Source organism: Castor canadensis, chromosome 16, assembly GCF_047511655.1.
Source record: "Castor canadensis chromosome 16, mCasCan1.hap1v2, whole genome shotgun sequence".
In the NCBI taxonomy this organism is placed as follows: Eukaryota; Metazoa; Chordata; class Mammalia; order Rodentia; family Castoridae; genus Castor; species Castor canadensis.
Window position 1 is genome coordinate 69,272,452 of NC_133401.1, and position 144,179 is coordinate 69,416,630.

Consider the following 144,179-nt stretch of genomic DNA (forward strand, 5'->3'; position numbering starts at 1 on the left):
AGAAATGTTTCTATTGATAAGCCACCCAGTTTATGGACAGCAGCCCCAAAAGATACCCCATAGAGTGGTCTGAATGTTTTTGTCCCCCACCAAATTAATGTGTTGAAATCCTAATGTTTATTATGATATTAGGAAGTGGGATCTTTTATGAAATAATTAAGTAGTGAGGGCTGGGCCCTCGTGAATGGGATTGGTGCCCTTGTAGGAAGACAGAAGAGCTTGCTGCCTTTACTGTCCACCATGTGAAGATAAAATGAGGATATGGCCATGGGCAAACCAAAAGAAGAGTCTTTACCAGACACCAGATCTGTCAGCACTTTGACTAAGGACTTCCCAGCATCCATAACTGTATTAAATAAATGGTATTTTTAAAGCCACCTAGTCTCTGATAATTTGTTATAGCAACCCAAAATAAGACAATCCAGTATATTTGACTCATCAGCACCTGTTCTCTGCATCTGGACACTTATTTTCTTGGAAGTCTACCAGTTACTCATAGAGTGCTCCTCATGGGGGACTTTCATCCCAAACCTCATCAAACATAGGTGTACCTAAAATATCAATGATACTTGTGTCATCTCTAAACAGTGTGTTTCTTGATGGAGAGCATGATTTGCCTGGATCACTTGATGGAAGAGTGTTGTAGCCAAGAACTTCAGTTATGTAAGCAGACTGTCTTAAGTCCAGGTTTGACCCTGACAGTCACTGAGAACATTGGGGATAATCTTAAGCAATTTTCCTATTCCATAAAATATGGATAAGAAAGTTTCTAACCAAGGTGATTGTTGTGAGGTATAAATGAGTTAACATGTGCATAAACCCAGACACATAAAAACTCTTTGGAAATTTTAATACTTACCATTAGTATTCAAAGAAATAAGTGGCTGCAGGTGCACATTTCATGTACATGTGGTTTTGTCAGTTTCAGTTGAACAGGTGTTGTGGTTTGAACATGAAATGCTCCCTACAGGCTCATGTTTTGAGAGAGTGGTTGCCATCTAAGGGATTTCTGAGAAGTGATCAGATCCTGACAGTTCAGATCTAATCAGTGGATTAATTCCTTGATGGATTTATAATGATAGCATTATTGGGAGGTTCTGGAAACTTTAGGAAGTGGGACCTAGCTGGAGGAAGCAATTCACTGGGGTCATGTCCTTGGGGTCTATATCCTGCCCTTGTCTCTTATATTCCCTTTCTCTGCTTCCCATTCACCATGAAGTAAGTAGTGTCACCACATGCTTCCTCCATCGGGTCCCAGAATCATTGGAGCCAATGACTATGGACTGAAACCATGAGTCAAAATAAATAATTCCTTCCTTTAACTTGTTTTTTCATATATTTTTGTGACATATCAAAAGCTAACTAATACAACAGACAATAATTTATCACTAATAGTCTCATTACCAAGTTGATGTTCTGACCCAAATTTCAAATGAAACATGAAGCCACATTTGAAACTCTGGATGAAGGAATATGAAAGCTGTTCACCACTTGTAGCCTGAAATAGTTTCTCAGTTTCTATAACAAAGTACCACAAATTGAGTGACTTAAACAAGAGAAAATTTATTCTCTCACAGATCTGGAGATGATAATTCAGAAATCAAGGTGTCAGCAAGGCCACCTCTCTGTGATAGCTTTTTGGAAGAATGTTTCCTCACCTTTCTAGCTTGTTAGCACCCAGCAATCCTTAATACTCTTTGCCTTGTGGCAACACTACTTGATTCTCTACTTCAGTCTTTACAGAGTTCTCACCTATGTATATTCAAGTCTCTCTTCTTACAAGGACACTAGTCATTGGATTTAGGGTCCACTATAAGCCAGTCTGACCTAATTTAACTTGATTACAACTGCAGAAATGCTATTTCAAAATAAGGTAACATTCACATGTACTGAAGATTAGGACTTAAAAATATCTTTTGGGGAATCACAATTGAATCCACAATAAAGGCCAAGCCACAAGGCCATCACAAGAAGCACACCTGTTTTCCCAGTCGCCAAGCTTGAAATAATAATCAAACCTAGAAGCCTATGTGACTAAACCTGTTTCATTTCATGAGAATGTAAACTGAAGTACGGTCATGTTGTCTTGGAAAGAGTTCAGGGCTGTAATTTCAGACTCACTGGGGCTGGATGGTGACGGCACAGGAGGATTGTGGACATGTGGGCTCCTCTTTCCAGAGGCAATGAGTAGGGGCCATTACAGCAATTGACCTCCTATAGCAATGAGTACTATTGAAGCCCCTAAGGAGGGGGCTGGTTAAATAAACTGTGATATAAGTATACAGTGAGTTACTAGGAAGCCCTAGAAAGGATGAAAAAGATGTATATGTTCTTTCACAGGGAGGCAAACCTCTATATAAATGAAATTAAACTAATGACATGTATGGTTAGATTCCTTTTGTTAAAACTCAAAAGCATACATGTGATAGCAAAAGTGTCCATTTGGAGGCATGACAGAGTAGCGGTTAAGAACATTGCCAAGCTGCTGCCCTGACTTCCCCATACATACTGCCCCAGAAATGCCGAGTCTTCACTCAGTGATGTGCTGAATTTGTTTCTTCTCTGCCCCAGCCGCCATCTTCCTTCTGGTAAGTTTTTGAATCACTGGCTAATTAATGAGGAACTTAACCTAAGCTTACAATGGGTATACGATTCCTTTCCACCAGTTCCCAGCCCACCTGAAAAACTGCACTTGAGGGATTAGCTGCAGGAAGGGTGTCAGAAAAGCAGGAGAGGTGAGCTAAGGATCCCCAGGTGAAGGTCCCATAGTAAGTACATGGGGACATTGCATCATCACGGCCATGGTCTTTGAAGAAGTCCTAGATATGGTGTTTGTCCACTGTCATCTGTCCTGAACTTGGTAAGCACAGTGGAGACTGGTCAAAGCCAAGGGACAGTGAGCTCAGGGGCACCTTCCTCATTTCTCCTACTTTTGGCACTCTAGCTGTGAGTGGAGGTGAGAATGGAGGTGGATAATGAGGTAACTTTTCCCACAGAGTTAGCTAAAAAGCCATTTTTAGTGGAAGGAAGGTGTTAAGATTACAAGAAAAAAAAGTGTTAGTCATAGTATTGCTATTAATGCATTTCTATTGTGAGCAATGCTCAATTGAGTCAATCTTTGTTTTTAAATGAAAAAACTTCCTGATAAAGAAACTGGAACCTAGGAGCTCCATAATTTGTGCTTGTCAAGGGTTTTGCTTTGTTTTGTTTTTAATGACATATTTAGATGAGAGGATTTTAAAAAATCTTGATAAGTTATTTCAGTGACTTGTGAAAGAAAAATTAAGCATACTGAATTTAAATGACCTCAAGATGTCTTAACTGTTAACTAACAGCTTGCCTCATCTAGTTTAGACAGGGTTTTGTAGAAAGCAGAAGATAAACTTGCTGGATGAGAGAGCAACTGAGCAAAATAGTAAGTATGGCAGTGTTCCAAAAAAAGAAAGTTATCAAAAACCTCTTAATTAAGGCCAGCAGCCCTTGAGAAAGGTATTTTCTTTCTGTTTGAATTCATTTTAGAATCTTGGCTTTAGACCACAACTCCCATAGCTCTTGAGCCAAGTTTCCTCTTACTGAAAATTAAACTATAAAGAAGGGCTGTGAGGTATGAAAGAATTCTGTAGAAATTCACACGGCTCAGGGTCAGGAGCTTGCAGTCTATCAGTCAGATTCCAGCTAGGACAAAGTAAACCACTCCAAGTGTTTGAACAGAGGGAATCCAATGCAGAGGATAGGCGACACACACACAGGTGAGCATATTAGAAACCACTGGTACAGATGGTCTCAAACACAGCTTTTATTTATTTATTTTAATTAATTTCATTCTGGTTTTTTTAGGCAACACTGGGGTTTGAACTCTGAATCTTGCACTTGATGGGCAGGTGTTTAGTTATTTTTCCAGGTAGGATCTTGTGTTTTTGTCTGGGGTCTGCCTCAGACCATGATCCTCCTTACCTATGGCCTCTTGCATAGTGGGGACCACAGGCACCCACCACCATACCTGGTTTATTTGTTGAGATGGCAGGAGGGTTGCTAACTTTTTGTCTGGACTGGCCTCAAACTACAGTCCTCATGATCTCCATCTCCCAAGAAGCTGGGATTACAAGCCTGAGTCACCATGCCTGGTGAGAATCAAATCTTAAAAGAAGCCTTTTAATAAAGAATGTACTAAATGAACTCATGTATAGCCATAGTGGAATTCAGAGATCAGTGGCTTCCAGTGTGACAAAAGAACATGTGGCCCAAATCTAGAATCCTGTTTCCAACAAAAATATCTTTTAAGAATGAAGCTACAGTTGGGCATGGTGGTACATACCTGTAATCCCAGTCCTCAGGGAGTCGAGGCCTGAGTATCTTAAATTCAAAGCCAGCCAGCCTGAGCTACAGAAGGAGACCATAAACAAAACTTCTTAAACAAAAGTTGTGATCTTTTACCTCTAACAGGACAAAGTGTTCTAAAGGACATTTCTCAGAATGAAGAAAAATAACCCCACATAGAAAGGTTGGAAAGTCCATGAAGAATGAAGAAAATGAAAAGTAATTAAAATGATAAATATATGGACAAATCTAAATAAACAATAGCAATGTGGAACTAGAATAGTTGGTGTAGGAAACAATAGTAATGTACTTAATATACATCTATGCACATTTGTGTGTACATAGTAAAATTCATCAAAACAATGGCATATAAATTGAAAGGAAAATGAACTTGGAATTCTAAGAGTCTTGCATTGTCCAGGATGAAGATGAAAACACCAAGTATACATTAGGCTTTGCTAAGTAAAGAATGGATTTTAGCTGGGCATGGTGGTACAGGCCTGTAATCCCAACACTCAGGAGGCTGAGGCAGGAGAGTTATGAGTTCCAGACCTGCCTTAAATCCAATCTTGTTAATAAGATCTTATCTAGAAAAAATGTATTTTAATTCTCAAGGTGCTAAAAAAAAGAGAAAAACTACATAAGTCCCAAACCAATAGAGGGGAAAATAGAAAATATATTCTGATATAAAATTCAAATAGAATAATTTTAGCTCAATCTGAAAGAAAGCAAGAGCAAATAACGGAATTTAAATCAGGTGAAATAAATAAATAAAAAGCAATAAATAAGATTTAAATCTGAACCCATCAGTAATTATACATTAAAAAGTTATATGCTCTTATTAAAATAAGACACAGACATAGCTTAGAAAAAAACTAGATTGCTTGCTTAGAAGCAAGATACCATTGAGAAAGCATATACAAAACCATTTTTCTTATATTTCTTAAGTTGTATCTGCATATGAGATGGTCATTGAAGGATTTTCTTGACTTTCAGGTCAAGAAAAGATAGGAATTGCCTTTTATTGCCTGGATGTTTAGACGACCCAGCCCTTAGACAGGAGCCACAGCTAGACTTACTCCCTACATCCTTTTTTTTTCCAGCAGCACTAGGGTTTGAACTCAGAGCCTCATGCTTGCAAGGCAGGTGCTCTTGCCACTTGAGCCACTCTTCCAGCCCTCCATACATCCTTATATAGATACTTCTCATTTCAGGCACTTTTCTTAAGGGCTCTAATAATCTGAACTTTTCCAACGTTGTTGCAACCTATGAGATTGCTACTATTATGCTGACAAAAGAAGGATGAGGACAAACAAACATTAAAAACAGAAGGTATAATTACTTGTCCAGGGTCATTTGGGAATATATGAATGTCCTCATTTAAATCCAGGCTTCCTGGTGGAGAAACCATTCTTCTGGCTACTGCACTTGGCTTACGCTCTATATGGCTTTCACATAAATGGCTCCCTGAGCAAAATCAACACTATTCACAGTCTGAGAAGAACTGCCAGGTCTAAATGGCAACAGTTCCTCAGTGGTAAGACAAACTGAATTAAAATACTCTATTTTCATCCCCATGTGTCTGGGCCAAGGCTTTCAGTGTAGGCTGGGGAAGAGCCTTCCCAGCCCAGGGACTCCTCTGGGGGCAGCTGTCCCTAATTCCTTAAGGCCCTGATGCAGAGAGACTTCAGGTCCCTGTTGTCTGTCCTCAGCTAACTGTCCTCAGGTGTTGTCCTCTTTTTCAATTTGAATTTGAATTCCCTTGCATTGCACAACTGGTATTCAGTGCTGTTTCATACACACACACACACACACACGCACGCACGCACGCACGCACGCACACACACACACACACACACGATACAGGTGAAATTATTTTTCAGGTTTTCACCTTCTCCTGATTCTTCTTAGAATTCAATGAGGGCTGAATTCACATCACAGTGTTTTCCATACTGCCCACATCCACAAGATTTGAGACCTTTCGTTTCTCATTTCATTTAAAATTCCTAACTTATTGGCATAAAACTGTAATATAATATCTTCTTATGTTTTTTATGTCTGTAGCAATTTGTAGCATCAAGCTTAAGAAATTACCTGAGATTTAAATGCCAGGAGAATGAATGCTTTATTCAAAGTGTTGCAACAAGGAAAGTTCTCAGTTTTCTTCAAGATGTGGAATGAGATTTTTATAGAAAAAAACAAAAGCAACTGTGCCCACTGTAATTTTGGTGGGCTTTGGTGAGGTGCAGGTATTGTATAAAAAATGAACTGCTCTTTATGGATTGGTTCATCTTAGTCTGTTACATTCTGTTCTCAGAAATACTGACTCAAGGACTTTACAGGGTGTGGTTTATTATCTCAGTATCAGGGATCATGGAACAAGGAGGTCAGTGTATGTTCAGGGAAGAAAATTCTACACTTCTCCATATTCCCCCTTTTATTTCTGACTTTGGTTATTTGTTCTCAATCTCTCTCTCTCTGTCTCTCTCTCTCTCTCTCTCTCTCTCTCCCCTCCCCCTCTCTCCCCCTCTCTCCCCCTCTCTCTCTCCTTCTCCCCTCTCTCCCTCCCTCCCTCCTTCCTTCTTTGCTTCTATCTCTCTTTCTCTCATCTCTATCTCCTCTGTCTCATCAAAGGTTTGCCAATTTTATACTCTTTTCCAAAACAAATAAACACACATGGATTTCTTAGACATCTATATTGAATGTTTTTCTATTTCATTAATTTCTGTTCTTTATTACTTCCTTATTTTAACTTTCTTAAAATTTATCCTGTTAAAGCAAGATAGTGCTTAGGTGATTAATAGGTTTTCTGATTTTTTAAAAAAAATTTAGGCTATAAATTTAACTTGTTCTAAGCACTACTTAATATACCAGTGATTTTGATATGTAGTACTTCACTATCATTTAGTTTGAAATATTTTCTTCTTTGAATGGTAATTTATTTAGAAATATATTTGTCCATTTCCAACTGTAACAGGGATGTTCTAGGTATCTTTATTATTAATTTCTAGCTTAATTGCATGGTAAGAGAACTATCGCCTATTTTTTTCCATCCTTTAAAATTTTTGAGATTTGCCTTATGGCCTAACATTATGATCAGTTTCTGAAAATGTTTCCTGGGTGCTTGAAAAGAATGTTTGCTTGTTTGTTTTCATGCTAGTGATTGAATCAAGGGCCCTAGATGTGCTAGGCAAGTGTTCTGCCATTGAGATACATCCCTAGTAGTTGAGAATTCAGTGAGCTTTCAAATATTCTTCACATTCATAAAGAAGTAATCCTAGTTCTTTAGCTAATATCCATAAACACATGTGCAGGTAAGTTTTCTTTTAAAAACAAGAATACAGATTACTCCTGATGGACATAGCTTAGCTTTCAAAATTCAAATAAATAAAATTTTAGTAAATCATGCTAACTTCTTTAGATAATTGTATTAAAAACAAGAGCTCATTTCTGGTTTAAATATTTGGTACTATCTATTGTTATGTCTTCTCAGTTGAGATATAGTAGCTTCTTAGCATTCTCTCACTAGCTGAAAAAACTATTTTTGTACCTCCTTACATAATGTGCTTATTTTGGGAAATATTAATAACAGACTTCCGTTTTAGTAGCTAGATTCTAAGATCCAAATACATATATTCTTGTACAAGAGTGCATATATATATATATATATATATATATATTAGATCACCTGTTAATCTCATTGTCCAAATCTGTATCTTTATTTTTAGTCTGCTTCTGCTATTATTACTGTGAGTACTATAAAAAAAATCTTCTGTCATGCCAAATTTTGAGTTATATCATGAGGTAGACATTAACTAAAGACTGTTATGTCTTCCTAGTATTTTCTTTCCTGAAACTTCTATTGTAAAGCAGTAAGTCCCTTTATCTCTAGGAATGTTTTGTGCCTTAAAATCTCTTATATCAGTTAATACTGGTAAAGACATACCAGTTTCTATTACCTGCCATTAGCTTCCGATAACTTATTTCCATTCTTTTACTTTCAAACTTTGTGTGTCCTTACATATGAGTGTCCTGTAAGCAGCATATAGTAGTGTCTTGTACTTTTGCCCTGACAACTTTGTCATTTAACAAAAGATCTTTTCCTTCTTTGTTCCATGCCTGTTTCTTTTCTTTCACTTGCCCTTTTGATTTTTTAATTCATTTTTTCTGTACTAGTAGTGAAATTATACTTTTTATGATTCCCCTAGATTTAACACTATACATGAAGTTAATCAAAATGTTTACCCACATAAACTGCCTCAATCCTTTTTATCTCTTCTTGATTTCTGCTTTGGTATTTGAGTCTATTTTAAGAACTCAAAATTTCAATTGTCTTCTTTAAATTGTGCATTTACACTTGCCCACACATTTTTCTCTCTTTGTTCTTCATTAATTTTTGCATCTCAGAACACCATCTGGGATTTTTTTTTTCTGTATTAAAGGGTGTTCTTTAAAGTTTCCTTTAGTAAGTTTTGCAGAGGATCAATGAAGTACACTTTCTTCTTTTCAAGTGAAAAAATTTCAAAGTTTTGTTTTAAAATGTACTTATTTTGTCCTTATTCTTGGAAAAATATTTTCATTGGGTATAAAATTCTAGGATGACAATTATTTTCTCTTTACACTGACTTTATTCTACTGTTTTGGTTTCTATTGTTGCCACTGTCAGTTCAACTCCCTTTGCCTCCTTTCTTCACCTTGTCCTCAAACCATGAGCAAATAAATGTTAAAACTTCTCAATGGGCCTCCTCCTTCTGTTTTCCTACTTCAGAGTTGCATTCTGGGTAACTTCTTCACACATATTTCGGCTCAGTAATTCTGTTTCCTCGAGTCCCATTCTGTTGCCAAGTATTTTGAGCACAGATGTTTTCATAAGTATACCTGATAACTCAATATGGGAAGTTTATGTGGGTTTGTTCCTTTCTGTTGGTTCTTATTTATGTTGCATTTTCTCTATGTATTTAATCCTCTTTGACTGCTTACTGATTATTGCCCTTAAAAATGATTGATAAGAGCTGGGTATGGTGATACACACCACTAATCTCAGCCCTCAGGAGGCCAGCCAGGGCTAAGTAGTGAGACCCTGCTTCAAAAAAATGAGTTTGCTATCTGAGGTTGGACTTGTGTTTGTATCTGCCAGCTTTCAGATTGTGCTTAGACCCGAGTAAAGGTTGGTCCATAAGTACGTATCAGGGATGTTTTCTCTTTTTCTTCTACTGTTCTGTTCAGTAACAAGGTCACTGCCTTTACACTTTGTGGAGAGACAGGGGTTTCACTCTAACCTATTTTATCCTGATAGTGTAGCACTTTTAGACCCCATCTTAACTTTGGAATAGTGTTCAATAAGATTCATTGCTTTGAGAGGAACTGGTCCTTTCAACCACTGAATAGCACTGATAGTCTAGAGTATGAATTGCACTGGTATTCACCTCTTTACTTACAGGAGCCCATTTTTAGACTGTCCTGGGTTCATTCATTTGCCTTTTCAGCCTTAATGCTCTCTCAAAGAGGAGGGAAGATGCTATGGTCTAATTGTTCATTTCCCCCTAATTCGTATGTTGAAACCTAACCACCAATGCAGTGGTATTACAAGGTGCTGGCTCTGGGAGGTGATTAAGTCATGAGGGTGGAGCATTCATGAATGAAATTGATGCCTTATAAAGGCCCACAGCTCCTGCTCCACCATGTGAGCACATAGTGAGAAGTCCCCATTTATGAATTGGGAAATGGACTCACCAGACATGCAGCCTGAGGGCGCGTAGATGTTAAAGACTTGCCAGCTCCCAAACTTTGAGAAATAAATGGTTATGAGCTACCCAGTTTGTGAAAATGTTATCATAGCCTGAATGGACTAAGGCAGCAGGCATACTACGTTACAGGATACTGCATTTCAAAAATGCAATCTTTCATTCGCAATGGAAAATTGAGCCAAGTAATCTAGCCTTTTACCAGAAACAGAAATGTCCCACCTGTTCTTCCACTTTATGAAGTTTTACACTTCAGATTTTTAAATTTATGTACTTTTACTTTTATCCTGTTAATGCTCGCCTATGACCTTCTTCCATACATATCTGACTTTATAAAATCTAGTTAAACATCTTGACCTTCTTCCCAGACAACACAAATACTTTAAGCCACTTTTGACATAGACCTTTCAGCTTCCAATTTACTTATTGTTGCCCAACATTTCAATTCTCTTCAGTTCTGTGAATTAAATAATTAAAAAATGTTTTGACTGTTTGGCACCTTTTTTTTTTTTTGTAGTACTGGGGTTTGAACTCAGGGCTTCATGCTTGCTAGGCAGGTGCTCTACTGCTTGCATCACACCTCCAGCCCCCATAATTTGTATTTTTTCCTTCTTACATATTCTCTGGAAGGAGACAGGACTGGAACTTAACCATCTCATGTTGCTGGAATGGCCTGAGCAGGCTCACCTGCACTATTGGATCTGAACAATATCCACTTGGAGCAGCTAGAGACCAGGAGAACCCTACACAGCTGAAATCAGCTGAGCAGCACTTACCTGGCCATAAGTATACTCAAGGCCCAGGTCAAGAGAACGTGGGCCTATTTCCAGTGTATCTGCATACATGGAGCTGCAGTAGGAGTGAGTCCTCAGCATTCAGCACATGGACATGCTCAGGATCCCCATCTGAAAGGTGGCTATTCTTTACTGAAGTGGTCTTCATTGTGCCTTACATCCAGCTGGAGCTCATGTGGGGTTAGGGATGTTGGGGGGGGACCTAGAGCCACAAGCACACCAAGTGCCCTGGTCACATGGAATCCTCAGGTAACAAGGTTAACAAGACAGAGCTGGTCTTTTTTTCAGCAAGTGGAAGAACAATCCATACTGATGACTTACTCTGTAGCCTCTTCTAACAGCCACTCTGGAGGATGCCTGAATACTTTGCGCTTTTGATCAGGCCATCCCGTTTCTTTCCTCTTTGAAAACTGAATTTCACTTCCAATACCTCCCTCTCCCTGGTTGGCCATGGTCATTTTCCTAATTCAGACATCCATGTGTATGTGTGTGCATTTCTTATGTTCTTTCCCACTTATTTATCTAACAGGCACTCCTGATCCCATCCTCTCCATACCCAGTGCCTATGTCAGTGGATCGTGCCTAGCAGATTCTCATTAAATATTTGCTGAATAAATTAATCCAAGTCTTTGGATAGGGTTAGGTTTGCCAGTGTCACATGTAGAGAATGACACATAGCAAGTGTGGTCATGACAAAGTGGAGTAGAAGAAACATTTGTCTCTCCCTTTCTTCAACCCATCCATCAAAATCTACTAGCAGGGTTTTGGAGACCAAGTACTTTCCAGTATCCCCAAAGAAGTACGGAAACTACTTGGCTAGAGAGACAGAAATCCTAGACAGGAAACAGTATGACTAGAGATTGGTCTCTTGTAAAAAAAAAAAAAAAGTGCTTCTACTGATAAGTCCTCCCACAATATTTGTGGATAGCTTACTTACTCAGAAAAGTCTAATTATTACCACTTGAGTTACCTAGCTAACACTTCTACATGGTTAACAATATTTCATTTTAAAATCCATTCCTGACAAATTGTTCCTATGTGACAAATGATTACTCATGTGGCCTGCTCACATCCAGCCCCAATATTAGGATCACCTGGCTAACTTCTGGTGAAACATAAGCTACTGGCCCTGTGGTATGAGTCTCCTGCTGCCCTCTCTGGTTTGGCTCTAACTTACTCCACAAAGAAAAGACACGTAAATAGCTTTGTATATCGCTCCATCTAGAGCAAGGCACAGCCTGTTTATATTTGAGGAATTTCTTTATTAAAGTTCCACTTTACTTCACCACAACTATCTGGCCTTTATGGCAGAGTGAGCCCTGAACACAGTATTCGTATTTTACAAGAGAATATGCATACATGTTTAGTGCATGAAATCTTTACAACACATTCTAAAACAAACATTTAACGAGATTATTAAAAGACATAATTTCCTCCTCTCTCCTTTTACTGGTAGCTACTTAGCTTTTCAGCTTTTGCAGTAAAATGCCTCCTTCCCAACATTCCTATTCATAGGAATCCCTGAATGATTCTTTTTTTTTTGGTAAGGTGCAAATCCACATTGAAGATGTGTTCCATTAAAGATGCAGAAATCCTCTACATGATGGAACCTTTCATGTAGCATAATGTGTGAATACCACATTTCAGGCTTTCACTCATCACACATTCATTGAGGGGGTTCATTTGAAAATCTAAAAAGTTTTACCCTTTCAACTAGTGTATTACAACAGCATATTCCAATCAATTTGCATTTCTGGGTCTCTCCTATTCCTATTAGATTTTTCAACAGTCTATGTTTTTTAACTTTTCCTACAAAGAAATCTAAAGTTTGTTTCAGAAGATGGCATTTATCCATCTTCTTAATAAAAAATTAATCAAAAAATTTAATTCATGATCACTAATTAATAAATTTTTATTCCCTGAAGTCTTTCTCTCCCTGAATTTGCCTGCTAGAGGCCCTTATTGGATTTTTTTCCCCCACTGACCAAAGTACAATTGGGATTCAGTTATGCCTGAATTTCTTACATTTCTTTTCATATCATTTACCCAAATAAGAACTTTCTGATAGCAACTGTGAGATTTATAATTGAAGTCCTTTCCTTGTCTGTATATTTATGTCCAGAAATGTCTGGTATTTTGGGAATTTTAAGAATATTTCATCACTTTGATACATTTTATCCCCAGTGTGATCTATTTTATATTGCAAAAGGGCTCTACTATCCTGACAATGGAGCCTTCCTTGCTGGCTATGATTGAAAACTACACAGAAAATATTACTCATGATCTAGAATAATTTCATTTATACTATGAAAACTGTAAGCCATGAATAAGGACCTCAGAAATTCTTACATTCGTAAGGTTTTTCTTCCATTTGAGTTCTTTGAGATTTGGTAAGGTCTACTTCCCACAGAGGCATCCTCATCCTGGTCCCATCCAACACATTACCTCCCTCACAGGTTCTCTTCTGGGATGAGCCACTATTAGTTTCCAAATTTGTCACATTTAAAGATTCCTCTCCAGTATGGATTCTTCTATGCTTAGTGAGATTTGATCTGATATTAAATGCCTTCCCACACTCATTGCATCGGTATGGCTTCTTTCCAGTGTGGATCCTTTTGTGTTGGTCAAGAACTGATCTATAATTGAAAGATTTCCCACACTCACAATTAAAGGGCTGCTCCCCACGGTGGACACTTTTATGATTAATAAGACTTGAATGTGAGATGTATGCCTTTCCACACTCATCACATTCATAGGGTTTCTCCCCTGTGTGAATCCTTTTATGCACTGTGAGGCCTGAGCTGTTTCGGAATGCCTTCCCACACCTATCACATATATAGGGTTTCTCCCCTGTGTGGATCCGCTTGTGTTGAGAAAGGAGTGAGCTATAACTGAAAGATTTCCCACACTCAACACACTTGAAGGGTTTCTCCCCAAGATGGACTCTCTTATGACTTATAAGAGTTCTGCTTGAGAAAAAAGCTTTTCCACATTCATCACATGTATAGGGTGTCTTGCCAGGGTGGGTACTTTTATGGTTAATAAGGCTTGAGTGTGAGATGTAGGCTTTTCCACACACATCACACTCATAGGGCTTCTCCCCAGTATGTATTCTCTTATGAACTTTAAGGCTTGAGTTGTTTCTGAAGACCTTCTCGCAACTATCACATTCATAGGGTTTCTCTCTGGTGTGGACTCTTTTGTGTTGAGAAAGGAGTGAGGTGTAATTAAAAGACTTTTCACACACATCACATTTGTAGGGTTTCTCCCCAAGATGAATTCTTTTGTGGTTTAAAAGGGTTCGATATGTGATGAAGGCTTTCTCACACTCATCACATTTAAAGGGCTTTTCCCCAGGGTGTACACTTTTATGATTTATAAGGCTTGAGAGTGAGATGTAGGCTTTCCCACATTCTTCACATTTATAAGGTCTCTCCCCAGTGTGGATTCGTTTATGTACTTTAAGGCCTGAATTGTTTCTGAAGGCTTTTCCACACTCGTCACACCCAAAGGGTTTCTCCCTTGTATGAATCCTCTTATGCTGTTCAAGGGCAGAACTGTAGTTGAAGGATTTCTCACAATAGCTACATTTATAGGGCTTCTCCCCTAGATGGACTCCTTTGTGATTCTTAAGGCTAGAGCGTGAGATGTAGGCTTTCCCACACACATCACACTTATATGGTTTTTCCCCAGTATGGAGCCTCCTGTGGACTTTGAGGCCTGAATTATTTCTGAAAGTCTTCCCACACACATCACATACATAAGGTCTCTCTCCTGTATGAATAGTTTTATGTTGAAGAAGCAGTGAGTTATAACTGAAGGATTTTCCACATTCCTTACATTCATGGGCTTTCTTCCCTGGATGAATGCTTTTATGGACTGCAAGGCCTGAGCTATAGCTAAATGCTTTTCCACAGACATCACACTTGTATGGTTTCTCTCCTGTGTGGATTCTTTTATGTACTATGAGGCCTGAGCTGTTCCTGAAGGCCTTCCCACATTCATCACACTCATAAGGTTTCTCTCCAGTGTGGATGACTTTATGCTGAATGAGGAGAGAGCTATAATTAAAAGATTTCTCACACTCATCACATTTATAAGGTTTGTCTCCAAAGTGGATGCTTTTATGGTTTAAAAGTGTTCTACAAGTAATGAATGCCTTCCCACACTCATCACATTCATAGGGCTTCTCACCTGTATGGATCCTTTTGTGGACCCTCAGGCCAGAACTGTTACTGAATGTTTTCCCACAGATGTCACATTCATAGGGCTTCTCCCCTGTGTGGATCCTTTTGTGGACTCTGAGACCAGAACTGTTCCTGAAGGCCTTTCCACACTCACCACATTCATAGGGCTTCTCCCCAGTGTGGATCCTTTTATGCTGGTCTAGAACAGAGCTATAATTGAAGGATTTCCCACACTCATCACACTTACAATTCTTCTCCCCCGAATGGGTGCTCTTGTGGTTTATGAGGCTGGAATAGGACATATAGGCTTTCCCACATTCATCACACTTGTAGGGCTTCTCCCCAGTATGGATCCGTTTGTGAACTCGAAGGCTAGAACTGCTCCGAAAAGTCCCCCCACAGTCATCACACTCATAGCGCTTTTCCCCAGTGTGCATAATTTTATGTTGAACAAGACGGGAATTATATTTGAAGGATTTCCCGCACTCCTCACATTTATGTGATTTCTTTACAGCACTGGATTGCTGCTGCAGTATGGAGTGAGAGTTTCCATTAATGTTTTCCACACATTTGCCTTGTTCACTGCTATTTTGTTCTGCAGAGACAGTCTGGTATGTGATCTGCTTTGAGCTTAGGTACAAGCTTTTCTCAGATGCCTCATCTTCCTTTTCTGTCTTTATATTTGCCATGTTCTTCACTTTGCCAACCTTTTCTCTCATATCAGTTCTGTCTTCCTTCATTCTTTTCCACTCAGGCTTTTCTGATTGATTCTCTACCTTGGTGTCCCAATCATAAGTTCCACCAGTATTAGATTCCTGCATATGATCCTCATGAAGACCTTCCACTTTTGACCACTGAGATTCTGCATTTCCAACATCTTCATTCTTCTCTGTTGATTCTTCATCCTCAGTGCCTATCTTCAAATGTGACACTAAACCAAAAAATGAAAATGAAACCTGTTCACTTTGTTTAGAAAATAGTGAAATAACAACATCAAAATTCACTCATCCACCTGACAAACATTTATTGACTGCGTACTGTGTATAGGTAGTATTTTAAGTACTGGGGATACAATGGTGGACACGACAAAATTTCTGTCCCTGAGGAACTAATGTTAAAACACTACAGCCTGGATTGCTAATGCAGCAACAGGCTTTTCATGGATAAGAGACTAACATCAGGGCAAGTCGAGCTGGGTTGAAATGATGCACAGAACCACAATCAGTTTTTGAAAAGTGTTACTTGACATTAAAAAAAAAAAAAAAAAGGAAGAAAGTTCTGAATGGAAAAAGAAAGACTAATAAAACAAAAGTTAGGCGTGTTTTTAGTTAAGAAAAGTTGTACATAATAAGCAGAGAACAAGCAAAACCAAAGAAAGCAGAAATCAGTACCTGAGTAGAAGTGTCAGGGAGATGGTTGTGGTTATGAAATCATGAAGATAGTCACTGCAGAAATGAGAAAGAAAGCAACCTGCAGCTGCTGGGAGTTAGTTTGGCCTCCTGGACTTTCCCTCCAAGGATAACACTGACCCTGGAAAGTGGGTAGTCAAGAAAGAACTGCATATGGAAGAACATGCTCTAGCCTGCCAGGGAATGAAGCTTTCATTCTGACTTATGAACAAGTTAACCACAGGGAACATCACAGATTAGAAGCAAAAACACAAACCATTAAGCAAAGGAAGTACAGTTGGCACTATATATCTGCAGGTTCCCACACCTGAAAATTCAGCCAGCAGTAGATAAAAATATTAAGAAAAACAGAACTGCATCTATTCTGAGCATGTACTGCCCTTCTTCTTTATAATTATTCCCCTAACAAATACAGCATGACAAAGATTTACAAAGCATTTACAGTTTCATGCATTATAAATAATCTAGGAGATTTAAAGTGTACAGGAAGAGGTGCACAGGGTAATATACAAATATTATGCCATTTTATACAAGGGACTTGAGCATCTGCAGCAGATTTGGGTACCTATAGGGGTCCTGGAACCAATCCTTCACAGATACCAAGGACAGAAATACCACCTATGTTCAAATATCTTGCTGTATTACCCTGAGAGCTAATTAGCCTCTTTGGACAGCAGTTTCATCACCTGTAAAATGAAAGCATAAGGTTGTTGTGAATAATAAGTAACACGTTAGAAAAAAAAAAAGCACAGAAAACAATGTCTGTCCCTTGGTGAGTAGTGCACATTACTATTATTTTATTATTTACTATAGTATTAAAGGTCAGGCTATTGGATTGTAGTCACAACCTGCAGACAAAAAAACATGGCTCAGAAAAGGCAAACTTCCCAAAGCAGATTTTAGGACTCAGGCAAGGATCATGTGTTCCCAAGAAGGCACTCTGTACTTGCTCCTTTAGTATTCACCTACTGACATACTGAGAAGAAAAAGTGCTGTAAGTTAGTTATCCCCAAACCTTAAAAATGAAACATTTGTGATTAGATTTAGTAAAAATTTGGATCTTCTCCTCTTATTCTATGATTTGGCTCTTGGATCACTACTCTGAAATTCTGTGAATCCTACTCAGAAAATTCTGTATGCAAATATGTAAGTAAGAAACAGGCAATAAAAGGGAAGTAAGATATATACTTTGGGGTGGACATGTATAACCAATCACACTTATGGTCCAACTTATGTTTATGGGAATGATGGACTCCAAATTAAAATTTATAGACTAGGAGAAGAAATTAGTAACTCAGGAGGCCACGAGGAAGATAAAGGACTGCTCAGTAGAACTTAAACCAAAAAGTAGTTCAGCTGAGAGAGCATCACAAAATGACTACTAAATAGCTAAGTATAACATAATTTTAAGTACTAAGTAAGAGATTATCAGAGGGCACTGAAGAATGGTGGCACAGCCTTGTTCTCTGTCTCCCTTTATTACTTTGGGCAGAGCAGACCACATCAATTAAAATGTGAGGCTGTTAGATGTAGTGGAGTTTAAGAACCATCAGCAGCAACACACCTTTCATCTGTGCTCTGAATGCTGGTCCCACACATCAGGTTCCTGCTCCTTCCTTTCATTTCCTTTTCAAACTTGGCCCTTCCACTTCTATTCACATTAGGTCTTAGGACAGAAAGATATTCAGGTTTCTATAGCCATAAAACAAATCACCCAAAATAAACATACAAAAATTGCTAAGGAAAAAAGCAAAGTAAGAGCTCTGAGGGGATACTGGCTATACTTGCTATTAAAATGTACTACAAAGTCTCTCTAATTAAAGCAGTGTGGTACTGGCATACAAATAGACAAAGGAATAGAAATGTCCAGAAACTGGACTACACATAGAAATCAATGATAAAAGATGGTATTTCAAATTGCTGGGGGGAAAAGACAGCTTTTTAATACTGTTGTAGCCACTATAAAACCATCTGGAGAAAGAAAGAAAGTTAGATACATTCTTTACACCACACAAAGGAATGAACTCCAAATGAATAGACCTAATTAAAAAAAAAAAAGCTAATAGAAGAAAACATGGGTGAAGGCTTCTATGATCTAAGTATAGAGATAGCTTTCTAACTATAACCTAGATGTAATAAAAGACTGATTTTTAACTATATAACAATACAATTTTATGGTAAAAGTACAATAAACAATATTGAAAAGTAATTGATAAGGTGGAAGAAAATATTTGTTGCATATACTATTTATAAGGGCAAATATTCCAAACATATAAAGAACATTAAAAAACTCAAGGAAAATAAGACCAAAATCCTTCAGAAAAAGTCAAAAGACACGAATAGACAATTCACAAAAAAATAGTAAATGTGAAAAGATATTCAGTTTCACTAAGGGACTATAAATAAACACTAATGTAAGAGCTATGCACAGTGGCTCACACCTGTAATCTTAGCTATTTGGGAGGCTAAGATCGGGAGGATTGTGGTTCATGGTCAGCCTGGGCAAATAGTTTGAGACTCCCATCTCCAAAATAACTACAGCAAAATGGACTAGAGGTATGGCTCAAGCAGTACAGAACCTGCCTTGCAAATCTTAAGCCCTGAGCTCAAATTCAGCAAGCCCATTCCTCCCAAAAAAGAACTACTGTAAGATACTATTTCTCACTTATTACACTAACAAATATTCAAAACTTTACAATATACCCTGTTGACCAGGCAGTTGATGAGACAGGTATTCTCATACATTGCTAAGAATGCAAAACAGCACAACCCCTGAGATGGAGAATTTGCAGATATCTAACACAACTACATAAGCGCTTCCTCTTCATCCAGAAATCCCACTTAAGAAATTTACACTGAAGATACACTTCAAACAGTAGAAAAGTCTATACACACAAAGTTATTTAATATAACACTACTGGTAAGTACAAAATCTGGAAAACTACCTAAATGCCCAAGCACAGAAGTCTAGCCAAATAAACTACAATACATATGCAGAATGGAGTACTAAAAAAGAATGAGGACCATCTCTTACTGATATGTAGCAATTCCCAGTAAATACCGTATTGTAAAATTGAAAAAGGTAGGAAAAAAAAGCATAGATATTAAGTTGTGTGTCAGAAGAAGTAAGAAAATAAATGTACATCTACTTATCTTTATAGTGGTATCAGTAAATGATACTTACAAGGGTTGGAGTAAGATAGTAAAGCAGAAGAGATTGGGAACAAAGAGACACTCTAAGTACAGCTTTTTACTTATAGAACATGATGATGTTCTGCATGTTCAAGTAAAACTAAATTAACGAGGATGAAAAAGGGGCAGAAAACTTCTGAAACAGGAAGCAAACAGAAACAAATGAACTCATTTGTGTTTCAAATGAATACCAGTCTCTGAGAAGGGAACGAACAAACACAAACAAAAGAACTAATCCATGTAATTTAGGAACACATTTTAATATATACATTCAGTCTATGGAAGATTGGTGGAGGATGTAGGAAGAGCTGCAAACAGCCAGCTATTTTCAGCAGGTTTGTTTTCTGTTGCAGTATGAGCAAAGTGATTGTGAAACAATGTTAGTTGTATTATGGAACTGAATGATCACGTGTTGATTTTGATGGGAGCCAGGCTTATCCTGGGAAGAAAGCACATAAAAATATGAAGGAAAGGCAAAAAAGAACCTTGGAATAAATCGGAGGTATTGGTGTCAAGTCATTTTTAATGTGTGTGTACATGTGCATATGTATATCAGTGCATACAATTTTAGTTGTATGTATATTTGTATATACACACATATACTCCTTAGCTGTTTCCTGAAAAAGTCAAGAAGTAAAAAGCACCTCAGTGGTAATGAGCACACCAAGTAGCCTATTCCTGGTTTCTACTACTATTCCCTACTAAGAACGAAGGTCCTTACAGAAATGACTGGTTCTAGGCTGGAGTCAGGGATGAGCTGGGGCATTATGTTGTGACCAGCAAGTAAGGAGGATCATGATGGAGCATGTCACAGTACTACAAGAGCCAGTTTAAACATTCTGTTTAGGTACCACAATAATTAAGCAGAGAAATGAATTATAAACCAACAAAAAACAGGATCTCGTAAGCCCCTACAGATATAAACTAAGGAGAAAAAGGCAGGCCTTTTGCTTACAGCAGAATGTGGGCACTGGTTGGTAAATGTGGAGGGAATGGTAAAATTGGGAAAAAAAATCAGTACTATGCAACTATTGGATTAAGACTGGATCAGGGGAGAATTACCAATGGATTCTAAATCTAGGAGGAAATTCTGACAAGGAGCAGGGTATCTGTTTGGTCTTAAATATTATCCCATAGACTCCTTATTAGTTGCAAGAAAGAAAAATGGTAATTCCACATAGAGAAATTAGATAATGAGTTGGCCAAGTATTCTAAATTAACATCTCTAATGGGGACAGATGGACATAATGTGCTTCCAGTAGTGACACCCTGAGGACATCACTTATGAGAATGTACTATGTGAATGGAATCATAAGGAAGTATCACGTTAATCTCAAATGAACAATGTTCTATTAAAAGGGGAGAGGGAAATTGTACTTTTCAAAAGTAATCACTTTTATAAGACAAAAGCTATACAGATGTTCTAGACTAAAATAGGCTAAATTTCACACCTTACCTCAACTGGATCTGTACTGGAGGGTAAAACTATTATGAAAAAACTGTGTCAACTGACAAAGTTGGAATATGGATGGCAGATTAAAGCAGTATTACTTTAAATCTATGAAAGGTGACAACTGTACTGTAGTTAGGTAAGAGAATATTCCTACCCTTAGTAAATATATAATTAAGTATTTAGGGGTTAAGGGCCATGAAATATGTAAGCTTTCAAATGATTTTTTTAAATTTATGTATGAGAGACCAAGAGGACAAAATCAGACAAAATGTTAACTACAGGTGAATTTGAATAAAAGGTGTTTTACCCTATTCTTACTCTTATTTTTTTGTATATTTGAAATTATTTCCAAATACAAAGTTTTTTAAATGTCAAAAAGTAAATTTACAATCCCATCAATCTTCCCCTTTAAGGACTACTTTCACTATCCTGCTTCCTTGTTCAGGGTGTCTTTAAAAAGTCTTGTCCCATCTCCTCTCAAGCCTCATCTACTCAATCTGATTTCTTCCACTCAGACCACACTGCATTAGCTTCTCCTAGGTCAGGTGTTTGCTCCCCAACTTGTTGTCCCTTTGATGTTCCTGGCCTCCTCATTCTATCTTGAAACCTCTTCTCCTAACTCTGTGTACTTAGGTATTTCCCTATGGACAGCTTCTACAAGCTGTCTCTTCACCTTTGGTCAAGAGCCCTCTTTTCACACACTTTGTCCATCCCTGTGGTCCCCTTTGCCTAAATCAGAAGTGGGCTCTTCCATTTCCCTTTTCTACATCCAAAAACAGCTCATAAGACCAGCTGATTCTATTGTCTAAATAGTTCTCAAGCTCCCACCTCTACTTCTACCTCCATTCTTAAGAACTTACTTTAAATTAAGCCTTTCTAAATGCTTTTCTGAGCTACTGCCATAATCTCTCTACTTTCATTCTTATTCAATTCTTCCTCCAAGAGCTGTTAAAAAGTTTTGTAAAATGTACCCCCAGTCACTCCTGCTGTTGTTTGAATATCCCCTCTGAAGTTTAATACCCCTTCGCCCCACAAAAAAGTAGGTCTCTTCTTTTTTTTGAGATGGGATCTCACATGTTGCCCAGGCTAGCTCAGATTCCCAGGCTCAAGCAATCTTCTTCCTTTAGTTTCCCAAGTAGCTAGGATTATAGAAGCATGACACTGTGGCCACCAGAAGCCAAAAGGGTTCTGCTTTGTTATCTATCTATTAATGCCATTATTGTTGGAGTGGGTTCCTTATAAAACACAAGTTCACCCTTGTTTTGCCTCTTTCTCTTTGCTCTTCTACCATGTGAAGGAATAACAACAAAGCCCTTAGGAGATGCCAACATTTTCATCTTGAACTTCTCAGCTTCCAGAACTGTGTGAGAAATAAAACTTTTATAAACTTATTTCTAGGTTATGCTATTTTGTTAGAATTTTTGTTTGCACAAAAAAACCTAATGTAATGCTAAATTTTCTGTATCCAGCCACTTGAAAAGACTCCTCAGACACAAAATGGGTTGTAGTAATTCACCCTGAGTTGCTGCTGTACTCACTGATTCTCAGGGTGCCCTTTCCTTCAATTCTTTGACATGCTAATTCATTCTTTCTTTCTTTTCTTTTCTTTCCTTCCTTCCTCCTCTCCCCTCCCCTCCCCTCCCCTCCCCTCTCCTCTCCTTTCTTTCTATCTATCTATCTATCTTTTTGTGGTGTTAGGGATTGAACCGAGGGCCTTGCACATACTAGGCCAAATGCTGAACCACTTGAGCCACACCTCTGGCCTTTTTTGTTTTTAAGACAGGGTCTCACTGTTATCTTCTCTCAGGCTGGCCTCAAACTCATGATCCTCCTGCTTCCACCTCTCAAGTAGCTGGGATTACAGGCATGAGCCACCATGTCTGACAGGCTAATTCTTAGTTCTCTAATCATGGAGTTCTTTGTGTCCTTTAGAATGGTTTCATTAGCTGCTGACTCTCCTGGTCTATATAAAAATTCACAAATGCTTCACTTCTTATCTTTCTATTCTAGTCAGAGACCAGGTTCTGCCTATGTTTAACCTCTTCTGTTTGGGTAGGGGCAGTGTCCCATCATTTGGTATAATTCAATCAATAAAAATCGCAGGCACAAGTTGCAAAGATAGCACTAGAGTAATGCTGCTAGCATATAAAAGCAATCAAAAGAATGTAATAAAGTATTAAGTTAGCCTTATAAAAAATATTGAGGAAGCATTCTAGTATCTTAGTCATCTGAGAGTGAGTGGTACAGAAGGAACTTATCTTATGATCCACATCTTGTTTTTCCTAGGTCCTATGCTAGTCCAGGGGATGAAGAGATAGATAAGACAAGACGGCACCAGCAGACTAGGAATCTGACAGGAAAATAACATGTGATAATGACAGAGGCAAACATGGGAAAGGGGGAAGGGCTCTACCCTTGAAGGACTAAGAAGGGCGTCAGGAAAAAAGGAGTGGATATTCCTAGCAGAGGGAACAGCAGGTGCAAAGCAACTAACACTCCTCACCCATCAGACACAAAGAGCACAGGGCTATGGAAGAAGTTGGACAAGGTGGACAAAAGTAAAGGATGCGTCAGAATCTGACTCACACTAAGGAGTCCAGAGTTGATCCTCAGGAGTTTTAGGGAAGGGAGTAGCAAATGTTGACAGGCATTTTGAAAGATCATTTATTTTATTAAATTAGGGATTAGCAAGTATTTTCTGTAAAGGGTCAGATAGTGTTAATAGTTAGCTTAACCTTAGGCAGTCAGGGCTGGGGGCTAGAAAGAAGCAGCTGGCAGAAGTCAGCAGAAAACAGAAGTAAGGTGAGAGAGCAAATACAGCAGGATGTGGGCCAGACAGCACTCCTCCTAAGTGTACCACCAGGATGTGGGCCCAGGTGCGAAAGGGGGATAAGAGCAGTTAAAGTTAGACAAACAATCTCAGGGCAAGGTAAAGAAAAAAATGGGTCAAGACCTTGTAAGAAACATAACTAGTACCAACCTATGAAAAAGCTGTTTCCAGGGGTTTATAAACCCTACCATAAGAACCCGATAAAAAACCTGTAAAATGTTGCAGTTGTTACGGCTGTCTTTCTGACCCCATCTGTGTGGGTGCTGTCTTTCTGTACTTCACTAAACTTTCTCTTGCTTGCTACTCACCTGACCTGTCATTGTTTGACCGACCCTGGAACTAGAACCCCCCAACAAACTTAACCTGCATGGCATCACAACTGGTCTTTCCTGGTATCAGCAGCATATTTTAGGCTTTGTGGGCCATTTAGGACTGTTGCTTATTGTTTTAACATTCCTTTAAAAATGTAAAAAGTATTCTTAGCTTATAGGCTATACAAAAACAGACAATGAACCCAGTACTTTGCCAACTGTTGTTAGATAATATGAAGAAATCAGAGTTAACTTAGAATGATAATTGTATTGTAGTAGTTAGAAGTATTCCTCTCTCCCCAACCCTTTTTTTAAATGCCAACTAAAATATGCTAGGGCAAAATGGCATGGTGTCTGGAATTTACTTTAAAATACTTCAACCAAGAAAAAAATAAAAAGGCAAAGATGAAAAAAAAATGCAGAATTCTGAAATTACTGAATTTGAGTGATGGGTGTATGAGTGATGGGTGTACTATTCTACTTGGCTGTGTAAGTTTTGTTTTTTCCTAAGAAAAAAATAAAAAAGAAAGATCATTCATATTAGTTGCAGTGGGAGAATGGATTGAGAGGAGACAGAACTAAGACCTGGACACAGCTCTCATAGAGAGGGCCAAAAAGTCTGAATTTCTTAAAAAGTCTTAAGGGCTAGATGGGAACCAGTTCTCCACAAAGAGAATGACCCTAACAGCCTGATTAAATCGGCCAAAAGTCAGCCAGAGTGTTCTCCATTCCCTACAAATTACATATGACCCACAACCCCTGGGCACTTGAATGCTTATTTATATTCTACTACCAGTGCCTACAAAAGTGCATGGAGATAGTAAGAACCTGCACTTAATTCTTGTCCCTGACCCAAAGAATCAGGAGTCACTTCTCAAGAGTTTAGACAGCTCACAAGAAAGCAATGGTGACTCAATGATTGAAAATTCTGTCCTATTAGTGACAGACTGCAACAAGAAACAGGTACAACATGAAAGCAGCTACTTTGAATTTCCAAGGCCCAACCATATTCCACAATACAACCTCAGCAGATTTATCTCAAGTATCACACTGAGATTCTGTACCTTAAGTTCTTGAATATTGTTTTTGACTTGGGAAAGACTAAAGAAATGAAAACAACAAGGAATGTAAATACAAAATGGTTACCAACTCAAAGAGTACCTAGGAATGGGCAAAAATGAGACTATGGAGTGAGAGAAGTGACATGGAGACAAGAGAATATGATTTGTGCCCTAGTTATTTTTGCATTTCATTATGAATATCAGAATTTTAAATGGCTAACATAAGTTGAGTCCATTGTTTAAAAGTAGAAATAAGGATAAAAAGTGACAATTTCCTTAAAGTTAAAAAAATGAAATAGAATATTCTCATACCTGATAGTGGAGAATCCCAGGGAATAAGGTAATCAAAGGAGATTCTGAAAGGCAGGCTGAGAGATTTTCTGACGCTAAAGGGTCAGGGATTGGTTTGAAGAAAGTCATGAATAGAATGAGTTTATTAAGCCAGTGTAAGACTGAAAATCTTAAACACAAGTCTCAGGAGGGAAAGGGTACTTAGTGTTTAGTTAGTCTTATTTATTCTTTAAACACTCTGAGTGATCATAAAAGACTTGGTATATTTAGCAATGTGCCAATAACTGTCTAAGTTAATATAAAACAAAAATTCTTATCATTTAATCCCTTCTTTAAAACCCTTACCCCTAGTAAAATGTCATTCAATGGACCATTGTTTGAAGTAACAAAAAAAATGGAAACAATTCAAATATGGATTTAAAAAACCATGACCATCCAAAACATCTAAACAATGGTCAGTCCAATACAGCTTTATAAAACAAAACAAAAACCCTCTCCTTTGATAAGCAGAGATCTGTAAAGCAGAAAAAGTTAAAGAAGCAAGGAGGCAACAGGGTTTGTAGAGGCGCTATCACCTGCCTGAAAAAAAGGAGGAACTAATTACATTTATATTTGCCAGTATTTGAATAAAGAAATCTTGGCAGGATACACCCAAGCTAACAAAAGTGGTTACCTAAGGAGGTACAGCCTAAAGATGAGCTAAGTGGGAGAAAAGCTTTTCTATTTTGATATCGGAGCCATGGGAATGTGTTACAAACTCAAAAATTAGTTTTAAAAGAGCCTTGGGCTTTCAAACACAAAACAGTACCGCTGTTACCTCTTCTAAATGTCTTGCATTGACGCACGGGGCCCAGACACTCCCCACCCCAGGTCCTTCCAGGCTGTGCCCGGGGCCTCGGGGCCTCTTCCATTTTCTTCCTGTCTAGTTGACACCTCTGCAAGCGGGATGGCCTCCTCAGCGTGCACGCGTTTTGTACCCAGGTGAGCGTCCCCAAGGGGAGGGCCAGGAAGAGCCTCCTGTGCACTTCATCAACACTAGCCTCCCACCAAAAAACGGGGGGACGGGGCGGGGGGGTCACCCTAAGGGTTCCCTTTGGCGCTCGAATTCCCTCCTAAGACTCAGGACCGTAGTTAACTACAACAGGGCAAGATGGAGAGGTACTTAAGGTGCTAAAATTCGGGGCTCTCCTTCCTCCCCTCCTGAGACAGCAGCGAATACTTGACGAGCACCAGACAGCCCCCATGACCCCGGCCTGCACAAATAGCAGGAGTTGGGGACCTCATCAGTTACAGGGGCCGGTCCTATATCCTAACCAGCCGGCGGTTTTCCTTCCCCTTTCACGCCCGGAACGCGCCTCCTGAGATGTATACAGGGAGGGTTCGCTTTCTCCCCAGATCCCGCCCGAGACCCAGGGGCAGCCTGGACCCGGCCCGGAAGGGAAGGGCGTGGCAGGCAAGGGCCGGGGCGGGAGCGCTGGCGGCCCGGGACTCACGTACTGGCTGTGGCGGCGCCGCGGGAGCCCGGCTGCCGGCGGGACAAAAGCGCGGACGGCCCGGCCGGAAGGACACGCGCCAGCCCTGGGGCACTTCCGAGGCCCCTCTGGGACGCTGGAGGACTGACTCGTTGGTCTGGCCTTGTTTCGGCAGAAGCACGTGACCAGTGGGCGGGTTGCTGGGGCCAAGGTGCGGAAGATGGGGAGTTCTTGCCACTGTGCGGCACAGAAAACCTCAGCCCGAGTTTCCTGTTTTCGTGGACCTTTATATTCCGGGGGAGTCGGAGGCGGGAGGGGAGTGTCACAGGTAATAGAATAATTTACTTAATGTCCTGCCCTTGTGTCTAAGCACAATTAGTTCCTACAGCAGGGGCCGGTCCCTGGAGGGAGGACCGGGCCCATGGCCACCTAGTGGGAGATCCCTGGAGAAGGCTGAGCGGACGTGGAGCTCGGGTTAGGAATTCCTTCTCCCAGAACCCTAAGGCTACAAGAAGGAGGTCTCCTGAAGGAGGAGACCCCCCCGACACACACACACCTGGCCCTTAGGTCACCGAGTCACCGAGTGACCCCACTCCCCCCTCCTGGCCCTTGGGTCACCGAGTTTGTGACATTGTCGCAATAAATAACTTAAGGACACCCTGAGGTAGCAAAGGATAGCACACAACCCAGACGTGTGTGGGGGTACATCTGATAAAGGGTGCAATAAATGTTTTAACATCCAAGGGTATTGATGGTGAAAAAAAGTGGGTTGGGGTTTGGCTTAGATTTGCATTAGGATGGGTGCTTCATTTTGTTTTAAGCGTCTTGTATATTTAATCATTTTTGTTGTTACACTGTTTTATTAATTGGGCCCAGAGATTTAAGGTTGGTCTGTTTACTAAATTTTGGGACATTGTGATACAGATGTCTAAGCATCCCTTTAATTAAACAAAGGCTGGGCTTCACCAGCTCCATTTTGGACAGGTGTCCATCCTTAAAAGAAACATTTCCCTTTGTGAGCACTTGTGATAAAAAGTTATTTTTACCAAATGCTTCCCTCGCCCGGTCCCAGGATAAATGCTTTTCTTTATCATAGTCTTGCTCAGTTCCTGGAGTGTGGTAATCATTTGGACTAGTTGGTAAGGTCAGAGGGAAAAAGCTGTCCTGCCCCTCCTCCTCTCTCTCTCTCTCTCTCTCTCTCTCTCTCTCTCTCTCTCTCTCTCTGTGTGTGTGTGTGTGTGTGTGTGTGTGTGTGTCCCTCCTCCTCTCTCTTTGTGTGTGTGTGTGTGTGCGCCCCTCCTCCTCTCTCTTTGTGTGTGTGTGTGTGTGTGTGTGTGTGTGTGCGCCCCTCCTCCTCTCTCTTTGTGTGTGTGTGTGTGTGTGTGTGTGTGCCCCTCCTCCTCTCTCTTTGTGTGTGTGTGTGTGCCCCTCCTCCTCTCTCTTTGTGTGTGTGTGTGTGTGTGTTTTAAACGAAATGTTGCAGTTTAGAAAGGGTAAGGCTTAAAGCAAATAAGGTAGTGCCTTTGTGCTTTTCCTTAAGCTATTCATTAATATAGTGTTCATGTCTGAATTCCTGACTCCTTTGTTGCATGCCTCATTTTCCCTGATCTATCCTGTCTCAAACCAATCCAGGGAGGAGCTGTAGTAGCAAGGGTGCCAGCCTCCCCTTAGTGCTTGTGCTGAGAACCCCTAAGGGAAGGCCTGCTTCTAGGGGAGTAGAGTAACCCTGACTCTGAGGGATGCCCTCTTGGCAAGTGATCCCAACTATCCTCACCCATCCCAGGTGTCAGCTTCCAAACCCAAAGCCTGAAATAATTGCAAAGAATTTTTTTGGCATGATGTTAATGTCCACCTTTCAAAGATAGAATTGCTTTATCATTCAAATGTATTAAATGAAATATAAATCCAGGAGGATATGATAGTACCATCCATTTTTGACAGAAATTTGATGTATTTTGGGGGTTTTGCCTTGAACTTTTATGCTCCTCATAGGTGTTTTTTATCCTTATGTAAAATATTTTCATTCCACTTGCCTTACTGAACTTTATCCTACTGTGAAATATTTTATGCTTTAAGTTTTATTGTTCACCTAATAAAAGAAAATTTCTGAGATGTCTTAAATTTAGTTACAGGCTAGAGGATGAAGAAAAGAGATAAAGAAAAGCTATTCAGCTACCAGCTTTTGGTTAAAATAAATAAATAAATTTTAAAACACTGAAAACAAAACAGAAACTGAAAACCCCACAAACTTGTCACACATTTTTAAGCATATTCTGAAACCCTTGACTCAAAACCTGAAGAAACAACAATATTGGTTATTGTCCTATGATAAAACTGCTTGTACCTCTGCTTTTCATAGCCAGTGTAAGCTACAGAGCTTGCTTTCATCAGTGTTTTTTGCCTTGTTTTGTTCTTAATATGTGTTCTTGCCTCTGTCCCATGAACATTTTCCAGCTGCCCAGCCCTACTGCTGGTAGCTGCAGGAACTTGTCCCAGGGCCTGGTCCTTTCTTTTTCTGGCTAGCATCTGTAATAACTCAGTGAACCCTTTTTAATTTCAGAGGTCCCTTGGTCTCTGTGGAGTTTAGGTTTAAATACATGCTTAGCATAGATCTCTGTAATGAAATTAGAAGTGTGTCATTTGTTTCTCATTTTTAAATGTTAATTTTCTGGGTTATTAACAAAATTACAAATACATTGTAAAGTACAACTTTTAATAAGGATTTTTTTAAGCACTTCATATTATACTGTCTAGATGAATTTTACTCATCACTAGAATGAGCTGGGGTTCAGTGTCACCTCTACACCTGTTTTCATTTTTATCTGCAAGTCTCTGAGGCACCCTGTTTACATGGCTTACTACAGGTTACAGGAGTTTTGTTGTAGTAATGTCTTTAACTGCATTTGGGATCCATGCTGTAATTCTGTGCCCCTCGGAGGTCTGGGCGAATGAGAAGTATGCTGTCTTAGAACAGAAGAAGGCAGTGGTGAATCCTTGTGGGCAGCACAGCTCGAAGCCTGACCCAGGTCAGCAGTTTTAGGGAGAGCACAAGCAAGTTGAGAATTGTGAGGGGAATCTACAGCTGCCCTGAACAGCAGCCTATATATATATATATATATATATAAATAACTATTGAGTATTTGAAATGTGGCTAGTATGGCTGAGAATCTGAATTTTTAATTACATTTAATTTAAATAGCCATGCGTGGCTAGTAGTCATGTTACTGGACAGCACAGCCCAGAAGGGCTTTGAGCAGTTACTTTTTAGGGGCCCCCAGAAGAATTCACATTCCACACTGAAGACTGTTACATGTGGGGCTGGTATGCACCCAAGACTGGCTTTCCTCTTTAAATAGCAAGGTATAAAAATATTTCTGTCCAGATTAGAACACTTTGCTCAGTAAAAGGTAGTGTGGGAAAACTACACAAATCAACTTAATTCAGGTGGTTTTTATTTAGATTTTTTTTCCCTCTATGAACCTTTTTATACAGTAGGCACCTTTTGTATGGCCTTGTCTCTTTGAACTGAGATGTGCTATAAATATAAAATTCACACTGGATTTCAAAGCTAACTAGGAAAATAGAATGTAAAATGTCTTATTAGTATTTTGTATTGCTTCTGTGCTAAAGCAATAATATTTTGGCTCCATTGGGTTAAATAAAATATATCGTTAAAAATGAATTTCACCTCTTTCATTTTGCGTTAAATGTGTCCACTAGAAAGTCAGAAATCATGTGCATGACATATTTCTGTGGACAGTGTTGCTCTAAAAGGCCAGTAAGTGCAGTCATGATGTTCCAAGTTTACTCGTGCTCAGAGACTCAACTACCTCTCCTTGGAGTTCAAGTATAAGTGAATATTGAGTTGTATCCATAGGGCCTTGATTCCATCTAAAGTTTTAGCTGTTGGACTTGGTCACAAATTTATGTTTTAAAAATGTCCCTTAAGCCAGGTGTAGTGGCATACATCTGTAATCCCAGCACTTGGAAGGCTAAGGCAGGAAAATCACAAATTCATGTTAGCCTGGGCTACATAACAAGATCCTGTCTTAAAAAAAAAAAAAAGCCCCTCTCCCACCATACCATAGTATCAGCTAATTATGTAAAATGGGGAACAGTGAGAAAAATTGGAAAAAGTACTTATTTGTCATTCTGTTACCTAGTGACAGTCATTGTTAATATCTTATTAAACAGCCTTCCTTTTTTGTCACCAGTTTATGGGAGTTTCTTCAGATGATTGCAGTCAGACTCTCTGCATTTTATAATATTTTACACATAATATTGTACATCAGAATTTTCTAATGTTGCTACTCTTTGTGATATTGTATTGAACTGCAGTCTCCTTAACTATTGTTATGTTAATTAATGGGGTTCCCCCCCAGTGCATATTTAAAAACTAAGTCAGCGCTGTAATGAATAATACTGTGCAAAAGCTTTTCCTGTATTTTTCTTGGAATAGTTGACAAAGAGAGGAATTACTGCATCAATAGACAAAACATTTTTAAGAGTCTTAAAATAACAAGTAGTGAATTAGGAGCACTAGTAAGCTTAATGGAGGAAACATTGGAAACAATTAAAGAACCAGAAAAGGATGTTACCCAACACTACCATTGTTTCCCATTGCAGCTGGGTAAGAAAAATAAATCAGTACAATATAAACATTGGAATGTAGGGGTAGAATTATCCTATTCTGTTGTAAAGCCCAACAGAATGAATTCTATTAGGTACATGATTTCAAAATTAACACAAAGCAATAGTGTCCTTATGTGCAAACTACAATTTGAATAATGGAAGGAAGGACTATATTTACAATAGAAAAGCATAAGCAAAAGGCCTAATATCCAATAATTAGCAAGACACAGACAAGATCTACCTATATGAAGAAACTTTCTAATGGTCTTGGGGACACAGAAAACCAACTAAACATGTAGAAAGGTTCCTTGATGCACCATTCTAATAAACGGAGACTAAGGAGGGGAACAATGTCATTTTTCAAAGTATTACTATAACAATCCCAACAATCTTTTTTGGTCACTCATTGTTGATTCTAAAATTCATGTGAAAAAAATTCTTGCTTGTTTCTAGCCAGAAAATGCCTGGAAAAAAGCACCAGATATGGGATGCACTATTAGAACACATTAATAATTAAGCTGGTGTAATTCTGAGACAGGAACCCTAAAAATAAACCTACTTAATGAGTACTGAGTATCTGATAAAGGTAGCATTTCAAATCAGTGGGGGACAGATGTCATAGGAACAACTGGGAAGCATTTCAAAAAATAAAGTTGGTTTCAAACCTCAGCCCATACACCAGGATAAACTCCAGATTTATGAGACTTAAATGTAAAACTACATATAAGAGCAAGGAACAGTGATGTGCACCTGTAGTCCCAGTCACTCAGAAGGCTGAGGCAGGAAGATCACTTGAGCCCACCAGTTGGAGCCAACCTGGGCCACATGGTAAAACCCTGACTCAAATAAGTAAAATACATACATGCATACATACAAAGTGACATATATATATATATATATATATATATATATATATGCACCCATCAACTCTTACTACTGCTGAAGTATTAGGGAAAAGAACACAGATTTCTTTGATCATATTGGAGTACAGATTTTTTCTTTTTTACTATAAAGCAAGAATCTGAGACCATAAAAGTAAAGAATAGCCAATTCAAACACATAAAACATTTATTGTGTGGAAAAACTACTTATAAAGAAAGTAAAAAAATCAAATGACTACCTGGGAAAAAATATTTGCATAATATCACAAAGGACAAATTTCCCTGATACACAAGAGCTTCACCAAAACTGATAAGATAAACAGCCCAAAGGGAAAATGGGTTCACAGAGAAGTACATACAAATGACTCATAGTAAAAGATGCAAACCCAAACTATACAGAAACAACATTTTTCTTTGATCAAAATGGCAAAGATCCAAAAGTTTGATAATACACTGTGATGGTGACATCATAGGGGAAAAGCATCCTCCTACCCTGCTGGTGGGAGTATAGACAACACAGCTTCTGGGGAGGGCACTAGGGAATATGAGTAACAGGCACATATAAGTTATCAGTGATTCTGCTCTAGAAATTCACCATGCTGGTATAGCCACACTGCTATAGTTTGGATCCAAAATGTCCTTCAAAGGCCCATATATTGAAGGCTGTGGCACTATTGGGAGGTGGCAGAACTTTTAGGATATAGAGCCTAGTGCAAGGAAGTTAGGTCATTGGGAATGTGCCCTTAAAGAGCATATTGAGAGCCTACCCCTTTCCTGTCTCTCACTTTGCTCCCTGGCTGACTTGAGGTGAGCAGCTCTGCTTCACCACTTGCTTCCCCCATGATGCATTGTGCTGTCACAAGTCCAAAGCCACAGAGCCAAGTTACCATGGCCTGAAACCTCGGAAACCATGAGAAAAAACAAACATTTCCTCCCTTTAAGTTGTTTTATCTCAGGTATTTGTCATAGAAACAGAAAGCTGGCTAACACACACATTCATGAAATGGTGTATGAAAAGGTTATTTACCATAGGCTTTTTTAAGGTAAAAGATTGGAGAGATCCTAAAAGTTCAAAGAAAGGAAGTGATTAAACAATAGCATCACATGTATTTGCTAACCAATAGGGTTGGTTCCTCTTAAGGACAGTGAGAGAGAATCTGATCCATACTTTTTTGCCTAGCTTCTGGTAATTTGCTGGAACTCTCTGGCATTCCTGTGCTTGTAGAAAGATCACCTCAATCTCTTCCTTCATCTTCACATAGTGTTCTATGTGAATATTTTCACCTTTTACAAAGGAAAAAAATCAAACTGGATTAAATGACTTCAGTATAACCTCGATTTAGCTAATGTCTAAAATGAACCTGTTTCCAAATAAGGTTACATTCTATGGTCTTTGGGGTTAGGACTTCAACATGTGAATTTTGAGGAGAACACAATTCAAGTATAACAATACTTTCATCCATAAAAATAAAAAGTGAGTTCTTTATGAAATGGTATGACCCAGGTGCAGGTCCTTACTCCCAGCAACTCAAGAGGCTGAAGCAGGAAGATCATTTGAGCCCAAGAGTTTTAAGTCCAGCCTAGGTAGTGTAGGCTGGCTCAAAAAAAGGATGAAAAAAAATCGCTAAGATGCATATTAAGTAAAGAACTCAATATGCCACTGGGCATTATAGTGCACTCCTGCAACTCCTAGCACTTGTGAGGATGAGCTGAGAGGATTGAGAGTTCCATGCCAGCTTGGGCTATACAGCAAGACCCTGTCTCAGAAAAAATGAAAACAGGAAGGGAAGGGTAAGAAAGGAAAGGAAAGGAGAAAGAGAAAGAAAAAAAAAAGAAGGGAGAAAGAAAAGGGGGTGAGGGAAAGAAGGAAGAAATATTCCAAGTCATAATCTTCTATCATTTGTGTAAGAAAGGGTGAAAAGAACATGTGCGTATTTGTTGTAGGTTCATAAGAATGTTCCTAAACGTTTGCACCAGAAACCACCAACAATGGCTGACTGTGGAGAGGTACCTGGGTTGCTGGAAAAGAGGGGTGGGCAGAAGAATTTTTGGTGCATATCCTTCTTATGCTCCTTGCATTTTGAACCAGAATATACTATTTGTTCAAAAATTATATTTAAGCATAATAAAATTTAAATTCAATCAGACAGGTAACTTATTCTAGAGGAGAATTGTATGTATTTATGAGGCGCCTAAACATAAGTAAACAGTCTCCCAGGCACTGGGGTTGGCTGATTTGGTTTTTTCTCTAAATTTGCAGGCCTGAAAATTACCTGGTTAACATGCTGTTACCCAATTCAATGGTCTGCTCAGGGGTCTGCCTGTCCTGACCTTAAGTCAATTATCTTTCTGACATCCTCGTGGCATTTTTCTTTACAGTAGGAATATGTTCCGTATTAAAGAAATTTACCTTCTGAATTTGCCAGGAATGTAACTGTTCTCTTTCCTGTTTGGCCTTCAGTGTGGATGACTGATTTCCTTTCACAAATGGAAGCTTTATAGTGCTGTGCAAAACCTGTATGGCAGGTGGCGCTGTTGAGCTTTAAACAGAAGGGAGAGTGGGATGAACCTGAAAAAGTTGTCATCAGCAGCTCTGGAGGGCCAAGTCGCAGTTCCTGGGAAAGGTCTAGAAGGAACAAGTAGCCTTCCAGCCATCCTCATTTCTGAGCCCTGTGCAAAAGGAGATGTGTCTTTTTTTCTAGAAATCCTGACTGAAACTCGCATCTACAATGATAGTCACAATAGCTATATCTCCCCATATAACAAATTACCCCCACAACTTAGTGACATAAAACATTTATTCCCTTGCTGTTTCTTTGGATCAGGAATCAGAAAGAATTTTAACTGACTGGTTCTCACTAAAAATCTATCATGAGATTCTAATCAAAATGGGGCTGCATTCATTTGAAGAAATGCCTTGGTTGTAGTTGGAGGATTTGCACCAAAATGGCTCTCCAACATGATTATTGGAAGAAGGACTCAGATACTCACAATGTGGGCCTCCTAGGGTGTCCTCATGAGTGATCCAAGAGTAAAGCCAAGACAAAATCTACAGTGCTTTTTATGCCCTACTCCCTGAAGTTGCACAACGTCATTTTTTGTCATAGCCACACCCAAGAAAAGGGGAATTAAACTCCAGCTTTTCAAAAGAAATATTTAAAAATTGTGGACATATTTTAAAACCACAACAGTGTTCCTATAACTTATCTTACAATATGAATGTCCCTCTTTTCCAAAGAACCAATTGCTCCATTATTATTTACTCATTACTTACCTCCCTCCCTCACTGATTTGAAATACTTTATCACATTAACTCATTATATAGAAAACGGCCTGTTATGGGTCACCTATTTAGTTATATATCTCAATTTGCTGTTATTATGTCCGAGTAGCTCTAACTATTGCAGTGGTCAGAAAACTTTAAGCCAGGCCACAAATACCCTAATAGTATAGCCCTAAGAGACATGAATCAAAATGTGGTATACTAAGTAGAACATTGATAGTGTGTTGATGATGGGGAGTAGCAAATGCTCCCCAAGGAAGGATGCGCCAGCAGTAGCAATAGGGTGATGGGGGCTCTGCCAAGGTAGTGATCATACTAGAAGTGAGGAAAACTGGGGTGTACAGTGGATGTGGAGTAGAGGAAGAGGACTTGGGGATAGATCAGCAGATCAGATGGGGGAGGGGATACCATAAAGAATTGCACCTGGGCCCCATCCAAAACTCAGGATGTGGGACTTTATTTCACAGGTGTGAAATGAAGATGTGTGTGATGAAAGATTTGAGTCATAAAAGCAATAACATCTCCTCTGCATCCCACAGAGATGGCCTCAAGAACAACCTAACATGGGACAGAGTGTGGGGTATCTGGTTAGCAGGTGGGATGTTGGGGGAAGGTGGCCCAGACATACTATGTGAGCAAATCAAGGAATCTGTCAGAACCAGAGGTATGTGACTTCTGATTGTGGCAGGGAGAGACCTTTCCTGGAACTGAGCGGTTTGCTCCCAGATCTGAGCAGAACCACAGAACCACCAAGGCTGATACTCAATCTGAGGACCTTTAACCTCCACCTTGACAATTCCAATTCAATAATACATGGGGTCCACAGCAAGACACTATTCTTCACCCCAGGGACACAGAAACAGGAGGAAGAAGACTGCCATCTAGAAATTAAAGTATTAAACTTCAGGCAAATAAAGAGAATCTGTCTATGAGAAAATAAGCCAAAAAACTGTCTTAATGAATGTGGTGAAGTTTATAAAAATCCCAAATCACAAAGAAACCAAAGCGTGAAGGGCTGGATTAGGATTTCAGTTTGTGAGCTTGCCTCCCTAGTAGCCATTCCAACCTTTCTTCTTGGCTAACAGATCCCCAAATTATAAAGGGCAGCCATGTGCCCAAACTCATCAGAATTGGTGTAAGATCACCAGGCATAACTCTCCTTCTCTTTTTGCTGATATGCTACTTCCCAGTTGGGACCAATTTAGGCCATTGAAATGTGTGGGGAACTCTACTATGGGCTTTGGGAAGTATTTAATTTTAAATTAAAAAATAAAAACAGTGCAAAAGAGAGCTTGCTGGTATTGCCATAAAACGAAAGGGCTGACCCTCCCCCAAGTACTCTTGGGGGAAGATGTGCAATGCTTAATTCTCTGCATCAAATTGCCCAGATATTTGGTCAAACAGTATTCTAGGTGTGAGGATGTTTTTGTGAGATTAACATTTAAGTAGGTAGACTGAGTCAAACATATTGGCCTCTTTCATGTAGATGGGTTTTATCCACATGAACAAAAGGACTCACCCTTGCCCAAGCAAGAGAGAATTCTTCTTGTTTGACAGTCTTTGAAAAAGATGTTGCCTACCCTCTCCTTGCTGTTTTCAGATTGATTCTGGAGTCTGCCAGGCTTCAGCCAAAAACTATGCCACTAGTTTTTCTGGGTCTCCAGCTTACTGACTCAACCTTGCAGATCTTGGGATTTACTGTCTTCCTAATTTGCCTAAGCCAATTTCTTTGATAAATAATCTTCCTTTTATTCCTCCCTCTCCATTTCCATGATCATCTCACCACTAATTCAGCTTCCTAGTATTAAATAAAAATTATAGGTGGCCATTGTTTTGGATTAGGCTACTGCATTGGGCCCCAAAAGACCAGACTAAAAATCAAAATGGAGTCATCCAAGCTAAAGTTCCCTATTACCAAACTGAGACTAAGAAGTTTATCTGAACTTCCAAAACATTATATGGGAGCCAAAATTTCCCAAACAGGCTGGCTCCAATTGGCACAATAATGAAATTTCTCTGCCTTTCATCCTCAAACCCTTTAATCCTTACATGAAGTAACTTGAAGTAATTTGATGTTAACCAGTTATTTTTCTATTGTTCTGTTCCTGCTTTACAAGGAAAGTGACTTTGAAGTAACCAGTATAGTTTTTGTTCATTTGCTTCTGGTTTTTTCAACCTCTTCTGTTCAACTCATGGGACCTTAGTCTAGAATTTAATATAAAGTTAATTAAGATTTTAAAATTGTTGTAATTGTTTTCCTTTGATACCAATTACCAAGGAAAGCAGAACAGAGATGCCTATCTATGTGACTGTTTCAGTCATTAACCCATAAAGTTCTCACTGTAAATTAGTAGGTGAGCATTTGTGTTGATCTATTTGCTGTCAGTCTGGATAAGGCAAGTCAGATAAGAAAGACAAGTTGGAGTTTCTGCTCTCTAGAGCATGGGTTGTGGCAGACTTCTTTGCCAGGGTTGGCAGTACTCAGCTTCAGTGATATTTACATACCAACATCTACACACACTGCAACCAACTTCTGGTAAACATCTATGTGTCAAGTATGGGGCATGCCATTTTATAGGCCATCTCATTTAATCCTCAGGACAACACTATGATGTAAATACTTCTGGCAGAATGAGTCTGGATGGACTGACAAAAAAGATGGGTCCAGGTGTGACTGTAACTATCAGGAATCTCACTATCAACAATCAAAGGTGCAGACTCCAATGAAAAGCAAAGACAAAATGTCTGTGAAAACATTAAAGCTACACTAAAGGATAAAAACTGCTAGTAGAATGGGCAGCTGCTTGGCAGATGAGTGATGCAGCAGAGACTTTGCAGGCACTGCGATACTCTCTAGTGTGACTGGAACCAGTGAGGCTCCAGGGAGGTCTCCAAAAGGGTGGATGCCTCTACATGACCCTTGGGTACCCTGTTCGTGAGGTTGTAAAAAAAATTGGAATTTCAGGACTCATTGAGGTAGAGACTAAGAAAGTTGATTGGTAAAGCAAAGCAACGAAAGAATAGTGCACATCACAGAAATGGGTGCTAGGTACAGGTACACGTGAGAAGAAGCACAATGAATGAGTGCTATAATATCAAAAGTATTTATGGTGAAAAAGTAGGCTGGTGATTTGGCTTAAATTCCATTATGATGAGTGTTTTCCTCTGCACTGCACCCTTGATATATTTAATCATTCTTGCTGCTATACTGTTTTTACATTACCTTTTGGGCCAGAGATATCAAGTGTGATAAGTTTAGTAAATGTGGGTCGCTGGTATAGGTGTCTGTTTTCCTTGATCATCCTTTTAATCAAAGGGTGGGTTCTGTCACATGCTCCCTTTAGGACAGGTGTCCTATCTAAAGATAATTTTTCCCTACTTTGGGAACACTTTTGTGCTCAAAGGAGTCATTTTGCCAAATGTCCCCCCCTCCCCAGAATAACTGTCTTTCTCTAAAATGTTCTTGCTCAGCTCCCAGAGTATGCTTTTTTACTGTATGTTGCAGCTTAGTGAAGGAGGGTGGAACTTAAAGCAAAGAAAATAATGCTTGTGTGCTTTTATTCAAGCTGTTCCTGAACATGTTTATCTCTGAATTCCTGGCTCCCGTCTTCCATGCCTCATTTTCTCTGATCATTGTCTCACTTGTATGATCCCAGTGAGCCTGCTGGCTTAAAAGAATTTATGCCTCACTCTGTGGATTACTGCCTTCAGGGGCAAGAAGAGCCTGACCCTCCCCTCCTTCCCCTCCAAAAAAAAGGGACGACATGTAATAATCTCTTCCACATGCTACATGTTAGGAAAAACGAATTCCACTCTTCCACATACAAATTTTGTTTTTCAGAACAGGGTGTAGGGCAGCTCATGGTGCAGTCTGACTTCCCAGGGAATGCAGGCAGAGAGGAGCCTGAAGTGTCAGATTCCAGGCCAAGTTTCCACCACTTCCCTGACGCCAGGATTGGGGATTTGGCTTCTTGCCATCCAATACAACCCCAAGCCAACACGCAACCAGGACGCGCAGGCACCGCTGGGGGCGCCGTGGTGTCTGGAGGAACTTGGGTGCAGGTTCTCTCTAGCCAAACCCCTTTCTCTGTCTCCGCGAAACTGCAGCTCCGGGAATCCATTCGCCCCCAGCCCTTCCTTCCGTGCACTTGCCAGCATATCTGGCCATCTGCAGACGCGTGTCCTTATTCTCCTCCTGGAGGGCCACCACCCCAGCCACAGGCCTGTGCAAATGCGGGACCCAAGGGGACGATTCGGCCATTTCTGCTTCTGCTATGTCAGAGCTCACTCCTCATGTTCTGGCCGCCTGCTGCCCTTTGACCCACAGAACTTATGTGCCTGATAGAGGCTGTCACTTAGGACTTATCCAAGTTTACCCCAAACCAGGGCGGCTGTGGCTCGATAGAAACATAGAAATTCCTGAAATTCTCCAGGAGGACTAGTCTTTTCTTAGTTCCTGAAGTCTTGGCACAGAAGTTAAAAGGTTTGTAGTCATTCATGAATGACACAGAAATCCCCTTGACCGCACAAAGGCACTAGGGGGTCTTTGGAGGAAGGGGTGATTTGGAGGTCGGGGAAGGAGTAAGTCTGACAAGCCTTCCTGTGCTTGGTAGAAGGACAGGTCAACCATGCCTGCGGCTGACAAGAAGAATCTTGGACCAAAAGGGAGAGGTTCCTATTATGTAAGTGATTTAAGCCCCAGTGAAAATCGTGACTGCCATGGACAGAAACGTGTTATAACACATGTGTATTAAATCTGAATTCATGTTGTTAAAAACACCCATTCCTCATTGGGGGTGTTAGGGAACCACCTCATTATTTTGAAAGCTAGTGAATAACAAAAAGGGGAAAATCACTTAACTTGTACCTGAGTTATAACCGAATACTAATATTTCTTTTATGATAGCTTTCCTGATGATCAGTGGAGTAAGGGATGAGATTAGGTTATTATTGTGACCCCTAATGAATGGACAGCTTTACGCAAAACAAAACAGAACAAAACTTCAAACAAACAAACAAAAAAAACCTCCGAATCTGGTAAGTCCCTAGGCTTAAGGAAATACAAGAGATTCAGCCAGCAAATACAGACTATGGGAAACTATCAGAAATTTGACTCCATCTCTTCAACATGAAAATTGCAAGAAGATTAGAAAAAGAAAATTGCAAGAAAAATAAATAAATAAATAAAAGGAGAGGAGATAATAGGTTCAAAGACACTAAAAGAGATAGCAACTAGTTTATAAAGGTTGGAATTCATTTTAATGCTGAGTCAACATAATAAATATATTGTCTGTAAGACAATGAGAACAATGATATCTGATGATATGAAGTAAATATTAATATTTTAATATTATAACAATATTGTGGTAATTTTTGGAAGTACCCTCTTTTAGAGGTATCCATGAAATCCTTTTGGATGAAGCAATATCATTTCTGAGATGTGATTCAAAATTATGTGGAGGACTGGGGGGCGGTAAGTGGGAGTTTGGTATGAGATGGCCAGGAATTGGTAATTTTTCAAGCTAGTGAGGGATGCTTCTGGGTTCATTATATTTTAATTTGTATATGTTTGAGCATTTTGAAATTGGAAGTTAAAAAGGAACTGAATAAAGGTATGGTTTGGGACAGGAGCACACCCTTGGACTTTGCCACAACAATCACTCCTCCATCAGCTAGGTTATATTAAGACTGAATTGTTGATCCCAAGTTCATGTCCTGGCCAAGTTGATGATTGAAGACACTGGACCAGGAGTTAAGAGTAAAGCAAGCAGAGAGTTTATGGAAAGGATAGAAAGCTTCCTGAGAGAAGGGATTTAGTGAAAAGAGCTAAGTCAAAAAATGGCTGAAGTCTAAGAGGTGATATAGGACTCTGCCTGATTAAGGTCCTCTATTCTACCTTGAAACTAGTTTGTGATTGGATGTCATTTCAGTTGATTTTCCACTGAATCACCTGGCCACCACATCCTTATTGAACTGGACATTTCAGGAGGGTCTGGTTAGCTCGTCCTGGCCTCCAGGGTCATCATTTACACTGTATAGCTAACTTTTGTTATCTTGGTGAGACATTTGTTGTGTTATTTTCCTTGAGGACCCTGTTTCTCATCTCTTTGAATGTTTGTTTTTAAAGATGCTTTCCTGTCTCCCTTATCTAGTAGAAAGACTGCTATATTTTATTACTTGGTGAGAGGTCTGCTCCTCCTGTCTTCTTAGATGCTTAATTTTAAAGTTGGCTTCCTATCTCATCTAAGGCAGAGTTACTTTTGCCATTTTATCCTCTCACTTTCTTCTGTTATTTGCCCCGCTCACATTTTCAAACTCACTTTTGTCATTTGTTCCCCTTACAATATCAGTTCAAGTCTGATAATGATGAGGACACATAGACCTTTCTTAAGGTTTCAGAAGGAATGTAGGGTGCTGTCTCATTACCACTGGGTGGACATAGAAGTCCAGCTTCCTCACTGTACTTCCCTCAATACCCAAGGAAGGTATGGGCTTTTCACTATCCCTGGGTGGGGGTGGGAGTTTCAGCTCTCCACTAGGTGTCTCCTATACCATCCTGGCTTCCTCTAGAGGGAGTGGCTTCATTACTTCTGGGAGATGGTGAAAGTCCTGACTCTCCAGCAGTCTCCTTTGACCCATCAGGGAGTGGGGGGACTTACTGCTGGATGTGGATGCAAGTTCTGGATCCACTGTTGGGGGTGGTAAAGGCCAGGGACTCATTACTGCCATTTCTAATGTTTTTAATACTCTCTCCCAAGGGGAAGTTGGGGGGCCTCCTTCCAGCCTATGAGAATACCAGGGTAGGAAAGTCTTCACAAAGCCTTGGCTGCTGTGGGGACAGGTGAGACCATAGGTTTTTCTGTGGTATTTGCCTAATGTACACTGGTTATTTCTTAAAGGGCTTCTTTCTTGCTAGATTGCCCCTTTTTGGTGCTTAGCTCCAGAGATACGGCTTTTGTTGGGGCTTTTTAAAAATGTTTGTAGACCCATTTTTTTGTTTGTTTTGTGTTACTGGGGCTTAAACTCAGAGCCTAACACTTGAACTCTACCACTTGAGCCATGCCCTCAGTCCTTTTGCTTTCAGTGTTTTTGTTTTATTTTGTTTTGTTCTTTTTTTTTTAGGGAGGGTGTCATGTTTTTGCCCTGGCTGGACTCTGACCACCATCTTCCTACCTTTACCTCTGAGTAACTGGAATTACTGATGTGCTCCACTATGCCTACCCCACCCCTTTGGTTTTATTTTTTTTCTTTCTTTCTTGTTTTTTGAGTTGCTGGCTTCTTAAACTGTTAAGTCCGGGAAATATAAGGAAAACAAAACCAAGGGACTCACCAAAGTTTGTTTCCTCTGAACCGGAGGTCATTGGAGTGTCAGTATTCTCTACTCCTGTGGATTCTTTTTGCTTATTTTATTTATAATTTCCAGGGTTTTAGAATTCAACAATGGACAAACATTATGCAAAGAGAGATAGTTCTCTTGACAAGTTTTCTGGGAACCTCAATCATATTTCAGGTTAGAGAGATGGATGCTGCTCACCTAAGTCTCATCTCCTAGAACTTGACTCACTCTGTGCCTAGGAAACTCTGAAGTTTCCTGAGGGAACAATAGCATTGGGGGAAAGATTGAAACTGAGAAAAGAGAGAAGAACCAAGGCTTTGACCATATCTTCCATGTCATCTCGCTGACAGGGCACTCTCTGGGATGTGTTTTGGTCCATTGGGGGAACAGGTTGAGGATCTTTCCTCTGAGTGGGGAGAGCCTAGCCATGTGGCAGGTAATAGGATCTGAGTGAGGATGAATACCCAGGCCCGCCCCATATGCTTTTCTTAATAAAACCCTTGGTATTGCTGACCCTTCTTTCTTTTAGTTCTTCAATTGTATGCTCTGCTCTGTTGAAGTGATCATCTAATAGGCACCATCTCAGGCTTCTGTATCCCACCTGGATCCCTGAAGGCTGTTGTTCTCCAGGTTTCAATATTTTGTTCACATCAGTTCATCCATTTTTGTGATTTTAATCACCATGCCTTCCAAATCCACATTTCCAGTTGCTTCCAGAAAACTTATTACTGAACACTTACTTGCTAGTTGAATCATGCATGCCTGAAGCAGGGGTGCATTAGTTTTCTTGCCATCATAACAAATTACCACAAACATAGTAGTTTAAAAACATAAATAAATTATTCTCCAGTTCTGTAGGTCAGATGTCTGACCACAGCTCACATTGTCTAAAGATCAAGGTGGTATTCCTTTCTGGAGGCTTTTTGGGGAGGACATATTTTTTCTGCTCATTCGTTTTGTTTTAGGACTGACATCCCTGTTTCCTTGTTGACTGTCAGCTGAGGTCCATTTCCAACTTTCAAGTCTGCCCACATGTCTTGGCCGGCCATATTCCTTCCTGCATCTTCAAAGCCTGCAGTGGTGGATTGAGTGCCTCTTATGATTTGAACCTTTTCTCCCACTTCAGTCTAATCTCTTTATCATGCTTTTAAGGTTTCAGCTGATTATGTTGGGCACAACTACATCATCCAGGAATTTCTCTGTCTCAAGATGAATACCCTTAATCACATCTGCAAAATATCTTTTCCATGTAAGGTAACATCTTCATAGGTTGTAGGGTTTAAGATGTGGATATCTTTAGAGACTTACCATCATTATACCTACCAAAAGGGTCCATTTTCCCCTCTGTAGGAGAGGCTACTTGCTGTTGTCTCCCCTTCTCTTGGTTTACACTGGACCACATTTCCCAGCCCCCCTTATAGTTGGGTATGGGCATGTGACTGAGCTCTGACTAATGATTTGTGAGTGAGATCCAGGCCCCTATAACCTGAAATGTACATTCTTCTATATTTTTTTTGCTCCTGGTCTCATGGGACAGAGAAGACTGTGTCTCAAGTAAAACACTCTAAAGACATGTATAAAAGATGATAATTCCAAGAATTCTACTTGCTAAAGCAATTGAGAGCAGTGTTACTTCAGTGAATGAGCATGTTCACTGCACAGTTATGCCTTTAAAAACCTGAAGTTCTCATACCCATTACTCCATCCTTTTACCAAGTCTCATGAATTTAGTCTCTAAATGTGGCATCAAAATGGCTGGCTCTAGATCTGGGCATGGTAGCACATACTTGTAATCCCAGCACTAGGGAGACTGATGCAAGATGGTTATGTGATTAAGGGCAGCCTGGGCTATGTGTAAGTGTCTGGCCAGCCTAGGGCACATAGAGAGACCCTGTCTCAAAAAACAAAAATAAAGTGGTTGGCTTTTCACTGTTAACTCCTCATCTCTTTTCTTCGGTTACAGTGGCAGTGTCTTAACTTTTTGCCACCAGGGTCTGCTTCATTACTAACTCTCCAGACCCTTCTCTGCTTACAGACAAAGTCCCAATTCTTAGGCACCATACATAAGGTCCCCAATGACCTCACTACAACTATTGGCTTTACTTCCTGGCCCTTTTCTCTGCCCACACTGGGTTTCTTGTGCTCTTCAAATCCCATGTCTCCTCTTCCAAGGCCTGTAGCCATCAGTTTCCACCCCTCTTTGCTTAGTCAGCCCTCATTACCTAAATGGCAACTCTTCTGAAAGACTTATTCCATTAATGCCTCTTATATTGACTTTTTCATCTGTGGTCTCATGTTCCTGATGCAAACCTGCCACATGCTTTGTGGTTTTGTTTGTATTTGAACCTTTTCAGGGGACTATTTGTTGAATGAATACATGAAGTCCAGACATAAAAAAACCCCTCAGAGTGCAAACATCAAGTTTGAACTGAAGCTGCACCCAGGATGGGTCTGAACCCATAGGTGCGAGGTGGAGATAAGTCCTGATGCTTTTGCCTATATGGTGTGGCCTCTTCTTCCCCACTTCTGGCCCATCACGCTGCTTATCACCTTCTGATCATTTCCATCCCTCTCTAACCTTATCTTTCACTTTGTTCACTGTAAACCATTTTATAAGGACATTCTGATCATTGAACCAAACAGAAATACTTCCTTCCCTCTCCTGAGCTTCTTTTACTTTCGTTTCTCCTAGGAGGTAACCTTAATTCCAATCCTCCCAATCATGGCTGGACCCTTTTTCTTATTCCTCAAACTCACCAGTCACAAACCTTCATCTCCCCCTCAACTCACTTCATTTCTAAACTTGTTCCACTCTAACACTCCCTTGGTGTTTCTCAGGGGATGTAGGCGTCATATTGCATATGAAACATAGATTCATTTGTGATTCCTCTGCCTATTTTCAGGGATTTCCAGCCTCTTGTGTGGCAGAGACTACCTCTTATGGGCAAAGATAAAAATACCAACTTCCCAGCTTCTCCTGAGCTCATTCAGGGACAGATGCATGGTCATACTCACACTGATTCACTGACATGGGGAATTTTTCTTGTGATGGATGGTGTAGGAGTGGCTGAGAGGGATCCCCTGAGGAGACTAGCAATGTGAACGTGAGAGACCCACGCCCAGCAGTGGCAGTTGTGAGTTGTGAGTTGTGACCTGATCATGTGGGGCTCTGTACCTTGGCTTTCAGAGATGTTGCGAGTTACCCAACAGCCTTTAAGCAATTGCTTTTCTGCTCGCTTCTAATTAAGTCAGTTTTCATCACTTGGAACTAAGTGACTGAATCAGGAATCAAGGTGAGAAAAATTCTTTTTACTTGCAGGGACTTAGCTGGTTGCTTGGTCAGAAAAAGCTTAGAGCCAGAAAAATAGTTAGAAAACCACATATATGCACACGGTGTAGGTGGCTGCCCTAGTATTTCCCTAACTCTTATTTTTACTCCCAGGAGACGTTGTTTGGGACCAGCCACCCCTGAGAGAGGTGTCTGACCTCACATCCATAGCCTTTTTTGGGAAAATCAGTTCTTAGACAACCTCATTAAATGCTCCAATACCATATTCTGCCAGTTCCTGGGCATGGACACCCTGTCAAATACCTTCTTCTCCCAATCCTGAGGTGATGCTGGCAGCCTACTTCCTAACCTTCCATAGCCTATTTAGCTTATTCTCCCTATCATTCATGGGACCATAACTCCTACAATCCAGGGGCCATATCAGCTGCTCTCCTTACCTGTTCTAGGATGATGATCCTCCAGAGGTGGGTTTTGAGGTCCTCAAATATCCTACTATCTGCAGTTATTGGCTAGTCCTAGGGAGCTCTGACACTGTCTTGGGCATCACAGTATACAAATGTACCCAGGTTCTTCAATAAGATTGTGGTTCTTCCTGTATATTATCCCAACCATACCAGTGTCCTTCCACATAAGCCCACTATTTGATTTTAGGCAACTTTGTGTAATCCATCTATTCAGATCTCTCTCATAATCAATTTCTTTCCCAGCAACCCAGCCCTGTGGCCAGCCACTAGCCTCCTTAATTCCCACTGTTATTTTCATTTTGGTCATGTGTCATTTTCTTGGTTTTAAATAGTCGTTGTGTTTTCTTGTAAGTCACTAAGCTTCCCTAGGATGATTATTAGATTTATTCCCCAAGATGGTGTAATACAAGGTCACCAGCTCATATCTGCCTATGCCCCTAACATGCATCAACAAGCTAAAGTTTCTTTGGGGAGTCTTGAGATTCAGGTAGATGATTGTGAGATCCTGATGGAGGCTAAGGGTGGGTGGGTCATTTTGAGAGTGCAGATTTGTACCCTGAGTCAGACTTGCTGATCATCCTGCTGAGTTCAAACCTAGTCACTGTTTTCCAATGGGTTTTGTTATTGCACCATGTCCCCATGAACCTGCTAGCAAAACCATTTGCCAGGGGTTCTAGAGAAGTCATGAACAGTAATGACTTTGCAGGGAAGCCTCTCCTGCCTGTCGACATTGGTCTTGGTAGGGGACATGAAGGTTATATTGCAAATCAGCTCCAACCCTCTTGGCAGCGATTCTGTATTAATTTGCTTGCATAAGAATTCAAATAGAGGTTCACCCATCTGTGCTATGAGGACAGACTGGCTGACCTGTGTCTCCAGCAGATAGAAGAAGTTGTGTCTCAGCTTCAACCCTCTATGCTAAGAGAAGAGCTATCCCACTCATGGAAATAGCTGCTAGAAGACTACTCATTTGAGACTCCATGACAGATTTACCATCCTCCTCCCAACAGCAGATCCTGATGGGGTGTTGTCTTAGCTCCAGTCAACACATGAAAACTAGCCTAACCATGTAAGAAGCTGCTAGGAGACACTAGAATGGGCATACCAGTTTTTTTTCCACCACAGAATTCCTGAAAGCACCTTGTCTCAGTTCTGGCCCTTTTCTGCTGTAGGCAGGGAGCTATCCTGCCTAGGAAGGAAATGCAAGAGTGTGCTCTGTCTATGCCCCTAGGATAGACTTGCCAGCCTCTATCTCACAGAAGATCCAGAAGGGGCCCTGAAGCTCAACTCTACCCTTTTTAGGGTATAATCTGGGATCAATCTTGATGGTACAGAAAACTCTTGGGTGATGTACCTATCTGTGCCAAAGTAGACAGTTATGCTGGCTTCCATCCCATAGCAGATACTGTAGGGGCTCTGACTCAGCTAGGGCCCCTTTCCTCCAAAGTCCCAGAATTACCCTTCTGGTGCAGCAAACTCCTGGGAGATGTGTCCATAGAGACTTTACAGCCTCTGATCCATTTCCATTTGGAAAAAAGGCCTTGAATGTCAGCTCTAGCCCCTCTCAGCTATGGTCTGCAAGCAACTCTGCCCACATAGGGAATTGCTGGGAGTCTTTCCAGTACCTCCCAGTTTGGCTTGCCAATATCAATTTCACAGAAGTTCCTGTATTAAACCTGAAGCTCAGTTACACACACAACCCCTACTGTAATATGGGAGCAGTTTCTCCCAGCCAGGTCATGCTGGGACAATGCCTATTTTAAAAAGCAAAGGGATTTCATTGTGATATCTATATCTATATCTATATCTATCTATCTATCTATCTATCTATATGTATAGTGTACTTTGATCAAATTCACCCTGTCTATATTACTCTGTCTAAATCCTTCTCCCCCTTTTAATATTTCATTATTAAAATATGGGTTTCATTATGCTATTTATATACACAATGTACTTTGATCATGTGTACCCCATCATTTTCTGTTTTCCCAAGGCATTGACTTGATTTATCAAGTGCTTCAGCATCTGGCCTTGATCAGAGTCCTGGCTCTGAACCTAAGACAAGGGAGGCAGGAACAGGAATTGCCTCACAATGTGCCAGGAAATGTCAGTCTCACCTGCTCTTTATTATTCCTTATGGAGTTCCACTTGTTCATCTGGTACCCCAGTTACCTTGTGCTGGTACGAACTCTTTTTTCAGGGCTAGATCCTTATGCCCCATATAGCTTTGCCTGCCAGACAAAATACCCTGGCATCCCCATACCACTGACCCAGGAAAAAGTCCCCTCTTACTGTGCTGCACCCCCTTTCTACCTTCATTTTCCTGGTCTGAGATAGATGTTTATGGCCTGCCAATAAATGCAGTGGTTCAAAGTCCAGAGTCTCACACTCCTAACGCAAACTGCCATGCCAATGACAGGGAGACTAAGAACAGTACAGTCTGCCATCAGCTCATGTTGAGCCTCTCCATATCTTCTGTACCCAGGACAGTTGGCTTGATCATCTCTTCTCTCAACCTAAATGGTCCACGCATCCCTGCTGTCACCTGTTTTTTAGTATGAGTGTGATCTGCAGGTACACCCATGGTCGTCATGCTCTTCTGGTTCTCAGTCTACTTAACCTGGTGTCAGGTAAGCTTCCAGGCTGGACTGCTTTCTGTCTTCTTTCTGTTGATTAACAGCTTGAATTCTTTAGCTACCATGATCACAACACAATGGAATGGGATATATATATATATTTTTACATTTCACTGGCTTCTTCTACCCCACTGCCTGGTAATTACCAATGCCAGGACTATGGGGAAATACAGAACAGTGGTGGGAAGGAATAAGGCACCATTAAAACTATTGCAGTAGGAGGAGGCAAGGGGATTAGAAAGAGTAATAGAAGGGAAGAATTTGATAAAGGTACATTATTTGCCTGTATGGAAATAGGAACAGGGAAACTAAAGAAAGGCAATGGTCATGCAGAGGGTCCACACCAAAAATGTTACAGGGAATAAATTAAACTTTTGTTCTGGATGGGTTGTGGAGTTGTTGGGAGGTCTTTAGTAGAATACCCAAATCTGAGTTGGGTGCCTGGTTGGAAGGAGACACTGTTTAGGACATTTGGGGAAAAGATGTTCTGTCCACATGTGGATATGCTGATTGGAAATACCTGGGATGTAAGATCTGAGAGAAGAGGAGAAGAGGAATAAGTTAGAATGTGGCATATTCTAAGTAGAAATCCATTCTTCTTTCAAGTCACCATCAACATAAAGTCTGGTGTTTAGCGGGTTGAGTTACTGAATAAAATTCACAAAGGTAGCTGAAGGCTGGAGGAGAACTCTGGTCTCTAGCAGTCAGTGTTCAACTGTTAAAGGGTCTGTTTGCTCAGGCTGCTTTTCCACCTGTCTACCAATGTTTGTTTTGCTAAACAAAGCCAAGAAATGGGGAATAGGGACATACATAACATGCTTCCTGTTGTCACATCAAAATTCATTGTATTACTCATAAAAGAGCCACTTAAGGTAATTCTCATCAATTTTCTGAAGAGTTTTTTTGTCTGATTTCTGACTGGTAGAGAGAGAGCAGGATAAAAACCAATTTTTAAAACAACCTGATTTCCTCTGTGTATGAATGTTGTGTATCACAACTTTTCTAATGTCTGTTTATTTATTATGACATTCAAATAATATCACATTTCCGGCAGGGCTAATGGGATTACATGACTTTATATATATAATATAGCACAGACATTCATTGGTGCATTTTAATTGTTCAGCTGCAGACAGTTTTTTTTCCTTGTTAGTCCTCAGGAAAAGTATCAAGATAAACAAAGCTGGATAGTGCTATTGAAACAAGGAAGGTAATCCAGTGTGAACTGAACTCAAATTTGGACAGAAGTGACTGGATTTTTTAGAGGAAGGATGAAAATATAGAGGTTATAGCGTATCAGCTCAGTAGAGTCAGGAAAATAAAAAAATTAAGAAGGGTTGGCTAATATAAATGTGATTAGGCCAGCTGTGCTTCTAGGTGGCAACTATTACAATTGGAATTCTATCCACCATCACCCCCTCCCCCACATAGAGACTGGAAACAGATGTCCTGCCCTTCTGGATAATTATGTTCATAAAGAATGGCTTTCAGGTCTTTCTCACATATATAGGCATATATGTGTGTGTGTGTGTGTGTGTGTGTGTATGTTTGTTTGTTTGTTTATATACACACATCTTAAACGGCCAGAGGAAGGATTCACAAACCTGAGCTATATTCAGTAAATGCTCTTAGAACTGGAATCAGGGACCTATGTCTGGTGTTAAGTAGGGGAATATGGAGAATGAAACCAAAGGGGGAAAGTACCAAAAGAAAGGTTTTAATGGGCAGGTTAATAGTACTATGGAAAACTGGAACTCAGTCCCACTGAAACCTTCTAGAGAATCTTGTATGGAAAACTGGAACTCAGTCCCACTGAAACCTTCTAGAGAATCTTGTAGGGATGGTGGAGTAGTACAAGTGGTAGAATGCCTGCCTTACAAGGACAACACCCTGAGCTCAATCTCCAGTACCATCAAAAAAAAAAAAACCCAAAAAAAGAACTTTGTATATGGGGGCTCAGAATCATCCCATTACCCACTACCCATTGTCCTTCACTGTCTGAGATGTGCCCCAGCTTGTTAAAATTTCTGTATTTCCAAGATTCCTTCCAACTGACTGCAGGTTCCCAGGGCAGGAGGATTTGCTGAGCAGGGATAAAGTGTCATTGGACAAATGTCCATCCCACTACAAGGGAATTCAGCAGTGGGGAGGGAAGGGATAGGGCCTCAGTGTCTGCACTGCCTGGTCAGCAGCTGGTCAGAGATCATGCAACAAAATCACATTGCATGTTAATAATACTGTCTTTGAAGATGCATTAATGAAATTCATTTTAGAAAGATTTATTTAAAAAAAACAGTTAAAATAAGAAATGATCGACACTACACATTTTAAAATTCACTTATTTGGAAATCCACAAATGGGACCAACTTTGCCTCTGATAAGTGTGCACATATCATACACATATATGCATATGTCATAAATGAACACAAGTGAATTAATCAAGAAATATTCCCTTGGCAAGGTGTGTTCACAAACATCTGTAATTTTAGCATTTCAGTGCTTGGGAGAGGGAGGTAGGAGGATCACAAGTTTAAGGCCAGCATGGGCTACATAGGGAGACCCTGCCTCCCACCCTAAAAGAAATGTACCAAAGGCAGTGGTGCATATAGAATTTGAATGGACTAATCCTGCATAGTTTGTGGACACTTTAAGAAAAAAATCAAATCATTATAGATGGTAAGACTGCTGTAGGTAAGGAAACTTACTAAAATTATCATTAAGTAGAGGAGCAAGTGAGAAAAGAAATTGGTGCACACCATTCATAGGTGTAACCATTGTTGGTGGAGCCCATACTCTATGCCTGGCCCTATACTACACATGGGGTGCTGTGACCCATTTTCATGGAGCCAAGAGTTGTTCAGGGGACCCACATGTAAACAGTTATCCCACTTGAAACAAAGGATGAAGAAAGTTTCAAGATGAAGATGAAGACAAAGCTGCATCAAGAAAATACAAGCAAAATGAAGGTAAGCCATGTTGGTTGATATTTGGTCATTATCCAAGGCTAAAATCATAAAGTGGAAAAAGAAAAAAATTACTTCCAAAGTAGAAAGATATATACCATGGAAAGGATATGTCACCACATGAATGCACAGAAGAGTAAGTCTCTGAAATAAGACTTGAAAATTTCCTTGCCACAGTGTTATAACATGCCTTTCAGATTTTGGCAGAAGAAATAGATTAAAAAATAAAATAAAGGAAGCAAATATATTTTATCTATGATTACAGAATATATTTTTCTCTATCCTATCTCTGAAACATTTTACAAAACAATCTTGAGTTTGAAGGAAACCTAAACAAATTGCCCTAGAATCTAAATGATATGGCCACCCACTTCTCCTAGGTCATTGGAACCAGGACTTTTTTGTCATTCAGCAAGGAAGACAGAGAAGTGGGTGTTTGAGTTTTTAGTGAAGCAGAGAGGAGAGGCTCCAGTTATAGCATCTGCATTTGAAGTGCCTTTCATTTCTCTGAGACAGGTTTTCTCAACTTAATGGATCTACTACTAATAAAGATGGTCTCCAACTTATGATGGCTTGACTTACAATTTCTGAAGTTTATGGTGGTGCAAAAGCTATATGCATTCAGTAGAAACCATACTTCGAATTTTTTATCTTTCCCCTGGCTAGCGATCTGTGTTATGATACTCTCTTGTGATGCTGGGCAGTCACAGTAAACCACAGCATCCAGTCATTCATGAGGTCATGACAGTGAATAACTGATACTGTGTTGCTAGCATTTTGGGGTGTTCTTTTTGTGCTTCTATAATGTCTACAATATGCCTATCTGTGTCTCCTGCTTGTATTGTATTACATGTATTTTCAACTTACGATATTTTCAACTTACAATGGGTTTATTGAGATATCACCTCAAAGCAAGTTGAGGAGCATCAGTACACACCTCTAAGGATATCTTTGATGACTGAGTCAGGGAACGGATATGGATTTGTTCTGTCAAATGTAAAGGGATATAAAGACGCAAGTCACATGGTTTAGTAAGAACTTGGCATGTGTTGTAACCTTTGCATATCAACGCCTCACTCCAGCCCTGAGTAAGAAACACCAAATGTATTTTGTTTTGTTCATTTATCCTGTGTATTTCCTTCCACAGGCCAGTGGCAGGTGATTGGGCCAGACAAGTCCATTCAGGTTTTGGTGGGGGAGAATGCAATCTTCTCTTGTTTCCTGTCTCCTGAGACAAATGCAGAGACCATGGAAGTGCAGTTCTTCAAGAACCAGTTCGATGATGTGGTCCTTCTCTACAGAGGTGGGAAAGACCAGAAAAATATGAAGATGCCAGAATACAGAGGAAGAACTGAGCTTGTGAAGGACTCCCTTTACAGAGGACATGCCACCTTGAGGCTGGATAAAGTCACTCTCTCAGATGCCGAGATGCCAGCCTGCATGGGTGCTGGTTCAGCTCCCAGACCCATGGGCCGGAGGCCATTTGGGAACTACAGGTAACAGGTCCGTTGCTAATTTCAGAGAACTCAGAACTGAGTTGTCCTATTGGAACCATCCTATAATTTATAAGCAGTTTGTTGAACTGCAGTGAAGCCATCTGGTTCTGAATTTCATTGGGAGGTTTTTGATTACTGGTTCAGTCTCCTTACTAGTTATAGTAATGTTCTGTTTGTTCACAATTCAGTCTGGCTAGGTTGTGTGTTGCAAGAAATTAGTCTTTTTCATCTAGGTTATCAAAATGTGCTGACATGTATTTCTTCATAATACTTTTAAATATTTCTTTTGGTGTTTGGGGACAGAGTTTTACTACTTAGCTCAGGCAGGCCGGAACTTGCTATGTAGCCCAGACTGAACTTGAACTCGTGATCCTCCTCCCTTGCCCCCCAACCTGTGCTGGGGTTACAGGTGTGTACTACCACTCCCAGCTTGTAATCTTTTTAAAAATCTTTATACAACCTGTAGCTGTCTGATGTTTCATTTTTTTTCTTAATCAATCCAGAAAAAAATTTCCAATTTTGTTGCTCTCTTCAAAGAACTAACTCTTGTTTTTTACTCCTCGATTCACACTTGTTCTTCTTGTTTTTTTTTTCATTTTTCTTTTATTATTCATATGTGCATACAAGGCTTGGTTCATTTCTCCCCCCTGCCCCCACCCCCTCCCTTACCACCCACTCCGCCCTCTCCCTCTCCCTCTCCCCCCCACCTCAATACCCAGCAGAAACTATTTTGCCCTTATTTCTAATTTTGTTGTAGAGAGACTATAAGCAATAATAGGAAGGAACAAGAGTTTTTGCTGGTTGAGATAAGGATAGCTATACAGGGGTATCTGTTTTAGTTTCTCTGCGTTAAGGGCAACAAATGCTAGCTAGTTTTTTAGGTGTCTTACCTATCCTCATCCCTTCCTTGTGTGCTCTTGCTTTTATCATGTGCTCATAGTCCAATCCCCTTGTTGTGTTTGCCCTTGATCTAATGTCCACATATGAGGGAGAACATATGATTTTTGGCATTAACCTTTATTATTTTTTTCCTTCTGCTCTTTGGTTTGTTTGCTCTTTTTCTAATTCCCTAAAGTATAAAATAAGGCTGTTCATTTGAGGACTTTCCTCCTTCTCAGTGCAAGCATTTGCACATATAAATTTCACTGTTAAAACTCCCTTCACTACATTTGATGTTTTTATGTTGCAGTTCATTTTTATTTGTCTCAAGATATTTCTTAACTTCCCTTGTGACTTCTTCTTTGACCCATTAGTTATTTTACGGTGTGTTGTTTATTGATATAACAAATATTAACATATTTATTAATTTCTACTTCATGCTATTGATATCACAAATTACTTCTTTGCTGTGTATTCATTAATATATATTTACAGACATTTTATGCATTTCTTTTTCAGATCCTTTAGAAAACAAAAGGGAAATTGCATTACAAAATTATAATAACCTTGCTTTTATCTACTTGCATATTTACATTTATTGGAGAACATTACATTTTTCTTTGGCTTCAAGTTACTGTAAACTGTCCTTTCATTTCTGTGGGATGGATTTTCTATAGCATTTTTTGTAGGACATGTCTAATGATAATGAACTCCTGAAATTATTGTTTGTTGGCAAATATTTCCCTCACTATTGAAGATAATTTTTTATCAGATATAGACTTTTATCAGATAATTGCTTTTTCTTTCTCCCAGCACATAAATAAATCATCCCTTTGCCTCGTAGCCTGCAAGATTTCTGCTTAGAAGTCCACCAATGGTTTTATGGGAATCTTATTAGTTCGTTCTTTCTGTGTGCTTTTTATTTTCTCATTTTTTTAAGTAGGAAGATAGATCACTGATTTGAAATTGCCTCTTTTAGAGTGTCATAAATTTGCTTCTCAGCACTGCTTTAAGGCATCCCACTTAATCTGTAACATCGTATTTCCATTTCTACCCATTTTATGTAGTCTTAGCTTCTATTGTGACATCCTTACTGATCTGTGAATTATTAATAGGCATGTTCTTTTATTTCCAAGTGTTTATTCCTTTATTGTCAGAGAACATACTGTTGATGATTATAGTTTTGGTTTATGACTTTAGATAGGATCTGTCTTGGTTTATGTTTCATTGGCACATGAAATGGATGTCAGCCTAGGCTGACCAGCAACAAATGTACTTCGTTTTCTTTCATTTGAGCATGTCTAGATTACTCCTTCATTCCTGAAGGAAGGTTTTGTCAGATATCGATATATTAGGTCCTTTTTTAAAGCTCTTAAATATGCTGTGCTATTTCTTTCTGGCATTTAGAAATATACTGTCATGTGAGCTAATGTTTCTTTGTGTGTAATGTGTTGTTTTCTGACTGCCTTCAATTTTTTCTTTATCTGTAGCTACAGAAGTTTAATTATGATAAAATTATATTTAGATGTGAATTTCTTTTGGTTCCTCCTATTTATCCCTTGCTTAGCTTGTCAAATTAGTACTTTTACACCTTTCACCAAATTTGGGGATTTATTAACTATCATTTCTTCAAATACTCTTTCAACTCCATTCTTTCACATTTTCTGGAACTGTGATGACATAAATATTGGACCTTTGACTATTATCCTACAGTTCTTTTACAGTCAATTTCTTTTTAAACTTTAATTTAATTTTATTTTATTGGTGATACTGGGGTTTGAACTCAGGGCCTCATACTGGGTAGGCAGTCACTCTATTGCTTGAGCCACTCCACCAACCCTCAATTCTCTTTTTGAAAAATCCATTTTCTCTCTGTTTTTCAGATTTGGTAATTTATATTTTCTAACTCAACATTTCCTTTTACTATAGTCCATCATAGCCATACTAACATGTCAATCATTCAGGGTAGTTTTAAAAAACTTCAGTCATTATATTTCTCAGGTTTTATAATTTCCATTTGGTTGTTTTTCAGAACTTCTATTTGTGGTGAGAGTTTATATTCTGTCATTTGTTTCAAGAGAAATCACAATTTTGGGAAGCATTTTTATGATAGCTATTTTAATGTTTTTGTCAGATAATTCCATCTAATTCATATTGTTGGTATCATCAGTCAATTATCTATTCTCATTCAAGCTAATGTTTTTCCAATTTTTGGTGATTTTTAAAAAATTGAAAGTGGACATTTAGTTATACTAGAACATATGTTACTATGTTAAGAGATGGTGGAGACTATTTTAAACTTCTATTTTGTCAGGCAGTCACTCTGTTCAGGTTTAGCACTCAGCTCCTGGTCTACTTTTGCCAATTGTGATCCCAATGACTACTTAATTTTCAGAGTTTTTTCAGTGGTACTTTGGTCTGTTTGATTTATTTGGAGATGCACATCCATCCCTCATAATATGGCCTGTAGGCAAAGAAGACAATTCCCCAGTTCAAACATCCTGGTGTCCCTAGGTGAGGGAGAGTAATCTCTGCTCCACAGGCACAAAGAGGGCTTTCCTGTGACTTGTTGTCAGAAGGGATACTCCTCAGTCCTTTTGTAGGCACATTGGGTCCACCTGGCGTTGTCAGTCATTTGAGTGAGGAGTGAGCCTACTGGGGCCATTGTGTTGCGGCTTTATTGTTTCTCCAGTTGAGTTCCTAGTCATTCTGACTTCCCCTTTTCATTTTCAGAGTGCATCTATTATTGCCACTTGTGTTATTTATGAGGTTTATTATCTTATTTAGAGGAAGGAGGAGGGAGAGATGAATCTACAGCATCTTACCAGACTTCCTTTGTTAGTGCTTGCACCATCATTCCTTCATTCATTTATTCACTCAATAATATTTATCAGAGTCTTGCACTCATCTAAACTCTGGGCAATGGCAGAAGCAGCACATGGAGGATAAATTCTTTTTGGTGTGAGGATATGGGCAATAACAAATGATCATATTGAGGTGATCTTCCCTCATGACAGTATGTATGTGCCCCTCTGCCTGGCATTCTTTTACCTCTTGTTCATTTATCTTTTTAAAAAACCCCTCCTACTTATTTGACATAGCAAGGTACAAATGTCACATCCAGGAATCTTTGACCAAAAAGTCATTCTCTGCATGCTTACACTTTCCATTCTCATTAGAATGTATTTTATGGTTGTCTTCCAATTTAGTGAGTGAGAGCGTCATTACAATAGGCTGTGTCATTCATTTGATTGTCTTTTCTCCCCAGAACTAGGCTCTCCTCCTCTCATTTCCCTCATGAAATACACTGATGGAGGCATCCAGCTACTCTGTCGCACTTCAGGATGGTTCCCACAGCCCACAGTGAAGTGGAAAGGTCCACAAGGTCCTGATTTGTCCTCAGACTCCAAGGTGAAGAAAGATACATATGGCCTGTTTGATGTGGAGACCACCCTTACTATTCAAGAGAGCTTTGGGAAAGTATCATGTTCTGTTCAGCACCGTGACCAAAATCAAGTGGCAGAATCCAGAGTATGGATCAGAGGTGAGTTGTAATGGGAGGAAGAGAAGCAAGGGAAAAAAATGAACTATTTATTGAAAATACAGAAATACAAAAAGTTAGCTAAAGGACAATCATATATATATATATATATATATATATATATATATATGTATGTATGCTAGTGTCTAGAAAAAAGGTTTTAAGAAATAAAAGGCACTACTGGCAATAGAGTTATTTCATAAAAAGGAGTTGCAAAAATAATGGACAAATAGTACAGAGTACTGAAGCTAAAGTTTGATGTCTCCAAGTAGTATTAATGCAGGTAAGCCCCTGGCAGTGTCAATAAAGATAGAGATGTCACAACTTGTGAGTGCAGAAACTAACAAGAAGCAGAGATAAAGGTTCAACAGAGATTTAAAAAGTAAACCCTTTGGAATAGCTGTGCAATCCTATTTGAGAGTGACAAAATAAATATTGCATAGAAAAATATTAAATACAAATCTAACTCAAGAAAGAATATACCACCAAAGTTCATAATAGAAATTGATTCAATATTTAAAAATCTTTTTCACGAAAAAAACACAAAAGCCATATTGTATTACCCACAAAATCTACTGAACATTCAAGAAAAAAGAAAACTTCAGTCTTACACTAAATCTTCTAGAAAATAGAATAGGAAATATGAAAGTCACTTTATTAGATTAATATAATCTTAATATCAAGATAAACAAGGAGGATTTGACAAAGTATTGACCAAGTTTACTCAGAGACAAACATGTTAAAGTCCGTTTGGAAATTTTGGAAATTTAAATCAAAAGTATATAAAAACAATAATATACAATAACTGAAATTGCATTTATTCTGTAATTAAAGGTTAGGTGTATATAATAATATAATTATCACCTCAATGACTTAAAGAAAAAAAATAAAATTTTCTAAACAGGTAAAGTCAAGATAGAAATTTTAATGCCGATTTATGATTTAAAACTTGTGATTAAAAATTCAAAAATAAAATAACAAGGGGCTGGGGATGTAACTCAGTGATAGAACACTTGCCCAGCAGGCATGGAGGCCCTGGGCTCAACCCCTAGCACTGAGGAAAGAAAGGAAGGAAGAAAGGAGGAGGGGAGGGGGGTAAGGAAGGGAGGTGAAGGAAGGAAGAAGAAGGAAGGAAAAGGAAGGAAGGAGAAAGAAAGCTACTTAAGTATTTAAGAAGAGAGGATATCTTTAATAAAATGGTACCTAAAAATGCCCACAGTAGGTATCACAAATAAGACATGTCATTAAAATAAATATAATAAACTGACTGTACTAAACATTTCTCTCGGAGATTCCAAGATGGTGGCTAGAGGGAGGAAGCAGAAAGCGTGCCTCCTAAAGTAAAATCTTGGAGAGACACTGGAGATACACCTTACAGGAAAAACCACTGAGAAGAGGCAAAACTTTGACTCCTCCACACCTCCAGCCTGTGCATAGCATCTCCACTTCATGTTAAATGGAGAAACCAGGAGGGCTCCCACACCACCACAGATGGCAGCAACCAGATGGCTTGGGAAGATGCGGACCACAAGGTGAGATAAGCAGCACACAGTACTCCCACAGACAATCCTGGTCCAGATCAGCATAGCTCCCTGGACAGACCAACCCCCACCCAGGGAAAAAAAGAAAAAAAAAACTGAATAATAAGCAATAACAAAAAAAGACATGGAGCAAAGAGGGCAGGGCGCCCTGAGCACCAAAGAGTGGGGGAAGGGAAATCCCTCACAACAAGCTGGCAGGAGAAGGTGGGAGTTGTGGCACACGCCCAGCAATCAGGAGCAGGAAAGCTCATAAAAGTGGTGGTGGGAAGAAAACTCCACAGGAGGGGGAGAAGACTCACTTCCCATGTGAACTGTAAATAAACACACCGGCCTGAGAAAGCTGATGCAGTATCACCTCCCCCAGTGTGCTTGGAAAGGGGAAAGCTTGTAGCAGTGACATCGTGCCCAGGAGAACTCTAAGTAGACAAAGCCTGAGAGGCCAGATGAGTGCTAAGCTCACTCCTGAGATCTGCATAAATAAAGCATCCAGCAACAGCAGGCTGACAGCAGTGGGCAGGTGAGCCACAGCTGCAGATAGCCAGCCATCCACAGAACTGTCTCCAGACTCTTATTTTTTTTCTCTCTCCCTACCTTTGATGAGACAACAACTGAACTACACCTGCATGCTGAAAAACTTACTGAAACTGTATTGCATTTGAACTTGGGACACTATGTGGGGTTCTTTTTGTTCTGTTTTATTTATTTTTTTTAGTTTTTCACTCCTTTGATGAGACGACAGAACTACTTCTGAGACACCATCTCTAGGACTGGAGGCTGAAAACTAACACCAAAATTATTAAGACTGAAACTTTATTGCATTTGAACTTGGAGATTTTTTTTTCATTTATTTATTTATTTATTTATTTATTTTTATTTTTCAATTCTCTCTCTGTCTCTCTAATGCCTGTTCAGCTTACTGTTGATTAGTACACTATCTCTCTCTGTTTATATCCTTGAAACTTATATTTGTTTGTTTTGTTTTTTCTACTTGTTTATTTGTTTTTCCCTTTTTTTAACTTGTTTGCTTTCCATCTCCTCTCACTCTGCCATTCTAAATATCACCATTGTTATTATTACAAGCTAGAAAATACTTAATTGCACACAGTACAGGGACAATAACAACACCCAGGGCAATGATGGAAAGACAGAAAAAACAGGGAAACCAGTTTCCCCACAGCAAAAAATTAGTACAGAAACCAGAGGGAAATGAAGAAACAGATACTCAGATCCAGACTCCAACAAAATGAAGATAAACTATGCCAAAGAACCCAATGAAGCCCATAAGAACAATCTAAAAGAAGAAATACTATAGGTAATCAACGAGAATTTTATACAGATGATACTGGATGTGGTCAACTAAAATGTACAGGAGACACTCAAGAAATTCCAAGACAACACAAATAGTAAATTTGAAAAAGCAAAAGAAAAAATAAAGGAAACCATAGAAGTATTGTATAAACACCAAAGTGAAGCAGAGAACATGATTAATAAACAGATAAATGAACTCAGGACAAAAATAGACAACATTAAAGAGGAAACCACCCAGGAAATGGAAAACCTCAGAACAAAGAATGAAACAGAGCTGCAAAACAAAACGGAAGGCCAATCCAGCAGAATAGATCAAACAGAAGACAGAATCTCAGAACTTGAAGATGAAATGGTAATTAAAGGAAAAACTGAAGAACTATTAATTAAACAATTCAAGACCTGTGAAAAGAAAATGCAAGAACTCACCAACTCCATCAAAAGACCAAACTTGAGAATCATGGGCATTGAAGAAGGAGAAGAGGTGCAAGCAAAGGAAATGCATAATATATTCAACAAAATAATAATGGAAAATTTCCCAAATCTAGAGAAAGATATTCCCATATAGATGCAAGAGGCCTCCAGGACACCAAACAGACCAGATCAAAATAGAATTACCCCACAACATATCATCATTAAAACAACAAGTTCAGAAACTAGGGAAAGAATATTGAAGGCTGTAAGAGAGAAAAAACAAATAACACACAAAGGTAAACACATCAAAATCATAGCAGACTTCTCAACAGAAACATTAAAAGCAAGAAGAGCTTGGGGTGAGATCTTTGGGGCACTGAATGAAAATCACTTCAACCCCAGGATACTCTACCCACCAAAACTATCATTCAAAATAGATGGAGCAATAAAAGTTTTCCATGATAAGCAGAAACTAAAACAATATGTGACCACAAAGCCACCTCTAAAAAAGATTCTTCAAGGGATTCTGCACACAGAAAGTGAAACACAACATAACCATAAAAGGGCAGGCAGCATCAAACTATAGGAAAAGAAAAAGCAAGAAAGTAGAGAGTAACCTCAGCTTAGGTACACACAATCAAACCTTCAAACAACTAAGACAATTAAATGACAGGAATCACCACATACCTATCAGTACTAACACTTGACATTAATGGACTTAATTCCCCCATCAAAAGTCACCGTTTGACAAAATGGATTGAAAAGGAAGATCCAACAATTTGTTGCTTACAGGAGACCCATCTCACTGACAGAAATAAGCATAGGCTTAGGATGAAAGACTGGAATAAGATTTACCAAGCCAATGGCCCCTGAAAACAGGCAGGAGTAGCAATATTTATCTCTGACAAAGTAGACTTCAAACCTACATTGATCAAACAAGAGAAAGAAGGACATTCCATACTAACAAAAGGGGAAATAGACCAAAAGGAAATAACAATTATCAACCTATACGCACCCAATGTCAACACGCCATCACAGTGGTTGTGGGAGACTTTAAAACCCTATTATCATCAATAGGTAAGTCATCCAAACAAAAAAATCAATAAATAAATCCTAGATCTAAAATATACAATAGATCAAATGGACCTACTTGATTTCTACAGAACATCTCATCCAACTTCTACACAATATACATTCTTCTCAGCAGCCCATGGAACCTTCTCCAAAATAGATCATATCCTGGGGCACAAAGCAAGTCTCAGCAAATATAAGAAAATAGAAATTATACCATGCATTCTATCTGATCACAATGCAATAAAACAAGAACTCAACAACAAAAGTAAAGACAAAAAACATGCAAACAGCTGGAAACTGAATAACTCATTGCTTAATGAACAATGGGTCATTAATGCAATAAAACAGGAAATTAAAAAGTTCCTGGAAGTCAATGAAAATGAAAACACATCCTACTGGAACCTACAGGACAGAGCAAAGGCAGTCCTCAGAGGAAAGTTTATAGCCATGAGTGCATATATTAAAGGACTGAAAGATACCAAAATCAATGATCTAATCAAACTCCTAGAAAAACAAGAACAAGCAAATCCCAAAACAAATAGGAGAGAAATAATAAAAATAAGAGCCGAAATCAATGAAATAGAAACCAAAAAAGCCATATAAAGAATTAATGAAACAAAAAGTTGGTTCTTTGAAAAAATAAACAAGATTGACAGACACCTGGCAAACCTGACTAAAATGAGGAGAGAAAAAACCCAAATTAGTAGAATCAGGAATGCAAAAGGGGAGATAACAACAAACACCATGGAATTCCAGGAAATCATCAAAGACTACTTCAAGAACCTATATTCAAAAAAATTTGATAATCTTAAAGAAATGGACAGATTTCTAGATACATATGCTCATCCAAAACTGAACCAAGAGTTTATTAATAAAGTGAATAGATCTATAACACAAAATGAAATTGAAGCATCAAACAAGGGTCTCCCCAAAAAGAAAAGTCCAGGACCTGATGGATTCTCTGCTGAATTCTATCAGACTTTTAAAGAAGAACTGATACCAACCCTCTTTAAACTGTTCCATGAATTAGAAAGGGAAGGAAAACTGCCAAACACATTTTATGAAGCCAGTATTACACTTATCCCAAAACCAGCCAAAGACACCACCAAAAACGAGAACTATAGGCCCATCTCCTTAATGAACATTGATGCAAAAATCCTCAACAAAATAATGGCAAACCAAATTCAACAATACATCAAAAAGATCATTCACCATGACCAAGTAGGCTTCATCCCAGGAATGCAGGTGTGGTTCAACATATGAAGATCAATAAACGTAGTAAACCACATTAACAGAAGCAAAGAGAAAAACCACTTGATCATCTCAATAGATGCAGAAAAGGCCTTTGATAAGATCCAACACCATTTCATGATAAAAGCTCTAAGAAAACTAGGAATAGAAGGAAACTACCTCAACATCATAAAAGCTATATATAACAAACCTACACCCAGCATTATACATAACGGAGAAAAACTGAAATCATTCTGTCTAAAATTAGGAACTAGACAAGGATGGCCACTATCTCCACTCCTATTCAACATAGTACTGGAATTCCTAGCCAGAGCAATTAGGCAAGAAAAAGAATAAAAGGAATACAAATAGGTAAAGAAACTGTCAAAATATCCCTATTTGCAGATGGTATGATCCTATACCTTAAAGACCCAAAAAACTCTACTCAAAAGCTCCTAGATATCATCAATAGCTATAGCAAGGTAGCAGGATATAAAATCAACATAGAAAAATCATTAGCATATCTATACACTAATAATGAACAAACTGAGAAAGAATATATGAAAACAATTCTATTTACAATAACCTCAAAAAAATCAAATACCTAGGGTAAACCTAACAAAAGATGTGAATGACCTCTACAAGGAAAACTATACACTTCTGAAGAAAGAGATTGAGGAAGACTATAGAAAGTGGAGAGATCATCCATGCTCATGGATTGGTAAATCAACATAGTAAAAATGTCTATACTCCCCAAAGTAATCTACATGTTTAATGCAATTTCCATCGAAATCCAATGACATTCATTAAAGAGATTGAAAAATCTACCATTAAATTTATATGGAAACGCAAGAGGCCACGAATAGCCAAGGCAATACTCAGTCAAAAGATCAACACTGGAGGTATCACAATACCCGACTTCAAACTATATTATAAAGCAGTAGCAATAAAAACAGCATGGTACTGGCACAAAACAGGCATGAAGACCAGTGGAACAGAATGGAGGACCCAGATATGAAGCCACACAACTATATCCAACTTGTCTTTGACAAAGGCACTAAAAATATACGATGGAGAAAAAACAGCCTCTTCAACAAAAACTGGGAAAACTGGTTAGCAGTCTGCAAAAAACTGAAACTAGATCCATGTACATCACCCTATACCAATATTAACTCAAAATGGATTAAGGATCTTAATATCAGACCACAAACTCTAAAGTTGGTACAGGAAAAAGTAGGAAATACTCTGGAATTAGTAAGTATAGGTAAGAACTTTCTCAATGGAACCCCAGCAGCACAGCAACTAAGAGATAGCATAGATAAATGGGACTTCATAAAACTAGAAAGCTTCTGCTCAACAAAGGTAATGGTCTCTAAACTGAAGACCCACAGAGTGGGAGAAAATATTTGCCAGCTACACATCAGACAAAGGACTGATAACCAGAATGTATAGGGAACTTAAAAAACTAAATTCTCCCAAAACTAATGAACCAATAAAGAAATGGGCACGTGAACTAAACAGAACTTTCTCAAAAGAAGAAATTCAAATGGCCAAAAAACACATGAAAAAATGCTTACCATCTCTAGCAATAAAGGAAATGCAAATTAAAACCACACTAAGTTTCCACCTCACCCCTGTTAGAATAGCCATCACTAGCAACACCACCAACAACAGGTGTTGGCGAGGATGCGGGGAAAAAGGAACCCTCTTACACTGTTGGTGGGGATGTAAACTAGTACAACCACTCTGGAAAAAAATTTGGAGGCTACTTAAAAAGCTGGACATCGATCTACCATTTGATCCAGCAATACCACTCTTGGGGATATACCCAAAATATGTGACACAGGTTACTCCAGAGGCACCTGCACACCCACGTTTATTGCGGCACTATTCCCAATAGCCAAGTTATGGAAACAGCCAAGATGCCCCACTACTGACGAATGGATCAAGAAAATGTGGTATCTATACACAATGGAATTTTATGCAGCCATGAAGAAGAATGAAATGTTATCATTCTCAGGTAATTGGATGGAATTGGAGAACATCATTCTGAGTGAGGTTAATCTGGCCCAAAAGACCAAAAATCGTATGTTCTCCCTCATATGTGGACATTAGATCAAGTGCAAACACAACAAGGAGATTGGACTTTGATCACATGATAAAGGGAGAGCACACAAGAAAGGTATGAGGATAGGTAAGACACCTAAAAAACTAGATAGCATTTGTTTCCCTCAACACAGAGAAACTAAAGAAGATTCCTTAAAGCAACTGAGGGAAATAGGAGAAGGGGACCAAGAACTAAAGAAAAGATTAGATCAAGAAGAATTAACCTAGAAGTTAAGACACATGCACAGGAAATCAATGCGAGTCAACTCCCTGCATAGCTAACCTTATCTGAACTAGCAAAAACCCTTGGTCCTTCCTATTATTGCTTATACTCTCTCTTCAACAAAATTAGAGATAAGGGCAAAATAGTTTCTGCTGGTTATCAAGGGGGTGGATGGGAGGGGAGGGTAAGGAAGAGGGTGGGGGAAGGAGGGAGAAATGACCCAAACATTGTATGCACATATGAAGAAAAAAAAAGAAAAAAAAATTTCTCTCCAATATACTAGTTTACTATGCATTGTAATAAGAGAAGAAAACAAAAACAAGAGTTATAACTTTTAGAAAGGAAGAAATAGAATGGCCATTGTTCAAGGTTATATGATGATATATACAGATAATTTTAAAGAATATACAGATAAACTCAACTGATTAATAACCGTTTATCATGTTGTATGATGTAAAATTAATAAGCAAAATAAGTTGCATTTGTAAATATCACTAAAGACAGGAAAACAAACATGTGCAATACCAACAGAAATATGTTAATTAGGAATAAGTCCAATAAAAATTTGCAAACCTTTATTGAAGAACATTGCAAAAGAAAGGGAAGATGCAATTAGGTCAATGATGAGCTCTCCTTTGGGCTTAGGACAATGATTGGAGACTTCTAAGTATTACTACACTGGTGGTCTGGAACAACATGTTATAAACACTGGCAATTGACAATTTGTTGATTATAATGTCTTAAAAATATCTTATAAATATTTTTTCTTAGCTTGGTGTCTTCCATATTGAAAGAATAGGATTTTTGAATCCTTTTCTAGAAGACACTCCTTAAATAGTTAACGTATCTATGAGTACAGGTGAATAGGAATCTGACCCAAAGGTTAAGGTAGCCTTTGCAACAGATGTTATATGAAGGCAGAGATGCCAAGCTTTTAAGATCCCGTTTTTAATTACCCATCTGGCATCCACAGGCCTAAGTGAGGAGTTAGTGCTTTTAACAAAAACAGCCTCTAAGTTCTTGTTACAACTGTACCTCACTTTACATAGAGAAAATCAAATCCAAGTGGACCAAGACGGATACAGAAATGCATAGTTTCAAATGTGAAGAAAAAAATATAGATAAATATCCTTTTCTTCCTGGAGCAAGAGGAGATTCCTTAAATGAAAATCAAATTACATATGTTTCAGCAATAACTAAAGGATCTACGGTATTGTTCTTCAGAGACATGTTTCCAGTACTCACCCTGGAGCCTGGTTTTTATTTTCCTCATGATTTTCTTCATTGTCTTATGTGTTGTTATCATTTGCCTGATGATATTCTTCAACATATTCCAGGGTGAGTGAGGGAGGAAAGTGGAGGGAAGTGTGGGCTATGATTAGTCCATGCTTGCCGTAGAATTGGGGTCACAGGTGAGCTTCGCACTGACCTGAATCTTTTCTCCCAGAACTGAAATCCTGGGACTCATCACTTGGGCCACAGGGACCCCAGTTTTTATGACTCCCTCCAGAAATGCCATACTCTACTGAGCCCTTTCTTGTTTATGTAGGGCTAAGTATTTAGGGAAAGAACTATTTATAAATACTATTGAGATGATACAAATTTCTAAGAACAGAACCAAGAGTGTAGGGCATGTTTTATTGTAGTTATTGTAGTTGAAAACTTGTGAAAAATGAAATAAAAGAGAAGAAAAGCAGATGAAATAATATTTAGTACCAGGGATTATGGTGTATGCCTCTTAGCACTCAGGAGGCTGAAACAGGAGGATCCTGAGATCCAGACTAGTTTTGGATATGCAGGGAGACCCGGTCTCAAAAAAATATGCAGCCTTAATAAGAGTTTTTACCTACCCGAAACAATTTTCTTCTTGAGGGTGACAGCCAATGAGAATACATGCCATAATCCTATCTCTTCTACATAGCCACCTTTTCCCTTCCTAACCTTCATTTTCACCTCCACAAGATCCTAGATAGCAGTTCCTCTCTTCACAGTGAATATTCCGTGCCTCTTGTCTATCCCAGGTAGAGACACTGGTGCAGGGGCTGGGGGTTGTGGTGGAGTACAGAAAGCCATATTCTTCAGATCACAATCATCCCACCTGAGGAAGGAGCCACGGTTGTGTTCCACCCTTCACATTCCTATGTGACATAAACACTGTTTCTTTTTCAGGGAAAATGAAGGCAGAATTAGGTGAGTGCTTCATCATTTTCTGAGCCTTTCACACACACTTGTCCTGGATCCCTCCTTTTTCCACTGTTTAAGTCATCTGTATGCTGTTGTGGCTCCAGATTAGAGTGAAATTTTAGGCAGACAATGAGAAAAGCTGACTTGCTCCAACCTTAACTAATGAAGTGATCCTCAGATATATTGGAAGGGCGTTAGGATGGATAACAGGGTCTCAAAACTCCTTATGATTGTCTATAATGTTTGCTTGTTGATGTATTTTATGGGGTGAGAACTGTTGATGCGCTAACTCTTTGAGGGATGTAGATTCAGGATGGTAATTACCTGTAAGACATTTCCCCAGTTCCCCATCTCCCATCCACCCCCGGCCTAATGCTTTGAGCATTTATCCAGACCTGTATTACTACTGAATGTTCTGTTTTTGTTTCAGCAAATCTCCAGAAAAACCTAGGTAAGAACACATTCAGAATTTTCCTCCCACATACTATCCTGGGCCCCAGTTCTGTGATTTGAGCCTTTTCTATGTTTTGGTTTCAGATCAGGAAGAGGAACATAGACAAGCAGGTGAGAAAATGTGTTCAGCTCCAACCCCCATTTATCTTTTGCTTCCAAGACCATGGTTTATGGAATCATATAACCTGAGGCCCATGGACCTCTGTATGTTGGTGATGGGGATCCTGAAATTGTTGAAGATATGGGTGCATTTTGTAGAGATGCTCATGACTTTCATCACAACTCTTGTGTGTCCATGACACTCCAAAAAGGGCAATCACCTTTGGTCTTTTCTCCTTTCCCTGCCTCCTGTTCATCATGTAAGCACTGAACTGCCTACTGTGTCTGCTTGTTTTCAGAATGGAGGGAAGCCTGGAAATATGCAGGTACCAACACCTGTGGAGATAACAGTGGGATAGGGCTTCCAGTGGGCATAAAAAAGGGAGTTGACCAGTGACCGATATAGGAACCACATGACCTACAGATAAGGAGTCTATAATGCCCTCATTCACTCAAGAGTGTTGCTTGTCCTGGACACTCTCTCAGTCCAAGTCTATAATGGGATAGGGCAGGGCCTGAGTGGACCAGAGTTGAGGTCATAGGCAAAGCTTCAGGTAATAGAGGGCAATGGGATGAGGTAAAGGAAGTACATTTGGGCAGGAACTAGTAGAAGAGAAGGTGGTGGTGGATATTGGGGTCACCTGAGTCTCACAAATCAAATAGAAGAATATGTGTAGAGAAAAATGTAGGGCTGGGGTGATATATAAGGGATATGACCTTACAGTTGGCATTTCTAGTCATTGATGAGGCCCTGACATTACACTGAAGATGAGGAAAGAGTCTGAGGGTTAGTGTCTGTGAAAAATTCTGGTTTTGGGACTTTCTGGTTCCACCCTCAGGCAATTCACCTTGGAAGAGGTTGACCTATTGTCCCAGCCAAAAGGTAGTAACTCATGTTCCCTCTCTTTCTTACTGTGCCCCAGTGGAGGTGATTCTAGACCCAGACTTGGCTCACCCTCAGCTCTACATTTCTTATCTGAAATCTGTATCCTGTATGGATACTCCCCAGTTAGTGGACTTCTCAGAGAAGAGATTCACAAGGAAGAGTGTGGTGGCATCTCAGGAGTTCTGGACCGGGAAACATTACTGGGAAGTAGATGTAGGATATAACAAACGGTAGCTTTTGGGAGTTTGCCGGGGTGATGTGGACAGGAAGGAGAAGTATATAATCTTGTCTCCCCAAAATGGGTACTGGGTCCTTGGACTATGGGGAAACAAACAATATTTCACAATCAATCCTCATACAGTCAACCTCTTTCCAAAAACTCCCCTTAGGAGAGTGGGGATCTTTCTGGATTATGAGGATGGGTCCGTCTCCTTCTTCAATAAAAATGATGTCTTTAATTCATACCCTGAAACATAAGTTTGAAGGCTCATTGAGGCCCTACTTCCAGCTTCAAATGTATAGGGAGGAAAGCCTAAATCCCATATTCATCTGTCCAGTGTCCCTGAGATAAAACAAACATCTATACATAGATGAGTACATACACTCCTCCACAGGCGATAATACCATTCTCCATGAGTGCTGCCCAGTGCTAATCATAACTCTTATTCTGAGAATATTAATTATTGTTCTCCCAGCTGCTGTAGTCCTTCAGCAGCCACAGTGAAGGCCTATAGATGATTAGAGAGATTAGCCCAACTTTTTTGGAATCAGGGTTCATAACTGTCATGAGGTAGGGAGGAAAAAAGTTGTTGTGGATTTAGTTTGGGAAAACTTCATCCAGTTAAGAAACTTTGAACCAATCACAGCCTCTCAAGTCTGTTACTGCTAGTCAGAGATAGTGATTCCCACTTTGGGACTTATAGTAAAGATTAAAGATAATGAATCTAAAACATGATTGCATCTTGTTGATAGCTAGTGCTTACTGATAATGTGTTCTTGATATTACAGATTTCCCCCCAAATAATCTGTTTATTTATTTTACATTAGGATTTTTCCCAGTTCCAAATCACCTGTGGAACAGTGATTGAGCACCTGTTCTGTTCCAGACCCAAAGAATTTCACAGAAGGTGTCACTTTCCAACTGATTCTGTTTTGATAGTACTGTTTTGGCAGTGCCTTGTGACTGCTAGCAAATACCCTACCACTTGAGTCACACCTGTAGCCCTATTCCCAATTCAGTTCTGTAAAGCCAACATTATCTTGATTCCAAAACAAAATAGACATTACAAAGACAGTAAAGAAAAATGCAGAATCATCACCCTCATTATCATAGATGCAAACATCTAAATAAAATGATAGCATAGGGCTGGGATGTTGCTTGGTGGTACAGCGCTTGCCTAGCATGCGTGAGGCCCTGGGTTTGATCCCAGCACCAAAAAAGAAAAGACAAAAAAAATGATAGCATATTGCATTCGACAATATATTCATAAGAGATTATATTTCTACCAAAGGTAGTTTATCCCAGGAATGCAGTGTTAGTTTAATATCAAACATTAATTAGTGTTCTTCACATTAATAAATTATAAAAGAAAACCATATGGTACCTGAGTGTAGACACTGTCAGACAGGAGAGGATGAGCTTTTTAAAGCAGTGTCTCATAAGGGCTCCGTGTGGGAGAAGGTGACAGCCCCATCAACTGTCACAGTTTCAGCCCTTCAGACTTAGTCCCAGAGAATTACAGGGGACTTAGGAGTGCAAATCCACAGGTGTTTACACAATCTCCTTATGTCTAATGCTGTGAAAGCATACCTAAAAGATGAGATACTACTCAGTAACAAACTATTGCTACACACAACAGTCTGGATGGATCTTAAGGGAATTATAGTGAGCAAGGAAGAAAAAGGCCATCTCAGAAATTATATCACTATATTATTTCACCTATATAGCATTTGCAAAATGACAAAATCACAGAGATAGAGAATAGATAAGTTGTTTTCAGGGATTATTAAAGGGGAGGTAGTGTGCTTCTGTAAGGAACAGTCTAAGGGAGTTCTTTTATGGTAATGGAGCAGTATTTTGATTTTGTTGGTGGTTATGTGAATCTACACATGTAATAAAATTGTGTGGAACACAACTGTGTAAATTATACCCATATATGAATATATGTAAAAACAAAGTATGAATTAAACTCTAGCTAAGAATATTATAAGATGTTACCCTTGGAAAAAGCTGGATATACACAAAACTGTATTATTCTGCAACTTCCTGTGAGTTTTTATTTATTTCAAAATAAGATATTGTAAAGGCAAATGTAAATCTACAGTTACTTCAAACTAAAAAGTTTAATTATACAAAAATGGTTCAAGTGGGAAGCAGTTTAATACATATGGCAATTTAAATAAGGAAATGTTAGCGTTTCAGAGATTCAGCTAGTGTCAGCCCACATAAAATAATAATGATATGAAAAACTTTGAGAATCCCTATACTTGGGAGGCTGAGGAAGGAGGATTGTGAATTTGAGGCCAGGCCAGCTACATGGTGAAATCTTACCTCAAAAAACAAAGCAAGTGGACTGGTGGAGTGGTTCAAGTGGTAAAGCACCTGCTTAGTGAGTGTGAGGCCGTGAGTTCAAACCCAATACTGCCAAAAAATAGTCCAAGACAAAAGAAAACAAGTACCTGTAGCTTCAAATATCAGAACAATTATTTACAGAAGAATGTCATATGATATTCTCAATATGACAAAATTATAGAGATGTAGAATAGATAAGTGGCTTCCATGGTTGAGAAATGGGAGATAGGGCATGGGAAATGGGTGATAAGGGAGCAGCATTAGGGTCTTCTTTTATGGTGATGGTCATTTTCTTGATTACATTTGTGGCTATGCACATTTATATATCTATTATACAGAATAATAATCCATACTAATCTAAGCTGCAGGATGCCACTCACTATGAAATCCAAAATACACGAGGCTTGAAATCACTAATCACAGTCCTGTGTGAATAAGTAAAAAGGTTAATGTTAATATATCGTGACAGTCTCACTGGAAATAATTATTATATTTCCCCCATTCCAACCATCATTTTGCTTCTCATAATAAAGATGATTCAAACAAAACAAAGCAGACATAGATTGGACTGCAGGCTTCAGGGTTGTTACTTAGGTCCAGGATGGTGTAAGGATCCAACCACTGCAGACCTGGGTTATTGGAGGCTCTGAGGACCCTGTCTCCTGGGCATCCTTCTGAGCTTTCCCACCCTAGGAATGCAGTGAGGAATATTGTTGTATGTGCTGAGTCAAAGTCAAGCTTACTCACTGTCAGGGAAGGCAGGCATCATTCCTGGGGAACCACAAGAAGAGGAAGCAGAGCAGGTTGTGGAGGATAGAGGGAGGTAGAGAGAGCCCAGGCTCTAGGAATACTTGGTCAGCAGCAGAGGTGATGGGTGGTTCACTATATGTCCTGCAGGGACTGATAAATAAGAAGCTAAGAACTGCCAGAAGATGGTCAAAAGAGACATGGTGGGTGGTGGGTAGTCTGGATGGGGTCCTCTAGGAAGACAATAAATAGCTCACCGGGTGCTTGGAAGGAGATGCCAGAAGTTTAGCTCCTGTGAGGAACAAAAAAGACCTAGAGAGAAACTTGCCTATACACGTGCATATACATACATTCACAACGCTGAGTTATTTGACTATGTGGATAGAGATGTGTGTTACCAAGAGAGAGAAAGAGAGACAGGCAGAGAGTACAGAAAAAGACAGATTTTGTGAGTTTCTCTGTGGGTTTTCTCTCTTTATATTGAAAGAAATAAAACAGTAATCCATACAGAAAACTTGATTGAACATCCAAGATCTAGCTGGGTCTAAGAAGATTCTTTCTTTTTGTTTTTTAAATTAGTAGATTTTATTTTTTAGAGAAGTTTGGGATTTATAGAAAAATTGATCAGGAAATACAGTTATTAAATTATGAAGTTATTTATAAAATGATTTAGTTTTTGTGTTACTACATTTTTTGCAATTTATGAACATATCAATACATTATTAATAGCTAAAGTCCATAGTCTACCTCACAGTTCAGTTTTTTCATGTATATTCTATGGATGACAAATGTTTATTGACATATGTCCATCATTACTGTCTGGAATGCAAGAGTTTACTTCTTGGTGAGTGCAAAGCCCAAAAAAGCACATCCAAGAAATTAGAGTAAAGGAAGATTTACTACCTGCAGCAGATAAAGACAGCATGGGTGTTATTATCAAAGCAATGCCCTCTCGGAACAAAGGAAGCTTGAGGATTTTATTTTATTCTGGGAGACTGTAAATATTCACATAGGAAAACATTTTTTGGTGGGAATATTCCCAAGCATACTCAATTTTAGGTTATAGTTCAAGAAAGATGCAGACACATGTTTGGGCATCCTTAGTTGAAGGTTGTGGAGCACATGCTCCAAAGTTTAAAATGGCAGACAAGAATACTTTTGGGCATGCTCACTTTGTGTCATAAAGTTTTAGCTAAAAAAAGAGGAAAGAACTTTTTGAAAATGCTTTCCTCACTTGGTGGCTAACATTACTGCTTTGTACAGTGTAATTTCACTGTCCTAAACATTATTTGTGTTCTTCCAGTTGACTCCTGCTTTCTGAAGCTATAGCTACTACTGGTTTTTTTGGTGTCTCCACAGTTTTTCCTTTTTAAAAATGTCATGTAGTTAGAATCATTTAGTGTAACTTTTTCAGGTTGACTTCTTTCACTTAGTAATATGGATTGAATTTTCTTCCATGTCTTTGTGGCATGACAGTTCATTTGTATTGCTGAAAAATATTCTAGTGTTAAAATTTTTCAATGTTATTTATCCATTCATCTAATAAAGGAATCGTAGTTACTTCCAAGTTCAAGTTATAAATAAAGCTTCTGTAAATATTTATGCATAGAGTTTTATAAGTTTTCAGCTTATCTGGGTAAATATCATGGAACAAGCCTGCTGGATTGTATGGTAAGTGTATGTCAAGCTTTGTAAGAAACTGTTGTACTGTCTTCCAATATGACTGCATTGTTTTTCATTCCCACCAGTAATGAATTGGAGTTCCACTTCCTCAGTTTGTTGATGGCCACAGATAATTTGTTGGGGTTTGGATTAGGATTGCTGAAATCTGTACATCAGGTTTGAGAAAACTAGCATCTTAATGATATTGAACTGTCTATCCTTGAACATGGAATAGCTTTCCATTTATTTAACTCTGATTTCTTTCATCAGCATTTTATACTCTTCCTCATTTAGGTTTTGCATATATTTTCTTACATATACCTAAGTATTTTGATTTTCGTGCTAAGTAAATAGTATTGTACTTTTAATTTCTTTTGAATTTTGTTTTTGAATTTATTTCTTTATATATTCTGCCTTATCTATTTAGATAAATCTGTCTTAACAACCACTTGATAACATGGTGGGACGTAGCTCCCCAGAGAAAGAACTGTATTTTATTTGGCAAAATATGCTAATGAGCCATTTTGACTGTGTAAAAAATTGCCTCTGATAAATGGACTAGGAGGGAGAGAAAGAAAACATTAATCTTTCATATTTGCAGGGAAGGTGTTGATGAGCAAATAGGCAGAAGGAGGTGGGGTGGGGGAGGGTACAGGGTCTTTCTATAAAGTCAGGCTGGTGTCAAACCTACCATCCTCCTGCCTCAGCCTCCTAGCCACTGGGTTTCTAGTTGTGAGCCTCTGAACCTAGCTTCCTTTAACTGGATAACTGGGAACTCCAATCACTGCATCCCTTCCACCTTATGCCCAGGTGGTGCTGTCTATGCTTTCCTCCCTGGCAGCCTCACCTCTGCAACCTTTCCTCTCACAAGATCCCTGAGGAATCTGTTGCAGAGAACATTTGGAAATGTGCACACTGGACAATTGTGTACGGAGCACAAGTAGGTATGAGGGACCATTCTAGGTTCTGGGGGAAAGGGATAAACACCTGTGCTCCGGGAACAGCTGCTATAATGAGAGAATATACCCCATATTCTCTCCTATACCCTGTACTGTTCACTGAGCCTGGCACACCATTAACAGCCGGGAAATCCCACATGGGTTACTGACTGAAGGATGGAATGACTGAGTGTACCCTACTGTGGGAACCAAACTTCTACCCTTCTCCTGGGAATTTCCCAGGGTGGGGTCCTTGAGCCCCTGGGGGGTTCTGTTGATACTGGGTTGGCCAAGAATGTCCAAATAACCCTGCACTTCTAAGCAGGGTCTGGGTAGTACTGAGCTCTTGGACCTTTGCTAGGGAGGAGAGACTTCTTAGAGGAGAAAACCAGGGCCCAAGAAGGGGATACTCCCAAAAGATCACCTCCCTATCCACGAAGTCTGGCATGCTGAAACCCTGGGCTGAGAGTCAGTGTGCCCATCCCTTACTAGTAGATGGGCTTAGAAAAGCCACTCCTTTCCCTCCCCCAAGAATATCATTTCCTCTGTACAGAAAGAGGGGATTAGGTGATTCCAGGCCCTCTTCCGATGACAGCCACATTCTGAAGTGAGGGAGGTTGGAAAAATGGATGGGGCACATCCTGGAAATGGCCAAGGACATTGGTTTTCCCTCTGAAACATCTTCCCCAAGGACATGTCAGTGTGCACAGCTGAAGGAAGAAGTCTACAGAAGGAGGCCATTTGGGCACTGGATGCCTAGGAGTAGCTGTCAGCTTGGGAATCATGAAGACCCAGGTTTCAAATCCCAGTTGTTTTTTCATGAATAAAACGGACAAAACACAACCTGCCTCTCAGAATGAGCGTGTGGGGGAACAATGTGAAAGGGCATAGCCACCCTTCTCCCCCAATAGGAGCCTTCTCCCAGGCAACCATTCCCAAAGAAGCTCCAGCACCCAGCCCAGAGCTGGAAACGAGCAGGTGCTGCCCCCTGGTGGATGTGTTTGTCACTGCCTGGTTCTTCCTGAAAAGTGCAGTAGAGAGTGAAATTACTCAGGTCCCTTCCTCTTCCTCTTAACCTTCCTTTCTGACAAGGACACTCCTACAGTGTGAGGCTGGGAAACGCACTTCCCTCAATTTGTTTGTGTGAGATCAGATTAACTGCAATCACATTTCCATGTATTTACTGAGGGCCTAATAATGGACCAAGGTAATGCTGAGGCAGGAGGAGGCTGCTGGGGAGGTTGTGAAGAGCTGGGCTGCAGTCACCTTCCAGTACCTGTGGGAGGTCCGCGTGGGGACAGACGTACCGTGCCCCCATTTGCCCAGCAGCCTAAAGTTCAGGAAGGCCTTGATGGGATCAGTGGAGTTGGATGGTCAGCAAGAAGGAGCAATGGAAGCCCAGGAGAGGTGAGGTTGCCCAGGAAGCAAGGTGGGGGAAGAAAAAGGTTTCCTTGACAGCGACCTGCTTATCTCCACGTTCAAGGGAGGAAATGACATGAAGGAAATGAGAAGCAGTATCAGCAGAGGCAGAAGGGAAACCACAAGACTTTAAAAGGCCACAAAACAGCAATGTCCCCCACAGCATCCATGTCCCCTCTCTGGTGTCCCCCATCTTCCCCTACACCCCACACCTGGCCAGTAGCCTCTAAATGCTTCTCTGATTCAGTTCATTGTGCACATTACAACCATTGTTTTGTTCACCCAACAAACGTTTGTTGAGCACCTCCTACACTTGGGCAAGGGCTGTCATACACAGTTAAGTACCTATGAAGGTCACAGCCCTCATTGAATTCAGATTTCATGGGGAAGATAAAGGATTTCCCCCAAAGAGTGCCGAATGGTGTAGATGCTACAAATAAAGGGTGCAATAAAAAATACAGAAAGGCTACTGATCAGACTTGGAGTGAGGTGCAGAAGGGGCCTTAAGGAAAGCGTCTCCAAGGAGGTGACACCCACGCGGAGTTGGGTCAGTGCGAGCAGCGACCAGAGGAGGAAGAAGGGAACGGAAATGAGTTCGGCACCGTTTGTTTGTAGATGTGCGCATAGACTCAGGTGCTGGCGTTGGAGAGCTTCCCTCATCCTCCCTGGCAGAGACACCCACACCCTTCCTACGCCGGCCGGACTCCGAGGGAGCCCTCCTGCGACAGGTAGAAGTGGTCTTCCGACGCTGGGAGTTTATTGTGCGTGTGGCAACCCTGTCTTTCTTGACCACTCGCCGCCTGGAAGCTCCTTCCCACAGACCCCTCTTACCAATGGGGAAGTCACTCCCAGCCAGCCTGAGCTCCCTATGCTTTTAATTTCAATTCCAAATGTTAACTGCTTATGTGGGGAAGCAATTGACCTTTGTATGTAAATCTTTATTACTGAAATATTATTATAATTGATTATTAACTCCAGAAGCTATAAGATTAATTTTGTGAGATTTTCTGATGCTATCTGTGAACAGTGAGTTTTATTCTTCTTCCCATTTTGTTTACCTTTTATTTACTTTTCTTATTTTGTTGCATTAACTAAGACTTCTAATATGCCATGTAGTTTTTGTTTTGAAATTTCAAAATGTTTTAATTGAACAACAAAAAATACAACTTGACTGGGGATGTAGCTCAGTGTTAGAGTACGTGTTTAGCATGTATAAGGCCTTGGGGTTTATCTCCAGCACCTCAGAACAACAATGATAAACCCCCAAATTTATTAAATTTTGTGGGATGTAATAAAAGCAGGGAGGAAATTTATCAAATTTAAATAGTTATGTTAAACCAGGCTTGGTTTCACAGCTGTAGTTCCTGCTATGCAGAAGGCTATGAAGACTACTTTGGTGACTCAAACTGGCTAGTCTCCGCACAGCTCTCTACATGGGTAGGGTTAATCCCAAACTGCAGCAGAAGGGGGATGAAGTCAACAGGGCCTCTTCCAGTTTGCTGTGGAATGAAGGCAGACAAGCCTGTCCTGGTATCTTACAAAAGTAAGCTTCTCAGTAGATCCCTGCACCTTTGGGATAATTTCCTGACTTTGGTTAGAGGGCTGACACTGAGACAGACACCCTTTAAGATCTTCTGTGGGATCACCTGTTCCAAAAGCTCTGAGAGCCAGTTTCATTCTGGGTTCTGGTGTAAGCTGGGGCCACAGGTGACTGGAGCTGGGGCTAAGTTACAGGGTAATTTTCAGGTCCACTGTTGACAATGTCAGTAGGCGGACAGGCCTTTCTGCTGAGGCACTGGTGTGAATGAGTCCCTCTGGATCCCTTATTAGAGCCTTTTAGGTTTTAGGTTCAAGATCAAATGGAGCTGAAGCCACCTTTGTGAGAATGAGTTGTTTCCAGGTTTGAGTCCAGGATCATGACAGGCAGGTCTGTGACCTGACTGCATGTCTACTCTATCAAAATGACTTTCTTTGCTCTTGGGGCTCTAATTAATGTTTTACAATCTTCTACCACAATCCCAAACCTTCTGCAAGACATCTGAATCTTGCTGAATGCAGAATTTTTGTTGTCATGGGAATACAAGTAGTTACCTCTATTCCACCACTTCCTGACATCACTCTTCTCCCTGTCTTTGAATATGTTTTACTACATTAAAACCAAGGCATATCTGGCTTTTCTAATTCACTATGAGCTACCTTTTGTTTTATGTTTCAGCAAAGCAATCAAATATTTAAAGGCCTTTTTACTCTCTGACCTGCAATATTAACTGCAGAATCTTTGCTTAGTAAAAAGTTGATTTTCCAGTTTCCTCATAAGTTAAAACTAGACGTCCCATATGATCCAGTCATACCACTTCTAAGTATATATCCCAAAGAATCAAAGTCAGCTTACTATAGAGATAATTATATGCCCATGTTTATCACAGGACCATTCACAATAGTCAAATAATGGAATCAGCCTATGTGCATATCAATGGATGATTGGATAAAGAAAAACATGCTATCTACCTATCATTATATCTATATCTATCTATCTATCTATCTATCTATTTATCTATCATCTACCTATCTAACTTACTCTGCCATTGAGAAGAGTGAAATCATGTCATTCTCTGAAAAAATGAATTGAACTCTAGATCATCATGTTATATTCACGTATCACATGCTTTCTCTTTGTTGTGGAAGCTGGGGTGAAACAAACAACAACCCAAACCACCAAATGATGAAAGTAAAAGGGGACTGCTAGGGAGATAGACATGTAAGAGAAAGGAGGAAAAGAGGACAAGGAAAAATAATAGAGGGGTAAATATGATCAAAGTACATTAAATGTGTGTATGTAAATGTCATGATGAAACTCATTACTATGTGCTATTTAATATATCACTAAAAGCTGAACTCCCTGCCTCACAGGTGGTGGAGTGGGATTTGCAGGCAGGAAGTGGGAAGGGGTAGCCCCCACCCAGAAGAGTCATCGGCCCCTCGTACCTATAATTCATCCCTGGCTGCTACTATTAAAGTCAAGACATTAACTGGGAAATATGGGATCTTAGGGAATGTATGAAGACAATATATTAATAAATTTGGGCTGTCCAACTTTATGTTCTTTCCACCTTTATTCTACTCCTTTAGTGTGTATTCTCACACATGTTCCCCAAATTTATATCTATGTCAATTAGAAGTTTCAAGTAGTTCATTTGTAGTGTAATGTACTTGCTTACATTAAACCTAATACATTGAACCTCACTTTAGAGGCCTGATGGTGAGACAATTGGAACTATGCAAAATGGGAACAAAATGATAGATACTGGAAAGGGGCCCTGCACAAATCAGACCTGTTTTGCTTTTACACAGCAAGTCCAAACAAGGACATAAGTGGAAACTCAAGGCCCACATGCAGCTCAGAGTTAAAAGCGGAACAGTCCATTCTACCCGCACAGGTACAGGCCAGGCTGCCTCCTGTGACTCTGCCTTAATCTCCAAGTCAAGCTCATTAATGAGCTGCCTACAGTTTAGTTTAGACATTGACCAGTAGGGACAGAGATTGAAAGTTTCAATCTCTCTTTCCATGGGGATCTGACACTGACTAGTCAGAGCTAGATTCTGTAAGTTTAAATTCTATTGGCAGGATTTTTTCCTATGTAAGATATCCCTTTTCCTTTGTTCAAGAGTTGCAGGCCTGAATAGCTCTTGATAAGAACTTCATCTTCCGCTTAGCTCCAGTAAGTGTCCTAATACAAGCTTTGCTGCATAGCAAATTTGTTTTATCATCTCCAGATCCAAGAACCTGGTTCTCATAACACCGGGACTTGAGTCTAGTTATGGGTCTAACTAGTTTATTCAGGCAATGCAGATGGAGGTGGATATAGAGTTATATGATTAGGTGGACAGGCTGATAGCACTGGGGATGGGAAAGTCACTGCTACTAGAGGTGGGATTTTGCTGCCACTGGAGATGTGGACTTCACTTCTGTTAGGGATGTGGAAACTTCTTCCACTGGAGAAGATTCATTAGAATTTAGGAGCTTAATGTCCCCAGCTTCATCAGGGTCTTCCTACACATTCTGGTCCCCACTGATAAGGTCCCATTCTTTCCCAATTAATGCCCTCACTTTAACAGTAGACATTTTGTGAGTTTGGGAGTTCAACTGGCATTGTAATTAATTCAATCATGGGATGACATTTTTCTGCCTTTCAGAGCCCATATAAAAGCTCTCAGGTCATTTATAGTATGATTGACCTGGAAAGTTGAACTGCTAAGCTTCTTTTCTTGCACTACCTTTTTAAGCAACCATAAGACCAAACAGCCAATGTCATTTTCTTTGATATTTTTCACAAAATTTTCAAAGATTGAAAAAGACTCATCCAGATCCTCTCTTAACGAAAGGGATTAGCATCATCCAATGCAAACACTTTGTGGGTCTCTAGTGCTAGATCATACCATGAACTCACAGAGCTTTTGCGAGGGGAGCAAATGGCAGAAATGGCTTTGGGAAGATGAGGGGAGCAAATGGCAAAGGTAACTTTGTCTTAGATAAGAGAGACAGAAAGGCATCCTTAAAAATATGTATCTAAGGATATGCGAGGAGCAGGCCTCTTGCCAAGTAATAAAATGCAGCAGTTTTTCTCCTAGATAAGGGAGACAGGAAAGCATCTTTGAAAACAAACATCCAAAGAGACGAGAAACAGGTTCCTCAAGGAAAGTAACACAGCAAATGTCTCACCAAGGTAGCAAAAGGTAGTTATAAAGTATAAATGATGGGCCTCAAGATCAGGACCAGTTGACCAGACCCTCCTGGAATGTCCAGTTCAATAAGGCTGGGGTGGCCAGGTGGCAGTAAGAAGTTGACTAGAATGACATCCAATCACAAACTAGTTTCAAGGTAGAATAGGAGGACCTTAGTCAGGCAGAGCCCTATATCAGCTCCTAGACTTCAGTTTTTCTTTGGCTTAGCTCTTTCACTAAGTCCCACCCTTCAGGGTGCTTAGCTATCCTTTCAATACACTTTGTGCTTGCTTTACTCTTACTTGACCTAGGGAGTTATTCATGCCAACTTGATGAGCTTCCTAGGACTCCTTGCGAAACAAAAGCTATACTTCTATACAAAAAGCAATTACATAACTGTGGCCTGACCTACACTAAGCGTTTTCAATCATCAACTTTGCCAGGACATGAACTTGGGATCAACAATCCAGGATCACTTTCTTTACTACTAGAAATAATCAGTATCATTTTAAAATCAAGTCATATTATGGAGATAGTTTCAGAAACACTAGAATAAATTCACAAAACCTATCCTTAATTTTCTGTTCTTCTAGAAGAACACTCTTGGAGCCAAAATCTGTATTATTCAGGGTTCTCTACAGAAGCAAGTGGCATATCTATGAGGAATGGTTCATGTGATTATGGACGCTGAGATGTCCCATAAGCTAAGGACTACAAGATGAACATCCAGGACACCCAGTGGTATAATTCCAATCTGAGTCTGGAAAGCCATTAAACCAGGATAGACAGTGATGTAAATCCCATTCCAAGGGAGGAGAAGGCTGATGTGTCAGTTTAAGGAGGTAGGCAGGAAAAAAAGGGAGGATTCCTTCTTCCTTTGTCTTATGTTCTCAATGGAACAGATGGAACAGAAGCCCACTCACACTAGGAAGAGAAATATTTGCTGAGATTTGAATTTCAGCAGATTCAAATACTAATCTCATCTCTAGTTATCCACACAAACAGATACAGAAATAATGCTTAATCTGGGTACCTTGTAGTGCAATCAAATTGGCACATGAAATGAATCATCACTGAAGCCAATTGTTAAAGAAGACAGAGAGAGCACTGATAGCCTGTGTACTTGACCTAGGGAGTTATTCATGCCAACTTGATGAGCTTCCTAGGACTTCTTGTGAAACAAAAGCCATATTTCTGTACACAGAGCAACTACATAACTGTGGCCTGACCTACACTAACTAATAAACCTCTCTGTTTCTTTTTAAAATCACTACCTTTATTTTATGAGTAAGAAAATTAAGACATTTCATGAAAAAAGGAATTCATTGTGCAACACATCATCTAATCAAAGATTTTGAAATAGTGACTGGTCAAGTGGTAAGAGAGCCTGCCCAGCAAGTGTGAGGCCCTTAGTTCAAAACGCCAGTGCTCCAAAAAAAAAATTGGGTAAAGGATCTTGAAATAGAATTGGTATCTTAAGTATTATTTCTCACTTTAATCAATAAAAGAATATTGTTTACAATAGAGGTGAAAAAATTACCCATATTAAGCATAATGAAAACAAGCCTCATTAATTTAATAATTGCCAAGTTAAAGTATAAAGGCTAGTGAGTTTTGCATGACTTCACATTTCTTTAAATATTTCCTTAATAAGTATTAACTGAAATAATTGGAAAGCATAATAATGAATGCCATATGATTTTAAACCAAAAATTGTATCTTAATAATCAAGCAAAAGACATGGAAAGAAAAAAATGACATTACCACTTGAAGATTGTCTTAGTCTACTGTTAACCATCCATTCATGCACACTTAAGGTGATTCCAGCAGAAAGTTTAAGAAATTCATGGACCAACCCCCAAAGCACATCAGAGAGAGTGGTAATGCACAGGACAGCTGGAACAATGCAAGTGAACTTCTCATTTCAACTTTCGAGCTAATAAAACAATAGAGAGGTGGGAAATGTAAAAAATTTTTTAAATTGGTAACAAGATCATTAATACTTTATAAATTTTATACTTGTGTCATTCTTGGACAGCTTAAAGAATAAAGTAAGCAAGAGAGCTTCAACATACACTTGAAGTAAGAAATGCTGCATTGTAACTTTTATAAGCACAAAGTTCTTTAAATTTCAATCAAGTTTAGTTGCCTCTCGTTACTTACTAATGCTATGTCAAGTATGCCAGCTTACAAACAAATAGCACCCTACAAATGGCTTGTACTTACTACATAGTTCTTAGGATAAATAAGTTTATACTCTAACCAAATAGTGATGGGTACCTCACTATCCAGTGAAATCTTTTGCCTTCCTTCATGATTTCTTCAGTCTTTTCTTTTTTTCAGTACATGAAAGCTTTTCTAAAGAGTCTGAATCTTCTAAGTATAGCTCATTTGTAGGTAAAAGCTGGAACATCCTATCAGTAGCTAAAAAATGTGACTGTCAGCCATCTTTTACCCCCTTCCAAATGCATAACTGAAACAAAATTGTGCAAGGAGAGAGATAGGCAAATTTTTCAAATCTTCTTGTTACCAATCGGCTAGCTGGGGTCCTTTTGCTCTTCCTGGATAGGAATTATGGGTGGGCCTGGAGAGGCTCTTCAAGTATTGGCAATCCTGGGATGTTGAGGGGCCAAGGCCTAGGGGTGGACTAGCAGACTAAGAGGCTTACAGCTCCAAATCTGAGAGCTAGAGGCCTACTTTTCTAGACTATAGAAGCCAGAAACTCATATTGCTCTGGGCTTTTAACCACTACTAGACCTGACACTGGCAACTATTGTAGTCCTTTACCTCCAGCAGTAGTGTAGCAGCAAGAAGTTCCTACTAGTGTGAGAGCTTCTGAGTGGGATTTGGGTGCTTGGACCCTCAGCTCCTAGAGTGCCTAGTATTACAGTTCTTGAGCATAGGCCATCAGGACCCTTGATCCTTAGCAACAAATGGCATTAAAACTCTCAGGCCTAGGACATCAGAGTACATGCCCCTTAAATATTGGCAGTTACCTGCAATTTTTCCAGTGACCAGGGCATGCAATTTCTCATCTCTGGCTCTTTACAGTTTTCTATCTTTCTTTGGCCTCAGCTCTCTACCCTCTCTCACCTGTATACTAAAAGTATAGTATAATGTTTCCTGTTATTTATGCTCCAGCTTCTCTCCAGAACTCTTCAGCTGCCCTCATGCTGCTGCTGCCACCACCAGGGTGGTGACCACTTTCCTGTTACTACTGCCTCACTGCAACTTCTACTATCTCATCTTTATGTTACCAGCTCAGTTTGCTCTTCTTGTAACAGAAATTAAAAGGAATAAGCAAAACACCACTTGAAAGAAGCATCTTACTAGGCTTAATGTTGCAGCAATAGTGGCACAAGAAGGCTTCTCCCAGCTGACTGCAAAAGGGAGCCAAGCATCCTGCTTATGTAGCCAGAAAGTGAGTGTGGCAAGTGTGCTTGCACCAATCAAACCACAGTCCTTCATGCAAATGAGAGACTGCAATCACAGGCTGTCTGCTGGCCATCAGTTAAGAGTTCCTCTCTGGTCTGGGTTAAAGTAGCTTCTGGAGTTCACCAAGACTTGTGATAGCAAAAACGTCTGGTGCAAGGCATTTGAAACATTCATGGCTGGAATAGTGCTTTAGTGGCAATCAGCTGTGGTTGCTGTGTAGCTTCATCAAAGTGTTTGTGTAGTGTTCAAAGTAGCCAGAAGCCATTAGGGCAGTCTGGCTAACTGCTTATCTGAGGACTGTCAGCTCAGAGCAGTTGGAGGCACCAACGTAGGGCTTAACAACTGTAAACTAGGGTGTCAAATCACCTTAACAATCAACACCTTAGCTTATTTAAAGGAAAAATAAACATTAAAAGGAGTTGTTACAATAAAGGCTGATTACTAACATTAACAGTGTGTCAATGGTATTTAACAGAGCTTTGCAGTATTTACAGTGCTCTTCTCTTAACCAAGTGCCCCTGGGGAGAAAGAGTTATATTATCTGTCATCCTTACCACCAAAGAACTGTGGGACTGTCAAATTTTTTTGATATGAAACTTATTTTTCTCTGATGGGGATGACCCCTAACACTTCATCACCTTGGTCAAGTTGGGATTCGATCAATGATGGGTTGCACAAGCAGTGTGGGAAGAGAGTCATGTGGAGTAGTTGCAGCCCTTGTATGGCTTGAGACAGCTGCTCCAGTTGTGCAGCACCCAGATGTCAGGCATGCACTCCAGGTGTGCACACAGGTGCAAGAAGTGAGGCAGGTTGCTGAAGATGCGTATGTATGCTCCAAGTTTCCTGACCTGGCAAGTGGCACAAGAGTGCAGCTGGGGTCCGGAGCCAGCCCCTCAGCTTGGCTAGTAGGGGGCCCCTGGCAGTAGGAGCAATATTTTGTATTTATGTGGTATATTGGTGATAATTGATGAACCGGTATCGATTCATTCTATTAACTGAAGTCACCCTTTGTGTTGTGTAGTCCCATAGGGTTTTACAAATTTCTAATATCATGAGCTCAGCATTATACAATAATAGCCTTATACAAAATAGTTGTGCTGCCAATTAACTACTGAACTTTGCCTATTTTTCTCTCTTCCTCCCTCATCCTCCCAAACTCTTGACTATTTGTGATTTTTCTCAGAAGTCTGTCTCTATGGTTTCCATTCTAGATGTTATATAGTTGGAATCATGATGTATGTGGAATTTGCACACTGGCAAATTTCACTTAGCATACATTTAAAGTTCCTCCATGTCTTTTTTGTGGATTGATAACTCATTTCTCTTTATTGGTGAATGTATTCCAAACTATGAATGGAGCACACTCTGGTTATCCATTCCTCTATTGAAGGACATGTTGGTTGCTCCAAGTTTTTACAGTTGTAAATAGATCAGCTATAAATACTTATGTGTAAGATTTTTGTGGGTAAATGTTCAACTCATTTGGGGAAATATCAAAGAGAATGATTGCTGAATCATATGGCATGTTTAGCTTTGCATGAAGTGGTCAAACTGTCTTCCAAAGTGATTATATTCTCTGTTCCCATCAGCAAGGATTGAATGTTCCTGTTTTCCACATCTTTGTCAGATTTGACATTGCCAGTGTTCTGAACTTCAGCCAAATATAGTATTTTCACTTTTGTTTTACTCTAAATACCCTCTAGTTTTTATTATGATTTCCTTTAGAACCATGAGTTATTTTAATTGATTCACCAATGATTTTTAGTGGCTAGGACTTCTTATTTTTAAGTTGCTTTCCCCCTGGTTTGCTTTGCAGTAAAAGACTCTGTTCTACATGGTGGCATCTGTGGAAACTTGTTCACCAATCTAGTAAATGGGTAAGACTCCTCTACCATCTGCCAGAATGACGTCTCCTTCAGAACTACATTTCTACCCCACTCACAAACCTCTCCCTGTCAGATAGGACTTGAAAATATCCCTGCATCTTGCATTTTCCTGCCATACCCGCATGTCCCACCCCATTTCTACCTTCATTTTCCTGGTACGAGAGACATTTATGGTTGGCCATTAAATGCAGGGATTCAAAGTCTAATGTCCCTGTACTTTTCTAACACACATCAGCCTTGTCATATGAGAGACCTGAGAAGAATAACATAGTTTACCATCAGTTCCCAATGAGCCCCTCCATGGCTAACCTTGGGATGGCTAGCCTTGTTACTCTGCTCCCTAACTAAATCATCCATCTATCTCTGCTGTCTTCAGTTTTCATCCCCTTAGAACACATCTTGTACTCGTGTCGGCTTTCAGTCTCCTCAAGCTGGGATTAGGTAAGCTATCCAGAACAGTCTATTTCTGTCCACTTCTTATTAACTAACAGTTTCAGTTCCTTACTTTCTATTGCAGAACAATGGGGTAGGTGCATCTTTGTTGTTTATATTCTTCTGGCTTCTCTTAGTCCAAGCCTGGAATTTCCCAATACCAGAGGGCTTGTGGGAGGCATGGGGCAGTGGGAAGGATTCACACACTGAAAACTAAACACAAAGAGAGTAGCTAAGAAATGCTGTGTTTGGAGATGTGAAGAGAGACCATAGAAGGGGGGACCCACTGGGGACTCTGAGGTGAATATATTATATGTTGTCAATGATGAGATTTGAAGTTTTGGGCAAGGAAGTTCTCTAGAACACCTAGCTTTTTGACTTGGGTGTCTGTGTGGAGGAAGACACTGTTTGGTACTCTTGAAGAAAACACAGTGGTCAAACTTTGTGTATGCTAGGATAAAAACATCTGTGATATATAACCCGAGGTGGGGGAAATACATTCAGAATTTAACTCAGAATATGGCTTATTTGGGGAAAAAACCCACTCTTCTTCATTTATTTACCACCCAATATAAAGCCTACTTTATAAGACACTGAATAATTGAATCAAAAAATCAGAGGAAGTTGGAGTGGGCACAGGTCTCTGGCTCTGTAGTATAGTTTGAAGTTGGGTATCGTGATGCCTCCAGCATTGCTCTTTGTTGCTGAGTATTGCCTTGGCTATTCGTGGTCTTTTGTGTTTCCAAATGAACTTTAGGGTAGATTTTTTAATCTCTGTGATGAATGTCATTGGACTTTTGATGGGAATTTCATTGAACATGTAGATTGCTGTTGGTAGTATAGCCATTTTTACTATGTTGATTCTACCAATCCATGAGCATGGGAGCTCTTTCCATCTTCTGTAGTCTTCCTCAATCTCTTTCTTCAGTGGTTTGTAGTTGTCCTTGAAGAAATAATTTACATCCTGTGTTAAGTTTACTTCTAGGTATTTAATCTTTTTTTAAGGCTATTGTGAATGGAATTGTTTTCCTGTATTCTTTCTCAATATGTTGCTTGTTGGTATATAGAAAGGCTACTGATTTTTGTAAGTTGATTTTGTGTTCTGCTACATTGCTGAAGCTGTTTGTGGTGTCTAGAAGTTTTTGGGTGGAGTTTTGTTGAGTCTTTGAGGAATAGGATCATGCCATATGCAAATAGGGATATTTAGACTGTTTCTTTACCTTTTGTATTCCTTTTATTTCTTTTTCTTGCCTTATTGCTCTGGCTAGGAATTCCAGGACTATGTTGAATAGGAGAGGTGAGAGTGGGCACCCTTGTCTTGTTCCTGAGTTTAGGGGAAATGGTTTCAGTTTTTCCCCATTAAGTATGATGTTGGCTATAGGTTTGTGATATAAAGCCTTTACAATGTTGAGGTACTTTCCTTCTATTCCTAGTTTTCTTAGAGCTTTTATCATGAAGTGGTGTTGAATCTTATCAAAGACTTTTCTGCATTTATTGAGATTATTTTGTGTTTTTTCCTATTTGTTTCTATTAATGTGGTGTATTACATTTATTGATTTGTGTATGTTGAGCCATCCCTGCATCCCTGTAATGAAGCCGAGTTGGTCGTGGTGAATGATCTTTCTGATATGTTGTTGGATTTGGTTTGCCATTATTTTATTGAGGATTTTTGCACCAATGTTCTTTAAGGAGATTGGCCTGTAGTTCTCTTTTTTGGATGTGTCCTTGTGTGGTTTTGGAAGGAGTATAATACTGGCTTCATAGAATAAGTTGGGCAGTGTTCCTTCCCTTTGTATTTCATGAAAGAGTTTAAGGAGTGTTGGTATTAGTTCTTCTTTGAAGGTCTGGTCAAATTCAGCAGAGAATCCGTTAGGTCCTGGACTTTTCTTTTTTGGGAAATTCTTTATTGCTGCTTCAATTTCATTAAGTGTTACAGATCTGTTTAAGGAGTTAAAACCTTCATAGTTCAGTTTTGGATGGTCATAAGTATCTAGAAATTTGTCCATTTCTTCAAAGTTTTCTAATTTATTAGAATATAGATTCTCAAAGTAGTCTCTGATGATTCCTGGGATTTCTGTGGTGTTTGTTGTTATTTCACCATTTTCATTTCTGATTTTGCTAATTTGTGTCTTTTCCCTCCTCATTTTAGTCAGATTTGCCGGGGGCTTGTCAATCTTGTTTATTTTTTGTTTCATTGATTCTTTGTATGTTTTTTTTTGGTCTCTATTTCAGCCCTTATTTTTATTATTTCTCTTCTCCTTGTTTTGGGTTTTGCTTGCTGTTGCTTTTCTAGGCTCTTGAGATGTAGCATTAAGTTGTTTATTTGAGATACTATGCACTCATGGCTATAAACTTTCCTCTCAGGACTGCCTTTGCTGTGTCCCATAGATTCTGGTAGGTTGTGTTTTGATTTTCATTAGCTTCCAGGAACCTTTTTATTTCCTGTCTTATTTCTTCTATGACCCCCTGATCTTTGAGCAATGTATTATTCAGCCTCCAATTATTTGCGTGTTTTCTGCTGTGGGTTTTGTTTCTGAGTTCTAGTTTTAATGCATTGTGATCGGATAGAATGCAGGGGGTTATTTCTATTTTCTTATATTTGCTGAGGCTTGCTTTGTTTCCTAAGATATGATCTATTTTGGAGAAAGTTTCATGGGCTCCTGAGAAGAATGTATGTTGTGTCGTTGTTGGATTTATGGTGTCATTTAGTACCAGGATTTCTTTGTTGACTTTTTATCTGGATGAACTATCTATTGGTGATGGGGGGTATTAAATTCTCCCACTACCACTGTGTTGGGAGTCTGTATATACTTTTAAGTCCTTTAGTGTATGTTTGATGAAACTGGTGCACTGATAATTGTTATTTCCTTTTGATATATTGCACCTTTTATTAGTATGAGGTGTCCTTCTTTATCTCATTTGACCAATGTAAGTTTGAAGTCTACTTTGTCTGATGTAAGTATTGCTACTCCTGCCTCTTTTCGGGGGCCATTGGCTTGGTAAATCTTCCAGACTTTCACTCTAAGCCAGTGTTTATTTCTGTCAATAAGATGGATCTCTTGTAAACTACAGATTGTTGGATTTTCCTTTTTCATCCAGTTTGCCAAATGGTGTCTTTTGATAAGAGAGTTAGTCCATTAACATTCAGTGTTAATATTGATAGGTATATGGTGATTCCTGACATTTAGTTGCTTTTGTTGTTTAAGGATTTGATTGTGTGCAGTCAAATCAATGCTACTCTTTGATTGCTTGTCTTTTCTTCTCCTGTGGTTTGATGCTTCCTGTCCTCTCATGGTTTTGCTTGCTTTCATCTTCTGTGTGCAGAATTCCTTGTAGAATCTTCTGTAGTGGTGGCTTGGTGGTCATATACTATTTTAGTTTCTGTTTATCTTGAAAGATTTTTATTGCTCCTTCAATTTTGAATGATAGTTTTGCTAGGTAGAGTATCCTAGGGGTGAAGTTATTTTCACTCAGTGCCTGAAATACCTCACTCTGTGCCTTTCTTGGTTTTAAGGTTTCCATTGAGAAATCTGCTGTTATTTTGATGGGTTAACCTTTATATGTTATTTGTTTTTTTCTCTCTTACAGCCTTCAATATTCTTTCTCTGCTCTCTATGTTTATTGTTTTGATGATAATATGCCATGGGGAAGCCTATTTGGTGTTCTGGAGGCTTCCTGTACTTTCTCGAGATTTGGGAAATTTTCTGTTATTATTTTATTGAATATGTTACATATTCCTTTGGGTTGCACCTCTTCTCTTTCTTCAATGCCCATGATTCTCAGGTTTGGTCTTCTGATGGTGTTGCTGAGTTCTTGCATATTCCTGTCACAGTTCTTGAATTGTTTGACTAAGATTTATTCTGTTTTTCTTTAATTTCTGTTTTATCTTCAAGCTCTGAGATTCTGTCTTCTACTTGTTCTAGTCTGCTAGACTGGCCTTCCACTGTGTTTTTTGTTTGACAATAGGGATTTTTAATTTCCAGGATTTCTGTTTGATTCTTTCTTCTGAGTTTTTCCAAATCTGTGATCAAATCTTCTTTTATAATTTGTGTGTTCCTCTTCAATTCATGTACCTGTCTTTTTTATGGTATCCTTTGTTTCACTTTGATGTGTGTTGAGGTCCTGTCTAAGTGCTCTTATTTGTTTCTGAGTCATCTCATGTTCTTTGTTTTTGGTGTCTTGAAATTTCTTGAGTGCATCTTATACATTTTGGTTGACCGTGTCTAGTATATTCTCCATGTATTTCTCAGAGATTTCTTTCCAGGTTTCTTCTTTGAAGGTTTTTTGGTGGGCATCCCTGAGTTCCTTAGTTACATTTATCATTGTCTTGTTGAGATCAGGGACTGGGTATCCATTTTCTTCATTTCCCACTAAATTTTGTATTGAATTATTTTTTGAGGAGAGTGGTTTCCATCCCTTCTTCTTCTTCCCATTGCTCCACTTGGTGCTGTGCTACTATATTTTTGGTATTCTAGTTGGTGGATTTGATTTCCTGATTTCTTTCTCTGATTTAAATTTTGTGTTGTGGCTGACTTGGTTGTTAGCTAGATTGATATGTTTTATCTGACCCTGGTCTGGGGGTGTAATTTAGCATTAACAAGTTCACAGGTTCAATGCCAGACCAGTTGTTAATGTATTCTATAGGAAACCCCTTGATGATAATATCTATAGAAGTCTGAGTTGGGAGGGTAATGGCTGTTAGGCTGGTTATAGATTACAGGGAATTGGTAAGTGTGGCACTAAAAAAAGGGGGGCGGAGTGGAAAAAGGATTGGTTGGGTGGGTTGAGAGTTATGGGGGTTGCTGGGTTTTGTGGCTCTTGTGTGTGTTAGGGTAAAGGGTGTTTGTGTCAGGGATTGCAGGGGGCTGGGGGTGTGTGCAGTTGGTAGAGTAGGCCAGTCAGCAGGGAGTGAGTATGTAGGAGGGAAGGGTAGTGTGGTGACAGGTTGGGGGAGGATGGGGGCTGAAGGTGGAGACAGGGGAAAGAGTGGATGAGAATGGGCAGAAAGAGTAGTTGGAAGGGAGAACAATGGATTGTAGTACTGGGGAAGGAGAGAGTGTGAAGAGGATGAGAATGGGGATAAGACAACAGTAATGATGCATTTAATAATACAGGAGTAAAAAAAGAAAAAGAGAGAAAGAAGAAAAGATACAGAATAATAAAAAAAACAGGTTTAGGAATCTGGCTCTGTTTCAATCTATTAATAAAAGTTCTGGAGTTATTCCTTAGGTATCCAATCCTGTTATTGGTGTTCAAGTGGAAGCTCTGATGTGTCTCACCAGGTGACTGGTTTGTGAATGGTATTTGGACCTTCTGTCTACAAGATTAGTTGGAGTTGTGAGGTGAGGTAAGATTGCCACTTCATGCACGGTGGTCAGAGCTGTTTTTAGCAGGTAGCAGCTGGAGTGTTCTTTAGCTACAAGTCTGATTGGTCAGCACCTCCCCCAGCAAGGTGGGGCAATTCAGTTTTGAGTGCTGCCGTCTGTCCTGTATTTTGGCTCTGGGATCCACCTCCTGCTCTGCTTTGGGAGGTTAGTTTCCCTCTCAGCCTTTATGAATCTCCTGCTCTCTGCTGGGTGCTGGCAGCTGTTCTAGCAGTTAGCTTATCAGGGTGCCTGTATTCTCAGCCTTTGATGTTTTATGGCTTGTCACTGAGAGTTCAGCACAGGGATCTCAGTTCCTTGCCACACCCTTGGCAGCTCAGTTCAGCAGTGAGTGATGGCTCTTTGCACTTCCTCCATTCTCCAGGGTGTGTTCAATGTTCCACCTTCACTTCTGAAGTCAGTGTTAGATTATAGTTCGCTGTTTATAGCTTTCAGTTTTGCTGGGGAGGGGTTCATTCTGCTCAGGGGCTGTGCTGGATTATTTTCCCAGGGTGGGAAAACCATGCAGGCAAGTTGGAGCCAGTTGTCAGGAGAAATGGTGTTGTTCAGCCAGCTTAGGGAAGCTTTCCATGAGGTAGGGGTTCAGGATGTCACAGGGATTGATTCTCATTGAAGTTCTGTCTTCTGCTTGTTGGGAGCAGAATGCAAAGAAAAGAGTTCAAGAAGAAGTACAAACCCTTGAAGAAAGCAATTGACGAAGACTACAGAAGGTGGAGAGATCTCCCATACTCATGGATTGGTAGAATAAACATAGTAAAAATGGCTATACTATCAAAAGCAATCTACATGTTTAATGCAATTCGTATCAAAATCCCAGTGACATTCATCACAGAGATTGAAAAATATACCCTGAAATTCATTTGGAAACACAAGAGACCATGAATAGCCAAGGCAATACTCAGCAAAAAGAACAATGCTGGAGGTATCATAATACCTGACCTCAAACTATATTACAAAGCAATAGCAATAAAAACAGCATGGTACTGGCACAAAAACAGGCATGAAGACCAGAGTAACAGAATAGAGGACCAAGATATGCATCCACACAACTATGCCCACCTTATTTTTGACAAAGGCTCTAAAAATATATGATGGAGAAAAGACACAACTCTTCAACAAACACTGTTAGGAAAAGTGGTTAACAATCTGTAAAAAACAGAAACTAGATCCATATTTATCACCCTGTACTAGAATCAACTCAAAATGGATCAAGGACCTTAATATCAGACCCCAAATTCTAGTTGGTACAGGAAAGAGTAGGAAACACTCTGGAAGTAATAGGTATAGGCAAGGATTTCCTCAATAGAACCCCAGCAGCTCAGCAACTAAGACAAAGTATAGACAAATGGAACTTCATAAAACTAAAAAGCTTCTGCACAACAAAAGAAATGGTCTGTAAACTGAAGAGAACACCCACAGAGGGGGAGAAAATATTTGCCAGCTACACATCAGACAAAGGACTGATAACTAGAATAGAGGGAACTTAAAAAACTAAACTCTCCCAAAATTAGTGAACCAATAAAAAAACGGGCAACTGAACTAAACAGAACTTTCTCAAAAGAAGAATTTCAAATGGCTAAAAACCACATGAAAAAAATGCTCACCATCTCTAGCCATAAAGGAAATTCAAATCAAAACCACACTAAGATTCCACTTCACCCTTGTTAGAATAGCCATCATTTAGAAACACCACCAAGAACAGGTGTTGGCGAGGATGTGGGGAAAAAAGAACCCTCTTACACTGCTGGTGGGAATGTAAACTAGTACAACCACTCTGGAAAAAAATTTTGGAGGCTTCTTAAAAATCTAAACATAGATCTGCCATATGATCCAGCAGTCCCACTCCTGGGGATATACCTAAAGAAATGTGACATGGTTTACTCCAGAGGCACTTGCACACCCATGTTTATTGCAGCACTATTCACAATAGCCAAGTTATGGAAACAGCCAAGATGCCCCACTACTGATGAATGGATTAAGAAAATGTGGTATTTGTACACAATGGAATTCTACTCAGCCATGAAGAAGAGTGAAATCTTATCATTCACAAGTAAATGGTTGGAACTGGAAAACATTCTGAGTGAAGTTAGCCAGGCTCAGAAGATCAAAAATCGTATGTTATCCCTCATATGCGCACTTTAGATCAAGGGCAAATACAGCAATGTTATTGGGCTTTGGTCACATGATAAGGTGAGCGCACACAAGGGAGGTAAGGGAATAGGTAAGAAACCCAAAAAACATGATAGTATTTCATGCCCTCAATGCAAAGGAACTAATGTAGAAATTTTAAAGTGACAGAGGTCAATAGGAGAAGGGGATCAGGAACTAGAGAAAAGGTTAGTTCTAGAAGAATCAACTTAGAATGAAACACATTTGTTCATGGAAGCAAGGCTAGGAATCTCCCTGTATAACTACCTTTATCTCAACTAGCAAAATTGCTTTTTCTTTCTTATTATTGCTTATATTCTCTCTTCAACAAAATTAGAGATAAGGGCAGAACAATTTCTGCTGGAAGGGAAGGGGAGTGGGGGGAGATGGAGGGAGTGGGGGAGAGGAGGAGGAAGGGGGTTAGGGGGAGAAATGACTCAAACATTGTATGCACATATGAATAAACGGAAAAAAAAAGAGAAGAGCAGAGCAGTGTGGGGGCTTTTTTGCCCAGGGCCAGAGCCAGACACACCTTGCTGGCTGTGCCAGGCCGGATTTTCATGGCTGTTAGGTTGATTAAAGGCTGATGTAAAGGTCAGTCTTTGATGTTTATCTGCACCTAACATGGTGGTGGTTATTATTTTGGCTAGGAGCAATCAGAATTACCCAAGTGTGGCTCTAGCATCTCAAGGAGGTTTCTGAAGTCATGGAGTTAGGAGATCTGATTCCCTACCTTAGCTGCCATTTTTTCCTCTAATCTATATTAATTATACTAAGTAATGGGTTCCATTATGACATGTTCATATGTCATACACATACTTTGATCGCATTCCCTCCCTTTATTACCCATTTTCTCCACCTCCCTCTCTCCATTTTCCCTTCCCATATTCATAATTGCCCACCTTTTACTTTCATGTGCTTTTCTCCTCTAAGTTCCATATATGAGAGAAAAACATGAAATTTGCCTTTGTGATACTGGAGTACTTCTCTTAGCATCATGATCTCCAGTTCCATCCAATTTCCTGCAAATAACACAATTTCATTTTTTATGGATAAATTCAACTATACTGTGAAAATATATCACATTTTCTTTATCTGTTCACCTGTTTATGGGCTTAACTTAAAAAAATATGGTGTCAATGTCAGGGATGTGGCTTAAGTGTTAGTATACTTGTCTAGCAGTCTCAAGGACCTGAGTTCTAAACCCCAGTAGTGCCAAAAATAAAAAAAGTGCTAAAAACATACTTGTTTTCACAACAAAATCTGTACATGTTACCGTTAGAGCGCCTCTTGTTTAACTTCATTTTCACCCATTATCTGATCAGTGTGTCTGCTTCCTTGTTGTTTTCAGGAGACACACAGCATGGAAATGACCACAGAGGCAGAAAGACTTCCTTTTTATCATTCTCATTTCCTCTGTATTTGAGTTTTGTAGCTCAGAACTTCTCAGAGTATTGTTATGATGTGGAGCTACTATCACATTCCTGACAGGGCTGTCATTAAAGACTGCATGAGCTTGCGATGTAGCACAGGGCTTTCTTGGTATAATGTTGAACATCAGTTTTTTTTTCTCAGTGATACCCAGTTAAAGAAACAGTAAAAGCATTAAAGAGGATGCCAAAGGCATGAGAGATGCCAAGTGAAGCAAGGGCAGCCAGCTGACTTAGACTGGGTTCTCCAAACCAGATCCAGTGACAAGGGCTGATCTTCAGGTAGTTTATTTGGGACATGATTCTGAGAAACAAAATGACAGGGTGGGAGAGTGAAGCCTGAATCCATAGAGGGTGTGCTAAAGAGCAAACTACTGCTGACAGCAGCAGGGACTTTCTGAGGAAACTTTAGAGGAATCATTTAGATAGTGGCTCAGAATTACCTCAATGAGAACAAGAAGAGGTTGAACTTCATTTGCTGCCTCCAACCCATCATAGATGAGCACTCAGGGTTGTTAAGATCTCAGGACTTCTGAACTTCCCTACTCCTGGGATCACTAAGTTCCAAATGGGAGAGGAGGCCCTTAGCAGAGGGGACAGGCAAGGCTCCTAAGGTGGAGCTGTCAGCAGGTGTGGGGCTTGCGCATCCTGCTGCAGGGTTCTCATAGGCTGAGTGCATTTTAAGGGGCAGGCTCTCGAGCTTCTGCCATTCTAGGTTAGTTGGTCAGAGACCATGCTACAAAGTCACAGTTTGTCTAATTACAATCTCCTTCAGTTATGTGCAAAATTCATTTTAGAAAGACTTAGAAAACATAATTAAGAAATAACTGGTGCTAAAATAAAAAAAAATCTCTTATTAGGGAATTGACACATGAACCTTGTTTTGGCTCCAATCATGTGCACCCCCTACTTGCATGCATGAATTAGTAAATGAATACATTGGATTAATCAAGGGAAAATGTCTCTAGTCAAAGAGACAGTGTACATAGAAGTTGAACGTTGTGTACCTCCCCAATGTGTGAGCTTTCTAAAAAGGAATCTGTAATTGAGTGGTAAGTGTGGTTTATATCAGGAAAATTGCTGAAATGATCATCAAACAGATGGGTACATGAGGAAGGAAAGTGTTCACAGATCGCACTTGTAGCCCTTGTGTGAGGCTCATGCTCTGTGCTGGACATGGGATGCAATGTGAATAAAACAGGCCCTGTCGCTTAGAGCAGAGAGATGTGCAGGGGAAACTCCCAGAAAACAAATCATTATCACACTTGAAACCAGATGACGAGGAAAATTTCAAAATGGACGTGAGGGCCAAGATGTATCAAGAAAATATGAACAAAATGAAAGTAAGGGATGTCAGTAAAGTATTAAATCAAGCACTTTAATAGTGCATGATTAAGGCCAAAATCATGAACTAGAAAACTATTATTACACAAGTGTAAAAGTACATGTTCTACAAAGATTATGTCACAGTGTGAATGCACTAAAGGAGAAATCTCTGAAATAAAAACTGGAAAATCTCCTTGTCACCTTGTCATAGTCTTTTAAATTCCAACAGACCAAGTAAAAAACAAAACAAGGAAGCACAAACAAGTATTTGACCTACAATCATAGTGCATATTCTATATGTCCTCCTTGCATCCATAAAAAATCTGCAAAACATACTCATGTTTGAAGGAAACAAATTGCTCCTGGCAAATTGCAGATTTATGGTGGTACTAATTCCTGTTGGGTCATTGGAAGACAGATGGTCTTCAGTTTTTAAATAAAGAAGTTGGAAAAGGGGCTGTTGTGAATTTTAGTGAGGTAGAAATTAAGAGGGAGAGTATGTGGATGTAAAATCTCCTGTAGTCAGTGGATCTTCATCTGGATAACATTCTTACTGTTTCTGAAGCATAGTTTATCATCTTGATAATGGGAATATTAATAAGATACATCTCTGGGTATATCTCTGAGGACTGAATGAGGTAACTCACATGGATATATTCTGTCAAGTGTAAGGGGATACACAGATCTAAGTCCCTTGGGGTAGTAAGGAGATTGTGAAAAGTGTTCTACCCCTGTACATGTCACCGCCTCACTCCAGTCCTGCATAGAACACACTGACATGAGTTTTGCTCAGTTACCATTTGTATTTTTTCCACAGGACAGTGGCAGATGGTTGGGCCAGACAAATCCATCTGGGTCTTTATGGGGGAGGATATAGTGTTCTCCTGCTTCCTCTCTCCTGAGACAAATGCTGAGGCCATGGAAGTGTGGTTTTTTAAGGATCACTTCTCTGACATAGTCCACTCTATCAGTATGGTAAAGATAAGAAATATATGCAGATACCAGCCTATCAAGGGAGAACAGAGCTGGTGAAGGACTTCATCATGGATGGGCATGTGTTCCTGAGGCTGCAGAAAGTCACTCCCTCAGATGCTGGCCTGTATGGGTGCTGGTTCAGCTCCCAGACTCATGAGCAGGAGGCCATCTGGGAACTGCAGGTAACAGGTCAGTTTCTGATTTCAGAGAACTCATACCTTCCTTGTCTTGTAGAATCATCCTGGAATTTATAAACAATTTTATGAAGGAGATTTTTTTCTTGTATCATTTTCTTAACAGACAGTATCCTAATGTGACCACTTTGTTATGTCTTGTGTGTAGAGTTCTATCATCTTATCACATGTATAGATTCGTGCAACTACCACATCAAATCATTGATCTGTCCCCTCACCACAAAGATCTCTCTCTGCTGTCCATTTAGAGTCACATCCTCCTCTCTCACCATCATCCCCTACCACACAAATCACTAATCTGTATCAATCAGTGTAATTTTCACAAATTAAGAATGTTATTTAATAATGGACTGCATGTGAATTTTTGAGATTGGGTTTTTCATTTAGCGTAATGACTTTGAGATCCATTCAAGCTGTTCTTGTATTATTAGTTCACTCAAATAGTCATTCGAATTGTTGCTTTTATCACTAGTTCACTTCATCTGATTGCTGAATACAATCATGGATAGGTTTTTTCACAAGTCAAGATAATCATCTGTTTTTCTTTCTTTATTTTGTTAATGTGCTGTATTATATTTAATCATGAATGTTGGATTTTATCAAATACTTTTTACTGCATGTATAATCATATACTTTTTATTCTTTACTATTTTGATATGTGGGTTTATATAAATTGATGTTTTTAATGTTGTATCACCTTTTATACCTAGAGTAATTCCCAGTTTGTTATAGCATTTGATTCTTTATATACTCTGCTTAAATTGATTTACTATTATTTTTTCAAAGGACTTTGACCTTTCAAAATGAATTGCCAAGTATTTACTCCTCTTTTATTTGGTAAAAAAATTGCATAAAGTTGATGGTGACTGTTATTAATTTTATTTCTTAATTTTTTTGAGAGTTATGTCTTTTTCCTTCTTTTGAAAACTGTTTTTGGTTTTTGGCACTACTAGGGTTTGAACTCAAGGTCTCACACTTCCTAGGCAGAGGTTCTACCATTTGAACCACACTCTTAGCTCATAACTGTTCTTTAAATGTTTTCTAGTACTTGCCAGTGATACCATCTTGGCATTTTAATATCTTTAATATGAAATTTCAAGATATAATTCAAACATTTTCAGGGTTATAAAACTATTCAGATTGCACATTTCATCATGACTGAGTTTTGGTGGTTTGTGATCTTCAAGGAATTAGTGTATTTCTTCCAAGTTGTCAAATATGAGTATAAAATTGTTCCTTGAATAACTTATTATCCTTTTAATGGCTGCATGATCTTTAGTGATATCTCCCGTGTAATTTCTGATATAAGTGATGTTTACATTCTTTGTCTTTATCTTTGTCAGTTTTGCTAGAGGCTAATCAATCTTGTAATTTTAGTAAGAACCATATTTTTTTCTTTCACTGATTTTCTTTTTTTCTCTATTTTAAATTTCATTGATCTCTGCCTTTTATGTTTATTAGTTTCTCCCCTCTAATAGCTTTGGGCTCATTTTTTTCTTTTTTCTTGAGTTAGGACATTAGAATATTGGTTTTAAACTTTTCTCTTTTTAAATGAAAACATTTAGTGTTATAAATTCCCCTATTAGCCCTATTTACTGACACTCTACATATTTTTAATATTATATTTTTACTTTCATTAAGTTTTATGCATTTTGAATTTCTTTTGAGCCTTACTCATAGATTTATGGATTATTGATGTGTGTGTTTAATTTCTAAGTGTTTAAATTTTTACCTTTTGTCACTGTTACTGGTTTCTGTTGAAGTTGAAGAATATAGAATATATTCTGTATGATTTTAGTTGTTTTAAAATTGTTAATGTTTTATGGCACAAGATACGGTCTCTCTTAAAGAAAGTTCTGTTGATGTTTGAAAAGAATGCTTGTTCTGCTGGTGCTTGGAGAAGGGATTTAACGAATGTCAGTTAGTCCTACTGATTACGTCTTTTACATCTACCGTGTCCGTTTGTTGATTTTCTGTCTAGTCATTTTCTCAGTTACTCTGAGTGGTGTGTTGGAGTTTTCAACCACAATAGTGAATTTTTTCATGTATTTTGATACTCTGTTGTCTGTTGCACATATATTTAATGAACATTGTGTCTTCATAACATAACACAGTCATTCTTTTATCATTATATAATATCCTTCTTTGACTCTCATAACTCTCTGCTCAGATATTTACTTTATCTGACATTAACATAACTACTCATTTAAACTTTTTTATAGCATGTTAAATTGTTTAATTCTAATTTTAACATTACTCACAGTATTCAATCCATAGTACCCCCTTTCCCTGTTTACCCATAGCTTTAAAATGGGGGCTTCACTGTGACATTTCCATAGGTGTTTACTATGTACCTTGATTAGATTCACCCCAACCTTCATGCATCCCTGTCTTCCCTGCCCCTCTTCTTAAAACAACTTCAACAAGTTTCATTGTTCTATTTTCATGCAAGTATGTAATGTACATAGACCACATTTACGCTCCTTCACTCTCTCCATTCACCCTCTCCTCTCCCATTGGTAGCCTTCCACAAATAAGATCTGCTTTACATTCCTGTCCTTCATGTTTTAAGTTTACATTAATTATTTAAAGGACTTTCACTATGGTAGTCACACTTGCATATATTGCATTTTAATCAGATTAACCTCTCTATTATGCTTTCTTTCTCTATCCATCCTACCACTCTATTATTCAACAGCCTTCAGTACATTTCATTCTGCCATCTGTGTACACAGAAACAATGTATTTTGATATTATTCATTGTCATTCTCTTTTCCTCTCTTACTTCCCTAAATCCCCTCAAACAGCCCCACTATTACAAACATGTTCTGTGTATATCTATATAAAATCATTCAATTCATCAATTGTTTTAGGGCCTTTGAGCTATTTCCATAGCTTGGCCATTATAAATAGTGCTGCAATAAACATGGGTGTCTCTATTGTATCCTGATTTATTTCCTTCAAATATATGCCCAGGACTTGTATTGATGGATCACATGGGCCTTCTATTTTTAGTTTTTTGAGGAACCTCCACACTGCTTTGCATAATGGTTGCACTAATTTGCATTTCCACTTATAGTGTAAAGGATTCTTTTATCCCCTTATCCTTGCCAATAGTTGTTGTTTTTTGTGTTCTTGATGATAGCCATTCTGAATGGAGTAAAATGAAATCTGAGTATTGTTTTGATTTATATTTCCTTTTTTTCCTAGTAACAAATTTTATTTTTATTTATTTCCTTTTTATTCATTTATTCATATGTGCATACATTGTTTGGGCCATCTCTCCCCTCTGCCCCCCACTCCCTTCCTTTCCCTCCCACCCCCAGTGCTTCCAGGCAGAACCTGTTCTGTCTTTTTCAGTCTATCACTGTTTCGTTGGCTGTGCAGAAGCTTTTTAATTTGATATAATCCCATTTTCAATCCTTTCCCTTACTTGGTGAACTACTGGAGTTCTCTTCAGGAAGTCATTATCTATGCCTGTATGTTCCAGCATTTTCCCTATTCTTTCCTGTAGTAGTTTTGCAGTTTGAGGTCTTGCATTAAGATCTTTGATCCAGTTTGAACTGATACTACTACAGCATGAAAGACTGGGATCTAGTTTCAGTCTTCTACAGGTGGATGTCCAGTTTTTCCAGCACCATTTTTTGAAGGGGCTGTCTTTTTCTCCAAAAAGACATTTTTTGTCAAAACTCAAACAGCTGGAGTTGTGTGACTTTTTGTTTGAGACTTCTGTTCCATTGGTCTTCATGCCTATTTTTGTGCCAGTACCATGCTGACTTTATTACTGTGTCTCCATAGTATACTTTGAAGTCAGGCATTGTGATACCTACAGTGTTCTTTTTGCTCAGGATTGCTTTGGCTATTTGAAGTCTTTTGTAGGAAATTTAAGATTGAATTTTCTTCCTTTGTGAAGAATATCATTAGAATTTTGATGGGGATTGCGTTGAACATATAGATTGCTTCTGATAGCATAGGAATTTTCACAATATTGATTCTACCAATGCATGAGCAGGGTGGGTTTTCCCATCTTTTGGTGTTTTCTTTTATTTCTTTATTCAAAAGATTTTTTTACAGATGGAACTGGAGTTTGAACTCAGGACTTCACACTTGCAAAGCAGGCACTCTACTGCTTCAGTCACACTTCCGGTCCATTTTGCTCTGGTTATTTGGAGATGGTGTCTCAAGTACTATTTTCCCAGGCTGGCTTGAAACCATGATCTTCCTGTTCTCAGCCTCCCAAGTAGCTAGGATTACAGGTGTGAGCCACAAGTGCCTGGCTTAGTTCTTCAATGATTTATAGTTTCTGGTTGTATAGGTCTTTTATTTCATTCATTAAATTGATTCCTAGGTATTTTAATTTGTTTGAGTCTATAGTGATTGGGATTGCTTTCCCGATTTCTTTCTTGTTGGTTTGTTTATTGTTGGTGTGTAGAAACACTACTGATTTTTTGTGTTGATTTCATATTCTGCTCCTTTGCTGAAAATGTTTATGTGATCTAAAAGTTTTTTTGGATCTTTTAGGGATAGCATCATATCATCTACAAATAGGGATAATTTGAGTTCCTTCCCTGTTTGAATCTCTTTTGTTTCTTTCTCCTGTCTTATTGCTCTGGCTAGGAATTCACTCTTATTCTGAATAAGAGTGAAGTGAATGGACACTTTTGTGTTGTTCCTGATTTTAGAGGAAATGGTTTCAGTTTTTTCCATTTAGTATGATGTTGACAATAGATCAGTCACACATAGCCCCTATAATCTTGAGGTATGTTCCTTCTATTGTTAGTTTCTTCAGAGATTTTATCATGAAAAGATTTTGAATTTTGTGGAAGACTTTTCTTCTTTTGTTGAGAAGATGATGTAGTTGTTGTCCTTAATTTTATTTATGTGTATGTTTATTGATTTGCATATGTTGTACCTACTTGAAATGAAACCTACTTGATCATAGTGTATATATATTTTTAAATTTATTGTTGGATTCAATTTGTAAGTGTTTTATTATAGAGTTTTGTGTTTAGGTTCAGCAGAGAACTAGCCTATATCTTTCTTGTTTTGATGCATCTTTACCTGGTTTTGGTATTAGATAATACTGGCTTCATAGAATGAGTTTGGTAATATTCATTCCTTTTGTATTTTTTGGAATAATTTGAGGCACATTGGTGCTAGTTCTTCTTTAAAGGTCTGATAGAATTCAGCAGTGACTCCATCTGGACCTGGACTCTTCTTTGCTGGAAAGTTCTTTATAACTTCTTTTGGTTAGTTTGGCTAAAGGTTTGTTGATCTTGGTTATCTTTTCAAAGAACGAACTTTCTGTTTCATTTATTCAGTATGTTTTTCTTTTGGTCTCTGTTTCATTAATTTCTGTCCTAATTATTTGTAACAGTTTTCCATCTAATTCATTTGAGATTGCCTTATTTTTGTTTTTCTGAGATTGAGGTGCATCAAGTTTGTTTATTTGATATCTCTCTAATTTTCTGATGTGGATGCTCATAGCTATAAATTTTCTTCTTAAGATTGCTTTTGCTGTACCCCACAGGTTCTGGAAAGTTGTGTTTATTTGAATCCAAGAATTTCTTAATTTCTTCTATGACCCATTGGTCATTCAAATGGTGGTGTTTATCACCATGAGTTGGAATAGTTTTTGTAGTTTTCCCTGCCATTGATTTTATTCCATTGTGGTCTGTTAGGATACAGGGGATTATGAAGTTTTTAGAGAAAGTTCCATGAGCTCTTGAGATTAGTGTGTAATCTGCTGCTGTAGGATGGAGTACCAAATAGATGTCTGCTAAGCTCCCTTTGTCCATGGTACTGTGTAACTCTAGAAAATCTTCTGTTAATTTTTTGTCTGGGTGTTGTGTCTGTTATAAGAGTGTGGTGTTGAGATCTCCCACTACTGTTGTCTCTGGGCCTGTCTATTCTTTTATGCTTGGAAGTGCTGGTTTTATGAACTTGAGCACACTGATGTTTACTGCATATATATTTAGAATAGTTATATATTCTTGCTGGATTGATCCCTTTATTAATATGTAATTTTTATTATCTCTTCTGACTTATTTTTCCTTAAAATCTATTTTGTCTAATATGAGAATAGCTACCCCTACTTTCTTTTGAGTTTGCATACTTGGTGTATCTTTTTCCATCCTTTCACTTTCAGTTTATGTGTATCTTTGGTTGTGAGTATGTTTCTTGAAGACAACAGATTATTGAATTCTGTTCTTTATCCAATCAATTGTATCTTTTGATTGGAGAGTTAAGTCCATTTACATTTCAGGGTTATAGTTAAGAGGTATTTACTGATTCCTAGATATCTATTAGGGTTTTTTCTAGGTTGAATACAGTGTTGATTATCTTTACTTTTGACATTGTTCATCTTCAGGTTTTACTGGTTTACTGAGTTGAACATGCTTTATACTTTCCTAGCTTTCATGGATTCACCATTTCCCCTTTTGAGTTTTATTCTTTCCTTGCCTCTTGTGTTTATGACTTTTCCTTCCTCTTTTCTGCAAAATATTTCCTTAAGTATGTTCTGCAATGCAGGCTTGGTGGACATGAACTCTTTTAGTTGATCCTTATCTTGGAAGGTTTTTATTTCTCCATTGAAATTCAATGATAACTTTGCTGGATATAGTATTCTTGATTTGGTAGTTATTTCCCTCCAAGCTTGGATTGTCTTGCTCCATGCTTTTATGTTTGAGAGGGCTAAAGAGATTCTTATGTGTTTACTCCTTTTTTGCAATCTGGTATTTTTCTCTTGCAGTTTTCAGTTTCCTTTCTTTGTTTGCTAAGCTTGGCATTTTAAATTCTGATATGATACAGAGTTTTTCTTTTCTGGTCATGTCTATTTGGAGTTCAAATTGGTGACTATATCATTACCTAGATCTGGGGTAAGGAAGGAAAGGAAGTAGGAAGATAGGGAGTGAGAGGAGAAGGTATAGGAAATAATAGTATGAATGTGTACTGTAAAATATTTACCAAGAAATATAGAATGATAAAGAAAAAAACCCAAATAATCAAACAAACACCAGATAACTGAACAGCTAAAAAACTAAAATAAGAAGAACAATATAAAACAAACTCATCTGTATTTCTTGCTCAGGGGAATTGTGGCTACAGTCTGTGCACTATATACATGTCTGGTGTTCTCTTCCAATCTTTGACAGTAGAGATCCATGTCTTTGTATTGTGTTTAGATACTGTGACCTTCTGGACAACCACCTGAAGTAGCTCATTTATAGGAGCAGCCTCCTGTGGGTGCTATAGCAACTGCTTCAGAGGGTGGATCTGCCAAGTCAGCGAGTCCTTCAGATGTCAGAGTTCCTTCTTCAGGGACTCAGGTCCAAGAAAATGGAATTTCCTCATTCAGCAATTCTCTTGGAGGGTGTGAATTCCTATCTCTGCCAGTGAGATGGCTGTATTGCTTAGCTTAGCACAGTCCAGCAGTTTTCTTAGGGTGTGGCTTTCCAGTGGGTAGGGGTTCTAGCTCTGCAGGAGGGGCTGCTTGGGGATGGGATTGCACAGCCTCAGTAAGTGTGCCCCATATCTATAAAAGCTGATAAGAAACTCTTGACACTCTCACATTTTGTACCAACAGATATTCAATTCATTGAAATCAGATCTGTGCATACCAGATGACTAACTGCAGTCCTTCTCCAAATCACACTATCAGCAAGGTAAGTCTTCCATGCTATTTTTAGAATTGCTGGGAAACAAGCACTGCTTTCCACAAAAAGCCTCATTGTGTGAGTAAACAATTTTATCCTAACTTTTTAAAAATTTTTCTTTTTTTTGTTCATTTATTCACATGTGAATACATTGTTTGGGTCATTTCTCCACGCTGCCCCCCCACCCAATTTCCCCCCTCCCCTCTTCAGTTTCAGGCAGGTCTCATTCTCCCCTTGTGACTGATTTTGTTGAAGAAAAGACATAAGCATAATAAGAAAGACAAAGTGTTTTTGCTAGTTGAATTAAGGATACCTATACAGAAAGATTCCTACTATTGCTCTCATGTACCCATGTGTTATGACCCATGTTGATTCAAATCTAACTGATCTTTACATTGGTTCCTGATCCCCTGCTAGTGATAACCTGTTGTTTTAAGGTTTCTGTATTAGCTCCTCTGGAGTGAGGACATCAAATGCTTTCATGTTTTGGGTTTTCTACCGATTCTTATATCTCCCGTATGTGCTCTCCCCTTGTTATGTGATTCAAGTCCAACCACATTGCTGCATTTGCCCTAGATCTAAAGTCTGCATATGAGAAAGAACATACGATTTTTGGTCTTCTGAGCCTGGCTGACCTCTCTCAGAATGATATTCTCCAGTTCCATCCAATTACCTGCAAATGATAAGATTTCATTTTTCTTCATGGCTGAGTAAAATTCCATTGTATACAAGTACCACACTTTTTAAATACATTCATCAGTAGTGGGGCATCTTGGTTGTTTCCATAACTTGGCTGTTGTGAATAGTGCTGCAGTAAACATGGGTGTGCAGGTGCCTCTGGAGTAACCTGTGTTGCATTCCTTTGGGTATATCCCCAGGAGTAGGATTGCTGGATCATACGGCAGGTCTATGTTTAGATTTTTAAAGAGGCTCCATTTTTTTCCCAGAGTGGTTGCACCAGCTTGCATTCCCACCAGCAGTGTAGGAGGGTTCCTTTTTTCCCTCATCCTCACCAGCACTTGTTGTTGTTGGTGTTTTGGATGATAGCTATTCTAAAAGGGGTGAAGTGAAATCTTAGTGTGGTTTTGATTTGCATTTCCTTTATGGCTAGACATGGTGAGCATTTTTTCATGTGTTTTTTTGCCATTTGAATTTCTTCTTTTTAAAAAGTTCTGTTTAGGTCAGTTGCCCATTTCTTAATTGGTTCATTGATTTTAGGAGAGTTTAGTTTCTTAAGTTCCCTGTATATTCTGGTTATCAGTCCCTTGTCTGATATAAAGGTGGCAAATATTTTCTCCCACTCTGTGGTGGTCTCTTCAGTTTAGAAACCATTTCTTTTGTTGTGAAGTCCCATTTATTCATCCTTTCTCTTAGTTGCTGGGCTGCTGGGGTTCTATTGAGGAAGTCTTGGCCTATACCTATTTGTTCCAGAGTGTTTCCTTCTCCTTCCTGTAGTAACTTCGGAGTATCAGGTTTGTTGTTTAGGTCCTTGATCCATTTCGAGTTGATTCTAGTACAGGGTGATAGACATGGATCTAGTTTCAGTTTTTTGCAGACAGTTAATCACTTTTCCCAGCAACATTTGTTGACGAGGCTGTCTTTTCTCCATCGCATATTTTTGGTGGCACCCTTGTCAAAAATGAGGTGGGTGTAGTTGTGTGAGTTCATATCTGGGTCCTCTATTCTTTTCCACTGGTCTTCATGTCTGTATTTGTGCCAGTACCATGCTGTTTTTATTGCTATTGCTTTGTAATATATTTTGAAGTCAGGTATTGTGATACCTCCAGCATTGCTGTTTTTGCTGAGTATTGCCTTGAGCCTTAGGGTAGATTTTCAATCTCTGTGAAGAAAGTCATCGGGATTTTGATGGGAATTGCATTAATCCTGTGGATTGCTTTTGGTAGTGTAGCCATTTTTACTATGTTGATTCTACCAATCCATGAGCACGGGAGGTCTTTCATCTTCTGTAGTATTCCTCGATCTCTTTCTTGAGGAGTTTGTAATTCTCCTTGTAGAGTTCATTCACATCCTTTGTTAAATTTACTCCTAGGTATTTGATTTTTTTTTGAGGCTATTGTAAATGGAATTGTTTCCATATATTCCTTTGCAGTTTGTTCGTTGTTGGTGTATAGAAAAGTAATGATTTTTGTAGGTTGATTTTGTATCCTGCCACCTCACTGTAGCTATTTATGGTGTCTAACAGTTTTTGGGTAGAGTTTTTTGGGTCTTTAAGGTATAGGATCATATCGTCTGCAAATAAGGATATTTTGACTGTTTCTTTACCTATTTGTATTCCTTTTATTCCTTCTTCTTGCCTAATTGCTCTGGCTAGAAATTCCAGGACTATCTTGAATGGGAGTGGGGATAGTGGGCATCCTTGTCTTGTTCCTGATTTTAGGGGAAATGGTTTCAGTTTTTCTCCATTAAGTATGATGTTGACTGTAGGTTTGTCATAAATAGTCTTTACAATGTTGAGGTACTTTCCTTCTATTCCTAGTTTTCTTAGAGCTTTTATCATGAAGTGGTGTTGGATCTTGTAAAAGCCTTTTTCTGCATTTATTGTGATGACCAAGTGGTTTTGTCTTTGCTTCTATTTATGTGCTGTATTACATTTATAGATTTGCATATATTGAACCACCCCTGCATCCCTGGGATGAAGCCAACTTTTTCGTGGTGAATGATCTTTCTGATGTGTTGTTGGATTGGTTTGCCATTATTTTATTGAGGATTTTTGCATCGATGTTCATTAGGGAAATTGGCCTGTAGTTCTCCTTTTTGTAGGTGTCTTTGTCTGGCTTTGGGATGAGAGTAATATTGGCTTCATAAAATGAGTTAGGCAGTATTCCTTCCCATTCTATTTTGTAGAACAGTTTAAGGAGGTTTCGTATTAGTTCTTCTTTAAATGTCTGATAGAATTCAGCAGTGAATCCATCAGGTCCTGGACTTTTCTTTTTTGGGAGGCTCTTGAGTGCTGCTTCCATTTCTTTTTGTGTTATAGAGCTATTCAGGTGATTAATATCCTCTTGGTTTAGTTTTGGGTGGTTGTAAGTTTCTAGAAATCTGTCCATTTCTTTGAGATTTTCAAAATTGTCAGAGTATAGGCTCTCAAAGTAGTCTCTGATGATTTCCATGGTGTTTGTTGTTATCTCTCCTTTTGAATTTCTGATTTTACTGACTTGGGTTTTTTCTCTCCTCATTTTAGTTAGGTTTGCCAGGGGTCTGCCAATCTTATTTATTTTTTCAAAGAACCAGCTTTTTGTTTCATTGATTCTTTGTATTTTTTTTTGTTTCTATTTCATTGGTTTCAGCCCTTATCTCAATTATTTCTTTCCTTCTGCTTGTTTTGGGGTTTGTTTGTTCTTGTTTTTCTAGGAGTTTCAGCTGTAGTGTTAGGTCATTGATTTGAGATCTTTCTGTCATTTTGATGTATGCACACATGGCTATAAACTTTCCTCTTGGGACTGCCTTTGCTGTGTCCCATAGGTTCCGGTAGTTGTGTTTTCATTTTCATTATCTTCTAAGAACCTTTTAATTTCCTCTTTTATTTCATTAGTGACCCATTCATCATTGAGTAATGTGTTGTTCAGCTTCCAATATTTTGTGTGTTTTTTGCTGCTGTTTTTGTTATTGATTTCTAGTTTTAATGCATTTTGGTCAGACAGAATGCATGGGACTATTTCTATTTTCTCATATTTGCTGAGGCTTGCTTTGTGCCTTAAGATATGACCAATTTTGGAAAAGGTTCCATGGGCTGCTGAGAAGAATGTATATTGTGCAGAAGTTGGATGAAATAGTCTGTAGAAATCAACTAAGTCCATTTGATCTATGGTGTGATTTAGTTCTAGGATTTCTTTATTGATTTTTTGTTTGGATGAACTATCTATTGGTGATAGGGGGGTATTAAAGTCTCCCACTACCACTGTGTTGGGGTCTGTATATGCTTTTAGGCCCGTCAGAGTATGATTGATGTAACTGGATGCATTGACATTGGGTGCATATAGATTGATAATTGTTATTTCCTTTCGGTGTATTTCCCCTTTTATTAGCATCGAGTGTCCTTCTTTATCGTGTTTGATCAAAGTAGGTTTGAAGTCTACTTTGTCTGAGATAAGTATTGCTACCTCTGCTAGTTTTTGGGGACCATTGGCTTGGTAAATCTTCCAGCCTTTCACTCTCAGTCAGTGCTTACTTCTGTCAATGAGGTGGGTTTCCTGTAGGCAGCAGACTGTTGGATCTTCCTTTTTAATCCAGTTTGCCAAGCAGTGTCTTTTGATGGGGGAATTTAGTCCATTAACATTCAGTGTTAGTATTAATAAATACATGGTGATCTCTGTCATGTAGTTATCTTTGTTGATTAAGGGTTTGATTGTGTGTAGCTGAATCAGTGTTACTCTGCTTCCTTGCATTTTCTTCTCCTGTGGTTTCGTTTTGTCTGCCCTTTCATGGCTTTGTTTGCTTTCATTATCTGTGTGCAGAATTCCTTGGAGAATCTTTTATAGTGGTGGCTTGGTGGTCATATATTGTTTTAATTTGTGCTCATCATGGAAGACTTTTATTGTTCTGTCTATTTTGAATGATAGTTTTGTTGTGTAGAGTATCCTAGGGTTGAAGTTATTTTCATTCAGTGTTTGGAAGACCTCACTCCATGCTCTTCTTGCTTTTAATGTTTCTGCTGAGAAGTCTGCTGTGATTTTGAGGGGTTTGCCTTTGTATGTTATTTTTTTTTCTCTCTTATAGCCTTCAATATTCTTTCTCTAGTCTCTGTACTTGTTGTTTTAATGATAATATGTCATGAGATAGTTCTATTTTGGTCAGGTATGTTTGGTGTTCTGGAGGCTTCCTGTACCTGAATGGACATAATGTTCTGTAGGTTTTGAAAGTTTTCTGTTATTATTTCATTGAAAACATTATGCATTCCTTTTGCTTGCACCTCTTCTTCTTCTTCAATGCCCATGATTCTCAGGTTTGGTCTTTTGATGGAGTCAGTAAGTTCCTGCATTTTGTTTTCACAGGTCTTGAGTTGTTTAACTAATAGTTCTTTAGTTTTTCCTTTAATTGCCATTTCATCTTCAAGTTCTGAGATTCTGTCTTCTGTTTGTTCTCTTTTGCTGGAATGGCCTTCCATTTCATTTTGTATTTCTGTTTCATTCTTCTTTCTGAGGTTTTTCCATATCTTGTGGCACTTCCTCTTTAATATTGTCAATTTTTGTCTTTAATTTGTTTATCTCTCTGTTTATGGTGGTCCTAGTTTCAGTTTGGCGTTTATTTAGGGTTTCTATGATTTCATTTATTTGTTTTTGTGTTTTCTCATATTCTTTATTTTTGTCCTCTTGGAATTTCTTGAGTGCCTCCTGTACATTTTGGTTGACCATGTCTAATAACATCTCTATGAAATTCTCATTAATTACTTGTAGTATTTCTTCTTTCAGAGTTTTCTTTTGAGCTTCATTGGGTTCCTTGGTATAGTTTATCTTTGTTTTGTTGGAGTCTGGGTCTGGGTATCCATTTTCTTCATTTCACTCTAGATCCTGCAGTACTTTATTTTTTTGGGGGAAATTGTTTCCTTCCCTTTTTCTCCTTCCCATATTTTCACTAGGTAACATTTCTATCCCTGAACTATGTATAATTTAGTATTAGCTGGGTAGCAATATTAATACTAACAAAAGCAACAGAGAAGGATAAAAAAAGAGAGAGATGGAAAGATAAAAGGAATAGAGTAGACAGGAAAAGAGAAAACTAATGGTAGAGATGATGGATGATCAAACGTAAACCAGGCAGCAAATCCCTAAAAGAAGGGAAAAAAATAAAAATTAAAAATTAAAAAAAAATCACCAGTTCTGGATCAGCAGAATTGCAGTCTTAGTTGCTCTGATGCTAGTTCTTTAGCATCCAGACCTGTGTGTATGTGTCTCTTACGTAGGTGTTGAGCCTTCCTGTGGCACGTGGATGGTGGGTGGGGTCCCACAGGCCTTTGGGTGGAGGCCTTTAGCTGAGGTGAAGTAGCAGGCCTTTGGAGCATGGGCTTGACATGCCTGAAGGGCATAGGCCAGCAGAGTGGAGATCCTGCATGTCTATGGAATCCTGGCTTGACAGGCTTAGGGGGTGCGGTCGAGCAGAATGGAGATCGTGTGTGTGTGTGTGTGTGTGTGTGTGTGTGTGTGTGTGTGTGTGTCCCTGGCTTGGCAGGCCTTAGGGGCACAGCCTTGCAGAGTGAATATTGTGTAGTGCTGTGCAGGCTTTGGGGGAATGTCCAGCAAAGAAGAGATCATGCAGGGCTGGGGAGTGCAGTCCAGCCGACAGATCTCTTGCAGGGCTGTGCAGTCCTTGGGGGCCTGGGTGGCAAAGCAGAGATCGTGAAGGGCTGGGGAGTGTGGCCCAGCAAGATGGAGCTCCTGCAGGACTGTGCAGGCCTTGGGGGCCTGGCCGACAAAGCAGAGATTATGCAGGGCTGAGGAGCGTGGCCCAGTGAGACAGGGCTTGTCCCACGGAGATCCTGCTGTTCTGAGGGTTGGGAGTTTGAGGTAGCACAGCCCTGTTGGGGCAAAAGAACAGGGCTGGAGGATCGGAGATCACACAGTGTATGGAGAAGTGGCTCTGTGGGCCTATGGGGTGGGGCTTTGCGTGCAGTGCCTGCTGTTCTTTTAGTATATGGTAGGGTGGAGAGGCCTCCCAGGAACTAGGGGTTCCGAGTGCTGGTGTTATACTTGAGTTCACTAATTATGTCTTCTATCTTTTCTACTTTACTGTGGGTCCCATTCAGCATAATTTAATTTCAGTTATTATTTTGTTCAGTTATATAATATCCATATGATTCTTTTTTATGACTCTTCTATGTAACCTTTTCTATATTTCATATGTTTCAAGAGATATAATAATAAAAACTACTATTATTATTATTATTTGGCTTTTATATTATTATTATTATAAATTATTATTATTATTACATCTGGTGCTTGTAAGGCAAGTGCTTGCCACAGAAACCATGTCCTAGCCCTTTTAGCTTTAGTTTGTTTTTCAGTGCTTTTTACCCTGGTGCTTTTTCCCAGGGAAGCCTAGGTCTGCAATCTTCCTACCTCTGCCTCCCAAGTAGTTGGGACAACAGGTGTGCACCACAATATCTGGACTATAATCATTTATTGAAGCATTTTTGTGATAGTTACTTAAACTCTTTGTCAGGTAATTTCCAACATCTGATTAAATTTGACTTGGCATCATTTGATTGACTGTTCTCCATGAAGTTAGTGTTTTCCCAGTTTTTAGAATGATGAGTGATTTTTGTTAAAAGGTGGACATTTTAGGTGTTATGTCAGGATACTTTGGGTCTTATTTAAAGCTTTTATTTAATCAGGTAATCACCCTCTTTTGGTTTAGTACTTAGATCAGGTCTGTTTTTCTTTTTTTGCCATTTGTGTTACAAAAACAATTTTTAAAAGAGTTTTTTAAAATGCTTTTATATACTTGGATAATTTCCTAATTCTTTGTTCCTGCTGAGTACTTCTTTTTTTTTTATGCTCTATAATCCTTGGGTCAGTGCATTCACTTCATGGTCTGAATCTGTGCTAGTCTCATATCTCATTTTACATCCTTTTCTTCTTGTACACTTCAATTCATAAATACCAAATGCTAGTAGGTATTTCTATGACATGTCCAGTCTTGACCCCATAGTATGTACTTGCCCATTTTCATGGAATGTTTCTCCATCTCCTTTACTTGTCCAGCTGTAGAAACCCAGTTATGTGATATAGCAGGGTACAAATGTCACCTCAAAGAAGCTATGACTTCCTTTAATAATCATTTATTCCTCTACATGTGTGTAAGAGAGAGAACAAGAGATAGAGGGAGGGTTGTTTTGTGGATGGGCTTGATGAGTCTTGCTTAGGACAGACTTGGAATATGATCTTTTTTTTGACTTCTTTATTTTTTCCCCAGAAATGGGCTCAACTTCTCTCATTTCCATCGTGGGATATGTTGATAGAGGCATCCAGCTACTCTGTCAGTCATCTGGTTGGTTATCTCAACTCATAGTGAAGTGGAAAGACCCAGAAGGAGTTGAACAACCTGCAGACTCCAAAGTGAATAAAGATGCCCATGGTCTGTTTGATGTGGAGACCTCTCTTGTGGTTCAAGACAATACCAGGATCATATTATGTTCCATCCAACTCAATGACCAGAGCCCAGAAGTGAAATCTAGAATATTGATAGGAAGTGAGTAGATAGGAAACGAGTGTGTAGGACTTTGGATGTAAATGGTCTGTATCTCAAGATTGTTAATATTGTCTTATTTTAATAATGAGTTTTGAAAGCCAAAGTAATAATCATTTGATTAGGTGGGCAGAATGGCTTGCATTTCTTAGGATCAGAATTAAGTGTTTCATGCACCGCAAGATCACTCTCATGAGGATCATGTTTGAGAGGGAAACTAGAAGGAGGGGGGAGGGTGAAAAAAGGGAATGATGGGAATATGAAAATAGAAGAAATATATCAATTAAAAGTGTTTTCAAAAAGGGAGAGGGGGATGAGAAAGAGTAATAGAAGAGGTGAATATGTCCAAAGTCCATTATGCTCTTAACACTCATATGTAGAAACACACTGTGGAATCCCTTTGCATAAATAATATGCACAAAATGACTCTATGGAGCACCTCTCCAAACTTAATATGCACAAAACTTAAGAAAACTAAATCTAAAAATCAAGAAAAATATTGGTCACTTATTTTTATAAAAAAATCACTACCCTATAAAACATAATAAAAATGTAATTTCAGAGAATGATGTAGAAAGTAATAGAATAATAATGCTAACCCAAATATTTCAGTAATTACAATCAATGTGAAGAAGCTTAATTTGCCAGTTAAAACACAAATTGTCAGACTGAACTAAAAATTACCAATTGTTGTACTCATGAGAAAAAATTAAAACACATGAGTTATTTATTGAAACATAAAAAGGAAATTAATATTTGTGACAAATATTAAAGGAAAACTGTAAGTAATATATTAGTGTCACAACAATTTTTAAGAAAATCACTAAAAAGTAAAATTATTTCATAAATATAAAAAGTTAATTCACCAAGGAAATATGAACATTTTAAATATAAGTGAACCTCAGATATTTAACACATATAAAGCAAACATCCATGGAAATAGAAGGAAAAATTGGCAATTGTGTGTCTAAAAGTGATTAGGTAAAGATAAAGTTAGTGAGAATTTTGACAATTTGATTGCAAATGAATTGGCCTGAACTAACCATTAAAAGGCTATACCTAAAAAAATTTCACCAGGTATAAGCATATAAAATGGTTTTCAGAAAATTTCTAAGATATAGTGACATTGAGACAATGACAATGTTTTCTAATCATCACAAATAAAAATGTTAAATTTCAATAAAAATAACTTAAAATTATTATATGTTTGAAAAAAATGTAACATATAAAAGATAGGATCATTGAAAATATCCCAAAGATAATCAGAAAATACTTGGAAATTAATGGTAATACAATCACAATACATTATATCATGTATAAAGTTAAAATAATTTTCTGAGTCAAAATTGTACTCTTAAATGCTCATATTAGAAATGAAAATGCTGAATTTTTATCTATTAGGTTTTAATATTTATCTCAGAACAAACTGTAAATGAACAGAAGGATGGAAATGATAAGGAGAATGGTTTACAGAAATAAAAGGACAGTGTAAATTAGTAGTTAAGGTTAGCTGTCTCAAAATATTGTACATGAAGTAGCATAGGAAATGAGGTGGAGTAAAACTAAATGCAGAGATACAATAGACAGTACATTGCTCAAGCTATGTAACTGCATACCACTGACCTACATCCCCACCCAATTCCAGAATTTATGTGGCAGAGAAAATGTTCAAAAATTGCCTAGACACAGCCAAATAAGAACAATGAGCATCTCTGTTTAGTATATATCAAATCCTATTCTATGCCTGTGATGAAAGAGACTGTCACAATTATGGGCACAGAGACAGATAAGTGGACCAGTGGCACAGAACAGAGCCAGAACACATGTGCAAGCTTAAATAGAAACTTGATGGAGATGATATGACATTGTGTGTAAGTGTGTAAGGAAAGTCCATTAATAAATGATGCTGGCACATGAAACACAACTTTTACTATACTTAGGTAGGATCAAGACTTACTCAGAAATCCAAAGATGTGTTATTTCTTTGATTTTTGTTTGTTTGTTGCAATAGGTCTTGCTATGTAGGGCAGGTTGGCCTTGAACTTACTATGTAGCTTAGGCTGGCCTTCAACTTGTAATTCTCCTGCCTCAGTCTTTCTAATGCTGAGATTAAAGGTATGTATCACTACACTGGCCAGAAATGCAAACTTTTAACAAATAGAAAAAATGATAGAAAAACATCCTTGGGATGCAAGAGGATTCTAAAATGAGAATAAAATGGCCTTTGCAGTTAAATAAACATTGAGAGGTCTCATCTTGTTTTTCAGAGGCATTTTTCCAGACTTCACCCTGATTACTGCATTCTATTGTATTGGTATTCCTCTGTATTGCTGGACTTGTTTATATTATTTGGACAAGCATTTTATTCTTCAGATCCTTGGGTAAGTGAAGGAGAGTGGAAAGGAGCGGGGAGCAAGAGAGAAGGAGAATTTGATCCAGCAATATCACTGTTGGGGATATACCCAAAAGACTGTGACACAGGTTACTCCAGAGGCACCTGCACACCCATGTTTATTGCAGCACAATTCACAATAGCAAAGTTATGGAAACAGCCAAGATGCCCCACTACTGACGAATGGATCAAGAAAATGTGGTATCTATACACAACGGAATTTTATGCAGCCATGAAGAAGAATGAAATATTATCATTCGCTGGTAAATGGATGGAATTGGAGAACATCATTCTGAGTGAGGTTAGCCTGGCCCAAAAGACCAAAAATCGTATGTTCTCCCTCATATGTGGACATTAGATCAAGGGCAAACACAACAAGGGGATTGGACTTTGAGCACATGATAAAAACGAGAGCACACAAGGGAGGGGTGAGGATAGATAAGACACCTAAAAAATTAGCTAGCATTTGTTGCCCTCAACACAGAGAAACTCAAGCAGATACCTTAAAAGCAACTGAGGCCAATAGGAGAAGGAGGACCAGGAACTAGAGAAAAGGTTAGATCAAAAAGAATTAACCTAGAAGGTAACACACACACACACAGGAAATTAATGTGAGTCAATTCCCTGTATAGCTATCCTTATCTCAACTAGCAAAAACCCTTGTTCCTTCCTATTATTGCTTATATTCTCTCTTCAACAAAATTAGAGATAAGGGCAAAACAGTTTCTGCCGGGTATTGAGGGGGTGGGAGGAAAAGGGAGGGGGCGGAGTGGGTGGTAAGGGAGGGGGTGGGGGCAGGGGAGAGAAATGACCCAAGCATTGTATGTACATATGAATAATAAAACAATAAAAAAAGAGAGAAGGAGAGAGAGAGATTAGAATTTCAAGCTTGTAAACTAGGCACTCTACTGCCTCAGCCACACCTCCAGTCCTTGCATTTGTTTTTACAACCCTGGGCTCCAGAGCCCTATCAGGCTGTCCACAGGGATCAGTTTTCATCCTCCTCTATGCTGAACTGAAATGATACCCCAGGAAACATCAGCCAGGATTTTCTTACATTATGTAGGCCTCAGAAGTATGGAAGAATGATTTTCAGAAGCCAGTGTTGATCAAAATTTCTGAGGATTATACCAAGTCTTCACAAAAAGGGCTCACTAAAGTTGAAAACTTGTGTGTGTGTATACACAGAAGTAAATGTGGACAAGATGAAATAATATTTAGCTTCAAAAAGAATTTTCATCCCTAAGAGTTAATATTCTCCTTTTTGGTGGTGACACTGCACCTTGAGGGTGCATGCCATAATTCCACCTCCATACTCAGCCACTTTCTACCTGATATTCTTTACCTTTACAACCACCGAATCCCAGAGTTCCATTCCTCTCTGCAGTGTGGATGATCCTGATACCATGTTTGATTCCAGATGGAGATGCTTAGAACAGAGACTGGGGATTTGGCACAGAAGGAGAGTTCCAGGAGAGGCCCTGTTATTCAGACTCCCAGCTTGTCCCACCTGAGCTGTGAGCCATGTTTGTGTTTGTACTTTAAACATTACTCTGTTGAACACTAAATGCTCTGTTTTTGTTACAGGAATAAATCAGAAAGAATTGAGTGAGTATCTTATTATGTTTGGACCCTTCCATACACAGTTCTCCTGAGGCCTAGGTGGTTTAAGCCATCTGTTCACTGTTGTGTTTAACACTGAACAGAAAGGTTGAGTGATGACAATAGTGGTTTGCTTTCACCATTCATTAATAAGAAACTAATCCTTAGATATCTGGGAGTGTTTGCAAAAGGCATGAGATTTCTATGATCTAAAGAGAAAACAAAGTATTTTGACTTTAGGATGGGAATCTAGGTATGGGAACATTCTACAACTACCTACAAATTTTGTCTATTGCTACATTTCATGCAGTAGAACAGTAGATTTCATGAGCACTCTGAGAGTGTGTGGACCCAGAATGCTGAGTAACCTATGGGGTGGCTCTCTACCCTCTCTTGATTATTTGAGCTTTTCGTTATCCAGGCCTGAATCACCACTGAATATTCTGCTTTCTCTTCAGGAGAAATCCAGGATAAACTGGGTAAAAGCATTGTCACTTGCCAAACTTTACTCCCACACACTCCCCATGGCCCTGTCCTGTGATTCTCTTCTGTGTTTTTGGTTTAAGATTGGAGAGAGCTTCAGAGACAGGAAGGTAATAGAAGCCATTCCTCCTCACCCTCCATTTGTTACTTCCTTTTATGTCCCCATGGTATATGAATTCCTACACTTAAGGCTCATGGATCCCTAAAAAGGCAAACTTGTGATGGGCTTCAAAGTTGTTGAGACTCTGAAGTTGTCAGTAAATATAGGGTGAGGCACATTTTGAAAAGAGATCTTGACTTCATCAGATTTCTGGTGAATCTGCGTCCCAAAGAGGGCAACAGGCTTCCATCCAAAGATGGAAGCCAGGAAACATGCAGGTACCAAGGGATGAGAGGGTGACAGTAGGACAGAGCCTTTGGTGTGCATAGCTAATAAGTGATAGATAGGAAGTTTCTGAGTGATACTGAGGACCACATGCTTGCATATGATGAATCTGTGATCTACCTGAGGGTGCATCTCTCCTCTCTCCAGATACTTCTCTGTCCAGATCTAGGATGCAAGAAGATCAGTCACTGTGGAGATCACAGACAAAGCTCCATGAAATTGAGGGCAGTAGTGACTGGACATGACACTGAGCTGATGAAGATGTTAACTAAAGTTGGGTAGGAATTGATAGAAGGGAAGAAATTGGATACTAGACTTATTTGAGGCCTCAAAATCAAATAATGGATTTATATTTAGGGACAGTGGTGAGGTCAGGATGATACACAAAAGGTTTTGACCTCACAGCTAGACTTTCAATGTTAGCAAGGATCCATGTTGTGCTAGAGATGAGGGAAGGGCACTGCTAGAGGGACTGGAAGGGCAATGTATAATGGAGACTGGCTCCTACACTTCACCTAATACCAATCTGAGTGTGCTATGAGATAGGATGACTTTTGGGCCTAGTTGAAGTTCCTTTCCTCACAGTAACGTGCTCTTTCTCTCCGTCAATATGACTAGTGGACTTGACTCTGGACCCAGACACAGCTCACCCCCAGTTCTACATTTCAAATCTGAAAAGAGGTATCCTATAAGAGTATTCCTCAGTGCATTTTCAACTTGGAGAAGAGATTTTTGAGAATGTGTGTGGTGACTTCTCAGGGTTTCTGAACAGGGAAACATTACTGGGAAGTGATGGCTGGACATAATAAAATGTGGTGCATGGGAGTGTGCCAGGATAGTGTGCACAGGAAGGAGCACTATGTGAATTTGAATCTAGTCAGTGGGTACTGGATTCTTGGACAAGAGAAAGAAAATTGGTATTTTGTAAACAATCCCAATAGAATCCATCTCTCCTTAAGAACCAACCCCACAAGAGTGGGTGTCTTCCTGGACTATGAGGGTGGGACCCTCTCATTCTTTAATATGGATGACCAGTCCCTCATTTATACTCTGACACATCGGTTTGAAGGGTTACTGAGGCCCTACATCCAGCATAATCCAAATGATGAGGAAAATGCAACTCCCATTGTCATCTGTCCAATGCCTCAGAGAGAGAAGCCTATTTTCAAAATGTCTCCATATCTTCTCACATTTAAAACAGAAGTCTTCACAGACGTGTCTGTTCCCTTCATCTGTGGTAAGAAGCACAGAAAGAGTCACACTTCACACTCTCCTTCAGTTGCTAAGGTTTCTTTCTCAGATCCAGAACCCTGAATGGCCAGTGAAGATGAGTTTTAGGAAAGAGGAGACAGGCCTATCTATGCCACGGATCATGGCTGTCTTGAGGTATAGCGAGAAGTTAGACATTGGTGTTAGTTTATGAAAACTCCACTCAGCTAAGAGATGTTGGATGAGTCTCATGCTCCTTACTTGTTAGTTTGGGACAGTGATCCCCACCTCAAAATCACAAAGAAGATTAAAGAGAAAACAAAAGTGCATCATGCTTACATTTAGTCTGTACTAATGATGTATTATTAAATTTCAGTTACCATAAATGACCTATATATCACATTAATTCAATTTTCAAATAACCTATGGTATAGGTATTGAGTATCTCTTCTGTGCCAGAGAGAAGAATTGAAGAAGGGGGAGCATTTCCCAACCCATTTTGTAATATCCACATTAATGATACCCAAAACACTCGAAGACATTATAAGAATAGGAAACTAAACTTCAGTGGCATGTTCCCAATGAACATTAATAAACATTCCCTTAACAAAATTTTAGGAAATAATAGTGAACAATATATTTGCCAGGTATGGTGACACACACCTGTAATTTTGGCCCTTGGAAGGCTAAGTTGTGAGGATCATGGGTTTGAGGCCAGTATGGGCCATACAGCAACACTCTCAAAAAAAAGAGAGAGAGAGAGAGAGAGAGAGAGAGAGAGAGAGAGGGAGAGAGAGAGAGAGAGAGAGGAAGGAAGGAAGACCAAGCTATTAAAGGACATTAAATCACTACTGGGTGTGACTTATTCTGTTACTGCAGAATTGGTATAGTAATAATTAACACCAGCCAGTATAATTCACCTTATTTATAAGAGGATGATACAAAGAATACATGAACATGCCAGGTTAATTTCCTGCTTTTAATAATGCACTGTAACTATGTAAAACATTATCATTGGAAGGTATTCAGGACTACTATTTTTGTAATATCTGGTGATATTGATTTTTAAATAAAAAATTAAATTGTTTGTAAACCTATATTGTCTGAAAATAAAATGTTTGTTGGAAAAAGTGATCCTATGGGGATACAGGCTAGTGAACAAGTATTAGTAAACCATTTCAAAGACATGTTAACTCACATAAAATAATGAAACAGGTATCTGCATGATGGAAGAATAGGATGTCTCCTCACCCCTTCTTCCACAGAAACACTAAGATAAAAAGAATATGTGGATCAGAATGCCTCTGTGGGAACTCTAGAGTCCACATAAGAAGATATAGCATCCAGATCATCATAAAACCAAAACAGGGATTCAGTGAGAGGAAAATTCAGATGGTTTGCACACCACCTGTGTCCCTCTCCTATCCAACTTTATGCAGTGAAACTGGGATGAAGTGAACACACTGAAGAAACTCTCTCAGGATGGAAACCAAAGTTTAGTTAGTGAATCCCACATTGTAGCACGTCCAGGAGATGCCCAGGGTATTGGTTTCCTCTTGCGTGACTTAGAGTGCTGACGGGATGGAGAGCATTACTTTGAAACTGCTGAAAAGAGGAAGTGGTGTCAAGATGGTGCTAGTGTAGGAAGCCTTAAGCACTTGTTTTTTCAGAGACACCTCCTTAACAATAAATGAACCAGAACATATTGAGAGCTCTAGAGAACAATTGAAAATCTATACCACCTTGATCAATGTGAAACCAAGACAATCCCAGTGAAGGGAAATCTTCAGAGTACTTTATACCCATTTGTGCCCTGCAGTGGGATTCCTCAGTCAGAATGGAAGTGAAAGGTGGGCCCTGCATTCATTGTTCTGGCTCACTTGAGGGGCAGCTCAAGTGACTGCTTCATCTCTTGCTTAATTCAGAGTGTTGCTGGGACTGCAGGCATAATTTGGACCTCCACTCCTCTAATTATATCTAGATTGATCCTGTTTCCAAGTAGGGTAACTTTCTGGGGTATTTGGAGTTAGGATTTTAACATATGTATCTTGAGGAGTATATCACAGTTTTTAGCCATATAAAACAGAGCTCTTTATGGAATGACAGGAGCCCGGTACAATGGGGCCAGTCTGTATTCCCACGTACTTAAGAGGCTAAGGCAAGAGCATCCCTTGAGCCCAGGAACACTGAGGCCAGCCTACACACATAGTGAAGTGTAACGCCATCTGGGAATCTTGAATATCATTTTTCTGGACATCTGGCTTTCTCACAAGGCCAGATACCAACTCACACAGGCACAGTCTGGTCTGAGACTTTTGCCTCAGTTCCATGGAGCTTTCTCACAAGGCCAAATGCCGACTCACACAGGCAAGGTCCCATTGCTGGCTCCAACAGTGAAGAATGGCCTCAAAAAGTATAGGACAATCTCTAAGATGCATAATAAGTAAGAAATTAATATCGTCCATGGTAGAACATGCCTATCTAGCACTTGGCAGGCTGAGGCAGGAGGATCAAGAGTTCAAGGCCACAAAGCCAGACTATTTCTAAAAAGAAAAAACCAAAACACAATATTCCAAGAAATAATATTCTATAATTTGTGTAAGAAAGTGTGAAAAGAACATGAGAATACTTGCATATATTCATTTAAAAAAATCCTAACACAATACAAGTATAAGCAATATTATGAAAAACAGGTTATGCTAAGGAAGGGTCACTAATGGGAGAGGGAGGGTAAAAGAAGGAAGTTATGAAGGTGGATATGGTTGATGTAATTTCTATACAAAAATAAATATAGAATTTTTAAACCGATTGAAATAATCATAAGAAGGGGTCTAAGGTAGAAAGGAGAAAAATAGAGGGGATGAACCAATTCGGGTTGTAATACATAAATATAGAAATGTCACAGTGAAACTCCCTGTATAGCTATATTAAATAAACAAAAATGCCTTTTTTAAAAAAATGAAGAACAGGAAGGTAAAATAGCTCTTGTCTGAGGGTTGGTACCAGTGGGAGAGGGGAGGATACAATGAAAGAGTATAGGAGGGTGAATGTGGTGGAAATATTTGTACTCATGTATGAAAATGGAGAAATGAGACTTGTTGAAACTATTCCAAGAATGAAAGCAGATAAAGAAGAATGATGGAGGGGGTGAATTCAACTGTGATATATTGTAAGAATTTTAGAAATGTTACAATGTATCCCTGTACAACAATAATATAATAAAAATAAATAAATAAAAAGAAAGTAAAATAAAAGTCGCTACAAGTTTGTAACAGAAATCAATAATATGGCTGACTGTGGGGAAGAACCTGGGTTGCTGGAAAAGAAGGGTGCAAAGGAGATTTTTCAGTGTTTATCCTTCTTCTTTTGCTTGCATTTTGAACGAGGGGTACAACTACTTACTCAAAAATGAAACTTTAAAAAAATTATTCATTTATTCACATATGCATACACTGTTTGGGTCATTTCTCCACCCTGCCCCTCTCCCCTACTCCACCTCTCACTTCCAGGCAGAACCAGTTCTGCAGTTACCTCTAATTTTGTTGAAGAAAAGACGTAAGCATAATAAGGAAGGCAAAGTGTTTTTGCTACTTGAGTTAAGGATAGCTATACAGAAATATTCCTAGCATTGCTTTTGTGTACACATGTGTTACAACCCATGTTGATTCATCACTAACTGATCTTTGCACTGGTTCCTGATCCCCTTCTCATGTTAACCTCTGTCGCTTTAAGGTTTCTGTATTAGTTCCTCCGGAGTGGGGACATTAAACGCTTTCATGTTTTGGGTTTTCTACCTATTCCTATATCTCTCCTATGTGTTTTCCCTTGTTATGTAATCCAAGTCCAACCACATTGCTGTATTTGCCCTAGATCTAAGTCTGCATATGAGGGAGAACATACAATTTTTGGTCTTCTAAGCCTGGCTAACCTTGCTCAGAATGATGTTCTCCAGTTCCATCCAATTACCTGCAAATGATAAGATTTCATTCTTCTTCATGGCTGAGTAAAATTCCATTGTGTATGAATACCACATTTTCTTGATCCATTCATCAGTAGTGGGGCATCTTGGTTGTTTCCATAACTTGGCTATTGTGAATAGCGCTGCAATAAACATGGGTGTGCAGGTGCCTCTGGAGTAACCTGTGTCGCATTCCTTTGGGTATATCCCCAAAAGTGGGATTGCTGGATCATATGGTAGGTCTATGTTTAGATTATTAAGAAGTCTCCAGATTTTTTCCAGAGTGGTTGAACCAACTTGCATTCTCACCAGCAGTGCACCAGGGTTCTTTTTTCCCCACATCCTCTCCAACACCTGTTGTTGTTGGTGTTTTTGATGATGGCTATTCTAACAGGGGTGAGGTGGAATCTTAGTATGGTTTTAATTTGCATTTCCTTTATGGCTAGAGATGGTGAGCATTTTTTCATGTGTTTTTTGGCCATTTGAATTTCTTCTTTTGAGAAAGTTCTGTTTAGTACTGTTGCCCATTTCTTAATTGGTTCATTGATTTTAGGAGAGTTTAGTTTCTTAAGTTCCCTGTATATTCTGGTTATCAGTCCCTTGACTGATGTATAGCTGGCAAATATTTTCTCCCACTCTATGGTGGTCTCTTCAGTTTAGAGATCATTTCTTTTGTTGTGCAGAAGCTTTTTAATTTCATGAAGTCCCATTTGTCCATCCTTTCTCTTAGTTGCTAGGCTGCTGGGGTTGTATTGAGGAAGTCTTTGCCTATACCTATTAGTTCCAGAGTGTTTTCTTCCCCTTCTTGTAGTAACTTCAGAGTTTCAGGTCTGATATTAAGGTCCATGATCCATTTTGAGTTGATACTAGTACAAGGTGATAGACATAGATCTAGTTTCAGTTTCTTGCAGATGAATAACCACTTTTACCAACAACATTTTTTGAAGAGGCTGACTTTTCTCATTTGTATATTTTTGGCACTTTTGTCAAAAATGAGTTGGGTATAGTTGTGTGGGTTCATATCTGGGTCCTCTATTCTTTTCCACTGGTCTTCATGTCTGTTTTGTGCCAATACCATAGTGTTTATATGACTATTGCTTTGTAATATATTTTGAGTCAGGTATTGTGATACCTCCAGCATTGCTCTTTTTGCTGAGTATTGCCTTGGCTATTCATGGTCTCTTGTGTTTCCAAATGAAGTTTAGGGTAGATTTTTCAATCTCTGTGATGAACGTCATTGGGATTTTGATGGGAATTGCATTAAACATGTAGATTGCTTTTGGTAGTATAGCCATATTTACTGTGTTGATTCTACCAATCCATGAGCCTTGGAGATCTTTACATCTTCTGTAGTCTTCCTCAATCTCTTTCTTCAGGAGTTTGTAATTCTCCTTGTAGAGGTCATTCACATCCTTTGGTAAATTTATGCCTAGGTATTTGATTTTTTTGAGGCTATTGTGAATTGAATTGTTTCCATATATTCCTTCTTAGTTTGTTCATTGTTGGTGTATAGAAAAGCTAATGATTTTTGTATCTTGATTTTATATCCTGCCACCTCACTGTAGCTATTTATGGTGTCTAACAGTTTTTGGGTAGAGTTTTTTTGGGACTTTAAGGTATAGGATCATATCGTCTGCAAATAAGGATATTTTGACAGTTTATTTACCTATTTGTATTCCTTTTATTTCTTCTTCTTGCTTAAATGCTCTGGCTAGAAATTCCAGTACTATGTTGAATAGGAGTGGGGATAGTGGGCATCCTTGTCTTGTTCCTGATTTTAGGGGAAATGGTTTCAGTTTTTCACCATTAAGTATGATGTTGGCTGTAGGTTTGTCATATATAGCCTTTACAATGTTGAGGTATATTCCCTCTATTCCTAGTTTTCTTAGATCTTTTATCATGAAGTGGTGTTGGATCTTGTTGAAGGCTTTTTCTGCATCTATTGAGAGAACCAAGTGTTTTTGTCTTTGCTTCTATTAATGTGCTGTATTACATTTATAGATTTGTGTATGTTGAACCATCCCTGCATCCCTGGGATGAAGCTGACTTGGTCATGGTGTATGATCTTTCTGATGTGTTGTTGGATTCGGTTTGCCATTATTTTATTGAGGATTTTTGCATTGATATTCATTAAGGAAACTGGCCTGTAGTTCTCTTTTTTTGGAGGTGTCTTTGCCTGGTTTTGGGATGAGAGTAATATTGGCTTCATAAAATGAGTTAGGCAGTGTTCCTTCCCTTTCTATTTTGTGGAACAGTTTAAGGAGGGTTGTTATTAGTTCTTCTTTAAATGTCTGATAGAATTCACCAGATATTCCATTAGGTCCTGGACTTTTCTTTTTTGGGAGACTCTTGAGTGCTGCTTCCATTTCTTTTTGTGTTATAGATCTATTCAGCTGATTAGTATCCTCTTGGTTCAGTTTTAGGTGGTTGTAAGTTTCTAGAAATCTGTCCATTTCTTCAAGATTTTCAAAATTGTTAGAGTTTTGACTCTCAAGGTAGTCTCTGATGATTTCCTGAATTTCCATGGTGTTTGTTGTAATCTCCCCTTTTGCATTTCTGATTTTACTCATTTGGGTGTTTTCTCTCCTCATTTTAGTCAGGTTTGTCCAGGGTCTGTCAATCTTATTTATTTTTTCAAAGAACCAACTTTTCATTCATTGTTTCTTCATATGGTTTCTTTTTTGCTTCTATTTCATTGATTTCAGCCCTTAATTTAATTATTTCTTTCCTTCTGCTTGTTTTGGGATTTGCTTGTTCTTTTTTTTTCTAGAAGTTTGAGGTGTAGCGTTAGATCATTGATTTGAAATCTTTCTGTCCTTTTAATATATGCACTCATGGCTATAAACTTTCTTCTCAGGACTGCCTTTCCTGTGTCTCATAGGTTCTGGTAGGTCGTGATTTCATCTTCATTAACTTCCATGAAACTTTTAATTTCTTCTTTTATTTTATCAATGACCCATTGGTCATTGAGCAATGTGTTGTTCAGCTTCCAATTGTTTGCATGTTTTTTACTGCTGTTTTTGTTGTTGATTTCTAGATTTAATGCATTGTTGTCAGATGGAATGCATGGGATTATTTCTATTTTCTAATATTTGCTGAGGCTTGCTTTGTGCCCTAAGATATGATCATTTTTGGAGAAGGTTCCATGGGCTTCTGAGAAGAATGTGTTTTGTGCAGAAGTTGGATGAAATATTCTGTAGACATCATCTAGGTCCATTTGATCTATGGTGTGATTTAGTTCTAGGATTTCTTTATTGATTTTTTTGTTTGGATGCCCTATCTATTGGTGATAGGCAGGTATTAAGGTCTCCCATGACCACTGTGTTGGAGTTTATATATGTTTTTAGGTCCTTCAGAATATGTTTGATGAAATTGGATGCATTGATGTTGGGTGCATATAGGTTGATAATTGTTATTTCCTTTTGGTGTATTTCCCCTTTTATTAGTATGGAGTGTCTTTCTTTATCTTGTTTGATCAAAGAAGGTTTGAAGTCTACTTTGTCCAAGATAAGTATTGTTCCCCCTGCCTGTTTTTGGGGACCGTTACCTGGGTAAATCTTCTTCCAGCCTTTCACTCTCAGTCAGTGCTTATTTCTGTCGATGAGGTGGATCTCCTGTAGGCAGCAGATTGTTGGATCTTCCTTTTTAATCTCGTTTGCCAGTTGGTGTCTTTTGATGGGGGGAATTTAGTCCATTAACACTCAGTGTTAGTATTGATAAGTACGTGGTGATCCCTGTTATGTAGTTGTCTTTGTTGATTAAGGGTGTAGCTGAAACAATGTTACTCTTTACTTTCTTGCCTTTTCTTCTCCTGTGGTTTGGTATTGCCTTCCCTTTCATGGTTTTGTTTGCTTTCATATTCTGTGTGCAGAATTCCTTAGAGAATCTTTTGTAGTGGTGGCTTGGTGGTCATATATTGTTTTAGTTTCTGGTTATCGTGGAAGACTTTTATTGTTCCATCTATTTTGAATGATAGTTTTGCTGGATAGAGTATCCTAGGATTGAAGTTATTTTCATTCATTGCCTGGAAGACCTCACTCCATGCTCTTCTTGTTTTTAAGGTTTCCATTGAGAAATCTGCTGTGATTTTGATGAGTTTACCTTTGTATGTTTTCTCTCTTATAGCCTTCAGTATTCTTTCTCTATTCTCTGTGCTTGTTGTTTTAATGATAATATGTTGTGGGGTAGTTCTATTTTGGTCAGGTCTGTTCTGTGTTCTGGAGGCTTCCTGTACCTGAATTGTCATAGTTTTCTCTAGATTTGGGACATTTTATGTTATTATTTTGTTGAATGTATTATGCATTCCTTTTGCTTGCACCTCTTCTCTTTCTTCAATGCCCATGATTCTCAGGTTTGGTCTTTTGATGGAGTCAGTGAGTTCCTGCATTTTGTTTTCACAGGTCTTGAGTTGTTTAACTAATAGTCCTTCAGTTTTTCCTTTAATTGCCATTTCATCTTCAAGTTCTGAGATTTTGTCTTCTGTTTGTTCTAGTCTGCTGCAGTGGCCATTTCATTTTGTATTTCTGTTTCATTCTTTTTTGGGAGGTTTTCCATATCGTGGGTTACTTCCTCTTTAACATTGTCAATTTTCACTCTTAATTCATTTATCTCTGTGTTTATGGTGGTCTCTGTTTCAGTTTGGTGTTTATTTAGGGCTCCTATGATTTCACTTATTTGTTTCTGTGTTTTCTCATATTCTTTATTTTTTTGTCTTGGAATTTCTTGAGTGTCTGTTGTATGTTTTGATTGACCCTGTCTATTAACATCTCTACAAAATTCTCATTAATTACTTGTAGGATATCTTCTTTCAGGTTGTTCTTGTGGCCTTCATTGGGTTCCTTGGTATAGTTTATCTTATTTTATCAGAGTTTGGATCTGGTTATCTGTTTTCTTCATTTTGTTCTAAATATTTTACTACTTTATTTTTGGGGGGAGAATGGTTTCCATCCCTTTTTCATCTACTCATGTTTCCACTAGGTACTGTTTCTGTCCCTGGACTATGTGTACTTTAGTGTTAGCTGGGTTACAATAGTAATACTCACAAAACCAAGAGAGAAGGAGTAAAAAGAGAAAGAGAAGAAAAGACAAAAGAAAGAAGAGAAAAAAAAGTGAAAATATGGGGGAGATGGTGGGTGATCAAACAGCAAACCAGACAGCTAAACCCTTAAAGAAGGAAAAAAATATCACCAGTTCTGGAAGAGTAGAATTGCAGTCTTAGTTCTTCTGATGTTACTCCTTTAGCATCCAGTCCTGTCTGTCTGTGTCTCTTAGGCAAGTTTGGAGCCCTTCTGTGGTGGTCTAGGGCCTGGTGCAGCCTGAGGGGTGGGGATCCTGGTTGATCAGGGATCCAGCAGGGCCCAAGGGGTGGGGGTCCTGGTGGAGCAAGGATGCATCTGTCTCATGTGGAGCTGGTGCCCAGGGGGCCTGAGTGGCAAGGATTCCGGCGTAGCATGGATCTGGCATGGCCCAAGGGGTGGGGATCCCGGTAGCATGTCATGGATCAGCATGAGCTGGGGCCCTGTGTGGCCTGAGGGAAGGGGGTCCCGGTGGGGCATGGATCCAGCATGAAGCAGGGACCCAGCATGGCCTGAGGGGGCAGAGAGTCTGGCAGAACAGAGCAGTGGCTCCACAGGCCTATAGGGTGGGGACTTGGCAAGCCGGCTGTTATTTTAGTAGATCATGGTGTGGAGAAGCCTTCCACAATCTAGGTGTTTAGAGTGCTGTACTTTCAGCTCTCCCTTGTGCTTTACCTCAGCCACGTGTGTCTCCAGTATCTCAGCAGGGTTCTTAACTCACGGAGCTCACGTGGTCTGCATCTGTGTCCCAGTCACCATATTGGATCTCTCGAAAAATGAAACTTAACTATAATAAAACCTAAACTGAAATAGATTTTGAAACTACCCTTAAGAAGAATTATATGCATTTTAAGGCCTCCAATCAGTAAAGAGTCTCCCTGGGACTGGGTTTAGCAGATTTTTCTTCTCTAAATTTGCAAGCAAATAGTATACATGATTGTTTAACATGCTATTATCCAATTCAGTGATCTGCTCTGGGAGCTGCTTGTCCTGACCATAAGTCAAGAATGTTTATGACATCATTGTGGCATTTTATTTCATTGTAGGAATACTTTCTGTATTAAGAAATTCACCTTCTGAATTTGCCAGGAATATCACTGTTCTCTTTACTGCTGGCCTTTGGTGTGGATGACTGAATTCCTTTCACAAATGTCAGCTTTACACTGCTGTGCAAAACCTGTATGGCAGGTGGTGCTGTTGAGCTTTGAGCTGAAAGCAAGAGTGGGATGAACCTGGAGAATGTTGTCATCAATAGTTCTGGAGGGCAAAGCCACTGTTCCTGGGAAAGGAAAAGTAAGCTTGCTGTCCTCATTTCTGAGTCCTGTGCAAAGGAGATGTGTCTTTTTTTCTTATTTTAGAAGTTCTGATTGAAACTTGTATCTAAAATAACAATCAGGAGAATCGTGGTTGGAAGACAGCTCAGGCAAATAATAAGACTCTATCTTGAAAAAACCCATCACAAAAGAGGGTTGGTAGAAATCCCAGTGACATTCATCACAGAGATTGAAAAATCTACCCTAAAGTTCATTTGGAAACACAAGAGACCACCAATAGCCAAGGGAATACTCAGCAAAAAGAGCAATGCTGGAGGTATCACAATACCTGACTCCACACTATATTACAAAGCATATCAATAAAAACAGCATGGTACTGGCACAAAAACAGATATGAAGATCAATGGAATAGAATAGAAGACCTGGATATGAATCCACACAACTATGCCCAACTTATTTTTGACAAAGGAGCCAGAAACATACAGTGGAGAAAAGACAGCCTCTTCAACAATTGTTGCTGGGGAAAATGGTTATCTGACTGCAGAAAACTGAAACTATCCATGCTTATATCCTGTACTAGTATCAACTCAAAATGTATCAAAGACCTTAATATCAGACCCCAAACTCTGAAGCTAGTACAGAAAAGAGTAGGGAATACTCTGGAAGCAATTGAGTTCCTCAATAGAACTCAAGCAGCCCAGCAACTAAGAGAAAGGATGGACAAATTGAACTACATAAAATTAAAAAGGTTCTGCACAACAAAAGAAATAAACTGAAGAGACCACTCACAGAGCAGGAGAAAATATTTGCTAATTATACATCAGACAAAGGATGATAACCAGAATATACAGGGAGCCCAAAAAACTAAACTCTCCCAAAATCAATGAACCAATAAAGAAATGGGCAACTGAACTAACAGAACTTTTTAAAAAGAAGAAATTCAAATGGCCAAAAAACACATGAAAAGATGTTCACCATCTCTGGCCATAAGGGAAATGCAAATCAAAACCACACTAAGATTCCACTTCACTCCTGTTAGAATAGTCATCATCAAAAACACCACCAACAACAAATGTTTGCAAGGATGTGGGGAAAAAGGAACTCTCATACACTGCTGGTGGGAATGCAAGCCAGTATAATCACTCTGGAAAACAATATGGAGGCTTCTTAAAAATCTAAACATAGATCTGCCATATGACCCAGCAATCCCACTCCTGGGAATATACACAAAAGAATGTGACACAAGTTACTCCAGAGGCACCTGCACACCAATGTTTATTGCAGCACTTTTCATGATAGCCAAGTTATGGAAACAGCCAAGATGACCCACCAACGAATGGACCAAAAAAATGTGGTATCTATACACAATGGAATTCTACTCAGCCATGAAGAAGAATGAACTCTTATCATTCACAAGTAAATGGATGGAACTGGAGAACATAATCTTAAGTAAAGTTAGTCAGGCTCAGAAGGCCAAAAATCGTATGTTCTCCCTCATATGCAGATTATAGACCTAAAACAAATGCAGTAATATTATTAGACATGCATCACACACTAAGTGGGGGACACGGAATAGGGAAAGGTAGGAAACGCAAAATTTGAAAGTGTTTGATGTGCCCACTGCAGAGGAGCTAATACAGTAACTTTAAAATGACAGAGGTCACTATGGGAAGGTGACCTAGATTTAGTGAAGAGGTCTGGTAGAGATGAATCAATTAGTATTGTAATACACATGTACATGGAAGCAATGCTAGAAATCTCTCTGTATAGCTATCCTTATCTCAACTAGCAAAAACACTGTCTTTCTTATTATTGCTTATGTCTTCTCTTCAACAAATTTGTAGAAGAGGGCAGAACAGGTTATGTCTGGAAGCAAAGGGGGTGGGGGAGAAAGGAAGGAGGTGGGGGGCAGGGAGGAGAAATGACCCAAACAATGTATGCACATATGAATAAATAAATTAAAAAAAGTAAAAAAGGTTTAAAGATTTGCTAAATCTTACTCCAAAGGTAAAAAATTAAATTAACAAATGTACACACACACACATATATATATGAAACATCTGTGTAGTGATGATGTTAATTGTTGCTGTCTTTAAATGTTATGTTAAATGTACATGAATTCTCTATGTGTTTCCTGAAATTAAAAGCAGTGTCATTTAATTAAGGATTGGACATTGGTCAATCATAAAGTATATCTATAATAAAATAACATATTGTAACTTGTTTAAAATTTATTTACTCTAAAGAAAAAATTAAAAGGATGAACAACAACAACAAAAAAGAGGGTTGGTAGAATGGTCAAGGTGTAGGCCCTGAGTTCAAACCTCAGTACTGCAAAATAACTAACTAAAATAATAATCGTAAGTGTAAGCACTTTTTGAAGTATCTTACAAATATTGGTATAATGAATCTTCTTAATTGTATCATGAAGGAACTAAAAATATTTCCATTGTACAGATAGGTAAGCAAAGAGGGTAAGCAAGGACACACAGCTTGACAGTTTAAAGGTGGGATCTTTGACATCTTTGAAGTGTTCTATTTTTAGCACCTACAAACTTCCTTGTTATCCTGGAGATACTACCCTAAATTGTCATTTAGAGACCACGGGACACTGAGCAGGGCTGCTGACTTGCCACACAAGTCCAGATAGCTTGGGCATTTGTACTTCTTACTTTGAAAATGAACTCTTCAGTTCATTTTTGCCCATTTCTTCATTGGGTCATTGATTTTTTGGGGGGAGCTCAGTTTTTTGAGTTCCCTCTATATTCTGGTTGTTAGGGGTTTTATTTTATTCTGTGAACCTATGCAAATTCATGTAAGAAAGTATTTTAGTGGCAGGCAAAGTATTTTAGTGGCGGGCACATTCTTGAGCAAACTCAGTTTAAGGTTGTAGTTCAGGAAGGAAAGAAGACTGATACATATTTGGGCATCATTAGTTCAAGGTCATGGGCACATGTTTGAAAGGCTAAAATGGGAGACAGGAGCACTTTGGGGCATGCTCAGCTTGTGTCATAAAGTTTTAGTTGATCCCTCCCTTCTGAAGCTCTAGAAATTACTGATCTTCATTGCTGTCTCCATAGTTTTTCCTTTTCTGAAATGTCAGGTAGTTAGAATCACTTAGTATAAATTTTTCAGGTTGACGTCTTTCACTTAGTAATATGGATTGTTTTTTCCTCCATGTCTTTGTGGCTTGGCAGTTCATTTTATTGCTGAAAATATTCTGGTGTATAGATGTATGATGTTATTTATCATGTTCATCAAATGAAGAAATCTTAATTGCTTCCAAGTTCGGGTAGTTGTAAATAAAGCTGCTATAAATATTTATGTATAGATTTTTATGTAGATATAAGTTTTCAGCTTGTTTGGGTAAATATCAAGGAACAAGCTGGCTGGATTGTATGGTCAATGTATGTCAAGCTTTGTAAGAAACTGCTGTACTATCTTCCAATATGACTGCATTGTTTTTCATTCTCACCAATAATGAACTGGAGTTCCTGTTCCTCAGTTTGTTGATGCTCACAGATAATTTGTTGGGATTTTGATAAGGAGTGCTGAAATCTATACATCAGGTTGAGAAAACTAGCATTTTAATGATATTAAGCTTCCATCCTTGAACTTGGGATAGCTTTCTATTTATTTAACTCTTCTTTGATTCCTTCCATCAGCATTTTATACTTTTCCTCATTTAAGTTCTGCATATATTTTGTTACAAATATCTAAGTATTTTAATTTTTGTGCCAAGTAAATGGCATTTTGCTTTTAATTTCGAATACTAATTGCTCTGTTGTATAGGGAAGGAATTGACTTTTGTCTGTTAATCCTTAGTAGTGCAACATTACTATAATTGGTTGTTAGTTCTGGAAGTTTTAAAATTAATTTTATGATGTTTTCTCCATTGACATCATGCTATCTATAAATAATGACAATTTTTTATCTTCCCATTCTGTATACCTTTTATTTCCTTTTCTGGTCTTGTTGCATTAACTAAGACTTCTAGTATGACATGGATATTTTTGTTTTGAAATTTTACAATAGTTTAGTTGAACAGCAACAAAAAATAACACATGCTGGGGATGTAGCTTAGTGTTAGAGCATTTGCTTAGCATATACAAGGCCCAGAGTTTGATCCTGAGCACCTCAAAACAGCAACAGCAACCCCCAAAGTTTATCAAAATTTGTGGAATGCAATTAAAGCAGGAATGAAATTAGTATGATTTAAATAGTTGTGTTAAACCAGGCATGGTAATTCACACCTGTAGTCTCAGCTACTCAGGAGGCCGGCAGGCTTTCTTGATGTCTCAAACTGGCTAGCCTTTCTGATGTTCTCTACATGGGCAAGATTACTCCCAAGCCTCAGCAGAGAGTGGCTGAAGCCAACAGGGGCTCTTTGGGCTCTGTTGTGGAATGGAAGGCTGGTAAGCCTGTCCTGGTATCTCATACAGGAAAGCCTCTCAGTAGATTCCTGTATCATCAGGATAATATCTCAACTGTGGTAAGAGTGTTGACACAGAGACAGAGCCCTTCAAGATCTTCTGTGGGATCACCTGTCCCAGAAGCTAGATGGGCCAGTCTCCCTCTGGGTCCTTGTGCAAGCTGGGACCGTAGCTGGGCGGAACTGGGTTCAAGTTACAGGGAACTTTTCAGGCCCAATGTCAAGATCAATGTCAGTAGACAGACAGTCCTTTCCACTGATTCACTAGTGTGAATGATTCCTCTGAAACCCTTTGTCAGAGGATTTTTATTGTAGGTTCAAGTCCCAGTGGAGCTGAAGCTGAACCATTTTGGCAATGAGTTGTTTCCAGGTTTGAGTGCAGATCCTGATAGACAGGTCTGCTATCTGCCCCATCAAAGTGACTTTCTTAGCCCTTGGGCTCTTTTGAATTTTCACCATCTCTTACCAGTATCCCAAGTCTTCTGCAAGGAGACCTTGGTCTGTTGCTGAATGCAGACTTTTTGTTATCATGGTACCCTACTATTCTATCATTTTCCCAACATCATTCTTTCCTCGTCTTTGTATGTGTTCCACTGCACTAAACCAAGGCATAACTGGCATTTCTAATTCACTCACTACAAGCTACCTTTTCCCCCATGCTTCAGCAAAGTAGCTAAACAAAAATTTAGAGGCCCCCTATAATTTCCTGAGCTGCAATATTAACTGCAGAATCTTTGCTTAGTGAAAAGCTGAGCTCCCAGTTTCCTCAAAAAATTAAAACCAGAACTCCCATGTGCTCCAGCCATACTACTTCTGGGTATATACCCAAATGAATCAGTCAGCTTACTATAGAAATACCTGTATACCTATGTTACCATGGAACCATTCACAATAGTCAAATTATGGATAAGCCTAGGTGTATATCAATGGATGATAGGATAAAGATAATGTGGCTTATATACACAACTGAGTTTTACTCAGCCATTTAGAAGAGTAAAACGATGTCATTTTCTGGAAGAGCATCATGTTAACTACATGTATCACATGCTTTCGCTTCATTGTGGAAGCTTGGGGGAGACAAACAACAACAACCAAAAAAAAAAACCCCACCAAGTGATGAAAGTAAAAGGGGAATGCTAAGGAGGTATAAGGGTAAGGGAAAAGGGGAGGAAAAGTGGATAAGGAAAAGTAATAAAGGGGCAAATTTGAACAAAGTACACTATATGCGTGTATCTGAATGTCATGACAAAGCTCATTACAATGTGCCATTTAATATCTGTCAATAAAAACTGAACTCCCAGCCTCACCCAATATCTGCTGTTAAAGTGAGAGCATAAATTGGGAAAGATGGGATCTTGTAAGTAAGGATGGGAACATAGGAAGATAATAAATTAGTAAATTTGTGTTGTCCAACTATGTTCCTTCCACCTTTATTCTGCTCCTTTAGTATCTATTCTCACATGTGTGCCCCAGTTTTTGAGAATCTTTCTTTTTTTTTGGTGGGACTAGGCTTTGAAATCAGGGCTTCGCACTTCAAAACAGGGGCTATACCATTTGAACCACACCTTGCGAGGGTGTACATAGGTCCCTTCCCCACCATGGTGGCTTACTGGAAATTCTCCATCCTGCCTTAAAGAATAACAAATATCCTTTAGCCATTTACTAGAAATTCCCAGCCTCTATGAATGACTGCCCTTAATCCATTATTTTCCCTTCCAACAACCTTCCTGAGACTTCTCCCACTAACCTCCTATAATTGCCCCCAGTGTAAGGGGCAGTCAGCTCCAGCTCTCTTGCTGGGGACCCCTCCACAGGTTTCTTTTCCCCAATAAAGCCTGTGCTGATGTATTGAGCCATCTCCTTGCCTTTCTTTCCATGTCTCTTTCAGTCTAACCTCTCTGTCTCCTCATCTATTTCTCCATGCATTTCAGTGTAACATGCCTTTTTTCACTCTAACACACACCCAGCCAATTTTTCTCTGGTGATTTTGGAGATGGGGTCCTGCTAACTCTTTGCCTGGACTTGCCTCTGGATCTCAGCCTCCCAAGTAGCTAGTATTCAAGTGTGAACCACCAGTGCCTAGGTGCATTCCACAATTGTACATCTATATGAATTAGACTTTTCAAGTGGTTTATTTGGAGTGTTGCACTTGATTAGCAGTCACACATTGTACCTCACTTTTAAGATCTGCAGGTGAGACAGTTGGGAACCACCACAAGGGGGAGTAATGATCAGATACTAGAAAGGGGCCCTGCACCTGCACAAGTCATACCTGTTTTGTTTTTACACAGCCAATCCAAGCAAGACATAAGTGGAAACTCAGGGTTCATATGCAGCTCCATAGTTATAAACACAACAGTCCATACTGTCAACACAGATACAGGCCGTGACTCCTGAAAATCTGCCTTCCCATCGTGATGCAGGCTAAAGATAGGGAATGATGCCATGGGACTGACTCTTCAGATCCCATATAGTTTTCTCTCAGTACGTCATGCTAAACTCTTTAAATCAGCCCAAGGCTATCTTTTGTAGTTTTAAACAGTAAGACAAAAAGCTTCAATTTCGCTTAGATAAAAATCTTAAGTATTGATCAAATCTCATGCATATGATTAAAATATCTAAGAGGTAGCATAAGTGCATGTGCAGAGTAACTGTAAATCACCTTAGTCCGACCCACTAGAACCGTCCAAATCTTTCCCCACCAGAAATTATAAAATCCATTGAAACAGAGAACTCACCCTTTTTCCTGATTCTTCACCCCACCTGGACCCCTGGCCGGACTGGACCACCATTGCTTTTTTGAAATACCTTTCCCTTTTAATAAACTCTGTTACTTCTCTTACTATATCCACATGTTCTGCCTTGATGTTTCCATGTGGGACACAAAAAATTTGGGAATCTTCTTATCAGAGACTACACAAGCCTAAAACACTCCTTGATTCCTACAACAAAGCTGACCAATGACCTGCACAGAATTGAGCTCCGACATTGGCCAATCAGGGCCAATCACTCTCTGAAAGATGCAATCTGTGTTTTGCATGGTGGACCTGACATTGACTAGTCAGGACTAGATACTCTCTATAAGTTTAAGTCCTTTATTTGCATGAGATAGCCTGGATAGGAACTACTGGCCAGAATTTTTCCTATATAGGATATCCCATTTCTTTTGTTCAGTGACAGGTCTGAATTGCTCTTGATCAGAACTTAACCTCCCACTTAGCTCCAGTGGATGTCCTAATAAAAGCCTTGCCTGTATTCATTTGGGAATAGTCTTTATTCTACCATTTCTAGATCTAAGAACCCGCTCTGGTAGCACTGAGACTTGAATCTTGTTGAGGCAGGCTAGTAATAGAGATTTTGTGACTCTGGCCTAGCCTTTGCCATGAGGCATGGCTTTTCCCAGTGCATTTCATGCTAATCCCCATATCTCAGTCCAACGCTATCTTTTGAAGTTGTAAATTGTAAAGATTGTAAGACCAAATGTTCTGAGACAGTTCTTCCCTGCTCTCCTTTACCTCTCAGGTGAAAGTACTTTGCTTAAAACATGAATTTGATTGCACCTGATGCATGTAATTAAAATACCTGAGAGTTAGCTTGAGTGCATGGGCAGAGGAAATAAAAACTGTCAACCCTCTAGCCCATTTCATAGTGACCATCCAGATTTTTCCACCTTTGCTCTTTATTTTAATTTTTTCTCATTTATTCATATGTGCATACATTGGGCCATTTCTCTCCCCTACCCCCTCTCCCTCTCCCTCCTGACCCCCCTCACTTTCAGGCAGAATCTGTTCTGCCCTTATCTCTAATTTTGTTGAAGAGAGAGTATAAACAATTATAAGAAAGCCAAGGCATTTTTGCTAGTTGAGTTAAGGATAGATATACAGGGAGATTCCTAGCATTGCTTCCATGTGTAAATGTATTACATTCTAAGTTGATTCATCTCTAACTGAACTTTTCTCTAGTTCCTGATCCCCTTCTCATATTGACCTCTGTTTTAAAGTTTCTGTATTAGTTCCTCTGCAGTAAGGACCTCAAATACTATCATGTTTTTTGGGTTTCTTACCTATCCCCATACCTCCTGTGTGTGATCTCACCTTATAATGGGACCCAAGTCCAATCACATTGCTGTATATGCCCTAGATCTAAAGTCTGAATATGAGGGAGAACATATGATTTTTGGTCTTCTGAGCCTGGCTAACTTTGCTCAGAATGATGTTCTCCAGCTCCATCCATTTACTTGCGAATGAGAAGATTTCATTCTTCTTCATGGCTGAGTAGAATTCCATTGTATGTAAATACCACATTTTCGTAATCCATTCATCAGTAGTGGGGTATCTTGGCTGTTTCCATAACTTGACTATTGTGAATAGTGCTGCAATAAACATGGGTGTGCAGGTGCCTCTGAAAGAACCTGTGTCACATTCCTTTGGGTATATCCCCAGGAGTGGGATTGCTGGATCATATGGCAGATCTATGCTTATATTTTTAAGAAGCCTCCAATTTTTTCCCAGAGTGATTGTACTAGTTTGCATTCCCACCAGCAGTGTACAAGGGTTCTTTTTTCCTCAAATCCTTGCCAACACCTCTTGTTAGTACTGTTTCTAATGATGGCTATTCTAACAGGGGTGAGGTGGAATCTTAGTATGGTTTTAATTTGCATTTCCTTTATGGCTAGAGATGGTGAGCATTTTTTCATGTGTTTTTTGGCCATTTGAATTTCTTCTTTTGAGAAAGTTCTGTTTAGTTCACTTGCCCATTTCTTTATTGGTTCATTAATTTTGGGAGAGCTTAGTTTTTTGAAGTCCCTATATATTCTGATTATCAATCCTTTGATGTATAGCTGGCAAATATTTTCTCCCCCTCTGTGAGTGTTCTCTTCAGTTTAGAGACCATTTCTTTTGTTGTGCAGAAGCTTTTTAATTTTATGAAGTCCCGTTTGTCTATACTTTGTCTTAGTTGCTGAGCTGCTGGGGTTCTATTAAAGAAGTCCTTGCCTATACCTATTACTTCCAGAGTGTTTCCTACTCTTTCCTGTATCAATTAGAGTTTGGTGTCTGATATGAAGGTACTTGATCCATTTTGAGTTGATTCTAGTACAGGGTGATAAACATGGATCTAGTTTCCGTGCTTTACAGATGGATAACCACTTTTCCCAACAACGTTTGTTGAAGAGGCTGTCTTTTCTCCACCATATATTTTTAGAGCTTTTGTCAAAAATAAGGTTGGCATAGCTGTGTAGATTCATATCTGGGTCCTCTATTCTGTTCCACTGGTCTTCATGTCTGCTTTTGTGCCAGTACATGCTGTTTTTATTGCTATTGCTTTGTAATATAGTTTGAAGTCAGGTATTGTGATACCTCCAGCATTGCTCTTTTTGCTGAGTATTGCATTGGCTATTCATGGTTTCTTGTGTTTCCAAATGAATTTTAGGGTAGATTTTTCAATCTCTGTGATGAATGTCACTGGGATTTTGATGAGAATTGCATTAAACATGTAGATTGCTTTTGGTAGTATAGCCATTTTTACTATCTTGATTCTACCAATCCATGAGCTTGGGAGATCTTTCTACCTTCTGTAGTCTTCCTCAATCTCTTTTATCAGGGGTTTATAGTTTTCCTTGTAGAGGTCATTCACATCCTTTGTTAAGTCTACTCCTAGGTATTTGAACTACTTGAGGCTATTGTAAATGGAATTCTTTTCATATATTCTTTCTCAGTTTGTTTGTGATTAATGTATAGAAAAGCTGATGATTTTTGTATGTTGATTTTGTATCCTGCCACCTTACTGTAGCTGTTGATGGTGTCTCGGAGTTTTTGGGTAGAATTTTTGGGTCTCTAAGGTATAGGATCATATTGTCTGCAAATAGGGATATTTTAACAGTTTCTTTACCTATTTGTATTCCTTTTATTTCTTCTTCATACCTAATTGCTCTGGCTAGAAATTCCAGTACTATGTTGAATAGGAGTGGGGATAGTGGGCACCCTTGTCTCATTCCTGATTTTAGGGAAAATAGTTTCAGTTTTTCACCATTAACTATGATGTTGACTGTAGGTTTGTCATATATAGCCTTTACAATGTTCAGGTACATTCCTTCTATTCCTAGTTTTCTTAGGTCTTTTATCATGAAGTGGTGTTGGATCTTGTTGAAGACTTTTTCTGCATCTATTGAGATGATCAAGTGGTTTTTGCCTTTGCTTCTATTAATGTGCAGTATTACATTTATTGATTTACATATGTTGAACCACCCACGTATCCCTGGGATGAAGCCAACTTGGTCATGGTGAATGATCTTTCTGATATGTTGTGAATTCATTTTGCCATTATTTTATTGAGTATTTTTGCATCAATGTTCATTAAGGAAATTGGCCTATAGTTCTCCTTTTTGGAGATGTCTTTGTCTGGTTTTGGGATGAGAATTATATTGGCTTCATAAAATGAGTTAGGCAATTTTCCTTCCCTTTCTATTTCATGGAATGGTGGTGTTAGTTCTTCTTTAAATATCTGATAGAATTCGGCAGAGAATCCATTAGGTCCTGGACTTTTCTTTTTTGGGAGACTCTTGATTGCTACTTCAATTTCATTTTGTGTTATAGATCTATTCAGGTGATTAATATCTTCTTGGTTTAATTTTGGATGGTCATAAGTATCTAGAAATCTGTCCATTTCTTCAAGATTTTCAAATTTATTAGAATATAGATTCTCAAAGTAGTCTCTGATAATTTCCTGGATTTCAGTTTTTATTGTTATCTCCCCTTTTGCAATTCTGATTTTATAGATATGGGTTTTTTCTCTCCTCATTTTAGTCAGATTTGCCAGGGGTCTGTCAATCTTGTTTATTTGTTCAAAGAACCAACTTTTTGTGTTATTGATTCTTTTATTTATTTTTTTTGTTTCTATTTCATTGATTTCAGCTCTTATTTTTATTATTTCTCTCATTCTGTTTTGGAATTTGCTTGTTCCTTTCCCTGATGGAAGGGCATGCCTGCCGGCTACTGTTGCAAGCTTTGTTTATTAAAAGTTCCTGTGGTTGGTTCTAAGATAAAATACAATAGTTCATGTATCTTGTTGGAGATGCTGCAAAAGAAAATTGCCTCTCCCCCTTTAGTGAACAGTAAGATTGAAAAATCAGTTTAAATAATTAAGCTTTGTAAATTCCAAGGTTAAAACCCTTTTAGGGACTTCATGGTATTTAGTCCTAAGTAAGTACCCAATCTTTATTCCATGACCTTATTTTATAACGTAAATCTTTACAACTGTATAAATAGTAATTGAGTCCCAGTACTGGATCTGTAGTGTATTGACATAATGAGCCGATACTCTGTAAACGTGACCTGTAAGGAGATTGGATGTGTGCTGTTTTGTGCTTTTAGCCTGTTTCCTGCAATTGATTAGCATTTCCCAGTGAGGGTCATTTTGGCTCAAGTTATTTATGTATTAATAGTCCTTTTTAGATTGTATTGGTCTACATATGCATTCTGCCGTGAACCTGTGTATAGACCATTGAAATACTGTACTTGTACACATCTGACTGTTGACATTTTGTACTTTTTCTAAATCCAATATTTCACAATAAAAACCTGTCAGTTGATGTTACTCCAGAGGCACCTGCACATCCATGTTTATTGCGGCACTATTCACAATAGCCAAGTTATGGAAACAGCCAAGATGCCCCACCACTGACGAATGGATTAAGAAAATGTGGTATCTATACACAATGGAATTCTATGCAGCCATGAAGAAGAACGAAAAGTTATCATTCGCTGGTAAATGGATGGAACTGGAGAACATCATTCTGAGTGAGGTTAGCATGGCCCAAAAGACCAAAAATCGTATGTTCTCCCTCATATGCGGACATTAGATCAAGGGCAAACACAACAATGGGATTGGACTTTGAGCACATGATAAAAGCTTTACCACACAAGGGAGGGGTGAGGATAGGTAAGACACCTAAAAAACTAGCTAGCATTTGTTGCCCTTAATGCAGAGAAACTAAAGCAGATACCTTAAAGCAACTGAGGCCAATAGGAAAAGGGGACCAGGAACTAGAGAAAAGGTTAGATCAAAAAGAATTAACCTAGAAGGTAACACCCATGCACAGGAAATCAATGTGAGTCAATGCCCTGTATAGCTATCCTTATCTCAACCAGCAAAACCCCTTGTTCCTTCCTATTATTGCTTATACTCTCTCTACAACAAAATTAGAGATAAGGGCAAAATAGTTTCTGCTGGGTATTGAGGGGGGGAGCGGGAGGGGGTGGAGTGGGTG

At 38.9% G+C, this 144,179-nt stretch overlaps 2 protein-coding genes and 2 pseudogenes across 15 annotated transcripts; 3 read left to right on the top strand and 1 right to left on the bottom strand.

Annotated features, from left to right (window-relative positions):
• Positions 1-8,956: 8,956 nt before the first annotated feature.
• On the bottom strand, positions 8,957-27,187 carry Zfp62 (ZFP62 zinc finger protein). 14 transcript variants are annotated; one of them, XM_074057499.1, is made up of 4 exons: positions 27,087-27,101; positions 17,097-17,137; positions 16,434-16,487; positions 8,957-15,973 (listed from the first exon to the last, which is right to left on the bottom strand). In XM_074057499.1, exon 4 carries the CDS (start codon positions 15,861-15,863, stop codon positions 13,191-13,193), a length of 2,673 nt encoding a protein of 890 aa, XP_073913600.1. In that variant the 5' UTR covers positions 15,864-15,973; positions 16,434-16,487; positions 17,097-17,137; positions 27,087-27,101; the 3' UTR covers positions 8,957-13,190. The 14 variants fall into 14 exon arrangements, with proteins under 14 accessions (XP_073913600.1, XP_020028302.2, XP_073913599.1 ...); XM_020172713.2 differs by lacking the exon at positions 27,087-27,101 and adding an exon at positions 26,407-27,000 and having other exon boundaries at positions 17,017-17,137; XM_074057498.1 differs by lacking the exons at positions 17,097-17,137; positions 27,087-27,101 and adding exons at positions 25,611-25,684; positions 26,407-27,000.
• LOC109692219 (uncharacterized) lies at positions 26,536-116,151 on the top strand. The gene is given in 11 exon segments (XM_074057402.1): positions 26,536-26,570; positions 26,953-27,389; positions 53,693-53,961; positions 53,964-54,048; positions 58,189-58,464; positions 68,524-68,544; positions 68,969-68,989; positions 69,076-69,102; positions 77,930-78,042; positions 106,832-106,910; positions 114,831-116,151. Coding segments are annotated over 10 exon segments (1,329 nt in total). The 3' UTR covers positions 106,877-106,910; positions 114,831-116,151.
• Positions 69,411-75,325, top strand: LOC141410470 (butyrophilin-like protein 8; annotated as a pseudogene).
• Positions 112,919-121,491, top strand: LOC109692220 (butyrophilin-like protein 8; annotated as a pseudogene).
• The last annotated feature ends 22,688 nt before the right edge of the window (positions 121,492-144,179 follow it).

Excerpts from the sequence above, each read along its gene's own strand:
- Zfp62 (XM_020172707.2), bottom strand. The coding sequence starts at position 26,500 with ATGGAAGAGGCCCCGAGGCCCCGGGCACAGCCTGGAAGGACCTGGGGT. Across the intron at positions 15,974-26,406 it reads ATGCAAGACATTTAGAAGAG|TGTCACATTTGAAGATAGGC; the intron begins GTAACAGCGGTA and ends TTTTTGGTTTAG.